Source organism: Euprymna scolopes, chromosome 6, assembly GCF_053919585.1.
Source record: "Euprymna scolopes isolate OS-2025 chromosome 6, ASM5391958v1, whole genome shotgun sequence".
Lineage (NCBI taxonomy): Eukaryota > Metazoa > Mollusca > Cephalopoda > Sepiida > Sepiolidae > Euprymna > Euprymna scolopes.
Window position 1 is genome coordinate 84,447,390 of NC_136487.1, and position 104,641 is coordinate 84,552,030.

The 104,641-nt window shown below is 33.7% G+C and overlaps 1 protein-coding gene across 3 annotated transcripts; it reads left to right on the forward strand.

Moving 5' to 3' along the window:
• The first annotated feature begins 15,711 nt into the window (after positions 1-15,711).
• LOC145277748 (uncharacterized) lies at positions 15,712-97,187 on the forward strand. 3 transcript variants are annotated; one of them, XR_013868200.1, is made up of 13 exons: positions 15,713-15,897; positions 35,789-35,871; positions 47,705-47,848; positions 50,324-50,518; positions 51,302-51,366; positions 52,122-52,266; positions 69,352-69,449; positions 72,901-73,073; positions 75,516-76,780; positions 87,870-88,364; positions 90,309-90,395; positions 92,629-92,713; positions 96,866-96,919. XR_013868200.1 is itself a non-coding variant. In XM_080129464.1 (12 exons), exons 1-12 carry the CDS (start codon positions 15,765-15,767, stop codon positions 97,039-97,041), a joined length of 3,057 nt encoding a protein of 1,018 aa, XP_079985590.1. In that variant the 5' UTR covers positions 15,713-15,764; the 3' UTR covers positions 97,042-97,187. The 3 variants fall into 3 exon arrangements, 2 of the variants coding, with proteins under 2 accessions (XP_079985591.1, XP_079985590.1); XM_080129464.1 differs by lacking the exon at positions 90,309-90,395 and having other exon boundaries at positions 96,866-97,187; XM_080129465.1 differs by lacking the exons at positions 87,870-88,364; positions 90,309-90,395 and having other exon boundaries at positions 15,712-15,897; positions 96,866-97,187.
• The last annotated feature ends 7,454 nt before the right edge of the window (positions 97,188-104,641 follow it).

Below are 104,641 nucleotides of genomic sequence, written 5' to 3' on the forward strand. Positions count from 1 at the left end.
GAATATTCAAACCTGTAATAATACAAAGAGAGGAGGAGAGTTTTTATAAATACATACAAAATCACATTCATCTTTTTTTAAATCCAAATTAATAAATTAAATAAAATATAATCTTAAAAAGATAGGATACTAGTCAGAAAATCATTTCATCCAAGGCATGAAAATTGTTAAACAAAATGTTTTTACTATAGGCTTTAAAAATAAAGGTAAAAGATTCAATTCGAAATTTATTTATCTTCAAAGTGCACTTTTATACATTTTACAAAGTAAGGTATTAAATGTGCATACCTTACTTTGTAAAATTTATAAAAGTACACTTTGAAGATAAATAAATTTCAAATTGAATCTTATACCTTTATTTTTAAAGCCTATAGTAAAAACATTTTGTTTAACAATTTTCATGCCTTGGATGAAATGCTTTTCTAACTTGTATATATATATATATGTATATATATATATATATATATATATATATATATATATATATATATATATATATATATATATATATATGTATATATATATATATATATATATATATAATCTGTTTCTGCAAGGTACCAATTTTTTTTTCAAAGCATACCTCTGAGATTACTCTCAAATTTATGAGTAATACATTGTGTTCAGCATATGTCTTATCTGGCATCGAAATCAGCCTAAAAAATTTATTTTATACACAATATAATTTCAGTGTAAACTCTATCGAATGTGTGATACTTAAATGCATAAGAAAACATTTGTGGTAAATACCTGCGATGTGACACATCATGACTCCCAACAATGACAACACACATCTTAAAAGATTGGAATACGCCATACTGAAGTTCCTTTAAACCTGCTGATATAGCTCCAATGAACATAGCCACTGAGAAAGTAAACTCATACACACACATCTGCACAACAGAAATTTGAAACAAACTTTTTGACGCTTTTGTCTATTTCTTATTTAAGAACTTTAAAACTTCTCAACAAACTTTGGTCTTTCGAAGTATAGTTTATATTTCTGTAAAATTGTTGATATAAATATATTTTGTTCGTTGTCATGTTTTCTTGCTATCATTGTTGCTAGCTGGTGACCCATTCATAATATTCATGTTTTTATCCATCTTTTTCATTCGTCAATTTAACTACATGTGTAATCTTTACCTTTCACGGACTATTGTCCGCAATCACGGTGGAATACAAGTTAATTGTGATCCCCAACTGCAGGATCACAAATGTAACATCGTCTAGTCTCTGACCCTTTTTAATGTATTTAGGCATTCACTGGATGCTGGAATTGTGCATACACCATCAAATTTAGCTCCAAGGTGCACAAAAAACGTGTTGATCCTAAATCCATGTGGCAACACCATTTCTACATCAACAGGTGTTTGAAGGTACTAAAACAGTATTTTTGCTCTCCGGGACGTCTCTAGGGTTAGTTGCCTGGTCCTTCTAGTCAATTCTTCTTTCACAAATGGTCACTGTTCAGCTGAAAAGCTCTCATCACTGGAGGGATTTGGTTTGTTGATGTCTGTGAAAAACTGAATCACTTTCAAAAGGCAAAAAAGAAATGATTAACAAGTCCTTGGTTATTGTTTTCTTATAAAAATAATTATTTGGTTAAATATTCCAAAAGTGTATATATATATATATACAGTGTGGAACGATAAAAGTGTCGCCCTAAATCAATTCAAGTAACTTGATTATGTAGTAGAGCTGACATCTATCCAATGTAGCCGCTTTCAGCCTCAATCACTGCCTCGATACTGTTCCAGAACCGGGGGCATGCCTTTTCCACAAGCGCTGGTGGGAGCTTGGCGAATACTGGGCAGATGACAGCAATCAGGCTGGCTTTGGTGTTGTGGAAGGTCATGTTGGCGATGTTCTTGATGTATAACTAAATAAAGTAGTCCAGCAGGTTCAGGTCAGCGGAGGAAGGGGCAGTGAGAGAATCGTACAAAGTCATAGCACTCCTTCTGAAGCCAAGCCTAGGTCTCTTTGGACTTGTGGACCGACAATAAGTCCTGCTGCCACACCCAGGATCAGCCAGTGGCCACCTGATTGCACCATGGAATCATCTTCAGCACATCCAGGTACACTTTGGTATTGACTTTCAAACCGACTTTGAAACTACACCAAAGATCATAACCGTGGCCAGAAACTTTGTTTTCATCACCCTGGGCACATCTCTGTTATTCATGGCAATCCAGCGTTGCATTTTGAGGTTGATGGCAATGTCCCTGTTGTCATAACTTGGATAGGTAGAGCACAAGCTGTACAGTGGTGCATCTCTGATGTTGCTCATTGAACATTGTGTCACTTTCAGACGTGATAGAAGGCTCCTATCGCTCTTGGGATTTGTACACAACTGGCCAACTAGTAGATGGTCTGCAACAAAAAAAGAAAACCAGTTTTCATCAAATGGAAATGGAATCATATCATCTTTTCTAGGGCGACAATTTTATCACTCCACCCTCTCTCTCTCTCTCTCTCTCTCTCTCTATATATATATATATATATATATATATATATATATATATATATAGTCTGCATACAAAGAAAGTTAGAATGGATGGCTTATAACTCTTTCTGAATAAGAAATACGTTTTGAATAACTAGAGCCACTGTTTCAGTGTGACACGGTTTTTAACATGGATTCTTCTTGGCAGTGATAAGTAGACCCTCTCTATCTCAAAGCCTTTGTTTTTATTGAGCCATTATTTTAAACCCCCCCCACACCACCCTCTGTTGCTAAGATTATCATATCTACCTCATGATTTCTCTCTATTTTATCTTCCTTTTTCCTTCTCTTAATAATCATATACTATCTTTTTTCTATCTCTTTCCCTCTTTCTTCTTTTTTTTTTTACCTGAGTAACTTTCCAGGATGATAAATTCACTCTGAAATTTGCTGTCATCAATTTGTCAGTAACACCCTAGTTGATCTTTGTGACCCTTTTGTTTTTATCAACTGGTCTGTTCAAGCCATCGCTGAGAAAATTCATGTGAATCCACCAACACGGTCAGTTGACTTCGCCCAGGATATATAATATTGCAACATATGTATATCAATTTTTAGTGCTGTACTTGGTACTTTTCAAATATGTTATTATCACCAAAAATACACTATGTGCAACCACTACACATTGTTGTCTTGTCTCGAATCTGAAAATAAATTAAAATTAAAATCATTCCTTTTGAAAAAAGAAAAGAAAAAAAAAACAGGAAACGAATGTGGGCAGGAGTTTGTATCCCACTTCTGACACCGTGTGTTGCTTTGAAGGGTTAGTTATAATGAAATGGAATTACAAATAAAGATATACAGTGAAAGATATATTTGACTCACAGACACTTACAGGACTAATAATAAAGTTGTATAATACTTTTGTGCTTTTATATTTTAAAAGGGTTCATTAAAGGAGACAATGTTTAACTGTCTAAGGGAGGTAATTTTCATTATTCCCAAACTACAGTATGTTCAGAAAATTTATAATTCCTGCAACATGAGCAAAAAGAGACATTATTCTTCAAATTACAACTTGTGTCAGCGACTATCTTCACTCAACAAAATCCGAGAAAAAAGATTTATTCTTTTAAGAAACATTCCCTCATTATCTCCACATAAAAACTTCAAGATGTATCCCAATCCAAGCGAACAAACATTTCTTTTATGACAGCAAAAATATTGTTTTCATCAGTAATGTACATTCATCTACATAAAAGAGGTTTCGCCTCCATTTTCATTCTAAAAGATTGTATTTGTTCCAGGCTAGAATATTATTACTTTATATATCCATTCCATAATTTCCTCTGTTTTTTTTTGTTTTTTTAATACAATTATCTAGTTAATCTTCTCTGTTAATAGATAATAGACTTCATATAATTCTCTGTGTCTTTGGCGTTTCTTCAGCAGATTGTATTTATTGAGTTTTTCTCTAAAATTCAAAACGAAGTACTGAAATTGAATCACCAATTTTATACACACACGCACATATAATTTTATTTGAATGTGTTGGAATGTTTTTATACCAACAATTATGTGTCCCCATGTATATATTTGCTATATTTTTAATCTGGTTCATGAGTTGTATTTTCTGTATTTTGTACCTTTATTAAACTTAGTTTTGTCTATTTTGAGTTTGTACAAAACTCCCTTTCATTTGAATGAAAACGTAAGACCAACTCCTTAAATGGTGTTACTGATTCCAGCACAAAAATCTGCCTTTTTTAAATCCTGCAGTGAGGAGAGTGGTCATGCGCTTCATTGCCTGCTGTGGATGAGGAGCCTTTCCTTCTACAAGTACAACCCGACAAAAAGAAAAAAATCCTATTGTGATGAGGCAAATACTTCCTTAAACTTTTAGATACATGACAACGGTATGTGCATATTTTGAGGGAAAGAAATTTGAAGAGATTTCCAGGCTTTAAACTGACAAAAAAGGTAAATATACTGTCTATCATCAACTTTGTAAGTACGTTCCTTGAAATTTATTAAATTTATTGTAAGCATGATTTAGGAAGTACTTATCAACTGCAGCCGTTTGTTGTGATGCAATGTGAAAACGACAACTATAAAGATAAGGATAATAGTCTGCAAATAAATAAATAAATAAAATATACAAATTACTTAACTCAAAGAATTCCAATAATTAAATAATGGTACAGATCCGACAATGTAAGATCGGATAACACCCCCCCCCCCCCAAAAAAAAAAACTTGGAATACAAGACCAAAAAATCCAACCTTGATCGCCCTTTGGGGTCCATGGTGCAGTGGATAGAGATGGTGAATCTCTACAGTTCCAGGTGAGTATTGTCTGCAGATAATGGTTTGACAACAACAACAATGGAATGCAGTAATTACTGAAGATACAGTTGGGAGATACAGTATTCCTATGCCGTTGTAGTTAATCACCTGATGAAGGCCAGAGGAATAGTTGGCCGAAACATTGTGAATCAACAACTATAAAGATGAGGATAATAGTCCACAAATAAATAAATAAAATATACAAATTACTCCTCTCAAAATATTCCAATAATTAAATAACATTAAAAAAACCCAACTTATTGCATGGTTATTATTAACATTATTTAAAAATTTTTTACTATGTATATTTATATTTTAAAAAAGTTCTCTACGTGCGGGCTGGCTAAATCAGTTAGTTTAATTTATTTAGTCAAAGGGAGATAACCCTCCGAGACCAGATATTGTGTAAGGATTATTTGAACTATTTTAATATAGAGTGGGCTTTTTCGACCAACATTTATGGAGTTTTAAGTATTTATTAAAGGGTTAACATTTCTTATTTTTCTTGTTATTCCTTATTATTTGTTTGGTGGCATAAATTATGTTCTGTTTCATGCCAAGTTGACATTTCCAATTTGTATTAATATTATGTGCATCAATTTCGTTTCTTTGTTTTTTTTTTATTCAAATTGTGCATGTGTGCACATTGAGATATGAAACTGTATATATGACTTAAAAATAACTTCTTTTTTTTAATTAGGTGACTTTCTTCTTCATTTCAAGCTAACTTAGCCAGTTAGATCAAGACATGCCTCCTGTCAAGAACTATTTTTTCTTTCAAAAGACTTTATTTTTTTATATTTTTTAATTTCACATTTTACATTTATTTGTCAAAAAAAAAACAAATGTACCTTTATATCATAACATCTGGGGATATTTTAAATAGTTTAGATCCATAGAGTGAATGAAGTAGTGTGGTGTCTGTAATCTAGCATAGGGAATAGACTAAGTGGACAACCTCCAACATTCCCCACCCTTGTACCTACTTTGACCTTGTGCCACATCTTTAAAAAAAATCTTGTAAAGTTTTTTTTAAAGAATTGTTGCGAGGCTAATAAGTATGTTAACCCCGCAAACTGAAGAAAAATAAAAAGTGAGTTAAACACAACCAAAGTAAAGCTGATCAAGGCGGATATTAAATTTATAAAAAACTAGCAGTTCAGCTCGGCTTTGCTTGTGTCCTATGTACTGTTCATAACTTTATATGCATATGTATATATATATTAAAAAGTTGGACTCATGTCTAGGTAACCTACATCATAAATTACAAGTGTTTAGACCCAAAATTGATGGAGGAGTTTGGTAGAGTCTGCAAAGGTCAACTCTTTCAACTTTGACTTCTTGGTGGCCAAATTTTCGCTCAAAACTGATGAAAGTTTGCTGCATGTCTGAATACTCTTTATGTAAAATTTCAAATGTTTCGACCCAAAATTGGCTAAATAGTTTGCTAGAGACCGCGATGGTCAAATCTTTTGAACTTTGACCCCTTGGCAGCTTACTTTTCGGCTAAAAACCGATTGAAAAGCTTGCCCTATGTCTGAATACACTTTATGAAAAATTTCAAATGTTTAGAGCAAAAATTGGCTGAGTAATTTGGTAGAGACTGCAGAGATCAAATTTTTTAATTTTGACCCCAATTTTGAGTCCTTAACATTTATTGTTTTGGGCTCAAATCAAATTAAAAAGCTTGATCCATATCCAAGTAACCTACATCTAAAGTTTTAAGGGTTTAGCCCAAAATTGGCGGAGGAGTTTGGTAGAGTTTTCAAAGGTCAAATCGTTGAACTTTGACCTCTTGACAGCCAAATTTCTGTCCGAAAACCAATTAAAAAGATTTTCCCAAATCTCAATACCCCTTATGTCAAATCTCAAGTCTGTAGACTAAAAATTAACAAAGTAGTTTGTTAGGGAAATGTACACACACAGACACACACACACACATAGAGAGCAATTTCACTTTCATAGATATACTAGCAGTTCAACCCGTCTTTGCTCAGGTCCTATGTACTGTTCATAACTTGCCCTATGTGTGAATACACTTTATGTAAGATTTCAAATGTTTAGACCAAAAATTGTCTGAGTAATTTCATAGAGATCGCAGAGGTGAATTTTTTTTTACTTTGACCCCAATTTTAACCCCTTAACATTTATTATTTTAGTTTCAAATCAAAATAAAAAGTTTGGCGCATGACCAAGTAAGCTACATTTTGAAATTTCAGGTGTTCAGACCCAAAATTTGCGGAGGAGTTTAGTTCAAATCATTGAACTTTGACCCCTTGACAGCATAATTGCTGGCCAAAAACCGATTAAAAAGATTTTCCCAAATCTCAATAGCCCTTATGTCAAATCTTGAGTCTGTAGACCGAAAATTGACAGAATACTTTGGTAGGGAAATGTACACACACACAAACAATTTTACTTCTATAGATATAGAGATATAGATTTATTTTCTTGAAATAGAAAATAAATAGAAAAATTATTTTCTGCAGAAACAGGACATGTTCGTTGAAATTGGATCCTTTGGCAGGGCTAGTAGTGTTTGGCTGGTCAGTAATTGAGGTATTGGCTGGGAGTCAGTCAGAAGCCAGAAAATTTCCCTTTAGAAAGGTAGTGGCCTGCATGTGTGAGGTTGTCTAAGAACTGAGTTGTCCTGAAAATGGACAGTTGATGAGAGGTGTCCTTAAATGAACAGTTGTAATATTGTTGGTGCGGATGACGAGTTGCGGGCATAGCAGATACGCTGAGATGTCTGTGCATGTATCATTGCTGTTGACTACTGCCCATAGAGTCGTCTGTTGAAGTGGTTGTACAAGCGAATGGGGAGCTCCTTGTCTGCTGATTCCAAGACACCCACTGATGAGATGGAGAAATCATCACTCTTTTATAGCAATTTCGACCTGGAAATCGTTTTTAGATTCAACTCAGAAAACATGCTTTTTTTTGTGCATTTTGATTGGCTAGAAAGTCAATAGCTTCTGTTACATGGGGTGTCTCCATCTATGTCTGCCGAAGAATGGGTTTGGTTTGGTCAGATCGGGGGATCAGTGGCTGACAAAATATTTTTGTCTTTTTATACGTTGGCCGGAAGGGTGCATAAAGGCGCATATGCGAGATCCGGTTGGCGAGTAGATATGTTCTTATTGTTTTTAGTTGAGTAGCCCACACTATTATTTGCTAGGGTGATGGTGATAGGATAAATAAAAGACATGTCTCCGCAACTCTTCAACTCCCACGAACAAGTTACAATAATTGAATTAAATAAAAAATAAAAAATAATAGCAAAATTAATAAAATACACTTTTGCAAAACTAATATACAGATTAGTTAACCATGCGACTGATATCATATGTACACAAGCAGTATATAAAAAAGATGGTGTGTCTATTGTGTAGAATTGTAAATAGGGTGCTCTTCCAATATGTAAGCTTCCAATCAAATCGTGTGATCTACTGAATGGTTTCTAATACAATATCTATCAAGTTGTTTATATTCCAATATGTGATCTATCCGTCCTAACCCTAGGATTAGTTAGTTAGGGTTAGGATTAATGGTTACATCATATATTGGAAAAGCACTTGGCGTTTTGACTTTACCGTTACTGTGTGAAACGGGCCTAACTTTCATATTTATTCATTTTGATAATTTTTATTTTCTGTTGAGTGTGACTTATTTGTTCCCAATCCTACAATTTAATCTTTAAATAAAACAACTTTTTATGAATGTAATTATTAGAGTGAGATTAAAGAACAATTTTAAAAAAGACTTAATGAAATTAATTGTTGGCATGTTCATCATTATAACGTAAAGTGTTGACGTATCATTGTTCATCACATTCGATTGGAAGTGCCTATTATCAAGAATTCTCAAAGTCTATACAATTGATGATAAATTTGTAGATGAGGACCGTAAGCTATTTAACTTCCTAAAAATAAGATTCTACCTTTTTTTAGGTGATTATGTGTAAACACCCTGTAAACTTGTCAATATGAAAAAATATTTTAGAATTTAGGGTGAGGGGGATCAGTTTTTAATAGAAATTTATTGACCACTGTTTAATCGGATAGCATTTTAAAGGCATATAATTTGATATTTTTTTGTAGTAAGGGTGATAATTTGTGTGCATTTTTTTAGGGGAATTTTTTATGTTGAAAAGTTAGTAATAAAAAATTATTATTTTTCATGATTTCAAAAATTACTGATTATTTAAAAAATATTATTTTATTAAAGAAAAACTAGAAAACAGAAAACATTTAAAAAAGAAATAGCTTGAAAAACTTAACAGACCCAGCCCCCCCCCCCGTTAAAAAACTCCTCATTAACTCTATCACTAAAGGAGAAAAAAGAGACACTCTCTTCCTCTAAAAAGGCTTCTCTTAACCCTAAAACTGACTCGAAGTTCAGATTGTAACAAACCTTGCCTTCAATGAAAATCAGAAAATGGTTACATATCGTTTAAATACTGTCTGATTAGAAATAGAGTGATCATTTTATATTAAATATATACACTTATTCTAAACCCTAAAATATTTATTGATTTTTTTTTTATGAAGTTTTTCAGAGTGTTTCGTCCCCCCAAATAGTAGAATCTCATTTTGGAGGTGTGGAAAAAAGGGCTTGCTTCATTTATTCTATATAATAAAAGTACATTGTCTGGCTAACGTACATTTTTTTTTTTTTTTTTACATGGTAGTCACCACTTATCAAGGCCAGGACGCCACTCAGGGATAAGGATTATTGCGTGTACAGTAATCTATGGGATAATATCGTAGTAATCGTTAGTAATAGAGATTTGATAAGGTGTCTTACTTAAGGGGGCGGTTTATCAGGAATTTGTTTATGTTGGACTTGAAAACATCCAAGTTGTAGTCAGGTGAGAAACAAGCAAATGGAAGAGAGTTCCACAGGCGTGCACTTCTAAGAAAAAAGCTTGGGGGAAATTATTGACAGTGGTTTCAGCTAGATGGGTGTTTTTCGTGAAAGATTGGCGAGGAGGGACCAGAGATTGGAGCTCAGACTTGCCATGGAAATAACGATAAAACAAAGACAGGCTCATAATGTCTCTTCTGTGAGTCTTCTGTGGGAGAGAAGTTGCAGGGAAGAGAAAAGGGCATCCCTCACTAAGCTACAAAGTCTATTTTGTACTCTGTCAAGACAGGATAGGATTTTTTAGCAGCTCCTGCCGAGATGTCGCAGCAGTACTCCATCCTTGGACGTACTTGGCTTTTATATAGATAGAAAATTGCATCAGCAGTGAGATATTTCCTGGAGCGGTAGAAGGCTCCCACTAAGAATTCCAGTGACCTTGGCAACGGATTTGATGTATGTGTTCCATTTCAGATCAGAAGTCAATCCCAGAAGCGGTAGAAGGATTCCACTAAGGATTCCAGCGACCCTGGCAACGGATTTGATGTATGTGTTCCATTTCAGATCAGGAGTAAAGGTCAAGCCCAGAAGCTTGTCAAAACATGGAGCCTCCCCAAGATGAGAGCCACCCATTTCAATTGATGCCAGATGGGGATCAGAGCTTTGATGATGTAAAGATAGAAACTTGGTTTTAGATGTATTAAAAGTAACCAGCCACCCTCTTCCCCCATTGTACCACTCACTCAAGATCAGATTAAGGCATTTTCTATTTCTGTACTCCAATATATATATATTTTTTGCGTATTAATGTTCATATTAAAACCCATTTTTTCTATTTATTTAAAAAGAAAATACAACTTTGGTATATATGGTTCGTGGAATTGCATTCATCTGCAAAAGATCTTGCTAATTTGCATATTCTTTTAAACATTCATTTTAATTAACTCCATATTAGTTTTTCGGTTTTCTTATGGGATGATCATCTTTAGTAAACTATTATGTGTAATTATATCTATGCAGATTTATACATGATTTATACTTGTGTAATATTTGCATAAAAAGCTTATAGTGAACACAAACCTCTTTCTATATATATTTATGTATGCGTATATATATTTGTTTAAAAAATTTTGCCTAACAAACTCCTCCGTCAGGTTTTAGTCTACAGATATGAAACTTCATATATAGGCTATTCGAACCAATGCAAAACTTTATATTTGGGTTTTAGCCAGAAAAAAAAAATCAGGTAAAAGTGCGAAAATTAAAAAAAATGAAATTTGTCAGGTGAAGATTGAACAACGGCATTACGAATAAGCATGTGTAGCTATTAGTTCATGTTTTAATTTTTAGCCTTGCAACAAACAAGGGTCACCTCTATGCCTGGCTAATAAGCAAAGAAGGCATATGAAAGCCGGGTGATACACAGAGCCTATCTACTCCTTAAGCAGCTTAATTTTGCAAACCGGTAATTTGTTTGAATCACCAGCTCTAGGAGGTTTGTCGTCCAGGACTGAAGAAGCCTCCCTTCCCTAGGTTTAGCTTCAGAGTTTTCCTTCTCCTAGATGAATGACCTGGGAAGATCTATGGGTCCATCAGCACTGAAAGGGTTTGCCCCGCGCCCGAGTCCTAAACCAGGTATTTCTGCAACTCCGCATGGGTAGTTAATGTGAATGGGTTAGTTAGTAGAGGTTATATATCCACTAAACAGTTACATTCCCACTCCTACATAGTAGAGATCCCTAGGTGTAAGAAAGCCCTCTACTCCAATAGTTTCCTCCTCAGAACTGCTAGACTTTGGAACTCCCTTACGGGATACTGCTTTCCCAACTGTACTGATATGCAGAAGTTCAAGTGTAATGTGAACAGACATCTTGCTGCTCATCTCCCTTCATAATATCCCTGCAACTTATGTCCCTGATAGTAACTCCACTACTTCAAAGTAGCCCTGTGCCTTGTTTGGGTTGAAAATCGAAAAAACATGTCTTCATAGCTCAGGTATTAACATCAAAGAAAAAAAGTAAATCGTAAGCTAAATGTTTTGGTTCTGATTTTCGGTGGTGGCGCACGAGTCATTTTTTTTTTAACTTTTAAAATTATTACTATATATTGGGTCCAATATATAATAATAAATACGAAATCTGCATTAATCAAGATATCACATTTAAGTGTATTTTACGACTGGGCAGCCTGCTAGTATATATACATATAAATATTACTATAATTATTTTAATACATATAAAAACTATATATAATAAAAATGAATGTACATGTGTCCGGCTTACTTCAACAATAACATATGCAAATAAAATTTTATGAGCAAAGAGAGAGGTTTAATCTTAGCAATAACTTATTATAATGTAGTTTGATGTACATTAATTTGTATATCACTGAATTAGCAGCCCTAAAAAGACATTATAAAAAGACCAAAGTCAAAAGGACAGGCAGAAGTTGTTTGCACAAAAGAAATGAGACATGGTAAAAAAGTTGAGTGCATGCTGGCAATTATTTATTATTATTTTTTTCCCCTAATAAGACCATAAGCTATTTCAGCAAGAAATGAAGGAGTTTAAAATGTGATTTGGTCAGATTTTATGAAGTCATCACTGTTAAAAGAAAAATTTTCAATACAATTTAAGTCAGATTTTTTTTAATTGGCATCGCCATGTAGTGTGTCTATGAGTAGTGAGTGCTCGCTGTGTCTAGCTGAGTAGTAAGTGCTTGCTGTGTAGCTGAGTAGTAAGTGCTCGCTGTGTCTAGCTGAGTTGTAAGTGCTTGCTGTGTCTAGCTGAGTAGTGATTGCTTGCTGTGTCTAGCTGAGTAGTGATTGCTTGCTGTGGCTAGCTGAGTAGTGAGTGCTCGCTGTGTCTAGCTGAGCAATAAGTGCTTGCTGTGTCTAGCTGAGTAGTAAGTGCTTGCTGTGTAGCTGAGTAGTAAGTGCTCGCTGTGTCTAGCTGAGTAGTAAGTGCTTGCTGTGTCTAGCTGAGTAGTGATTGCTTGCTGTGGCTAGCTGAGTAGTGAGTGCTCGCTGTGGCTAGCTGAGTAGTGAGTGCTTGCTGTGTCGAGCTGAGTAGTGAGTGATTGCTGTGTCTAGCTGAGTAGTGAATGCTTGCTGTGTCTAGCTGAGTAATAAGTGCTTGCTGTGTCTAGCTGAGTAGTGAGTGCTTGCTGTGTCTAGCTAAGTAGTGAGTGCTCGCTGTATCTAGCCGAGTAGTTATTTAGGTAGGTAGAAGACTTAGTTTGTCTTTGATAACAGTTATTGGGTTTGTATTACTGTACACAGACTCGAAAAAGTTGTCAAAAAACAAATATATAACAAATAAATGTTATCAAAGACAAGATAAGTTACTTTTCTACCTAACTGGATAATTTCCTAGTGTTTTTATTTAATGTAACATGTTTATTCAGCTCAAAACACATACAGTGTTTACCGATGTATTGGAAAGTTAAAAATGGCACATGACTCTCTTTGACACGGTAAGTTTGGGAAAAGGAGTTAAAAATAAAATCTAGACAAAATACTGTTAAAAATCCACCGAATATAAGTCAACCTGTGTCATGGTAACATCTTAAGCAAGTTTCTAACAGTATTTTGTCTAGTTTTTTTTATTTTTAACTCCTTTCCCAAATTTACCGAAAGAGTTGGGCGCCATTTTTAACTTCCCACTACATCGGTAAACACTCCATGTTTTTCGAGCTGAATAAACATGCTACATTAAATTATTTAATTTAAATAAAAATACTAAAACCATGCTATGTGATATACATATATCTGTACATGATGTTGCCAAGCTAATTAAAAACCTTGATTCCAGTAAAGCAACCGGCCCTGACGGTATTCCAGTTATAGTACTCAAAAAACTTTGACCAGAACTAGCGCCCATACTTACAAAACTGTTTAAACGTTGTCTTAAGGAGAATTGCTTCCCATCATCCTGGAAAATCTCATCAGTATGCCCTGTATTTAAGAATTCAGGTGATCGCTCATCCCCTTCCCAGTACAGGCCAATAAGTCTCCTGTGTGTCATGAGTAAGTTGCTGGAATCTGTCTAAAATAGAGTAGTAATCAACCATCTCAGCAAAAATAACCTTTTTAGTGACACACAATATGGTTTCCGTTCTGCTAGATCTACAGCAGATGTGCTTACAGTTATATCTCATAGGATTAGCGAATCTCTCAATGGAGGTAACCTTTCTAGGGCAATTGCGCTTGACATATAAAAGGCCTTCGATAAAGTATGGCATAAAGGTTTACTTCACAAGATCTCTAGCTATGGTATAGCTAGAAATGTCTTCTCAATTATTAAATCATTTCTTTCTGATAGGTTCATAAGAGTAGTATTTGATGGGCAAAAATCAGAAGCTCACAGTATTAATGCTGGAGTCCCTCAGGGGTCCATCCTGGGCCCAACTCTCTTCCTGATTTACATTAATGATCTTCCAAATCACATCCTTACATCATTTGTAGACATTTATGCTGATGACACTACCATTTATGGAAGCACATCTAAGAAAGTAAACGACCAAGTTCTCTCCGATTCTCTCTCCTCTGATCTTGAGCACGTGATGCAATGGAGAAAGGAGTGGCTGTTTACTTTTAATGTATCTAAAACCAAGCTTCTCTCTTTACATCATCAACGTTCTGATCCACATCTGGCATCAATTGAAATGAATGGCTCTCGTCTTGAGGAGGAGTCAAGTTTTGACAAGCTTCTGGGTTTGACCTTTACTCCTGATCTTAAATGGAACACATACATCAAATCTGTTGCCAAGGCCGCTGGAAAAATGGTGAGATTCTTCTATCGATCCAATAGATATCTCACTGCTGATGCAATTCTCTATCTATATAACAGCCAGGTACGTCCAGGGATGGAATACTGTTACCACATCTGGGCAGGAGCTGCTTTAAAGGACTTGTCCTGCTTTGATAGAGTTCAAAATAGACTTCGTACCCTCGTAGGAGATGTCCTTTTCTCTTCCCTGCAACCTCTATCTCACAGAAGAGATGTTGCGAGTTTGTCTCTGATGTATCGTTATTTTCATGGAAAGTGTTCAACTGAGCTTCAGTCTATGGTCCCCCCTCGCCAAACTTTCACAAGAAACACTCGTCTCGCTGAAAACACTATCAATAATTCACCCCTCCACTCTTTATCTGTGCCTAAACCTAAAGTAGATTCCATGAACAAAGCTTCTTTCTTAGAACTGCACGCCTGTGAAATTGTCTTCCGTTTTCCTGCTTTCCAGCTGACTACAATATGGTTGTCTTCAAGTTTAACGTAAACAAGTTCTTGATGAGCCGTTTCACTTGTTAACAAATTTAATGAATTTCCGTTACTAACGATTACTATATTGTCCAATTTCTACTGTACACTGTTTAACCCTTATCGTCGAATGGCCTCTGGGCCTTGATAAGTGGTGATGCAAAAAAAAAAATCCAGTTAGGTAGAAAAGTAACTTATCTTGCCTTTATTTGTTATATATTTGTTGTTTGACAACTTTTTCGAATCTACGTGTAAATCCCATTTATTTGTTTCATATTTGTTTTTGTTATTTTTACCCTTTCTTCTGTTAACTGCAGTTAAAATACCCGGACATTATTATCACGAAATTCTATTTGTTTTTGTTTACATTCTTTTACACAGTCAAATGCAAAGCAGCGAATAATCTCCCCATTTTTTTCTTTTTTTATCACAACTTCAAGCGTTGCAAAAAAAATCTCAGAAAAATGTATACAATAAATTAACTTTTTCCAAAATGTAAAATAAATGTTAACTTCATTAATTCAAGAGAATACCTAGTCTTTTTTTTTCCGGGGTGGGGGGGAGGGTAGTGATAACATAAATGTGAAGGAATTCATAACTTCAATTCGGTTGTTCTGTTTCTTAGTTTCGTATTAAAAGAAAATTATAATTTTGATAAATAAATATACAAATATCTTTATCGTAACACTGATTTTTATTTAATTTCAAAGTTTTATTTTAAATTTCCAAGACTTTAATGTACTTTTAAACTTTAAATATAATTAATAATCACACGAAAGTGCGGCTTAATAATCGAGCATTAAGTTCACTTAAGTTTCCGCAAGTAATTGTACTCCATTGTAATTGGGAAAGATGACTCTAATACAGAGGATTCCTATCGAAGTACAATTTGCCCAAGGTTTAGCTGGAAACGAACAGAAAAATCGAGATAAAACTCTTCTTCTGCTAAAGAAGTTCATCCGCCTTCGAATACCGCGATTAAAAGGTAATTGTTTCTCCATTTCTTTTACAACTAATGTGATCTCCGTTAAGACGAGACCCTCGAACGAACGCATACACGTGGTCGATGCTTTCTAACGTTCGCTGGCAAACAGCCGAAATTTTCTTTATGTAGTATGTAGGGTTAAAAAAAAAAAGAAGTCAAACTAATAAGATTACTCCTTTAAACACATATATCAACACTTTAAAATCTCTTAGTTTATAATGATCCCAGAATAGACGTAGTTTATATCAGATATATCTCTTTGTAAAATTTAAGATCAAACATTTTTAAGCAAAAATAAAGTTATATTATAGGGATTGTTGGAATATCTCTCATATTTAGTTTTTCACCCGCTCACATTTATTTAGAAAACTGATTGATCTTAAAGGTACTTGTTTTGTTTAATGAAGACATAAAATAATGAAAATATTGAAAGAAAAAAAAATATATATTGTACGTACCCGTTACGGAATTAAGTTCTCATAAAAATTTCACTTAATTTGATCCATTATTTTTATTTATTTATTTTTGTGGTATTTTTTACGACCTGCCTCAGCGTAGTATAAACACTCCGAAACCACCCCATATGAGGAACGGCTGTTGGACTAAACCTCCCCATGTTAAGAACGGCTTTCGAGGTTGAGAAGTGTTTATTCCGAAAGCCGTTCTTAACATGGAGTTTGGGGTGTTTATAATACGCTGGGGCACGTCGTAAAAATTTGCCTTTTTTTTTTTTTAAGAGGAAAATTAAATTTTAATGAGATCGATCGTATCCCAGCCAACTTGCCTATTTCGCGGACAAGGAGGAGAGGGCGCTAAGGGGGATCACCGCTTAAAGATTGTCAAAATTTGGCGATATTATTTTGAAACCTGGGCAAAAAAATATCTAAATAAATATTTTAGGGTTTTTTTTTTTTTTTTTTTTTTCACTTATTTTACTGTCTTTGTTAATCCCTTTTTCGTTTAAATGTTTCGTTCGCGAAATAGGCAAGATGGCAGGGATAGAATCGATCTCATTAAAATTTTATTTTTCTCTGTAAAAAAAAAAAAAAACTTGATAAAATTTAGTGATTTTTAAAAAAAAAATTTTTAAGAACTTAATTCCATAACGGATACGTACAATAATTTTTTTTTTTTTTTTTTTGTTCAAAAATTTCATTTTTTAATGTCTTCATTAAACTAAACAAGTACCATCTTAAATTCTATTCTGTGAGAAAATAAAAATAAAAAAAGAAGATTGCTTACTTGGTGGCGCCGGCCTCGAGGGCGGAATTCTAATCTGAGTGGTTGAGAGGACGAGTCTCTTATAGACTTGGAGGAGTAGGGGGAGGCACAATTCTTCTGTTATAAAAGAATTGTGTCTCTGACTAGGACCAGTTCTGTTAATGACTTACTGGTGAACGGTTGGCACAACTTAGTTACTCGCTGCTCTGCTCGCCGTACTACAATACTTGTTACTCGACCCAGTAGGGGGGGTCGCATAGGGCATCCTTTGCAACCCCTCGGAGCTTACGCTATCACCGGGTAATCTACTTTACCCTCTAAATAGTTTTTTTCCACATCTTGCAAAGGTTTTGCTGCTTACTCTTTCGTTGGTTAACTACTGTCATGAACGTCACGAAAGAGCAGCTCCTACGTAGAAGGGAGTCATTGACTCAGAAGATTCAGGGACGACTGAAGATGTGTCGTGATGGAGTTAGGCCATCGGCGTACTCATTCTTAAGGACGGAGATTCGACTTCATTGTCGAGTTAGAGACTTGTATCACACAGCTGGAGTTAGGCTCCTTTGATGAGAGTACACCTGCCGAGATTGAGGGTGCTTGGCTGTCTCAACTGAAGGATTATTATGAAGACTTGGGCGATTTGGATCAAGCATACCGACAGCCAGAGCCCAGCCCTTACTCAGAATCTGCCTTTGAGTTCTCAAGGTTTTCTGCAACTACCGGGAGAGGTTCTTCCTTCATTGTTAAACCCCCACGTATACAGATCACAGGGCCTACATTTAGCGGACAGGAAATGGAGTCCGACCGCATGAGTTTCAGAAACTTCTTGACTAGGTTTGAGAACTGCGTGATCGGCATGGCCAATGATGCCGAGAGGTTGAACTTCTTGAAGTGTTCACTCTCAGACAGAGCCTTGAGGCTGGTAAATCACCTGAGTTGCACTGACACCAATTACCAGCAAGCCATGGCTATACTGAAGAGGGAGTATCTGGACCTGGATGAAATCATTGACCAAATATTCCAGGATATTCTGGATTATGTACCAAAGAAAGGTGGAGCCCTTTTTGAGCTGGGGGGCTTCGTTTCCAGGACGGCATCGCTGTTGGAAGAGCTGGGGAATTCCTTTTCGTGTGACTTTTCTGTGGACGATTCTGGCGGAGCCAAACTGATGGCTAAGATTCTATTTAGGAAATTTCCTCTCGAACTGAAAGGGGAGATAATAGCGCTAACAAATAGACGGGTGCCGCCTTTGTCCTCCATATTGAGACTAACTGGAGAAGCAATAAAGAGATTGCAGATTAAGGGCGGTGTCTCCACTGCATTTACATCAACAGTAAGACAGAATACGTCTCAAAAGTTTGGTAGGGGGAACGCTATTACTCCTTCTTTTCATGTGGATGTGAACAATGCAACTTCAACCGGGTATTCCCGTACGTTGCCACCCATTCTCTCAGTTACATTCTCTTGTGGAGCAAAGACAGTGTCAGTGAATTGCCTACTGGACACGGGTAGCGGGCGGACATATCTGGCGGCAGATGTACTGAGAACTTTGTGCCCAATCGAAACCCTTGGTGTCAATTGTCAGCTGAGATTGTCTACCTTTCTAGGTGAGTGTCAGCGTGGGTTCACAGAGGTAGTCCTGGGAGTTGACTTGGGTTCTGGAAGGACTGTGACATCTGTCTTGGTAGCCGATGGTATGGACTTGTCGGTTCGAGTGGCCAACCTGGAATCTCTATTGCGTGTCTTTCAGGATGCAAAATATGCTTTGGCCGGCCAGTTTGAGACCGGAAGGGATTTAATACCGATCAAGGGAATAATTGGGTTAGACCTGATTGAACACCTGGACTCATTGAAGCTGATCCCGTGTTTGAATGGATGGGCCTTTGCAACCCCGCCTGGATTGGTCCCGTTTGGAGCAGTGGACTCTTTTTTCTTGGAAGATAAGCCCCTCTCTGAGGTTACTCACCTCTCGTTTAATTCGGTGATGGAACATACCCCCCAGGTCGATTCATCACATTTATGTTTTGTCCTTGAAACACAATCAACATACCTGGATCCCATGGCGGAGTGCTTTCCTGACAGTATGGTACAAAGAGGACTAGAACAAATGTTTACGTTGGAATCTCTGGGGCTTCCCAGTCAGGAGGACTTTTCTGATTACGATAAAGTGCAGATGAAGCGATTTGAGGAAACGGTAGAGCTTCGGGATGGAAGCTATTATGTGGAGCTCCCCTGGCATCACGATAGATTAGCCAGAGTCCCCTCTAATCATGCAACTTCCTTGCATGTTTTAGATCGGGTGGCAGCAAACTTGACTAAAAGAAAAATATATGATGAATATTTGGAGGTGTTTCGTCAGCAACAGGAGGACGGTATAATTGAAGAGATTTTTGTCTCCCCTCAGGAGTTCGACAAATATGTGTGGATACCACATAGACCAGTTTTCAAGTCGGACCCTACGGCAACTACCAGGATCAGACCAGTGTTCAACTGTAGTTTGAAGACAGGAGATGGATTATCGCTGAACGAAGCAGCATATTCTGGCGTTAACTTAACAGGGGACATCTTAAAGTTGTTGCTGGCCTTTAGAGCCAACAATTATGTGCTACTAGCAGACATTTGCCGAGCCTTCCTAATGATTCGGCTTAAGCTGGAGGCGGATAGGAACCGGTTTTGCTTTTTTCTTAAACAAGGAGATTGTTTGCGCTGCTTCCGCTATACCACCTTGATATTCGGGTTTACTTCAAGCCCATTTGTGTTGGGGTGTATCTTAAAATTGCATGCGGCAAAATACCCTCAGGATGCTTGCCGCAGAATGGAGGACCGGTTTTATGTGGATAACCTTGTGGCTTCCGTGGCAGACGCGAGTGAGCTTACTACATTGTATTCCCTTGTTAGAGAGCGTTTGCTGGAAGGGGGCTTTATTATCCTGTCATGCAACTCAAACAGTCAGGCGCTCCGCACTAGGATGAAGGAGGATGGTACTCTAAGTATCCATGAAGAGGAGTGGGAGAGAGTACTGGGCTACCGATACTCCCCACATTCGGAGGAGTTGTATGTCGCTCCGGTAAAGTGCAATCCTGACGTGACAACTAAGAGAGGTGTTCTTTCAGAGTCACCTAAGATCTTCGATCCGTTGTCCCTATGTCTCCCGGTTACTATCCGCAGTCGAGTGCTAATCAGGTCCATGTGGAAGAATGGTGCAGGTTGGGATGATCCACTCCAGCCAGCGATCTTGAGCGATTGGAGAGAACTAGCCAGGGACCTTTCAGGGTTGAGTGATTTCCGTTTTTTGCGCAAGGCGCTTATGGCAGGGCTGCCTGGAGATATGTACCTGTTTTGCGACGCGTCCAAGGAAGCATATGGGTTTGCCGTGTATATCGTACAAAATGGTCGGTCATCCTTATTATTTGCGAAAGCTAAGGTGGCACCTATGAAGGACAAGACTTTGCCTGTGTTGGAACTAATGGCCGTTTTCCTCGCCTTCAAGTGTCTCCCCACAATCCTGGACAATTGTGAAGGATTTGTTCCCGAGAATTTGTGTATAGCCACGGATGCACAGGTGGTCTTGTCCTGGATTTTATCTCAAAACATGGCTAGCAAAAATGTTTTTGCAAAAAATAGACTTAAAGACATTCTGCAGATGAAAGTGGAGTTGGAGTCTCGCTATGGCTTGAAGACTCTCTTCAGATATGTTGATAGTACACTCAACCCGGCAGATTTGTTAACAAGAGGATTAACATTGAGAAAGTTCCAATCCAAGATGGAATTTTGGTGTTCAGGCCCTTCCTGGCTATGCGAAGGAATATCTCAATGGCCAGGACAGGATATGCCCTGTTTGAGTGAGATATGCCAGCGAATGACTCGCAGTTCAGCAAATTGTTCTTTGATCCATGATCAAGAGTACACTTCGGCCATACCTTTTCAGAGGTTTTCCTCATTCTCTGGTTTACTGACTGTTACTACCTTGGTGTTTAAGTTCCTAGCCATCCGATTTAATCGACAATGGGACTACAACTCTAAGGCAGCGATCTACCTTATGAAGACAGTGCAACGGCAAGAATTTCCCGTGGAAGTGGAGTACCTAAAGGAGCCGAGTGGTAAACCCATGCCAGTTAGGGTTTGTGCTCTGGATCTTTTTCTGGACCCTGACGGTTTGATTCGATCTCAGGGAAGAATCAACCAATCTTCCCACTTTGGTTATGAAGTTAAAAACCCCATTCTGATAGGGAAACATCATCCTGTTACCAGACTCATCATTTTAGATTGTCATGAAAGGTGTTGCCACCTCGGAACTGGGTCAACTCTAGCGGAGTTGAGGTGAAGCGGTTATTGGGTCCCGCAGGGTCGACAAGCTGTGAATAAGGTACTGGCTGTTTGTGCCAGATGTAAACGTTATAATTCAACGCCAGTGACGCCGAATGCTGCTGCTGCCCTGCCGTCGCACAGTACCGATTTCAGAGTCCCCTATCAACACACTGGGATTGATTTTACTGGCCATCTTTGGGTGAATGACGGGAAACGAGATACGAAAATGTACTTGCTCCTGTTCACTTGCTTGAATATCAGAGCAATACACATTGAAGTAGTTCCCGACATGAGCGTACCCTCTTTCTTCCAGGCACTGGTTCGATTTACTAACCGATATGGCGTTCCCGAAACCCTTTATAGTGACAACGCAAAAACGTTTATAGGAAGTGGAAAGATTTTCGACCGTCTCTCTCTTTTTACGGACTATCAAAGAAAATGCGGTCCTTGTAAGTTAAAACTTAAAACCATTCCCTTGTTCTCTCCTTGGTATGGAGGAACATGGGAGCGATGTATCAAGACCATGAAGAACTGCCTATTTAAGATTCTTGGCAGGGGTAGATTGGATTACTTTACCCTTCTGACAGTGTTATCGGATATTCAGAGGTCTGTTAATAACCGGCCTCTTACTTACCAGGTGTCAGCCGACAAAAATGCTACTCCAATTACCCCTAATATGTTCCTTAAGCCCAATCAGAGCCCCGGGCTATTGATACGACTGGATAGAGAGGATAGAACAACCTTGTTGCCTCCCAGCAGGGAGAGGCTAATTCAAACCTTGGAACTTAGGGACCAATGTCTGACAGATTTCCACAAACTATGGTATGAGGAGTACCTGCTAGAGCTGGGAAGGAAGATTCCTGGTCGATCCCGACTAAGTACAAGAACCCGCCTCCAGAAGGATGATGATGTGCTGATTAAGAGTCCTTTGAAACCTAGACCGTTTTGGGTCTTAGGAACTATTACTGAACTGATTCCAGGCCATGATGGTGTCGTTAGAGCAGCACGTGTTCAAAAAGGGGAGGGCTTGGAGGAAGTACATTCCCTGAAACATCTGTACCCCTTAGAGCTTTCTAGGACTCCTGAAGGACCTCCTGTTGCGGAGGGAGGGGAGACGTTGGATTCATCCCCTAGTGTTGAAGAGCAGGTCTGGTTGTGTCCCCCGTGCAGCTCTCCGCAGCAGAATCAGAATATGATCGGGTGTGACTCGTGCGACGATTGGTACCATTTCCGATGTGTCGGTATCGACTCAGAACCTCCCAACAGGCAAAAGTGGTATTGCCCAGAATGCGCGCCCCTTAAAAAACGACGGGGTAGACCTAGCCTGCTGCCTGCTTGATTGATATCTGGACTGATCGACTACTGCTATATTGTACTAACAGCTGTGGTCTGTCATTTTTATGTAACTTTTTTCTTTTTCTTTTCTCTCTTCTACCTTTTGTTTTTTTTCTCGTTTTTGTCAGGAGTGTGTGAGAAAATAAAAATAAAAATAAAAAAAGAAGATTGCTTACTTGGTGGCGCCGGCCTCGAGGGCGGAAGTCTAATATGAGTGGTTGAGAGGACGAGTCTCTTATAGACTTGGAGGAGTAGGGGGAGGCACAATTCTTCTGTTATAAAAGAATTGTGTCTCTGACTAGGACCAGTTCTGTTAATGACTTACTGGTGAACGGTTGGCACAACTTAGTTACTCGCTGCTCGCCGTACTACAATACTTGTTACTCGACCCAGTAGGGGGGGTCGCATAGGGCATCCTTTGCAACCCCTCGGAGCTTACGCTATCACCGGGTAATCTACTTTACCCTCTAAATAGTTTTTTTCCACAATTCTTGACGTAAAATAAAAATGTAATCTACTTTTTAAACGTTAAGAATTTTAGGGTTTGTAGCGGAAGAAAAAAGTCCCATTTGTTTCTGCTCGCTGGTGGTCATATTTTTTCTTACACGAAAAATCTGTTTTAATATTTTTTTTTTTTTTGTTTACTCAAATCCCCAACTTATTGGCATAAATTTCGAGTATTGTTTCTATGGCGAATTTCCTTCTGCTATGGCTCGAAACAGGGAGAAAGTTGCAACAGGTTGCGATCTCTAAGGTCTGGAAGCACTGATATAATACAGAATAAAATATCCTTAGCGTCCAATATTGAATGGAAAATTATAAGCATAAAATAAACTCCAACTTAAAAAAAAATCCACCTGGTTTTCGAAAAAAAAAAAGAAGGGATTTACACTTTGAACTTTACAGGTAAATTGGCAAAAAAACTTATTCTTTTTTGTTTGGAATTTGAATATTTTATTTATTGACCTTTTATGTTCAATTTGTGATATATAAAACTTTGTTGCATTAATTAATTATGTAAATCTAAATAGACATTTCAAAATGGGGGGAGCGTGAATTAAAAAAAAACGTTTATTATAATGAGTTAACAAAGGGATAAAAAAATTTGCAATTTTATTATGCTATCAGTTCAAAAGGGAATACTATATTTAGAGATAGGGAAACCTCTTTAGACTATGGCATTTCGAAGCCAAATGCTTCTTATCAGAAGAGGGAAGTAAAGACACATAAAAAAAAAAAAGTAACAAGTGAAGCCTGCATGGTCCCTCGGGAGTGCACAGTGAACGAGGCATAAAAAAAGTTCAGTATTGAGCCCCCCACCCCATTTAGCCCCAAAAGTCCCCAGGGAACATCAAATCCTGGTGAAAATGAACAAACAGTGCAGTTTTAGGCCTTAACATATGTAATTTTGAGTTATGCACCATGCAAAAAAAGAAATGACCAAGTTCATCATTTGCTTCTTTCCTCCCATTTAGCCCCAAAAGCCCCCAAGGTCTTGACATGTAAATTTGAGTTTAGCACCATGCAAAACTACTAAATAGACATACACAGAAAATTTTGGACAAATATGGTAAAATAGTCCCAAAAATGGAGTGTTTTTATTAGCCCTAAAAGAGCCCCTGGGGCACACCCAAGAGTTATCACGAAGTATAGACAAACAAAATTATATTGAAATCAGTTAGTTACAACTCTTCAGAAAGTTTTATAAAAATCCAAGGCATCAATTTTTTTTTTTTTAATAAGCACAAAAGTGTCAATTTTAACCCGAAAGGCACCCTTAGGGGGGCAACCAGAGTTTTCCTAGAAAATCCGTTCTGTTACTTTTTACTTATATCATGTTTAATGTTTGTGCAAAATTTCAAAAAATTCCAAGGCGTAGTTATTGAGAAAAGTGCGGACAGATGAACGGACAAGGGTGAATTTACAGGTCCACCCTCCTTTTGCCAAGGGACCAATAAAGAACACGAGATAGTTGTATGCTCAGTTCGTTAAGTCCAAAGTAGCTGAGCAGTGGCTTGGTTCCCACCAGTTTTGGCAAATAGCAAACAGGATTTTGAACAAAAGCGTGTGCTCAATCCCACCCATCATCAATGGACCTGAGGTAATTTCGCCAGCATCAGACAAAACCAAACTCTTTGCCAAGAACTTTGCAACTAATTCTACCTTATGCGACTAAGGCCGTCAACCTCCTGTATTTCCTCTGTATTATAAAGCACACTATGCAACATACAAATATCTGTATGTGATGTTGCCAAGTTAATCGAAAACCTTGATTCCAGTAAAGCAACTGGCCTTTTACAGCATTCCAATTATAATGCTGAAAAAGCTTCAACCAGAACTAGTTCTTATACTTACAAAGCTGTTTAAGCATTGTTTTAAGAATTGCTTCCCAACACCTTGGGAAACCTCATCAGTATGCCCTGTACTTAAAAATTCAAGTGATCGATCATCTCCCTCTCAGTACAGTAGCATTACAAGCATATACTGTATTGTGCTTCAACAAGTCATATCTTTTTTATTTGTGGGTCAATTTTTAAAAGAATTACATTGCTAGAAAGAGAATAGAATAAGCATTCCAATGATATTAATTTATTTTTTTTTATGCTCAAAGTTAAAAATGAAAAAACGGTAAAAAAAATTACGACAGCTAAAAGGGAAACTGTTTTTTCAATGTTTACATTTCATACGTTACGTTTGGATACACATGTGCGGGGTTAACTTTGATTGGATATGGCTGAAATTTTACAGGCTATATAAGCATAGGAGTCCACTGGACTTTGATTTATATTTTTACAACCACAGGAAGCAAAGTTACGACCGAGCAAAGTTGATGAAGAATATTTCAAAATTGATAGATAAATCCGTATATATCATCCGTTTTCATATAGATGATAGTTTCAGAATTATTTTCATGTATATGTAAATATTTGATAATTATTAATTGTGCGGAAATTTCTTTAAAATGTTATCTTTTATAGAAATTCAAATCCGTTTAACATGGAAAAATGGCTCGCTAGCACTAATGCGCTGACCAGTGCACAGCGAGTTTGTATTCTATTAAAAGTAAAAAAACTGTTTCTGCTTTCAAAACAGGAGCAGAAAAATCAGTTTCATTTTTTATTCTGAGTTTGTCAATTAAAAAAAATTTTTTCAAGTTTTTCAAATTTGATTTCTAAATAATACTATTTTGTTGTTTTTAACACATGTACTAAAAGCGTTAAAAAACAACAAAATGTATTAAGTACGTGCGTTTCTGTTATTTATAGCTTCTTACTGGTACTTAAGGTAGAATTGTTTTTTAGTGGTAAAAATATATATATATATATATATATATATATAAAACAAATAAAATGTATTTGTGCACTTATGCTACCATTCTGAAATAATATTATTTACTGTACCCACAATAACCCTTATCCCCGAGTGGCTCCCGAACCTTGATAAGTGGTAATCCCCCATGTAAAAAAAAAAAAAAAAAAAACATTTTAATATGGGGAAGGAAAGGTATTTTGTTAACTATTCTGTACTTTCACCTAACAATTAAATAAAAAAGATATTGTGAAACTTAAATTTATTTTTAACTCATTGTCTAGAGCATTTTTTCGAATCGGTAAAACAAACCCATTTTTTTTTTTTTATTAACTGAGGATATCTAAATAATAATAATTAGATTTGAGAAAGAAATCAGGGTTACGTTTGCGCGCTCGTGCATACCAAGATGGCCACAAGCAATAACATAAGAAATGACATTGCTTAATATCCGGAAAACTACTTACAGAAAATTTAAATGCGATATTCGTTTTCATCATACCCTAAATGTTAAGGTGAAAACAAGGTAAAAAAAAAATACCGTTTTATTTCTTTGTTTACATAGTTGAAGTTTCAGTAAACAACAGAATAGAAATGACAAAAATTACCATCAACTGGTGAATATATAGTTGTTGCTTATCAGGATTCCTAGTATCCTGGTAGTGTGAAAGTTACATCAAGGATTCCTGTACAGTACGATTTATGGTTGCATCCCAAAAAGTAGGGGTATATTTTTGGCCAGATAGAGAGGATTTACAAAATTGAAAATTGGACTGGTCCCAAAATGCAAAAATTTTAGCAATTTCCATCTTTTACAGAAATCCAAAATCTATATGAAAAATTTTCTTTGATTTCTGAGATTAATTCATATCTACTAAAATTTTTTTTTCTTTGAGGGGAGTAGTAAATACCGGCCATGAATACTCTTTAGGCATTCAATGACTACACTCAGATTAAACTCTTTGTTTAGGAGGCAGGAAAATGCCTGCTCTCAATAAAGCTGTATTTAAATACCACTATAATACTTAGTTTTGTTCATGAATAGACACCCACTGTATGATACCATGCTCAAGTTAAAAAAAAAAGTTGAAATTTATACATCTGAATTTATAATTCATGGCTTATGGTAAAGAGATACATCAAATTTGACTGCATAATCAGAAAGCGTACACAATTTTACATAAAAGTGCCAAGTTTCATGAGAATAACTTGAAAAATAAATAAATGGTGGTGAAATTACCAAATTTCTTGAAATGTTGAGGTCCGTAATTTAACCTACTTTTTCTAAAGAAAAATGTCCACAGAAAAGCCTAAATCTTGGCACTTAAAATTCTCATAACTTTGAAACTACTGATGGTATTTGAATAATTCAAACGGTTTTAAGCATCTTTTCATGCAAGTTGATAAAATAACAATTATCTAAAAAGAAAAAAATCAACTTGTAATGCTAAGTACAGACCAATAAGTTTCCTGTGCATCATGAGTAAGCTGCTGGAATCTGTGTTAAATAGAGAAGTAGTTAACCACCTCAGCAAAAATAACCTTCTTAGTGATATGCAATATGGTTTCCATTCTGCTAGATCTACAGCAGATGTGCTAATGGTTATGTCTCATAAGGTTAGCGAATCTCTCAACAGAGGCTTCCTTTTTAGGGCAATTCAAAAGCCTTTTGATAGGGTATCTCCAGCTATGGTATAACTGGAAATTCTTTCTAAATCATTCAATCATTTCTCTTTGATGTGTCCATAAGAGTAGTGGTTAATGGGAAGAAATCAGAAGCTTACAGTACTAATGCCAGAGTCCCTCAGAGGGTTCATCCTGGGCCCAACTCTCTTCCAGATCTACATCAATGATCTTCCAAATCACATCCTAAGATCATTTGTAGACATTTAGGCAGATGACACTACCATCTATAGCAACACATCAAGGGCCATAAAATACCAAGTTCTCTTTGATTCTCTCTCTGATTTTAAGCATGTGGTGTAATGGGGAGAAACGTGGCTGGTTTATTTTTATGCATCTAAAACCAAGCTTCTATCTTTACATCATCAACGCTCTGATCCCCATCTGGCATTAATTGAAATGAATGGCTCTCGTCTTGGGGAGGCTTCATGTTTTGACAAGATTCTGGGCTTGACCTTTTACTCCTAATCTGAAATGGAACACGTACATCAAATACATTGCCAAGGTCGCTGGAAAAATGGTAGGATCCTTCTACCGCTCCAGTAGATACCTCACTACTGATGCAATTCTCTACATATATAAGAGCCAGGTATGTCTAAGGATGGGGTACTGTTGCCACATCTGGGCAGAAGCTGCTAGAAAGATCTTATCCTGCCTTGACAAAGTTCAAAATAGACATTGTAGCCTAGTGGAGGATGCCTTTTTGTCTTCCTTGCAGCCTGCTTCCCCACGGAAGAGATGTTGCGAGCCTGTCTTTGCTTTATTGCTATTTTCATGGCAGGTGCTAATCTGAACTCCAATCTATGGTCCACCCTAGCCAAACTTTCATGAAAAACACTCCTCTAGCTGAAACCACTATCAATAATTTCTCCCACTTTTTATCTGTGCATAAACCTAAACATAGATTTCATGAACAAAGTTTCTTTCTTAGAACTGCACGCCTGTGCAAATCTCTTCCCTTTGCCTGTTTTCTAGCTGACTACAATTTGGTCATCAAGTCCAACGTAAACAAATTCTTGATGAGCCGTCCCCTTAAATAATCCAATTTACCAAATTTCCACTACTAACGATTACTATGATATTGTCCCATTAACTTCTGTGCACTCAGTAACCTTATCCTCTAGTGGCTTCTGGGCCTTGATAAGTGGGCACTCCTATGGAAAAAGCTATAAAAGGCTACAGTAGCATGGGTTGCTTCTTATTGAGTTATACCTGTTTTTTTTTTTTTTTTTTTTTTTTCCGGATAAGATTATAATTTCGGATCAATCCTGAACTAATCCAATTGCCAAATTTCGTTTGATTTAGGAACTGGATAACTTTCGGATTACAATCTGATTGTTATCCAATGTAATCCACAGTGATCTCACTCGAAGATGGAAAGAATGTTCATTGATCCTGTGTGACGTCACAACCAAAACGAAAACAGCTGTCCAGATAGGATTTGCAGTGATCCGGTGGACCGAAATATCTTCAAGTGGAAGCATTGCAGTACAGTACAAAATATGATATATCTCCAAAAATAAAAGCAAAACCATGCAAAAACTGCTAAATTGTGTAACTGGTAAAACCAAACGGAAAACCATGTAAAAAAAAAAAAAAAAAAAAAAAAAAAAAAAAAAAAAAAAAATTTATTGGACTTAAGGAGTCTGATAAAAAAATTCTGACTCCGACTCGTAGTACTCTTAGAAATTCAACTCCAACTCCAGCCTCTGACTCCGACCCCCTGGTTGAGACAACGAATGCACTAATTTGTCAGATTCTGAAAATTTCTGATGGATTGATTTATTTCAAAGTGGAATTTTCTCTGTTGTTTTTATGAGAACAATGCTGTCGAAGAACCAGATGATTCCCAGCATACACGCACAATTTTCCCAAAGAACTCTTTCAGGAATATAAATATAATATATATAAATATAGATTGACTCAAAAGATGATCGCTCCACTATAATCAAAAGAGGATAATAATGATTGCCCAAAATTAAGTTTTGATAACCAATGCTTTTTAGAAGATAAGTAATCTTCGCAACAATTGCAGGTTCTGCCACAGAGAAGTAGAGCCACCTAACATCCAGTTGTAAGGTTCTGCTGAGGGATGCCTGTTGTACAATGTGACACGAGATGGAGCATGTAAACATCTCTACTGGACCATCAAATTGATAATTGAAAAGAACTGTTGGAAATGAAATCCTGCATCACCTGTTATGACTATGCAAATCCATATAGCTACATACTCGGCAAACACAAGTTAAACCTGGCATGGGACAAAAGACGAAGTAACAACCCTAGTTGAAGTCAATGCCCCTAATAATTTAAGGCAAAACATAGTTGAGAGTTTTATGTATGACATGAAACAAAACTGAAATCTCCATTCCAGTGATCATAAGAGTAACCAAGTTCATGAAAATGAATTTCAAAAGATTTGTTGGCACATATATCTGGTGAACCAAGTGTTAGGGAAATCCAAACAACTGCTCTCATAGAGTTTATTAGAATCTTAAGATATTTTGGTTGGAGTCTTTGAAATAATAGGTGAATGTCTGGCATCCCCAGCAAAAACAAAAAGATAAGAAAATTGAAGAAAAAAATGGCACTTCTGCATTATGCGGCCGAGCGCCATGTTTTTTGGTGTGTCTCAAACTGTTGCCAGGTGGTGCTTTTAGGTCAAAGAACAGGGGACGATAAATGTTTCATTAAAATTATTTATTTGTTACTTCAATTCAAAAAATATTTTGAGAAAATAAACGATCCAATGTTGCTTTAATTCGAAAAAATGTTTCATTAAAATTATTTATTTGTTTGGAAAAAAAACAAACAATTTATTTTATAAAAATCCGATGTTGCTTTAATTACAGAAATACCCAAAATTGTTTTACTAAAATTATATTTTCTTATGTAGACTTTTAAATAAATGTCTTTACAATTATATTTTGCTATATTTATTATATACAATAAATGTTTTCATTTTCAAATATTTTTGTGCTCAGTAAAATATCTTATTTATTTGACCAAGACGAAATTGGAATTATCGCTCCCTAACAATGACGCTCGGCCGCATAGTGCAGAAGTGCCCCAAAAAATAGAAGGCAATAGAAAAATCAGAAAGATGTCAACAACAACATTTTGAAAGAAGGTATTGAATTTAGTTTGTATGGAGGAAGAAGCAACACAATGCTTTTATGTTTCTATCCAGAAGAGGTTAGAGACAGGTTCAAGCAAGGTTTTCGGTTGAAGTGTACTCTGACTTGCAAAAAATCCTATGTAGCCCTGTTGGCATTGCCGCAGGGGGACGCTTGGGGCTTAACAATAAACAAATGGTTTTCTCAGAAAGGGTAGACCTAAAATTGAACAAAACTATATCTCAGCCAACAACAACACCACTGTCAGATTGATTGTCGAAGAGAATGTATCCTCGATCGGTCTGGACAAAATTGACTCAAGTGTTTTGCATGTATTTATGAATATTTCAATTATGTGCTTTTGTATTGCCAAACATTTAATTTGAGAATTTGGCTGTGACGAATAAAAGTTTTTGGAGAAAAAGAAATTGTGCTTTTAGGAGAGAATGTTTGCGAATCACAGAACACACCGGAAATAACCAAAGCAGTTTAAAATTTGAAAGCCACAAAAAATTGTAAAAAGGCAGTCAAATATAAAACCAGGATTTAAAATTTCTCTCCTTCCCAGATAATAAACTTGAAAAAAACTTTCTCAAAAGAAAAGAAATAAAATTGATTCATTGATAGAAGAAAGTTATCAATGCTAAGTGCAGAGGGTTGATTCTTCCTAATCTTAAGCCAGAAAGAAAAATCTGTTTTGGTTCCCATCAACCTTTTGTCTCTGTTTCTATCTTTGTTTTTTCTTTCTCATATGCTCTACTCTGAATTCACAGCCATGGGTCGGCATCAGTGAATTTTTTTTAAATAGTAATATCAAGATAAATCCAATTTTTACAATATTTTTGATTATTAAATTGTTATAGTTACAAAACATCCACCCTTCCCATGTTAAGAATGGGTTTCTAAATAATGTTATTTCAGCACAGTAATATATGCACAAGTATCATTTTTATTTAAAATTATTTAATCAAGTAAAAATTCTATGCAAAGGTCCATGAAAACCTTTAAATTCGCTAGTATATTTTTAAAAAATTTATTAATCAAGTAAAAAAAAATGAATTTTTACTTGATTAAATAATTCAAAATAAGAAAAATGATTTTTGTTATAAAACAAGATATACATCAAGTGTGCTTGAAAACCAAATCACAACATAATAGGAAAATAAACAAATATTTTACTTGTTTGAAATTTATAACATAATTATATTTCGGAGCTAAACTCTATCCTCAGTATGTTGTTTTCTTTCTTTCTCTCTTGCCATATTGTAAAGTTGGGGAAAGAAAAGTCTGTTTGTAAAGAGCTGCACGTTATATCTCAGCGGTTGTATTTTGAAATGTTGGAACAGTGTGTAGGCAATGCAAGAATAATGTCAAGGGTACGAGTTCCATATAGAAACATTGATTTAATTTGAATAAAAATAAGAATTGGCTCATTACATTTTGTTTATTTTCCTAATATTACGTTGTGATTTGGCTTTCAAATGCACTTGATGCATATTTTATTTTATTCAAATTAAATCAACGTTTCTATATGGAACTCACACCCTTGACGATTTTTGTTATATTGGTATGAAAGAGGGTAAACTTAAAAAAAAAGACATTGTTTATGACCATTTTGGTACCCCCCCCCCCCAAAAAAAAGAAAAACCATTGTTTGATTTAATGCCAATACTAATTGACTTTTCAGCGATGGCTCAGCCACTTCTGGTTTATTCCTTAACTCGTAATTATAAACAGGTCCTCTTCGTTAGTACCAAAAATCCGTTTCAAAAAGTAAATGAGAATTGTGGATTGTAAAACACAATTTTATTTCGGGACAAAAAAGTATCATTTAAAACCAAATGTCAATCTTTCATTTTATGCTTGTCGGTAGGCATGAAAATTATTGTTGATTGTTTCGGAATATTTTTTGATTATTTGAACTACTATTTAACATCTTTATTTTTCACATTTCTTGTGCATCTTTTTTAACTCTGTAACCAATATGGAATTGCAAACTGATAGTTGTAGATTGCTCTACTTCCGTCAACCATGACCGGGTAGAAATATTAAGTAATTATTTTATTTATTACTTTCTGATATTTACGAAATTTAAAGACTTAAAACTTCTATTATTTATTTCTTTTTAACACAAATAGGTCACAAATGAATAGATAAAGTAAAATAAATTATTCTTGACTAATTTCCTGATAGAATTAGCTTTAAAATAATTTAGATTAATAATACTAATGATTATTGGTAATTTTATAGAAACAATCCAGTCTTCAATCAGATGTTGTTTTTGTTTGATTTTATTTGAAGGGGTGGGGACTGAGAACGAGTTACACATTGAAAACCGTCGCAAATAATTTTGTTACATCATGTAACTAACTAATTGGTTTGGAGACTGATTCTATAATCCCCCTCACCCCTATATATATGTTACATATCCTCATTAGTGAAGAGGTCGATTATATGGTGTGTGTAATGTCTCTGATTTTCAAAATCAGACCCAAACAACAATCAATCTGACATATTGCTATTTGATTCAAGTTGGCCAATTTTTGTTTTTGCTAGTTTCTCACTATGTTATTGGTGTAAGTATAATTCATTTTGATTTTCTTTTCTTTTTACTAATGATATTTGTCTGGGTGGAACTAATGTTGAAATAGATGAAAATTGTCACTCTCACATTAAAGGCTTCCATGAGAAATTGCATTGCACATCTCACCTGGTATGGCAACATTACCTGCCGTCAGTCATCTGAAAATCTCTAAAGTTTGTCTCCTATGCCGTGGTCCAAAATCATATGACAGGCCATTTAAGATATGAAGGGAATCAGTTGATGATAACCTGACTGTGTCCCAACTGCAGTTTTTTTTTTTTTTTTTTTTTTTTTTTCCAACCTCTTAATCTTAATTTCCTGCCATCTGTCCTGTTCAGTGATGTCTTTGAAGGTTTGAACATGTGGCTTATTGCCTAGACAGTGCTAATTCACAATGTAATCTTCCTTACCTTTCTGTCTGAGTGACATGTGTTGGTGGGCAGCTGAGGATCTGGACAACAACCATCAAAGAGGATTTGGCTGAACTTTCAGGTCCATAGGTGATTGGCCTTTTGATGGTAGAATCATGATTGGTTAGCCATCTCCTGTGACCTTTCTCAGTACTGCCATGCATGAATCACTATGATTTGAGATGTTGTGTGGGCCAGGGAAGAAGCCAGCTTAACCCGACCAGGGTAAATACTGTTGCAACAATAACTTGATCTTAGGCAATACAGCCGAAATGCCAGCAATGTCTCAACTGGTGCAGCCACACCACCCATTGTCGGTCATCTGAAATGCTCCAAAATGTGTCCCACATTGATGGTCCAAATCTATATGATAGGCCGTTTAAGACATGAAGGGAATCAGTTGATGACAACTTGATCCTAGTGGACAGAACAAGCGAAATTCCGACGGACAGAAGTTGGAAGTCGTTCATAAAATGTCTAACCTCAGCATGAGAAAGAAATACAAAAATGGAAATAATACATTTTTCCAGGCTAACCTAAACAAAAGCACAAGCTTGAGTTCGTCATAAAAATTTTTTCACTATTTTGTTTTCATACTTCAACAACCTGAGAACCAATTACATTTGTTCAAAATAAATTTTACTCTAAAACTAAGTAGCATACTTTTCCTTTGGTCACTTCTATTAGATGCTACAAGGGGTAAATCCTTTGGAATGCTGTACTTCTAAGGATACTAGTGACTTTCAGATTTCTTGAAATGTTTGCCAGACTATCAAGTGTTTCCATCTCTTTTCAGGATTAAAATCTGTTTTTATTTACTACTAGCAGTTCAGCCTGGCTTTGCTCGGGCCCTATGTACTGTTCATAACTTTATGTGCATATGTAATATGTAGGTGTGTGTATATATATATATATAAAAAGTTTGACTCTTGTCCAGATAACCTACATCTAAAATTTCAAGTGTTTAGACCCAAAATTGACGGAGTAGTTTGGTAGAGCCTGCAAGGGTCAACTCTTTCAACTTTGACCTCTTGGCAGCCAAATTTTCACCCAAAAACTGATTAAAAAAGCTTGCTGCATGTCTGAATACCCTTTTTGTAAAATTTCAAATGTTTAGACACAAAATTGGTTGAATAGTTTGCTAGAGACCGCAAAGGTCAAATCTTTTGAACTTTGACCCCTTGGTGGCCAAATTTTCATTCAAAAACCAATTAAAAAGCTTGCCCTATGTCTGAATACACTTTATGTAAAAATTTCAAATGTTTAGAGCAAAAATTAGCTGAGTGATTTGGTAGAGACTGCAGAGATCCAATTTTTTAAAAACTTTGACCTCAATTTTGACCCGTTAACATTTATTGTTCGGAATCAAATCAAATTAAAAAGTTTGATCCATGTCCAAGTAACCTACATCAAAAATTTCAAGTGTTTAGACTTAAAATTGGCAGAGGAGTTTGTTAGAGTTCTCAAAGGTCAAATTATTGAACTTTAACCCTTTGACAGCCAAATTTCTGTCCGAAAACCGATTAAAAAGATTTTCCCAAATCTCAATATCCCTTATGTGAAATGTCGAGTCTGTATACTGAAGATTGACAGTAGTTTAGTAGGGAAATGTACACACACATACACACAGAGACAATTTTTCTTTGATAGATATATAGATTAAAAGAAAAAAATTAGTTGAATTTCTACTCTGCTATTAATGATATTATGAATATTCAATGTATTATCTGTTGAAATGAACCTTATATGAACAATCTAAGATATGCTTCAATGTTTTCTTTTTTAGAGAGATTTTACTCAGTGTTTAGACTGGCTTGATCTATTGGTGTTAATGGCATCTGTGCCTATGGGTAATAATTATTAAATTGAATTTATATATAAAAAATGTATTCAATTATGTTCTTTGTTTATCTACTTTGTAACAGAACCCTTAAAAGAGGATGAATTTATCAAGTTATGGAAAGGGATGCATTACCAGCTCTGGATGCAGGACAAACCACTCATTCAGGTAAGATGTCACCTTTTGATCTCTTGATCAGCTGTATCTTTGTCAAACAATGTAGAAACTAAAAAGAAATATTGGACACTGATATAAGTATTAATTCATTTATTGCGGATTATTATCCTCATCTTTCTTTAGTTCTTGCTTCACAGCGTTTCGGCCAACTATTCCTCCGGCCTTCATCGGGTGGTAACCGCAACAGGATAGGAACTCTGAATCTCCTAACTGCATTCTCAGCAATTACTGCCATCCATAGTTGTCTCACCACATTTTGGCCAAGTAAGCCTTTGGCCGGCTTTGGGTAGGATTGAAACCGCTATCTTCAATTCTCACCTGGAACCGTAGAGATTCAACATCTTTATCCACTGCGCCATGGGCCCCGAAGGGTGATCAAGATTGGATTTCTTGGTCTATAAATTCATTTAAAAAAATTTTTATTGTCTGATCTTCCATGGTTGGGTCCGTACCGAATGGTATATATATTATTTACTTCATTATTGAGATGAGTATTATCTATTAATTTATTTATTGCGGACTATTATCCTCAAAATGCAACCTTGATCGCCCTTCAGGGCCCGTGGATAGAGATGTTGAATCTCTACGGTTCCAGGTGAGAATTGTCTGAAAATAGCGGTTTCAATTCTACCCAAAGCTGGCTAGAGGCTTACTTGGGCAAAACGTGGTGAGACAGCAACAACTATGGACGACAGTAATTGCCGAGAATGCAGTTAGGAGATTTGGAGTTCCTATCTCGTTGCGGTTACCACCGGACGAAGACCAGAGGAATAGTTGGCCAAAAGGTCATGAAACAACAACTGAGAAAGATGAGGATAATAGTCTGCAATAAAATAAATTAATGAATAATACTCAACTCGGTAATGATTTCCAATTAAATAATATATATACTGCTATAACTAGTTAGAAAGTATTTCTAAAAAGAATACTTATAAAATCTATGTAGTATAAAAACTGATAATTTTGTTTGCTTGCAAATGCAATTCATTAGAGGGTTAAAAGATAGTGATATGATTAGTAACTACGGCATAAGTGGATGATAAAAAGAAAAAATGCACAATGTACCAGTGTTGACCTAATATGTTGTTTAATATCTTTTAAAATGTAACCTTAATATTTTACAAAATTACTATGAAAAAAAGAAAATTAAGAAATAAGTCTTTATTTACTTGCATTCTATTGCAGTGAGATGCGGCACAAGGCTGAAAAGTGAGGGGGAATTCTGGCTGGTACAAAAATAGCTATGAACAGATCTTCAGTTTTCTTTCGTAATGATGCTTTAAGTAGTTGGCAACACACCGCTCTTCCCTATAAAACAATGGATGAGCACTAGTGATGGGACGATTCCAATATTTTTCCTGATTCCGATACAATTATTGATGTTTTAAATTCTTGATTCTGATTCTTTTAAAACCTTTAAATATTTAGTTATAGAGTTGATTTTATTTTTTATTTTCCGATTACAGTAAAACTCCATGTAATATGTGTATATATTTTTGCAAACATAAAAAATATACTTATAGATGATGTATAAATTTTAGTTTCACTGCTACTCTATATAAATAAAAAAAAGATGTCTGTGTGTAAATATTTAACCAATAAACTCTTAAACTACTGGTCACATAACACTGAAATTAACAGGAAATACTAATCGTACACCAAGGATGGTTTATAATGAGTAAAATCTTTGTTTGGATGGAGTAATAACGCGTGCAGAAATATTGACAATTTGAAATGCAAAATGTTCGTTTTAACTTGTTGACATATTTGTTACTTTTGTGCATGCGCAAATTCATTCATAGCTTGAAGTGATTTAATTTTACATCTTATCTATTTGTCGATAGTTCAAACAGTAGAGAATATGACTGGAGCGCTAAATATTTTGACTTGCAACCTTGCATGGCACTGGATTCATTTTTTTTTTTTTTTTTCTTTTTTTTCTTTTTTTTTTGAAATCAGTACTACATATTAGGTACAATATAATATTCAAGAGAGAATTGGTTTTGTCATAATAAATTCGAAATCTGTATGAATTAAAATATATTTAAGCATCCTCACTAATTTAAAATAAAAATATATTTATCATTTGAAAATTAGTACCAGCAGTGGGAAAATAAGTTTTAAACAAAAGAAATAATTAAAGAAACCGTTTTTGGCATCAGAAATTAGGCGCAATTTTTTCTGATTCCAATATGGATTCTAACACCTTAAAAATTCCTTTTATCACCCCCCCCCCCCCCCAATTCCAATTAATCATCCCAGCACTGATGAGCATCCTTCCTAGAACTGAGCTCTACTATACTTCACTGGTGGTTCAGGTCAGTTCATAAGTTGTCAGAATAATGGCCAAAGACATATTCCCAGCTGGTATGAAAATGCTGGTAGAACATGGTCACCACAAGAGAAAAGTTTAATGCAATAGCTGTTTAGTATGATGTTGCTGGTGTCTGTAGAATTGCTTATCTCTCTGACAGAAACCTTATCTATATACAGGCATGAAAGAAGTAAATAGACATCCTTATTATCATTAAATATTAGTTTAAATGATAAAATATGAGTTACGAAGCTGTTGAAAGTAAACCCAAAATCCACTTATTACTCTCTTCAGTACTCAGAGCTTCCCACACCATTTCTTTTTCAATTTTTATCACTAGTCCAGATACTACTTTAACAACTTACAAACTTCTCAGTTTTATGAAAACTTTGTATTCAACAGTAATAGTACTTCCAAACATCCTTCTTGTCATGTTCACTTGTGTCATTTCTAATTCACTTTTTTCCAACAATATCTATATTTGGCTTTGCCATCTGTTTAGCTATTCTGAATACTTCATTTTTGTCATTTCTTTTTGGAATTCTTGCTTACTTGCTCGGCCTTCACCTTGGCTTTGTAAATTACTTTTGCTGTTATCTTTGCCATCTGAAATATTTTTATTCACTAAACCCTTTTTTTAATTCAATTCATTTCCACATTTTTTTTTTTTTTTTTTTTTTTTTTTAATGCATTTCTCAACTTCCTCATTTCACCACCATGTCACCCACAAGTCTGGTTACTTTCAACAGTGTATCCTTTTAACTTTTTTTCCTTTTCTACAAGACCTGGAATGAATTTGGCAATCAAATACTCATTCACTTAGTCTTCAAACATGCATTTGATATGTTCTTCATTCAACCTCCACACCCTTTTCCTGAGACAAACTTTCTTTACCTTATGAGCTTTCGCAAAAATTCCAAATATGTTTAAGCTGTGTCACAATTTCTTCACCAGATCAATTACTTTCCCATCACACAAGAGCTTTCTGTCCTTTTTCTTTACCAACGGATAATCTACTTGAGACTGCCTTTGATGTTCAGCCTTATTTCTTTTTCTACCAGGCCCTTGTCTGCACCATTTGCCTTTATGGCTGCGAGACTTGGCCTATGTGGGCAAGTAATCTATGCAAACTGGAGGTATTCAACTATCACTACCTTTGTCACATCCTCTGTGTCCACTGGCATCAGTTTGTCCCCAGCAGTACAATTCACACTTGCTGCAGGATCCACTCCCTTAAAAAAATCTCTCCTTATGAAACGCCTCCGCTGGTTCAGCCACGCCCTTCAATGATACTCAGGTGACTTCATCCATGAAATCATTGATCCAGTTTCACTACTAGGCTGGAACTTTGAGGTGATCAACTCAAAATCTGAATCAGGACAGTGATGCCGGACGCTAAACTGATTCTGAGCCCATACCTTTTATTTTTAATCGCCATACCTGGTCAGCCAGTGCTCGGGATGTGGTGAAATTGTTGGAAAGAGCATGCCCAACCAATCATGGTTGAATGCAGCAGCGATGACCATGACTACCTGAGACTTGCTCTTCCTGATTCAATTCATATGTAATGAGATGACTTTGCTTTTTATTAAAAGCAGTCTTTGCGACAAACGTATCCATGCCAAAACAAAATTCTAAACTCCTTTCTCTTTCCATATTCCTTTCACCGTATCAATTTCTTCCATGAGCACTCTCAATAGCAATATGATGATTTGAATTTCCTGTAACAAGTACTTCTTTTTCATCAACTTTACTAATTACTGTAATAAGCCTATCATAAGATTCATCTTTCACTCAAACCACATTGTGTTGCATTCCACCAACTGTATTATTAACAATATCACTCGCTTTAATTCTCATCTTTTAAACAGTATTTTTTATTAAACAAAATATTTTTATACCTTTTTATTTATTTATTTATTTTTTTATAATAAATTAATTTAATAAAAAATATAAGGAATTAAAAAAAGTAAAGGACCTAATTTGTCTAAACACAATTTTAAAGTGGAATCAGCACAATTAATTGAAATGACATGAAGTAGCACATATATTTGATGTAGCACATATATTTCATGTAGCACATATATTTCATTTCACATTAAATTTTGTTTTGCTGTAACATTTACTGTGGTCCTGATGTTAACATAACTGCCATTGTTTACACAAAGCTGAGTATGTTGAGATGAAGGAAATAAAAGCACTTGATAAGGAGGAGACTTCTGAAATATTGTGATATTTTGGCTTCACACATACAACTCTAATAGCATTACAAGCGTATGCTGTATTTTTGTGGACATCGGAAATATTACATACCTAATGTGCTTCAACAAGTCATATCTTTTTTAATTGGGGGTCAATTTTTAAAAGAATTACATTGCTGGAAAGAGAATAGAATAAGCATTCCAATGATAATTTATTTTTCTTTTATATGTTCAATATTTTTATGCTCAAAGTTAAAAATGAAAAAAACGGTAAAAAATTACGATAGCAAAAAGGGAAACGTTTTTTTTTTTTTTTTTTTTTCAATGTTTACATTCATACGTTACATTTGGATACATATACGCGGGGTTAAATTTGATTGGATATCGCTGAAATTTTACAGACTATATAAACGAAGAAGTCCATCTCTACTGATGTACGACTACAGGAAGCAAAGTTATGATCGAGCAAAGTTGACAAAGAATATTTCAAAATTGATAAGATAAATCTGTATATATCATCCATTTTCATATAGATAATAGTTTCAGAATTATTTTCATGTATAATATGTAAATATTTAATAATTATTAATTGTACGGAAATTTCTTTAAAATGTTATCTTTTATAGAAATTCAAGTTGCTTAAAGGGAAACGATGACAGTGATGGCAAGCTATGCGTTAACCATTGCTGTCAGCATATTAACGAGTTTGTATTCTCTTAAAAATAGAAAACTTTTTTTCTGCTTTCGTTTTGAAAGCAGAAAAAAGTTTCATTTTTTTTATTCTGGGTTTGTCAATTTAAAAAAAAATTATGAAGTTTTTTTTAAATTTGATTTCCAAACAATACTATTTTGTTGTTTTTAACGCTTGTAGTACACATGTACTAAAAGCATTAAAAGAGCAACAAAATGTACTAAGTACATGCATTTGTTTACTAGTGGTAAAAAAAAAACCCCAAACAAACAAACAAAAAAACAAAAACAAATATATAACAAATAAAAGGTACTTCTGCACTCATGCTACCATGCTGAAATAATAACGTTATTATTTAGAAACCCATTCTTAACATGGGGAAGGAGGGGTGTTTTGTTAACTATTTTTTTACTTTCACCTAACAATTAAATAAAATATATCGTGAAACTTGAATTTATTTTTAACTCATTGTCAAGACCATTTTTTCAAATCTGTAAAACAAACCCGTTTTTTTTTTTTTTTTTTTTTTTTTTTTAACTGAAGATATCTAAATAATAATAATAATTAGGTGCTTCGATAAAAAATTTCATTGTGATGCATTTTGTAAATTTTTACCTTGTTTCCACCTGAACAATTTTCTTTAAAATGGCTATCTTTTAATGTTTTAAGGTATGCTGAAAACGATTATCGCATTTAAATTTTCTGCAAATAAGTAATTTTCCGGATATCAAGCAATGTCATTTTTTATGTTATTGCTGGTGGCCATCTTGGTACATGTGTTTGCGCATAGTTTCTCAGGGTTACATTTGCGCGCTCATGCATACCAAGATGGCCACCAGCGATAACATAAGAAATGACATTGCTTAATATCCAGAGAACTACTTATTTGCAGAAAATTTAAATGTGATATTTGTTTTTAGCATAACCTAAAAAAGTAATCATTTTAAATGTTAAGGTGGAAACAAGGTAAAAAATTACCGTTTTATTTCTTTGTTTACATAGTTGAATTTTCAGTAAAACAACAGAATAGAAATGACAAAAATTACCATCAACTGGTGAATATATAGTTGTTGCTTATCAGGATTCCTGGTATCCTGGTAGTGTGAAAGCTACATCAAGGATTCCTGTACAGTACGATTTATGGTTGCATCCCCAAAAATAGGGGTATATTTTTGGCCAGATAGAGAGGATTTACAAAATTGAAAATTGGACTGGTCCCAAAATGCAAAAGTTCTGGTCGACTATGGGAATTTCCATCTTTTAAAGAAATCCAAAATCTATATGAAAAATTTTCTTTGATTTCTGAGATTAATTCATATCTACTCAAATTTTTTTTTTCTTTGAGGGGAGGAGTAAATACCGGCCATGAATACTCTTTAGACATTCAATGACTACACTCAGATTAAACTCTCCTTTGTTGAGGAGGCAGGAAAATGCCTGCTCTCAATCAAGCTATATTTAAATACCACTATAATACTTAGTTTTGTTCATGAATAGACACCCACTGTATGATACCATGCGCCAGTTTAAAAAAAAATTGAAATTTGTACATCTGAATTTATAATTCATGGCTTATGGTAAAGAGATACATCAAATTTGACTGCATAATCACAAAGCGTACACAATTTTACATAAGTGCCAAGTTTCATGAGAATAACTTTTAAGCATCTGTTCATGCAAGTTGATAAAATAGCAATTATCTAAAAAGAAAAAATCAACTTGTAATACTAATACTTATAAATGTATTCATCTGGCAATGTTTTTGTCTTTTAAATTTTGTTTATTACTTGCTGTGTGACATATATATATATATAGAGAGAGAATATAATTACATTGATCTTCTTAAATAAGGATTGATATATATAAGAAAATATATTTCTACAGAAATATATTTTCTTATATATATTTACTTCCATAAATTTGTGTTTATTTGTGTATTGATATTCATATTAAAAACTCTTTTTTTTCTATTTATTGAAAAAAAATGCAAGTTTTTTATATATAGGTCTTGGACTTGCATTCATCTGCAAAAGATCTAGCTAATTTGCATATTCTTTTATACATTCATTTTAATTATTATTATTATTCCTTATTAGTTTTTCGGTTTTCTTATGGGATGCTCATCTTTTAGTTAACTATTATGTATAATTATATTCATGCAGATATTCTACATGATTTATACGTGTGTAATATTTGTAAAAAGCTTATAGAAGTACAAACCTCTTTATATATGTGTGTGTGTGTGTATATATATATATATAATTTATGTATGCGTATATACATTTGTTTAAACAATTTGCGTTCCAAACTCCTGTCAGTTTTTGATCTACAGGCATATATATAGGGTATTTGAACCCATGCAAAACTTTATATTTGGGTTTTAGCCGGGGGGGGGGGGTCGGTGCAAAAGTGAAAAAAATTTTTTTTAAAAATGGAATTTGCCAGGTCGGTTGAATGACAGCATTATGAATATGCATGCGTAACGTAATAGCTATTGGTTCATCTTTTAATTTTTAGCCTTGCAACAAACATCTCTTCATAGCTCAGGTATTAGCGTCAAATGGAAAAAGTAAATTGTAAGATGTTTTGGTTTCAATTCTCGGTGGTGGTGCAAAAGTCACTTAAAAAAAAAACTTTTTAAATCATTACTATATATTGGATCAAATTATAATAATGAATACGAAATTTGCATTAATCAAAATAGCATATTTTACGACCGGGCAATGCCAAGCGGCCTGCTATATATATATATATACACACACACACACACACACTAGCAGGTTGCCCAGCATTACTCGGTCATAAATTATGCATAAATATTATATTTTAATTCATGCAGATTTCGTATTTATTATTATCCAATATATAGTAATGATTTGAAAAGTTACAAAAAAAAATTACTCTGATACCATCCACTAGAATCAAAACCAGAACATTTAGCGCACTAGCCTTAGTCATTATTAATCTTTCCAGTTTGAGCTACTGACAGATGGATACACAAAGTTAAAAATTAGCTATGAATGTTTAATTTTGCACTTGCGCAAAGGTGAAGCAGGCGTAATATTTTTTTTTGCTTATCCTGCCACGGTCAACTGTTTTGTTTTCAATATTGACCCCTTAGCAGCAATTTTTATTGGCTAAAAACCAAATCGAAAGCATGCTATTGGTTCAAAGACCAAATATTCAGAGAAGGGTTTAGTAGACACACACACACACACACACACACACTGACAAAGTCACTTATATATACACACCCATTTGTGAGAATGTTTCATTTTAAATTTTATGCAGAATGTAGAAAGATTCTATTTATATAGAATTCAATGAAATAGTGAAACGAAACCAATCCTCTAATAAGAAACCATAAAAAATAAGTAATTAACGCTCCGTTTTTCACTGGAATCAGGAAATTAGTTAACCTTCATAAGCGTCAAGGATGAGATGAGTGTTCATCTTGAAACGTTTTAATTTGAATAAAATAAAAAATGCATCAAGTGCGCTTGAAAGCCAAATACAACATAATATTAGGAAAATAAACAAATATTTTACAAACTTTTTATAAAAAAAAAAAGTCCAGGCATCTTTAGTACTGATCAGTTGGATTTTTATTTTCACCTATATATATATTGCATATATACAAGGGGTGTGCAATAAATAATGCCCCTGAATCACTTCCCATAGAAGTAGAGAAATGAAACTTAACACAGTTATTATTCTTTCTCTACATAGGAACCACCCAGAGTTATGCATTTCTTCCATCGTTTGATGCAGCTCTGGAGACCGTTATTGTAGAACACCCCAGGTTGATCCTCCAACCACGACGTGACTTCAGAAATCAAGACTGCATCATCTGGGAAACGCTTTTCTTTCAAAAACAACTTCATGGCTAGGAAGAGGTGAAAGTCAGAGGGTGCAAGGTAAGGAGAGTAGGGAGGATGGGGTAGAATTTCATAACCACACGCCTGTGCTTCTGATCTGACGACATGCGAGTTGTGGACCGGAGCGTTGTCCTGTAGGGGGAGGGTACCTTTGCTGATCTTGCCTCGCCTCTTGATTTTGATAGCTTCCCTTAATTTCCTCAAATGTGAAGCGTAATAGGCTCCTGTAATTGTGGTACCCTTTGCCAGGAAATCTGTCATCACTACTCCGTCCTGGTCCCAGAAGACTGTGTGCATGACCTTGCCAGCAGAGGGCTGCACCCTTGCCTTCTTTGGAGGTGATGAGTCCGAGTGCTTCCACTGCATTGACTGGGCTTTGATCTCTGGATCCTAGTGATGGACCCAGGTTTCATCTTGTGTAATCAGTCTTTTGAAAAACTTTGACTCATCTTCTTGGCACATCTCCAAATTCATCCCCGACCACTCGACGCGTTCTCGCTTCTGGAATGGTGTGAGCAACCTGGGAATCCATCTGGCAGACACCTCATGCATATGCAGATGGTCATGAATGATAGTTTCCATAGACCCTGTTCTAATCTTGACATATTGGGCTATTTGGCGAATAGTAATGCGCCGATCTTCCCAAATGGCAGCCTCAACTTGACGGACAGATGCCTCATCAATGGCAGAAGGAGGGCGACTAGGTCTGGGAGCTGCTTCCACAGACTTCCGGCCATGTTTGAATTCACGATGCCAGCGTTTTACAATGTCATATGATGGCATAGGGGCATTATCAACATAAGTTTATTTCATTTCATTAGAAGTCTGTGTGCGTCCTTTCAAATACAAAAACCAGATCACTGCTCGGCATTCAACAGGCTCCGTTTCACACCTGACTCATTTCAAACACCTGTAAAACAGAAAGTAAAATTAGTTTAGAGCTGTAATTTGCCACATACCCCGTAGAGATATAAATCATTGCACATGTCAAATTTTAGCTTGATCAGACAACTGGAAGTGGGTCAGGGGCATTACTTATTGCACGCCCCTCCTATGTGTGTGTATATATGCATATATATGTGGGTGTATATATATGCATATATATGTGTGTGTGTGTATATGCATATGTGTGCGTATATATGTGTGTATGTAGGTAAATGCATGTGTGTATATGTATATGTATATGTGTGTGTGTACGTATGTGTATGCATGCAGGTATGTGTGTGTATGTATATATATGTATGTATACCGATGACCGTTTTCAGTGTCATGTCTGCTTGAGTGTGTGAATTCGCCGGCAAGACTAAAAAAAATAATTTTCGGGCTCATGGACTTTTAGTGTCTCAGGGAGTGGCACTCGTCTGACAAGACGTTGCAATCATATATATATACAGGGGTTGGACAAAATAATGGAAACACCTTGAAAAATCAAAGAAATTTATTTTAATATGGTGTAGGTCCACCTTTTGAAGCAAGTACAGCATTAATTCTTCTAGGTATTGATTCATACAAATTCTGAATGGTTTTCAAAGGAATTTTTGCCTCTTCTTCCGTTAGAACAGCCTCCAGTTCTTTTAAAGACGATGGCGGTGGAAATCTACTTCTTAGTTGAACCTCTAAAATCGACCATAAAGGCTCGATAATGTTGAGGTCTGGGGATTGTGATGGCCAGATAAGATGTTCTAGATCATCAGAGTGCTCATCGTGCCATTGTTTAACAATTCTAGCTGTATGAATTGGGGCATTATCATCTTGTAAAAAGGCATCTCCATCAGGAAACAGTTCCCTAACCATAGGATGGACTTGGTCACTCAAAATTCTCAAATAGTCGCGGCTGTTAATTCTTCCATGAAGGGAGATCATTGGCCCTGCAGATTTCCAAGAAATGGCTCCCCAGATCATCACAGAACCACCGCCATGCTTGACGGTTGGGAGAAGGCAGGTGGGATCATAAGCTTCTTTGGGTTGTCTCCAAACGTGCACATGGCCAGAGGTTGGAAATAATGTAAAAGAGGATTCATCAGAGAAGATCACATTTTTCCACTGTTTTCCATTGGTTTTTGACAGAAGAGGTTTTCTGATTGCAGCTCTTCCATGGAATCCAGCCTTGTGCAGCTCCCTGTGAACTGTTTTTGTAGAAACTGGGGTCTGCAGGTGCTCATTGAGTTCAGCAGTGATTTTAGGGGCAGTAGTCTTGCGATCTACTCTCACAATTCGGTTTAAAGCTCAACAGTCTCTTTCAGACAGCTTTCTCTTTCTACCAGAATTTTGCTTAGCCGAGTAAGTTTTCCCTTCTTTTTTAAAAGCAGTCATCACTTTTGATACAGTACCTCTTGAAACACTAAGCATTTGAGCAGTTTCGGTTACACTAGCGCCTGCCATACGAGCTCCAACAATTTGTCCTCTTTGAAAATCCGAAAGGTCTCCCATTTCTGTATATTATGATAATACCTGTAAAAAGAAACAGCTATTTTAAATACCAGCTTCACTAGAAAACATAAAACACACAAAAATATTTCATTTTTTAACTGTTCTATATCATATTAGAAAATTTCAAGTCAAAATGTCAGGTGTTTCCATTATTTTGTCCAACCCCTATATATATATATATATATATATATATATATATATATCTTCTATTGTTACTCTTATTTTTTTTATTTTATTTTATTTTTATTTTGTATAGAATAACTTGTTGTTACTGCTTTATATATTGTTTTCTATTGGTTTTCTTTCCCAGGAAAAACTCGTAGATGATGTCTGTCAACTGGTGCATGACTTCACTAATGAGACGTATGCCCTGATGTTTATAAAGACCTTTTTTGACACAGAAGCCCGAGAATGGTTTGGCTTAGATCAGTGGCGAATGAACAAATTCATGATGGTTTGTAGAATTTAGACATCTTCATTTTTCAAAATGTTTAATGTTTCTTTCAGTTTAACTTTCTTTCTCTATATATAATTAATTTTAAATAGTGTAAGATGTTGATTATAAATTAAACAACGCGATTAAAATAAAGCGGTTCGAAAACCTTCAATTAACAGATAAAATGTTATAAAGAGCAAAATGGATACTTATGCAGAATAAGGACGATTTATATATTTGATGTTACAAAGATAATTCATTGTAAAATAAAACAATATTTTTATTGTCACAAAGAAAATACAATGAATTAGACAATTTTTATGAAACTTTAAGAAAATTCAAATAAAAAAAACATTAATTGTAACGTAAGTTCCATAAATAAATATTTATTTTTTTAAAGAACAAAATAGTAAACAAAAAAATATATATATATATATATATATATATATATATATATATATATATATATATATATATATATATATATATATATAGCTTGTCCATCTCAAAGATCTTAAAACATTTTCAACTGCTGCAAAACTAATACCTATGGACTGAACTCTTTGCAGCAATGTTTTTATAAAACCATGCAGTGGATGGTATTGGCTTGTTCATCAATTATTGAGATTTTGGGACAACCTGGCCGAGGATCATTTTTTTGTCTTCCGCAAGGCACTTACTGTAGGAAGGGAAAAGGGAGTCCTCAAAAAATATTTCTACCATGTTCTCATGGATTTCTTTGGACGTCATATCTTTCTTTTGTAAACAGTTTGATTGTTCGGGCTATGGTTTTGTATCTAGTAACGATTTTAAATAATTACTCAAATAATGCAAGGGAGATAACTAATGACTCAAATAATGGAGAGATAACGACTATTTTAACCTGCAAAGATTTATTTCCCCTAATTTTTTTTGGATCTTATAGAAAAAGTATATATAAAAATTAGCTTAAATATTAAAATAAATAAATGAATATAAAAATAAAATTGTTTGTGGACTGACATTTTGTGGTAACTGAAATGCAAATTTACAATATATATAACATAATACATCTTGAGTTTATTTCATCACAATTTTAACAATTTTATAAGGAATATATACTTAAAAAGTATACAACTTTATATTCACTCCATATATATATATATAACTCGATGTGAAAGAGAAGTTAGAGAATCTACACAAAATTGAAGTGTATTCTTGTGTAAAATTTACCAGGGAAGATGATAAAAGTATTTAGAAATCTTTGTGCATCTTTAAGAGGGTTATGAACTCATTTAAAACTCAAATATAGTCTTTATATATATATATATATATATATGTATATAAACTTAAAATATGTTTTAAATTATATTTATAGAAATTAGAAAGCCAAATAACAATGGGGTTTTCTCCAAAATAAATGATTTATTTTTCTTAAAGAATAAACAGGCTTTCAACTTTTAGAAAAGTTTTCATCGGGTTCTGACTTTTTTTGTAAATCTTTTTCTTTTTTTTTTTTCTCAGAGATATAAAATCCCTTGTGAATCTCTGTGAGGGGTGTTGATATGTTTTAAATTTTCTGGGGGAAAATGATGGGAATAGACCTCAAATCTCTGTTACCTTCTATGTGCCTAATATCTACCTGCCCCCCCCCCCACCTCTAAGTGACCCATTAAGACATAACCTCCTTAAAACTTTAAATATATATATATATATATGTGTATATATATATCCAACTTTCTACTACATCAAAGGGAATGAATGGAGAGGCAATAAAAACAAAGAAAATAATATAATACTATGAACATAGTGAAAAAGTACATAGTAGTGATACTCATTCAATCATGGGCAACGTCGGGTCTTCCTACTGATATATATATAGGATTTTAGATTTGTATGACTAAGTTTCCTTCCGCTTATTTTTTTTTTTTTAATGTATTTTTATTCCTATATAATTTTATATGCTAACTAACATATCACAGAATAATTCTCCAGAGTAAGATTTACATAGTATTATTTTACTTATCATTTATTTGCTTAGATATATTAATATTTTCTTAATTTATGTATTAGTATAAATAGAAACTGGATTATGTCTACATTTTGCTATTACAAAGTGGTATTTTCCATTGGAGAGCTATGAATTTAATAGCTGTCCTGTGTTTAAATCTCTGAAACAGCTGATGATCCCTGTTTTCTATTTAACATTTTAAGTTAGTGTTTTTTTTTTTTTTTTTTTTTTTTTTTTACCTAGTTGAATTCTCTTTTGTAATTGTGAATTGTCCAGCAATAAGTCAACTTATGCAAATGCTAATTCTGCAATATATTGAACATGGTTAGTATCCATACGAATTTAAATTGCATTTTTTTTTTATCTTGGTATATATTTTTTTATGAAATACGCAAGTCTTCTTTAGACTATATAAATGACATTAAATGATCTGCATGAACATAACAGAATATTTCATGAGTTATTTGATTTTATAGCATCAATTATTTTATTTTTATTAACAGTTTGTTCGTGAATTTTTGTATCATTCGCTCTTGTTTTTGAAAAATTGTAATTGGAAAGAAAGCGTCTGTCAGGGACTAAGCACCATCTTGGAAGAAAGTGTGATGGATTGCAGACAATCAAATTTACCGATTGGTCTCAAGCTGCATTTGATAGACATTTTCTTGACAGAATTGAAAAAGGTGGCTGATGACAAAGTAAGTAATATTTTATCTGATTTTTTATTTTATTTTTTTTTTAAATTTTTATCTTAGATCTTCTAATTTTTAAATAGGACTAAAACATTTTTAAGATCCTGCATTTTTGACTCCCTGAAAGACAAGCCTGATGACGTTAGAGGGAATTTTAATCTGGACATTGTAGAGAGCGGTGTGCAGGAGACTTCAATTATGTGGCCACATTGAAAGAATGGATGAAAGTTTTTGGGTTAGTAGATGTAAAACAATTGAGGTAACAGGGTCAGCCTACAAGGAAAGGCGAAGAAAAATATGGGTTGATAAGGATTGACTTGAGAGAAAGAATGATAAAGACCTGGCCAGAGATTGATTAGTTTGGAAGTCAATTTCTAAAAGCAATCATATGCCACCATGTAAAACATGGTAAACAAAATATTCATGAAGGGGAAGAGTTAGATTACTTGTTTCATCAAAGAATGACTTCCTGTCTCCTTCACCCATGTCTGCATGCAGTGTTAATTTTGACTTTAATTGAAACTGATTGGAATTGTTTAGTGGTCCTGTATCCTAAAAAAAAAATTGAAAAATTCACCTGTGAACATAACTCATCCTAAGACTAACTTAAATGTAAATTTTATTTTTTTTATTTTATTTATACAAAATTAAAGCTTAAATAATATGCTGCGTCTTTGGTTAGGAAATATATCTTGATTTTAGCTTTTATAAACCATTGACTAATCCCATTCTTAAGATTCTAAATTATGCCGATTCATAAAGAAAATTTTTATTTTTTTTTATTTTTAGCTCAGTCCAGACATGGCAGTCGTTTTATTATCACCCTTTTTGAATATTCTTCCTAATGTTAAAAAGTAAGTATTATTTTTTTTTTTTTTGTCTTCATATGTTTACTTTAACCTTTTCTGTAAAACCAACTTTTGAATGCCACCAGAGTCTCTGCAAACACCCATTTTCGAAGGACAGAGGCTGCCTGAAAAATTTGCATTAAAACATTACATGTTGTCATTTAGTGGGGGTCGGGGCGTATGGACAAAATCACAGGCATTTTTTTACATAGCTCTATAGTCAGAACAAATTCATTGCTTTAGAAATCTAACTGGAACCTCAAAATGTCCTGAGATTACAGATGAGAGAAAAAAAAAATTAGGAATACTATATAGTTTTTCTAGTCAGATATAATTTTTTTTTGTATATCTGTCATAATATATATATAGAATAACCACATGTAACTTTTGAATTTTTTATGTCTTGTTATAAAATGGAAAGTTTCAATTGGCACAAAAGGTAGGAAGAGTTGTTTTAAAAACATAAGTCTTATCTGTAAGTTCAATTCCTATACATGGCAGCATATTGTCATTTTCTCTTCAATCCTGTTCATAAATAAATTTTAAAAAACTTACCTAAGAAATTTTTAAAAATATATATTTTCAATGGGTGTTTGATTTGTTCATAAAAAGAAAAAAAAAACATTGTTTTTTGGGTTCACTTTAGTATTGTTAGAAGTGTCCTATCTGGACATATTTCACCTTTTATGTAATTATATCTAAGCTTTCTCTGAAATAAACAAAAAAGATGTTAATGATATTTCCTTCATCTTGTTTTTCAGCGATAATGTTATGAAGAAACTTATGTCAATGTTATTTGAAGCTGGTGGAGGCAACGACTGTTTAACAGATAGAAAAATTTCTCATTCTGGATCCTGTGGTTTTATCGAACGTGATCCTACTCGAGTTAAATCAAGCAATTTAGAGGTAAGTATTTTTTTTTTTTTCTTTTATGCTTTGACATATCAACTCTTTTGGGGTATTGAACATAAGTATAACCTATAGTTAGAAAGGTCAATCCAGGGGGACTCTACAATCGCTAGATAATCAGTTATTTATAATATTTACTTGCTTTGTAATTAACAGTTCAACTCCTTAATTAAATCATATCTTGTTATTTTCTTATGTACCACATGAAAAGAATTAGAAAAATCTCCATTCCAGAAATTATAGGAGGAACTGAACTCCTGAAAAAGAATTTTAAAAAATTACCTGGCAAATAAATCCAGTGAACCAAGTGTAAAAGAGATACAAACAATTATGCTTAAAGGGGCAGTTATAATCTTAAAAAGATCTCTCAGTTCGTGTGTCTGAAATAGTGGGTGGAAAACAAAATGATAAGCAAATTGAAAAAGAAAAATCAAGGAAGACACTTATTTAAGCCTATAGCATAATTATTTCTTAATAGTTTAATATGCGTTTGCTCAGCTTCAATGTTGCCATTGAAATGCAAATTCTATGCTCTAAATCGCTTTGCTGATGTACCATCTGCTAAATTTGTCACCATCTCCATTCCTATAGCAGAACCATTTTCCTGAATGGTCACTTGTTTGACCTTTTAAGATTCCCCCCCCCCATCTACACTACATCCAGTTTATGACTTATATACAAATATGTTTATGAGGTGATTACATGGGTGTCACCGCTTATCAAGGCCCAGAGGCCACTCGAGGATAAGGTTTAATAGGTATACATTAGTCATTGTGATTTTAGCATAGTAAACAGTGGGAATTTTGTAACTTGGATTACTTAGGGAGACGGTTCAATTAGAACTTGTTCACATTGGACTTCTTTTTTTTTTTTTTTTTTTCACATGCAGTTAACAATTAGATTTCAATGTTCAAGGATTCAGTTTCAAACTTGTTTAAAATTCATATCAAAATGGAGAAAATTCATTTTTTAAAATACAAAAGAATAAAAATCAGTGGAATGTTATATAAACTGAACACAACCAGTTTTAAGTTGCTCAGAATATGATTGATTTCAGAAATATTGAGTTCATCTGAAGTACATTTGCCAATTTGCCTCAAATGGTTGGCCACCATCACAATACTGACATCAAGTGCCTTAGACATTTGTCTGACACTGAAAGCAATTGTTGATCACATCAATCTTTCATTATATAAATTTACTAATATATAACACTAAAAGTAATTATTTCAGTTAAATAAAATATTGATTAAAAATGTGTAATTCAGAGGATGGGCATGATTTTTCTGAATACTTGGATTCCTATGTAGTTTATGGAATTACTTTTCAGTAAGAAGAGAAAATTACAAAATTCATTTACTGCAATTTTTAAAAAATTCTAATGAAATTGTAGATTCTAAACTTTTACCTGTTTAAAATCTTTAGATAATTTTTTAATACATTCTTCCTAATACAAAGGGTTAGTTTTTGTTTTATTGTTTTTAGTTTAAATTAATACTTTTGTCTCAAATAAGGAAATTATATAAAATTTGATTTATGGTGATTGAGACATTATTATTATTTGGAATGTTTTTTTTTGTTTGTTTGGTTTTTTTTTCATGTCTTTTTATATATATATTTTTTTTCATGTTTTTTTTTTTCATTTTCTAATGCAGAATGATTAAATTGTATCACTTGTTTTAAACAGAAAAATATGGAAATGAAAAAAAATCTTTCCTTTTTAAATATTTATCTTGAAAGTGGATCTGGGCTTTACTTTCGGCAGTCTCACAACTCTTGCTTCCTTTATCTTGTCCTTTAGTTCTCACATTCCATAAGTGATGTCTCTGACAAAGGAGAAAGAATTGCTGTTTTCTGGATCCGAATTTATCCATCTTAACACTTATTATTGGCTAGTTTTTGATCATAAAGTGATATTTATTTATTTTAGTTCCTTATATAAAATGATTTCATGCTTTGTCTGGAGCAATTTCCATAAAAAATTGATTTTGTGATTATAAATTACTTGTTTGGATGAATATTATGATATAATATGAGTATTGGCAATTTTGACATATTTAAAAGAATTTGAACTTTTTGTAATTCATACAGAGGTGTTAAAGAAAATGTTTTGTTTTTCACATGTTTTTTAATGTTGCCTGTGAAAAACTAAAGAGAATTATTTCCCTACAAATGTCTATTTCCTTTCCATTATTTTATCAAAATATTTTGTTCTTATTTAACTTAATGTTAATATTTTGAGTAATTATCAAAACAATATATTTTAATGTGTTGTTTTACATCTATTTTCATGGTTCAATCTCAGGCAATAATCAGTATGCAGATTTATATATATATATTTACATATTTTATGCTTGAAAGACTTTTGCTGACTGATCTACTGCTATTTTTTTTTTTTTTGTTTGTTTAATAATGTATATAAGTAATATTTTACAAAGGAGTCCAAATAAAAAAAACTGAAAATGATTGTCATGTCCCAAATAAGGAAATCTCTTTTGACCTTGTGATTTTTTTTAAGCTCCTTACATGAAGTTGCTTGATGCCTTGTCTAGACCGATTTCCGTATGTATGTTATATATATATATATATAGTTTACCAAATTGTCCAATAAAGAGATGAGATGGACAAATCTATAGGTTTTATTCAATTTCATTAGAATACATTAGTCAAATTTAATGTTCAATTTTTGAATAACGAATGAATAGAGGCAAAGTAAGAATATAATTATAAAGTAAACCAAAGGCAATCCTTTTCAAATTTACTCTATTTGTTATGAACAAAATAGATTTTCTTTATGTAAATTTGAAATATTCAACATCTCTGGTTATTTTTGTTTAGCTATCTACTTATGTTTTATAAGTAAAAAAATACAATTAATTCAAGTGATATGAAAAGCGATTATGTATCAAACGAGGAAATCTTATAAAGCTTTATTAAATTTGGAGTTTAACTTTTCTGACTCTGATGATTAAATTTACAAATAATGATTTATTTTAAAGAATTTTCTATTTTAGGGGAAATTAATTTGTTTAGCCCAGACGACTGTTAATATTTAAAAAAAAAAAAAAAAAAAATCAGCAAGGGTAGATAACTCCTATTTTTAGCTAAAAAATATAACCGTTGTCTACCTTACAATTAAAAAAATTTGTTTTTTTTCGATGTAAATTTAAAAATGTGCAAACAAATAAAAAAAAAAAATTCATTTCATCTCAGGCAACATCAAGTAGGTACAGCTAGTATTCACATATTTTTATGCATTAAATATTTTTTTACTGTTAACGGGTCTTTTTATGTATGTATTCGGAAATTTGAAAAGACCTTCAAAAAAAGCGGTGAAAATGTTTGTGTCCCAAATGAGGAAATCTTCTAAACCTTGATTTAATTCTGAGAGTTTAACTTTTCTGACTCTGATGGGACATTAACTGAAAATTAAATGTGATCATTTAGTTTGAAGAATTTTCTTTTGGAATATTATCATATAATGTCTAATATATATGACAAAAAGATGTGTGTGTGTCATCACATTCGGCGATCAGTTTTTGATGGTTACTCAATCAACAAATTTCTTCAAATGTTTTAACCTGGTTTAAATGGTTATTTTTTTCCTCTTATAATTTAAGGAATAACCTGTTATTTTCAAATTTGAGCTTATGTAAAAATGATATGCTTAAACTGAAACAAGGTTTGGCATTTACATAGTCATTATATTTCCTTTATTTTGAGACAAGTGAAAACATTTTTGCTAATTATGGGAATTCTAGCTGTTTTACTGATTGATTCTTATCAAAATCGTCATCAAATTTTATCTTTTTGTCATAACTCTTCCCTTTAATGGTGAATGATTATCATGCATTTTTTATTACTGAATCATTCAAATAAATTATATGGTGAAAATGAAGAATATTGCCCTCCTCTCTATTTTTCTTATTTTCGTCTTTATCTCAATTTTTTCAATGGATTATTATTGAATGGACACTAGTCTACCAGATTATCAAAAAAAAAAAAAAAAAAATTAAAACAGTCAATATTTAAATATTTGTAGGAGTACTCAGTTTCTAAGGCAATGTTCCAGTAAATTGGTCATCCATTTCAGAACAAATCAACATTTTCAGGCATAATTTTGCAAATTTAGTGTATTTTATGCAGTTTAGCCTCCCTTTTAATTTTAATTTTTTTAAGATTATTTTAAAAAGCAAAGTTTAAAAAAAAGGCTAAATTTGCAAAATTTGGCCAAAAACATAGTTTTTCTAAAATGGATGATCACTTTACTAAAAAGTTACATTAGAAACTGAGCACACCTTTTAAGTATTAACTATTTCATTTTTCCATTAGATAATAAACTGCTGAAAAAGAAATGGGGGGGGGTGCAAGATTATTCAGGCCACTATCTATATATATATATATATATATATATATATATATAGTCATTAATAATTACTTTGTTTCTAGGTCTCCTCCCAGAACAAGGTTGATACCTTCTCTAATCTATATTTCACCTGTTTGTTTAAATGTATGTATGTCTTGCAAAAACTTTCGACAGAGGCGACAGATTTTCATGAGATCAGTATCATTTTGGAATTCGACCCTTCGGACAACAAATATAAAAAAATTGGCTAAAAACATTAATTCTTTTACCCTCAACTTGGCACTTTTCTACAGGGAGGAGTAGCAAAAATCGTTCCTGCATGATACCTTGTCTAGACCGATAAACACGCATGCGCAAAAAAGGTTCTTTTTTGAATTAGTTTAAATATTAAAAATAAAACTAATTTCGCTCATGCGGTCATAGACCAGTTATTATAGTAGCAGAGTCATTATCTTAAGATTTCACATTTGAGCCAGGATATCAGATATGTATATATTTTTTTTTATTTCCGATTTAAGTTTTAATACAGAAACTGTTATTTGTCCTTTTTCATTCGATTTTATATTTTTCCATCACATTCGATATTTTTTTTTGTTTTTGTTTTTCCAATTTTTTAAAGAAGTCATAACATCGTTCGCTTATACTTTATTTTGCATTATGTTCGCTGGTTTTTTCCCCCGATTTAAAAAAAAGTTATATTTAAACAGGGTTATTAGTAGGAGTTGAAGTTTAGGTACTGTCCAATGAAAGTTGGCTTTCTGTATACAAATGACATAAACCCCTAACCAGTGCGGGTTATCAGCACATATAGGAACAATAATTTATTATGTTTTTCCATCATGAACTGTATAGTTGAACTGATCGAGTTCACATGATCTAGTAATGTTTGAACATCTTCGTGATGGGGCCAGAGTATGAATGTGTCATCTACATATCACAACCACATTATTGGCTTTAGTGCTGTTGATCCTAATGCCATTTCCTCAATGTATTCCATATATAGGGACAATGGTGATCCCATCACCAGACCCTCTTCCTGTCAATATATATCTGATCCCATCACGAAGTATATAGTTTCTACACAAAAGGTCAACATCTCCATTATATTGTCACTTGGGAAGCAAGTGCGTTCTTTCAGTGAGGCATCCGATGTCAGCTTATCCCGTACCACTGTCAGTCTCATCAGTGGATACTTTCGTGAATAGACACTACATCTAGACTCACCATCTGGTTGGAATGAATGGGAGCATTGTTTATCATTTTCATGAAGTGAGCTGAGTTTTTGACGTATGATGGAGATTTGCTGATGATTGGGGTGATTATATCTACTAGGAATCAGCTCAGTGGACGGCATGCTGAACCTTGAGCACTGATAATGGGTCTAAATAGAATACCATCCTTGTGAATCTTAGGGAGGCCATATAGGTGTGGTTTTGCATGTGGTATAAGGTCTTTGTTCTTACTGAGGATCTGTCAGCTTCCTTTCTGTTTTCAAAGTTGGATTCTTTTTCACTTTACAGTAGCCACCAGATTCTATTAAATTTGCCAATTTCTTGGAATATTCTGCTCTATCCATGACCACTGTAACATTTGCCTTTGTCATCTGGTAGTATTATGATATCACTGTCATTGCACAGGGACTTGATAGCCAATACTTTTTCCTGTGAGAAGTTCGGTTATGGAGGCTTTGAATTCTCAAGTGCTTGTCGCACTTTCCACCTTAGTTCATCTCCTTGTGCTTTGGGTTTAATCAAGGCTGCCTCCTCTATTGGAAACATTGAAAATGAAATGTGAAAATCACGCTCAAGATGAGAACAGTAGTCCGATGAATTCAAATAATACGAAATCTGTGGCAAAACAAAAATATCACATTCTAAAATCACGTAAATTGATCAAATAGTTTTATTTTTAAATAAGAAAATGAAAGTTTATAAGTGTCTGAGGAGTGACTGGTCTCATCCACCATTTTGAAAATAATTTTCTTTATAAAAAATAAAGTTACTCAATTAAATTGATGTGGTTTTTGATATTTTCATTTTGTTACAGGTATGTACATCATACAGATTTCTTCTTTATCTTGTTTAATATGGGTAAATTCTGGACAAGAACATACTTTTTTTTTTTTTTTTAACAAAGCAATGAAGTTCCCTCCTTGTTCACTAAAAGCAAGCCAATAAAATACTGTTTTTTGTTTTGAGCAATGTGCTGTATTAATCGAGACAAACTGACAAATCAAAAAAAAAAATTTTTTGTTTAGGTTTTAAGCTATCAATTAAATTGCTAATTTGATCAAATAATTCTAGATTTTTAACCAGTGAAACTATTGATGGCATTTGTTTCAGGATTATAAGTCTTGAGATATCAAAGGCATTTGATAGGGTTTGCCACAAAGATTTTCTCAAAGCGTATTAGCTATGGAATATCTGGAAATGTTCTCTCCATCATCAAATCCTTTCCCTCTGATAGGTCTATAAAAGTAGTTGTTGACAAGCTAAACTGTAAAACATACAGCAGCAATGGCAATTTATCTGAAGGGTCTCTTCTTCTGGCCATAACCCTTTTCTTGATCTTCATATTCTTAAGGATTTGTTGACCTCCATACAGGCAATGCAACTATTTTTGGCAAACAAAATTCCTCGGTAAGCTACATACAAGTGTCTAAAAAAAAAAAAAAAAAAAAAAAAATAGATCCTTCCTTAAAGAAAAGTACATGATTTATCTCTCATAAAAAAAAAAAAATTGGTCAACTATCCTAAAATGCTGGAATGGTCTCGAAATGGTGAATTATGTTACATGAAATTTATGTAAAATCAACCCCCCAGTCTAAATTCTAAAATTGTTTCTATCTTGTTCCTATCAAGTCTTCAGAATGTTCACGCATCATTTCCTTTAGCTCTATCATTAACCCAAAGTCAGAGTAGCAACCTTCTCACCCTCTCATAATTGCACAAAGACCCTCTTAAAACCACACATAATCATTTTTAGAAAAAAGGAAAAAAGGGCGCACAGGATTTATCTCTTATAGAGAAAAAAAAAAAAAAAAAATGGTTAACTGCCCTAAAACACTAGGATGGTTCAAAATGGGGAATCATTTTACATTAAATTCTAAAATAATATTTGTTTATTTTTCATTAAAGTTTTTCAAGGTGTTCTCACGTAATTGCCTACAAAAATAAAATCACATTTTGGAGAGGTGGGGATTAAACAGAAAGTATTCATTCCCAATAATACCAAAGAAATATTGTAATATATTAATTTTTAAACAGTCCTAGATTTCGATTTCAGCTATTTGTACATAAAATGCATTACAATTCAACTTTTGAGTTCTTTAACTTCTTTTCTTTTAATGGATACATGGCATTTTTAAGGAATTGCAGCATATTTATGTGCATTTACTGCAGATTATTTGGAAACCATTAATTTCTGGAGATTTTCTGTAGCATATTCTAATTCCTAGCAAAAAATGCACTTATCTGGTAAATTTCATTGCCTAATCTTGTTTTAACAGATATAACATTTTTACTGACAAGGTAGTGTAAAAAATGTGACAAAACACTTAATATTTTCAACTGATAAGTACGTCCATAAGTTTTCATCTTATTTTATCTCGTATTTCGTATGTAGCTTAATATTAATAAACGCCTAACTTTTTTTTCTATTCTAACATTTCATTTTTGAGTGGATATATTAACATATGCTTAGATATTCATAGTTTAATGCTTGAAGATTGCTATTTTTAATAAACCAATAGAAAAGTACTTTAATAGAATGTGCTTTGATGAACTCATAGGACTTGTGCCTCTGCCTCAACATACATGCTCCTGACTTAATCCAACAAGCAGCAAAATCCCGCCCCTTCATTGTGGAGATCCTTAGATGCCGAAAAGCCTTCTACTTTAATAGTTTCTTCCCTCAGACTGCTAGACTTTGGAATCCCTCTTTGTTTCTTACTTCCCTGACTGTACTAACATGCAGAAGTTTGAATGAAATGTGATGATATCTCCCTACTCAAACCCTCACATAGTCCCCTGCAGACATGATCCCGATTAGTAACTCTTTACGTCTAAATGGTAATATGCCTTGTTAGGAGTGCAACACACACACACACACACATATATATGAATTTTCTTTGTTTTATATTATAGCTAGATACAAATGTTTGTTTGTATAAAGATTTTAAAAAAAGAAAAAAATATTCATCATATCCCAAATGAGGAAATAATCTGAATCTTGATTAAATTTTGAGAGTATAACTTTTCTGACTCTGATGGGATATTATCTAAAAATTAAATCTGTTGGTCTTCTAATGAGCTGAATGAAAACATCCTGGTAAATATGTTTATTCCTAATTGTGTATTAGTGCACAAAACAATTGTCAAGTTGAATTTAATTATTTTGAAATTCGGCAAAAAGAAAAAAATGAATAAAGACTTGGTCATTGGAATTTAACATGAAATTGTTTACTTACACATATATATAGAGTAGACAATTGACCTTGTGCTTACTTTTGACATCCTCATAACAGCTCCTTACATCAAGTGGCATCATGTCTTGTTAGGAATGAGTTCCATTAAACTTCTCAATAGAAAGATGAAATGGTCAAATATATAGATTTTATTGAATTTCACCAGAATATATTTAATGTTCATGTTTTGAATAAGGACTATTTTAGAAGCCAAGTTAGGACATAATTATAAAGGCAATTTTTCAGGAATATACTTTATTCATTATATACAAAAGGGGGTTTTGTAGTGTAGCCATAAAACATTTGATACCTCTTAGATTATTTTGGTTCATATTTAAACTATCTATTTATAAACATAAGTGTTAGACAAAAAAATTTGATTTTTAAATTGATCAGGTGTTAATGTCTCAAATGAGGAAATCTTGTAAACCTTGATTAAATTCTGAGAGTTTAACTTTTCTGACTCTGATGGGACATAATCTGGGAGTTAAATTTACAAATCATTTATTTTTAATAATTTTTTTCTTTCTTGAAAACAACAAAATCTTTAATACCATTTGCTTAATTTAGGATAATTGTTACTCTTTAAAACTAGTAGGACCCGTTAACCAGCGTTACCCGGTGGGAGCATGCCCCATCTCCTCTTGAAGAAAAATTAAAGTACAGTTGTTGTTGTTGTTGTTGTCCAACACCCAAACCTCATGTTAAGAACTGCTTTCGGAATAGACACCCCCAACCTACACATGTTAAGAACGGCTTTCGGAATGGTCACCGGCAACACTCTATGTTAAGAACGGCTTTCAGAATAGACACCCCATTTTGGTAGTGGGGGTGACTGTCCAAATATTTGCCACAAATTAAACGTTGATAAGTGCTGTCAGGATCCCCACGCGCAAATACTATGAACAAAGAAATTTGGGGGTTGCAGTTTCGGTCGGATATAATTAGATTTGTTCAAAAGTACTTATATCCGCCAAATATAAATGAGATGTTTTGTAATCAGCATAGTGGAAAACCTAGAAAAGTCATCATTTTAAAGTAAAGTGTCCAAGGTAAAGATTTATCTTGAAAAAAAAATTTTTTTAAATTGGTCTGTAATCAAACAGCCTCCCCCTCTTAAAAGCAATGAAGTCCAGTTGTTGTTGTTATTGTTGCTCAAACCTCCACCTCCTCATGTTAAGAAAGGCTTTCTGAACGGACACCCCCCAACCTCCTCTCTCACCCGCATCATTCCCATATTAAGAATGGCTCTTGGAATAGACACCCCTATCTTGTGAATGAGGAATAGGGGAGTAGGGGGTCAGAATATTTGCTTCATATTTAACCTTTATAATCGCTGTCAGGATCCCAAGGCAGCAAAAGGGGAAAAAGTCTCTATGCTAAAGAAAAGTGTGTCTCTAATTTGTCTATAACAACACATGCATACGATATTGGATCATCAACTGAATTCTAAGCGGCAATGTAGGAAACAAAGTGTACAGTGGTAACCGTAAATAAAAATGTTATGTGTTTTTTTTTTGTTTTTTTTAGCGGTATATGTGCGATGTTGATGTGTGCATAGGTATCGAAAAAAATGCTAATAAAGAAAAATGTATGAAGGAAACTGCCCGTTATAAAACAAAGCAAAAAAAAAGAAATAGCACCGTTGTTGGTTTCTTCAGTATAATCATAAGCAAAGAAAGAAAAAAAAACAATGATATCCATAAATTGTATGTATTTTGTTTCACAGATTTTTTTTTTTTTTTTTTTTTATAGATGGGACGATTGCATGTAATTGTGAGGGTATAAGTATGTAACTTTATGATTATGAGCATTTAATAATTTCGTATTTGGTTTGATATTCATAAAACTATTGTTTCATGTAAAGAGAGCAGCCATATTTGTAAAGGTCTAACATGTTCGTTTTTTTGTAAGAAGGTGTTTATTCTGGAATAATAGATTGTTATCAACCAATGAGAATAACTTGCATGTTAGTAAAGAGAAATTATTTTTTTGAATCAGGAAGTGGAAAGGTAATTGTATGCCTATGAGTGTATGATCCAGTTAAGGATTCCAGGGCAGTATAGCTATGTGTATATATCTTCCCAGTCTTGACTGGGGCGTGAGAGGACTTTAGATTTAGAGGAAAAAATAGGAACTACTATTGGTGATCATGATGTTTTCCTAGGATATAATGTACGATTTTATTATAATGAATAAATGTATAAAATGGCATTCTAAGGTTACGCAAGATGGTGGATAATAGTTTAGACATAATCAATTTGTATGTGGCATCTGTTATTGCAAACTTGGGGTAATTTGGTCCAGAGGAGAATTACTGCAATCAAAATATTATATATAGAGATAAAAAAAAAAAAAAAAAAATCTGAAATATTCCCATGAATTAATTACGAGTTTAATTATTCATTTTATCTAAAGTGTATTCTATTCATTATGTCGAACTTATAAATCAAAGGATTTATACGCTGTAAGAAAAAAAAGTATGAATGTTGACAGTGCAAAAAATAAATCTGTCTTCAATATATTTTTTTTTATTCATATTGAAGCTATTAACGAAATTTTATAAGAAATGCTTCAGAAGAGAGGAAGTAAAGAGTGGTTATGTCCTGAATGAGGAAATCTTCTAAACCTTGATTAAATTCTGAAAGTTTAACTTTTCTGACTCTGATGGGACATAAACTGAAAATTAAATTTTAATGTAATCCTTTATTTTGAATAGTTTTTTTTAGGGAAATGAATTAATCTAAACCAGATTACTGTTAATATGAAAACATTTTTAAATTACTTAAAAAAAAAAAAAATAAAAAAAAAAAATAGCAAGGGTAGATAACTCCTATTTTTGACTGAAAAATATAACCGTTGTCTACCTTACAACTAAAATTTTTTTTTTCTGTGTAGATTTAAAAATGTGCAAACAAATAAAAAGAAAATTTACTTCATTGCATCCTGGACAGTAGGTACAGCTAGTATTCACATATTTTTATGCCCGAAATACTTTTTTTCTATGAATGGATTTTTTTAATGTACAAATATGTATTCGGAAATTTGAAAAGACCTTAAAAGAAGAGGGTGAAAATGATTGTCGTGTCTCAAATGAGGAAATCTTGTAAATCTTGATCAAATTCTGAGAGTTTAACTTTTCTGACTCTGATGGGACATCATCTAAAAATTAAACTTACAAATAATCATTTATTTTGAAGAATTTTCTTTTTATGGAAATTAGTCCTGCCCAGACAACCGTTAACATACACCATTTTAAAATTGCTTAAGAAGAAAAAAAAAATCAGAAAGAATGAATAACTCTTATTCTTAATTTTAATGTATAAAGGTTACAACTCCCAATTTTTTTTTTCTATACAAGATTCTTGTTGTAAAATTGAAATATTCAATACATCTTTGATTATCTTTGTCCATATTTAAGCTGTTTACAGATAAGTATTATACTAAAAAAAAAAAAATTCAAGCAGAGTAAGAAGTGATTTATGTCCCAAATGAGGAAATCTCATGAACCTTGATTACATTCTGAGAGTTTAACTTTTCTGACTCTGATGGGATATAATCTCCAAATTAAATTTAAACACGTGATAATTTATTTGAAAGAATTTTCTGACTTCCTACATAGTTGACTTTTAGGAGAAACTGTCTGTCTGGGGCGGAAAAAGTGAACAAAATGAACACACCTCTTTTAAAAACACTAATTACCTGAAATAGATGCTGAATTGGCTTTACATATGCAGGTTTGGTTTGAAAACTATAATGGTAAATGAAATAGGTGAGAAATCGTTTTAGTTTATTATAAAGATGTGTGTGTGTGTATCAGGTTGACAAGAAAGTTCTTTTGGTTTTTACCTTTTAAATTCTGATGAACCTATCTTGACTAAACAAAAATCTTTTGATCAAAATAAGCACCATCAGAATTAGCACACTTTTGCCAATGCAAAACAAGTGTATTCATGCCAGTAATGTAAAAATTTTGTGTTCTGGTGGCGATGAAGTCGCTGAAGGCGTTTTTGATATCACTTAGGTTTTTTTAAGCCTGTCTCACTCAGAAAGCTGTTGAGATGCATGAAAAAATGGTAGTCAGTAGGTGGGAGGTCTAGAGAGTTTGACAGATGAGGCAGTTTCGTAGCCCAATTCGTTAAACTTCTGCAGGGTTGGTTTAGCAATGTGCGGCCAGGCATTGTCATGGAGGAGAATTGGGCCTTTTCTGTTGACCAATGCTGGGTGTTGTTGTCAAAGTTATTGATGCATTTCATCCATTTGTTGTCATACATAATAGTTTTGCCTACATTTAATCAACTGTAATGGATGAGACAGGTTGCAAACCACTAAACAGTCAGCAACTTGGTGCAACTCTGGCTTTGGGAAGTGTTGTGGAGCTTCATCGGCGTTTAACCACTGAGCTGAGCATTGCCCCTTGTTGTAAAGAATCCACTTTTCATTGCAAGTCACAACTCTGTTGAGAAACGGGTCGTTTTTGTTGCATAAAAGAAGGGAAAATGACACTTCAAAATGACATTTCTTTTGGTTGTCATTCAATTTGTGAGGCACCCATTTGTTAAGTTTTTTGTCTTTCCAATCTCTCTCAGTTGGTTGGAAATCATCATATACATTATGTCTGATTCAGAAGCAAGTTCTTGAACGTTTGTGCATGGATTGGCTTCGTCTAAGACTCTTAATTGATCGTTGTCAACATCTGATGGCCGACCACTTCACTCATAATCTTCAAGACTCTCGTTGCTGGCACAAAATTTCTTAAATCACCATTGTACTGTGCATTCAGTAGTGGTTCCTGGGCCAAATGCTTCATTGATATCACAAGCTGTTTCAGCAGCTCTTTGGCCTAGCTTGAATTGAAATGAGAAAATTATGTATTTTTGCTTTTTTTTCTATTTTTTACTCAACATTCTGAAAAGAAGACAATTGTTTTAAAACGATTGTAATTTAAATGATTAGATAGAGCAAAATCGTTCTTTTAAACGATATATAAAGTAAGAGTATTATAATGAAAACTTGTTTGGAAATAAGTCATTTGAAATCAAAATTTTAAATTCCTCAAGAACCTTCTGTCAACCTAATATATAACCTGATGATTCCCTATTGGGATGTAATGCAGAAGCCTCTAACTTAATTGCCATAAATATATTTTCATAACTTGTAACTACATAACCATGAATATCAGTAACATTAAGATTTCAAAATGCCACATGTGAAGGTGATCGAATTGAATCCTTTTACATTTTAAATGTACATATCTATATATATATATATATATATATATATATATATTATATAAGGGTCATTCCAAAAGTAATTTTTTTTTTTTTTTTTCTGAACTTAAAAAGTTGAGTTACAAAGACAGAGGTAGTACCATTAAAATGAATGATCTTTGTGCTCCAGAATTTATTTTTCTACATAGTCACCACCATTCTCAATGCACTTTTGCCAGAAATTCAATGACATATCTGTTTCTTATGCATGTCCATGACAGGGGTTGCCTTTTTTTTAGTCTTACACCATCTATATCTGAAATAGAGAGATTAAACTTTAAGGTCATGAATACATAAGTTAAGTCATCATAACAATGCAATTTACAATCACCTTTGATCCATTCAGGTAGAATAAAAAATAGGAGGCATTACTTTTGGAATGACCCTTGTGTATAATAAATTAAAGACTAGGTTTACCATTTGATTGTATCTGTTCATTATGCATTCAACCGTTTTTCCCACTCCTGCAAATCAGATTCCACAGTCACAATTTTAATGTCTTCAATTTTTATACTGTTCTAAAATTTTTATCCCCCCACCCCCACCCCATTGACTCCTGGACTATTTACTTCTGATGAGAAAAGTAAAAATTTTGAAACTCCATAGATACGGAATAACCTCTATTGTGTTGCATGTCTCTGAACATTTAATGATGCAATCATGCAAATTTTTTTTTATCTGCCATCACTCAATTTTCTTTGTTAAATGCTCTATTTAGAATATTGAGCATCCTCTTCAAGATAGAATTTATTTGATAATTCTTATATTTTCAAATTCTTTTTTCTTATATTACTAGCAAGGGTGGGCGCCCGACCTTGTAAAATATGCTTAAATATATATTCATGTAGATTTCGTATTTATTATTACAGAACCAAATTTTTTATTGAATATTATTTTGTACCTAATATATAGTACCGATTTCAAAAGTAAAAAAAGACTTGTGTGCCATCAGGTAGAATCAAAACCAACACATTTAGTGGTCTAGCTATATTCCCTACTGTTTGAGCTAACCCAACAAACAAAAGAAAGTTATAAAAATTAAACCACTTTTACCTGTGTGCAAACTAATACAAATATCTCAGCAAGTTGAAATGGACATTTTGCATTTCAACTTGCCGATAAATGTCTGTGTGCGTTATTCATCCATCCAAACAAAGATTTTACTCCTTATAAACCATTCTGGGTGTATGATTAGTATTTCTTGTTAATTTAAGTGTTATGTGACCAATAGTTTAAGAGTTTATCGGTTAAATATTTACACACAGATACATACCCATACATCTACTGTTTTATTTATACAGATATGTTAAAATATTGGGGAAACAATTTTTAGTACATTTTTAGATGGTGATTATTCTGAACAAAATATAAAAATGGATTTTAGAAAAATTCACACAGAATTCTCAATTATATAGACTGTAGAAAATGTAAGGTTCTACTGTTGCCAATTTTCAAGAGAACAAGCAACTTGATTGCTCATCCTCAATAAACAATAGTAATTTATTTACTGAAACAAGTTGTTGGAACACATCAAGAATCTAATTTGTAAGTGTAATTATTTTAAATAATGATTTTTAGATTACAAATTCTATATTGAGTTTTCAGATGCATTATGTTTGAAAAATGATTGCCATGTCCCAAATGAGGAAATCTTGTAAACCTTGATTAAAATCTGAGAGTTTAACTTTTCTGACTCTGATGGGACATTAAGTGAAAATTAAAGTTACAAATCATTTATTTTGAAGAATTTTCATTTTTGAAAAGTATGGAAGTGAAGTAGACTAAAGAATTGCTTATAAAATAAAATTAATGATTTTTTTATACTTATTTGTTTTGTTTTTAACATTGCAGAAGATCAGAGATTCATTTTAAAAACAAATGAATTTCTTTAGGTTTATACTTTTATCTCAAATGAGGAAACTATATAGAAACTAGAATCCTTGTGAAAGTATTAACTTTTCTGACTCTGAAACTTTTTTTTTTGTTACTAGAAAAAGAAAAAATTCTGTTTTATTATAAGATTTTCACAGAACGAAACTGCATTAGAGATAGTATTGCTTTAAAACAAAAAAATATGCTTTTCCAGAATTTCCCCCATGTTAAAAAAAATGAAAATAAAGAAAAATTTGTTTGATGTACATACCTGTAACAAAGAAAATATTGTACCTAAAAAATAATGTAAAGTGATCAAGTAGCTTTATTTTTAAATAAGAAAATCAAAGTTTATGTTGAAACTAAAAAATATTTAATAAATAATAATTATATTAAAATAAAATGAATAAATAAATAAATGAAATTAATAAATAAATGAAATAACATGAATAATAATAATAAAAATAATAAAATTAAAATAATTTAGAAGAACACAGCAGAAATTCCACACTTTCTTTAATGTAAATATTTTTGCCATTTAATATATTTTTAAATAAATAAAACAAGTGTGTTCATTTTTAATTTGTCTATATATTGTAAAAATGTTATTAATGTTAAGATAATTTACTTAGAATCATAACAATTCAATATATTGAAATAAAAAGAATGCAAAGAATTTGTGAAACTGTTTAAATCGAGCGACAGGCATAATTTTTATTTATGATGGGTTATTAGATTTTAGAACAATTCATTTTGAAATGGCTGTAATTTTAATTTTTTGACAAACAGCGATGTTGGCTATTTCTTGGTTATTTTCTTGCATTTTATCTCTGTCAATTAGACAATCTCGCTTTTTTTTTTTTTTTGTGGGTGTGAACAGTAGCATATGTATGAACATAAACTGTCTTAGCATATTATGTAAATACTTTTTGATAATCTTGTTAGTTGTTTCATAGATAATGAAGAAAATACTTCAGTAATGTCATAATCATGCCTGCCCTCCAGTAATGCACCAATGTTGTATGATTGCCAGACCTGTTATAAATATTGCCTTGAATGTATTAACAGCCTGAAGTTGTTTTTATTTGCTGTATTTCTTTATTTTTTAGTTTAACACAGAGCTTCTTCTTGAGCGATTGATAGAAAAAGGTTCCACACCAAAATGTCCATCTAAAAATCGAAGCCAAATCTACAAATTAGTCAAAAGGTATTTTAAACTCATTTATTTTAGAGATTTGTTAAAAAAAAATTAAGGCATTTACTGTCACTGGTTGTTAAAACTGAGTTCTTTATATTTAATCTTGGAATTTGCAACATGGGAATGAATATTTGTTTTATTAATATTTTTCATTTTTTTTTTTTTTTTTTTTTTTTTTTTCCTTTAAAAAAATGGAAAATATTAAATAATTAACAATTTAAAATCGTAATAAATGTTGATAACTATGTTTGTAACAGGGATCGTACAGACTTGAAAAGTCTTTGAATTTTGCCTTGAAGTGGCCTTAATTTTATTATTTCCTTAAAAAATCCTTGAAAATATGGAAAATGTTTTGAAAATATTTTGAAAAGGCCTTGAAAATTGTACTATTTATGCCCAGTAAAAATTTGTGTCGAAATATTAAACATAAAATCAGAATAAATACTATTAAACTATTTATTAATAAAAATACCATGTAAATATTTTTTTAAATATTGAAACTAAAATCAAAGTACATTGTTCTGAAATTACATAGTATTGTGGATACAAGAGTTACATCCCTTTATCACAAAACCACCTTGGGTGGTTTCGTGATAAATATTGAAATCTCCGTCTATTTTTGTTCCTATTTATAATTTAATTTTATAATTGAAGAGGGGAGGAGTAGTGGTGACTGCCATGAATAAAATTACCGCTCCCTCTAAAAAATGCTTTCCTTGCACAGACAGGACTCTCCAATGTCCCCCCCCCCTCTTCTCAAAAAAAGAAATTGTGATAATTTAAAATTAGGCTGGCCATGCCAAAAGATAAATGGACAAGACAGCAGCCATCTTGGTTGGAAATTAAAAGCCATAAATACTTACAATTTGAGATGAAATAAAAAGCATTTAAAACTACTAAAAAAAAACAATAAAAAAAATGAAGGTAGGTTGCAAAGTAACTGTTATTGGCTATGGTAACAATTATTTGTTTTTATATTTGATTTTTTACCACTTTTCGAATTGCTGTGGATTGTAAAACAAATCCTAAATTTTATTTCGGAAACTTGAATTTTGTCTGGAGAAGGCTTTAAAAAAACTTTGAAAAGCCTTGAAAATGGACATTGAAAATCTGTACAAACCCTGTTTAAATATATATTTATTTATTTCAGTTGACACTATAAATATTATTAGATCTTCCATCAATACCTTTGATTTTACAGAAATACTGGAAACTCAACCTGGAAGCATTTGGTATCTTTAGCTCTGCATGCTGAGTTTCCAGTTAACATGTGTTCTTGCACAAATAATTGGGCACTCCATTTATTTCTCTTATTAAAAAATATGTGTATGTATATAATCCTAAATAATACTAATAACTCAAGTAAAATTCTGGTTTTCAGCCTAGGAAGCTTGACATAATCACACTGACATATCAATTCTCATTAGATCATGGAAGTTAAGCAACATTGAACCTAGCCAGTACCAGATGGGTGACCATTTGAGAATATTAGGTGCTCTATGTATTCAAGTAAGCAGGTATGTATAATAGGTTAGGGAGATGAATGCCCCTACCTTGCATAGTTCCAGGTCATCTATTGGCAAGGTGTAACATTTAGCCTCCCTCTCATATTCTGGAGGATACCATACACTGGGTAGATAAAGTTCTGTAGCCATGATGGAGTCAGTACACCTAGGAAAGGAGAGCTCTGTTGAAGAACAAAACTGGATACACGGGGCTTGTTGTCCCTGTATGGCAATCTTCTAGTGATGTCAAACAAAACATTTGGTTCCAATTTGTCATGAGTCAGTTTAGCCTCACTACTTCCATACCATCATGAGAATGCTCACATCTGTGCACAATCTGATCGAACTAGAAATAGTAAAACATGAAATAGGAATGATAACCTCGAACCAAAGTACTTGAATAATTATGTCTCTGAATAAAAGTGGTGCAATAATATTGTGGAGACTGTTGTTTGTGCTAGACTTCCGTAGAATTGAAATGTCACAAACTCTGACAAGAGTTTTAGTGATAGACGGTTAAAACCAGATATATTCTGAAACTACTGAAGAATACAACTATGAAATTTGGATTATTTGGACTACTGTCCTCATCTTGATTGTTGACCTTCTATGTAGAAATTATATATTTTGTGATGAGATCTGATATATATCAGCAAAAATGTCTGGCGATGAGATCACCATTATCCTCAGTACTGGCCAATGTATACATGGAATAATTTGAGGAAATGGCATTAGCATCAACACCACTAAAGTCAACAATGTGATTGCGATATGTAGATTACACATTCGTACTTCGACCGCATTAGAAAGGTGTTCAAACATTACTGGACCATGTGAATCAATACAGTTCAGTGGTTTGGTTTCAAAGGTTGTCACAACCAAGGGTAGTAGTGAGGACAAACTCCCTCTCCCTAAAAAATGCCCTCATGGAGTGCATCTCAAATAGCCTCTGACAACCCAGTCCACCTTATGGCCTTCTCATGTGGCTTAGCTACTAAACCTGGCGAAACTGTTTCTACTAACTGGGAGAAGAGGTTAGGGCAGTTCACTGGTGCTTTAAAACCAGTCACTTCGGGCAGGTGGAGCTCGTCAACTTTGGATGGTAGCTCACGTAGAAGACAATTCTGATTCAAAATCTCTACTGCATTGCGGGATTACACCATCAGGGGAAAGGCTAAAGGAGTAAACCCCAACAAAAAATCCATATGCAGACTCTCTAAGGCGGCTTGACTTTATATTGTCATCACCGGCAACTCTTGCGGCACAGTTAGAGCTAAGCTGTATCAATTCTTGTCTTTCCCTTTGATCCTCTAGTTTCGCAGAGGGGGAAGGGTTGAAGAGTGCTGCTGCATGGATAACAGCTATCCTCCCATATCATTCTGCCCAGGCTATATAGCTCCACTGCTACACCATTGTCTCCCGAGGCGGACAGTTGCCAACAACAGTTCATGATGGAAAAGAAACCTAATAAATTATAGTTCCTAGATATGCTGGTAACTCGCACTAGTCAGGGGTTTATGTCATTTGTAGACTGAAAGTCAATATTCACAGGACAATATCTTATCTTTAACTCCCATCATCCGTTGCCTTAACAGCAATATATATCAAGAAGAGATGGACAGTAGTCCGAATAATCCAAATTATCCTCTAAAAAAAAACTTAAACATACGATAGTGAAATTTTGACTGAGCTTGCTAGTGTATATGTAAATGAGAAATGTATGCAAGTGAGGCAACTTTAGGTTGTGCACCATGCAGATTGCTTGGTATGTTTTTAGAAAAACTTTTGTTTATGAGGCTATTCTTCTGTTGATAAACTTCAATTTTCTATCGACTATAACTTCTAAGACAAAATGCATTTTTAGTGCCCCCTCTCTTCAGCATTAATCTTTATTTTGTTAATATTTTGTTAATATTGCTCATTTATTTAATTTTTATTTTCTTTTTAACACTCAGAATTCGCTACATCAAAGTGCATCCACAAAAACCAATCAAATTGATTAAAGAAAATGAAATTAGTACCAATGATGTGGAAGTGACAGCCAGAGAAATTAATGCAGCTGTTAAAAGGCTTGTAAAAAATAAGGAAAGCTTACTCGATAAAGTACCCACACGCGCAGAATATAAACGTAAGTATGCAATTTTTTTAAAATTGATTTTTACAAATTCACTAAATGATTTTCTGAAGAATTTGAAAGAAAAAAAATATTTAAGTTATTCATTTTGTTTAAATGCAAAAACTCAAAAATAATAAAACTAGAATATTTTCACTTTTAGATTAAAATATTTGGTTCTTGTCCAGAATTTAGCTTATATTAAAAAAAAACAAAAAAAAAACTGATGTATGTATCTGTAACGGAATGAAAATATATTCCAAAAATCATGTAAATTGATCGAGCAGTTTTATTTTTAATTAAAACAGTCAAATTTTATGAGTAATAGAAGAGTGACTGTTTCTCGTCATCTTGACAATAATCAAATATGCAAAAAAATAATTACATGTAATTACATAGAAATGCTGTAAATAAGAAACAAGGGAAATAACAATACAAATTTGGGAAATTTTTATTGTAAAGTCTAAAAATTCCCATTAATTGCTTAAAAATGATTTTCTTTATTGGAATATGCTATTTTCATTTCATCATACAGATTTTTCTTTATTTTTGTTTCTTAATATAGAGGGAATTTTGGACAAGAACCAAATATTTTTTTAAAAGTTTTTTCTTTTTTGTGATTTTTATGAGGTAAAACCTGCTTATGCCCACTCTTTGAGCGTTGTTCATATATATAGTACCTGGGTATGTCAATTTCCATCTTTATATAGCTTTTACTGCTTTATAGATCATATTAGGGGAAAAAATGTTTCAAATTTTGCAGATAAAAAAAATTCAGCTATTTTGAGAGAGTAAGTAACTACGATGAATGTATTTACTTATTCTCTTTATCAGACAAAAAATGTTTTTAAGCAAAAATTATTTGCTTTGAACTAATGGTAAATATCCTTTGTCTCTAAAGAAAAAAGGGTCAATTAGTTTTTAAAAAGTGTTCATGTCATATTTTTATATTGTAATTTATAGATAAAAAAGGAACAAATGAAGTTATGTTCATCAACGTTTCATCTTTATTGCAAGACTTCCTCTAGAAGGAAAGAAGTCTCACAATAAAGACGAAATGTTGAACATATAACTTGGTTTATTCCTTTTTTTAACTCTTTCATCAAAATACTATTTCCATTATTCTCATCATATTGTAATTTCTTTCAATTTATAAAACATGTATTTAGTTTAAGAAAAAAATTAGGTTTACATTGATATCGTAAAAACTACTGCCTTAGTAATACATACTCAGCCTGTTCCTTTTTGTCAATTAATCAAGTTTTTATTTGGAGCAGGGCTCTACAGACTAATTTATCTTTAGTTGACCTTTGACAACTAAATATTTTCGTTTACATCCATGTGTTTGCTTATGCCATGCTTAAACTTTAAAAAGGACCAGTTTGTCAGATTTAAGTATGTTAGAATGAACAACATACAAAAATCTCATTAAAAATCCGAAAAGGCTTTGGAGGGACTACATTGGCAAAAATATATTATATAAAAGGCAAATATCTGTATGTCAAGCTAAAACTTGAAAAATAAATAACAAACACCCACAAAGGTGGCTTTTTTTTAATCAGCACTATGTCAGATATATGCTATCTAAAAAATTATTTTTTTAAATCATTATTGGGTGGTCAAATGACCATTGATAATATTTGATATTGTCAAAATGTACATGCATCTTTTAATGCTATGTAAAGAAAAGAGCTTTGATTTTCTTTTCTTTCTTTTTTTTTTTTCTTTTTTTTTTTTAAGCTATGTGTGTATTTCCAGAGAGAATAATAGGCTGGGTAAAAAAAGAGGGGTTGGGGAGAGGGAAAAGAGTAATTGACAGAAGTTATATTACACTTTTGCCTTGGTCAATGACGGGTATCCTTGCTAGTATAATCTAAATATCAACGTTGATGAGGACGTACGTGTCAACTGATGATATAGAAAAATCAGATATTGCTTATATGTAGAGGGGACGATGGGACTACATCAATAATTGATATGAATGCTGGAGAAAGAAATGTTTTATAGAGTTCTCTCATATGCTAAGTTGTTCAAATATCACCATTCAACCATTAATTCAATATAGGAAAAGCTTATTAAAAAAATTAACACTAAAAGATTAATAAACAATAAACTACTAAATTCAAACCCAATTGTTTATAACAATGTTAATATCATGCTTCATCCATATGGTTGCTTATGTCAGGCTTTCCATGCATGTTCAGTAATACCAAACTAAATCTTTAAAAAGTGTCAATTCATTGGATTTAAGTATATAAAATACCTCAGCATACATAAATATGCAAAAAAAGATAATTACATGTAATTAGAGAAATGCTGTAAATGAGAAATCCTCCTGAAAAAGATCCAGTGGAGACAAATGGGCTAAAATGCAGCATAAATATCAACATTGATGAGGACAATAGTCCAAAGACAATGTTTAAAATTTGTTTGTTTTTTTTTAATTTTTATTTTTAGGAAAACTAATCCTTGAGAAGAAACTGCAAAAAGAGAAAGCAAAGAAAACTTCAACTAAAGATGATATCAATGATGCAGACACTGAAGAGGAGAAAGAGGATGTTGATGCAGACAGCGACGCTGATGAGGATGTTGATGCAGACAGCGACGTTGACGAGGATGTTGATGCAGACAGCGACGTTGACGAGGATGTTGATGCAGACAGCGACGTTGACGAGGATGTTGATGCAGACAGCGACGCTGACGAGGATGTTGATGCAGACAGCGACGCTGACGAGGATGTTGATGCAGACAGCGATGCTGACGAGGATGTTGATGCAGACAGCGATGCTGACGAGGATGTTGATGCAGACAGCGACGCTGACGAGGATGTTGATGCAGACAGCGACGCTGATGAGGATGTTGATGCAGACAGCGACGTTGAAGAGGATGTTGATGTAGACAGCGACGCTGAAGATGCTGCTGATAGTGATGTTGATGAGGATACCAATGACGATGATGAAAATCATGATTTGGATTATGATGCAGAGGCTGTTTTCATTAATATGATGTCAGAAAGTGAGGAGGTGGAGGATGAAGAAGAAACAGCTGAAGATGTGGAATTGTCCAGTGATGGCGATTGTTTATCTGATACACATGTAAAACCACACATGGCCCAAGATACAAAGATGAAAAGTTCTGCATATTTACTGAAAGTTGGATCTAAACGTAAAATTGCAGAAACTGTCAAGAATAAGATAAATACAGCACAGTCACCGACCAAAAAAGCTAAAAAAGAGAAAGTGAAGAAGAAAGATTTGGAAAAAATGGCTTTTTCCATTGCAGTTGAGGAAGTTGCAGATAGTTTGCCTATGGAAAAAAAGAAACGAATGAAGAAAAAGTTGAAGAAATCCTTGCTCGATATGTCAGAAGGCACATCAGCTGATGAAAGTAAATTAGAGACGAGTTCTGCAGTCACGGAAATGGATAAAAATGTAAAATTGCCCAGCTCGAAGCGTAAGTGTGAAGTGATTGCTGAAGTAACAAAGATGCAGGCAGCACCCAAAAATAAAAAACAGAAAAAGAAGAACAATGAGAAAATCAAACCTCGGATGCTGGACTGTGATGAAAAGTTATCAAAAGCAAAGTCTGAAAAGAATGCTTCAGAGAAAGGACCTCTCTTTGAAATGGTTGACTTTCCTAAGGAAGAAGAACCCAACTCTGACCCTTTGGAAGTAAAAAGTAAATCAAAAAAAAAGAAAACCAGGAAAAGGAAAGGAAAAAAAGTAAGTTTCAAATGAAATCTCCACTTTTTAATGAACTTCTTTTCTTTTTGCAATTCAGAAAAGGTGAAATTCCGCTTTTTTTTTTTTTTTCTGAAAAGGCAGGATTTCCACTTAAATCTTTGTGTGTATATATATATATATATATAGGGTGTCCGTAAAGTTACTATACAGTCTTATTGTTTTATTGTATTATATTTGTATTAAGCATGCCACGCAAGCTGTATAGTAACTTTACGGACACCCTGTATATTAGTTTAGATGAGATAAGTCATTGATACCTTCGGTTTCAAACCTAATAATAGTAGCTGAGTATCAGCGGAAGAAAACTTGATATGGGTATCTAAAACAGTCCCCTATTATCAGGTTTGAAACCAACAGTACCGTTGACTTATATCATCTAAACTTTCTGTAAATAAAAATATAAATAATACGCTCTTATTTTCAGAATTTTTTTTCCTTATAATAGAGCATTCTGCTGGAATCTTTTTTTCCCCAAAACATAACTAATTATATATATATATACATATAAGGGTTGGTTGATTCTTCACTTTTAAATATTAAAAAATCTCACTTACTGAAAGTTGTATATGGACCTATAGAGTACTCATACAAAAAATTAGATCAAATACTTCAACCCTTTTTTGAGCATTTGATATTAAAGATCGTAGACAAAAATGTACTGAAAATTCTTTGTTTTTACCAAATTCAGCTTGAATATTAGTGTGAAAACCAATAATTTTAGTATTTAAAATCAGAGAATGTCTTTATTTTATAAAAACTATATTTAATAAAGAAATTATGAGAAATCTTGAAATTGAACTCCCTACCCCCTATTTACAGTATTTGCTTTAGCAAACTACCATTTTACATATAAATTCAGTGATAATATTTGAATATCCTAAAATTTGATTTTTTTTCTGTTATAAGTCAAAATATAACAAAAAAGTAAAAACAAAACAGTATTGTAATACAGCTTAATATATAGTAAAATTGCTCCATATGAGAGGCCTTAGATAAAAATGCTGGTCTCAATTTCTGACTCAAAACTTTGGCTGTAATATGTTGATGCGTTGCTTAAAAACCATATACAGTTTGTGAAGCTTCCATTGTTAACTTTATTGCTTGTTCCACACTTTTAGAATGTGCGGTTACATCTGGCAAGTCAAGCTTGGTTCCATTTAATAATTCTCAAAGTTCAGATTCAGAAAAGTCTTTCATCAATGGTGGTTCAAAAATGTCACATAATGTTAAATCTATTGTTTTCTATATGTGGCATTAAAATTAATAGTTGGTATCCTTTTTAACCTTTTTCTGGTTGACTCCCCACTCCTGAAAGAATATAAAAAATTAATTTAATTATTAAAAAATTTCAAGCTGTACTGTTTTAACAAGGTGAAATTAGAAAAAAAATCTTTAAAAATGATTCTATAAATTGGAATAAATTATTAAGTCAGTCATATATGAATCAATATTTACTGACCGAATATCCAAAATTCTTTTTAAAGCTTCTCTTATTTCAATTTCCTCAAATTTAACCATCGAATATGTTTTCAAAAGGTATTACCTTGTATATTTCTTCATGTGATCCGTTGGATTTCATGAGGCTGCTGCTCAATCCTCTGAATTATATTAAAAATGTGACTTGCTGATTGCGGAATTTATTATTTCTTTTAATTTCAAACCAACAAGTGACATACACATTTACAATAAAATTTTATTAAATTTTGCTGTTTTATTGTGAGCCTACAACTCTATAAACACACGAGCCTGATGGCTAAAGTTAACCATCGTGCGTGGTTTAAAGGACCAATTTTCCAGGAGGCATATCTGTAATCAACCTTACCTCTAGACATACCTATTGCATATTCATACAGATCTTTGGTCACAACTAAGATCATGTATTTCATCAATTTTCAAAATTGAATCCAAAGGACTTCTAATAGTGGAAAATGATATTTGGGGTAAATCATGACAATCATTTGAGCATAATTTTCCCAGTGGACCACTGAATCTTGTAGGGCCTTTTGTGAAACCATCCATGTTTTTAAAAAAGGGTCCTGATAGGGAGTTCATTATGGTGTAAAGTGCAACCAATTGTGTGAAGATTTTTTAAAAACATTTTTTCTAAAATTGCAACCATTCCACCTTCACAACCTGTATTTGCATTAGTGTTGTCAACCAGGATAACCTCGATAGTGTCCTCACTGTTTAATTCATGTAAAACATCCACTACTTGCTCTGCATGAACAGCGCCTATTGCACCACTATTAGAAAGAACTGTTTGTCAAATATTTTTTCGTTTTTTTCTGTCCATTTTCCTCGCCAATTTCCTTATAATACAATGTGTCCTTATCCATTCTTCCATCAACTCTATACATATTAAATTTTCCACACTTTTATGATGTTTTTGTAGAGCAGTTGCTTTCACTTTAGTCTTTGCTCTGTCAACCTTACATTTATCAATAATTATATCGCTCATTAATATTAGTTATAAGAAGGCCCAGAGCCTTCAAATTCAAGAGCAAGGCATTGGCAAGGCTGGCTCCAAGATTAGAAGATACGTCTCTCCTAACTAATTCGAGAGCATATCTTGGAAATTTGATAAGGCCCTTTTTGGGTGATTCTTTGACTGCAAATATTCTTCTGGTTCTGGGGAAGATAAGTATGAGGAGGAAGAAAAATTATCCTGGAGATTTGATGTAGGAGCTGTTGGTGATGAATGTAAATTTTTTCTTAACCCCTTTCTTTCCTTTTTAATTCTTTGTATGGAACCTGCATCTATGGGACCAAGCTGAAAAGTACCCCTGGGCTCTATTTTGCACCACTGATTCTTTAGGTATTCACGGTCCTCAACTGGTGCCTGAAAATCAGATTTTATTTATATTAAAAACTACATCTAAATGGATTAATATAAAAATTAATTTGCATGACTAATAAAATGGAAAAAATTGTTTATATATTAAAATAATGTTGAAATATAGAAATTAGTTTTGATGTAAGGTTATCTCACAAAGACATTGGAAAAGCAAAAATAGAAAATAACTTGCTTTCCATTGAAGAGGACACGGTGCAAATAATGTGCTCAATCTGGCAATTTTCTTTATTGCATTTTAAACAATAGTCTTCACAATTACAAACTGGGAGTTTGCAAGAACTAGATGAAATATCAAATAATGAATCCAGTTTTTCTATCCAGAATTTTTTTTGGGAGGCAGGGAGAGATTTTCTATTTATTTGTTTTGCCTTCTTGAAGCAAAGAATATTTGCCTTTTCTTTTTAAAAAAAAAAAAAAAAAAAAAGCCATTTCATTTAATAAAGGTAAACATGAGTTAACAACTTTTCAAATATCAATTACTTCCTTTGCTATTAATTTGAAAATAACAAAATTTGAAAGGTGGGGATAACTATTTATTAAATAATAACTATATTGGATAATTTGTCAGTAAATTGAAGGCTCCATTATATTTACTGGTGATGGTGGACCTGAAAATTTCATTAAATTTTTACTGCTAGTGGAAATTGCAGATTTTAGGGCCATTCTTAATAAAATATCTGCAAAAAATATATATGTACTATCAGAAATTAAATTACACAATATTTTTAAGATAAATTTGATAAAAAATATTTTTAAATAAATTCATTAAAATTTGAAATCAACACATTAATTTAAAAGTAATGTTTACTTAGTTACTTCCAAGATGTGTTCGTAAACTAAACACTGAAGAAAAAGCTCGTTTAGAATGGAGATTAGATTGTAAAGATTTTTTTTTTTTAAATAATAATTTAAAGAATAAAAACAAATCAGAATAATTATTTAAGCTGTATTTTTTTTTTTAATAGTTAAGTCTATTTAAATGAAAACTTGGGCAGATATTCATAAGAATTAAAAACATAAACAGGACACATAGGATGAAAACGATTGTTTAAAGGCATGTAATTCAAACAGGTGAATAGCATATAAATATCTAATAAATAAAACTATGCCTGCAAATATTTATGTGTATATTAAATTAAATATTATAGTGTTTTATTACCGTTTTAATTTTGATATTTTCATTTAATTTCTAAATAAAAGGAATAATAAATTTTAAAGTGTATTGTATTATTTTCTTTTTTTAAAACATGGGTTTTATTTAAGCGACGCATATTGCCGGTGACAGACATATCGTGATAAAAATCTCGATTGACGTGGTGTTTAAGTTGGAATGTTCAAGAAAATACAAAGTTGTAACGAAAAATATTTTTTGTAAATTTTGGCATTATTTTGCAACTTTCTTTAAGTGAGATTATGTAGTTTCAAAATTGGCCTACCCCAATATATATATATATATATATATATATAAAGTGAAATTGCCTCTGTGTGTGTACATTTCTCTACCAAATTACTCCGTCAATTTTCAGCCTACAGACTTGAGATTTGGGAAAATCTTTTTAATTGATTTTCGGACAGAAATTTGGCTGTTAAGGGGTCGAAGTTCGATTTTACCTTTGAAAACTCTACCGAACTCCTCTGCCAATTTTGAGTGTAAACACTTGAAATTTTAAATGTATGTTCCTTGAACATGGATCAAACTTTAACTTGATTTGAGCCTAAAACAAATGTTAGGGTGTCAAAGTTAAAAACAATTTGGCCTTTTAGCCAATTGTTGGTTTAAACATTTGAAATTTTAAATAAAGTGTATTCAGACATAAGGCAAGCTTTTTAATCAGTTTTTAGCGAAAAATTTGGCTAGCAAGAGGTCTAATTTCAAAACATTTGACCTTTGCAGTCTCTAGCAAACTAATCAGCATATTTTGAGTCTAAACATTTGAAATTTTAACTAAATGGTATTCAAACATGCAGCAAGCTTTTTAAACAGTTTTGGGGTGAAAATTTGGCTGCCAAGAGGTCAAAGTTGAAAGAGTTGACCATTGCAGACTCTACCAAACTCGTCCGCCAATTTTGGGTCTAAACACTTGAAATTTTAAATGTAGGGTACCTGGACATGAGTCAAACTTTTTAATATATATATACACACACACGCACACATATGCACATAAAGCTATGAACAGTACATAGGGCCTGAGCAAAGCTCGGCTGAACTGCTAGTATATATATATATATATATATATATATATATATATATATGTATGTATGTATACTAGCATTTCAGCCCAGCATTGGCCGGGTATTTGGAGGTGTATGTTGAGCAAAAAAAAAAAAAAATGTGGTAGTAGGAAGGCAGGCTCGAACCCGTGCCGCGAAGGAAGAAAAGAATGGGAAAATACGTGACGTCTTTACTGTTATGACCATCGCCAAACCGGAAGTGATGTAGGTTTAAATTAAGGCTAGACAATCGAAAAGAAGGGATGACTTTCGATGATATCGGCGAAAAAAGCAACCCCTCCCTGTAGAAAAGTGCTCAATTGAAGGTGAAGAAATTAATGTTTTTAGCCAATTTTTCAATATTTGTTGTCTGAAAGGTTGAGCTTAAAAAGGACACTGATCTTGTGAAAATCCGTTGCCTCTGTCGAAAGTTTTAGGCAGACATGCAAACATACATACATACATTTATATATTGGTAGCTCAAATATTCGACACAAACTGATTAAAAAGCTTGCCCTATCTCTGAATACCCTTTATGTAAAATTTCAAATGTATAGACCAGAAATTGTCTTAGTAATTTGATAGAGACCGCAGCAGTCAATTTTTTTTTTTTAACTTTGACCCCTTAGCCTTTATTGTTTTGGGTTGAAATCAAGTTAAGTTAGATCCATGTCCAAGGAATTTCAAGTGTTTAGGCTCAAAATTGGCGGAGGAGTTTGGTAGAGTCTTAAAGGTCAAATCGTTGAATTTTGACCCCTTAACAGCCAAATTTCTGGCCAAAAACGGATTAAAGATTTTCCCAAATTTCAGTACCCTGTATATCAAATTTCGAGTCTGTTGACTGAAAATTGACTTATTGTGTAGGGAAATGTACACACAGACACACACACAAACACACACAGACAAACACTTTCACTATATATGTATATCAAGTTCTATCAGAATATCCTTCAGCTAACATTCACGTATGTGGAGACTTCAATGTTCGTAATGTGGAATGGTTGACCCACTCAAACAAGACCGATGATGAGGAAAGATTCTGTCATGATTTCTCCATTGCTTATGACCTCACTCAGATTGTTCACGAACCCACCCGTGTGCCCGACAATGATGGCCAGTATGCAAGTCTCCTAGACCTTTTTCTCACAACTTGCCCTGAACTATGTTCAGTTTCCGTTCTGTCTCCTCTTGGATCTTCCGACCACTCAGTTGTATCAATTAAGATAAAAATGAAATGTAATAAGTCCTCAGACGTACCTCTCCATCGTACAGTATATCGATACACTATGGCTGACTGGGATAGTTTCCGTACATTTATATCGGATCTTCCTCTGCATTCCATGTTTAAAAAGGATGTGTCGTCTATAGTATCAGACCTGACAGAATGGTTAATTGTAGGTATAGACAATTTCGTACCCTCGAAAAAGTTCCAGCGAAAACCTAACAGCCAGCCATGGTTCTCTCCAGAATGTGCTGCTGCTATTGCGCACACAAATCACTTTTTCCACTGCTTCCAACGTAATACAGGGTATGCCAAAATAAGGGTCCTATTTTTAAAAATTCATAAATTCATGTAAGTTTTAAGAAGTGTTTTTCGGCCAAAATTTGTTTTGTTTATTTCAAAAAAATCTCGGAAGGGTCAGTCTACACACACATAAAGTTTGGTGAGTTTAACTTTTATTTTGTGGAAGTTATTCAAATTTAAAGATAGGACCCTTATTTTGGCCCACCCTGTAGATGTATGGAAACTAAAGCCGCTTTCAGGACTGCCAGCAACCATTGTAAGAAAGTAATAAAGAACGCAAGAGTTGTATGCTCAGTCAGTCAAGTCCAAAGTAGCTGAGCAGTGGCTTGGTTCCCACCAGTTTTGGCAAATTGCAAACAGAATCTTGAACAGAAGCGTGTGCTCCATCCCAACTATCATCAATGGACCTGAGGTAATCTCGTCAGCATCAGACAAAGCCAAACTCTTTGCCAAGAACTTTGCAGCCAATTCTACCCTTTGCAACCAAGGCCGCCAACCCCCAATATTTCCTCCTGTATCTGAAAACACACTGTGATATACAAATATCTGTATGTGATGTTGCAAAGCTAATCAAAAACCTTGATTCCAGTAAAGCAACCGGCCCTGACGATATTCCGATTATAGTACTCAAAAAACTTCAACCAGAACTAGCACCCATACTTACAAAACTGTTTAAACGTTGTCTTAAGGAGAATTGCTTCCCATCACCCTGGAAAATCTCATCAGTATGCCCTGTATTTAAGAATTCAGGTGATCGTTCATCCCCCACTCAGTACAGGCCAATAAGTCTCCTGTGTGTCATGAGTAAGTTGCTGGAATCTGTGTTAAATACAGAAGTAATCAACCATCTCAGCAAAAATAACCTTCTTAGTGACACACAATATGGTTTCCGTTCTGCTAGATCTACAGCAGATGTGCTTACAGTTATATCTCATAGGATTAGCGAATCTCTCGACAGAGGCAACCTTTCTAGGGCAATTGCTCTTGACATATCTAAGGCCTTTGATAGGGTATGGCATAAAGGCTTACCTCATAAGATCTCTAGCTATGGTATAGCTGGAAATGTCTTTTCAATTATTAAATCATTTCTCTCTGATAGGTTCATAAGAGTAGTAGTTCATGGGCAAAAATCAGAAGCTCACAGTATAAATGCTGGAGTCCCTCAGGGGTCCATCCTGGGCCCAACTCTTTTCCTGATCTACATTAATGATCTTCCAAATCACATCCTTACATCATTCGTAGACATTTTTGCTGATGACACTACCATCTATGGTAGCACATCTAAGACAGTAAACGACCAAGTTCTCTCCGATTCTCTCTCCTCTGATCTTGATCACGTTGTACAATGGGGAAAGGAGTGGCTGGTTACTTTTAATGCATCTAAAACCAAGCTTCTATCTTTACATCATCAACATTCTGATCCTCATCTGGCATCAATTGAAATGAATGGCTCTCGTCTTCAGGAGGCCTCAAGTTTTGACAGGCTTCTGGGCTTGACCTTTACTCCTGATCTTAAATGGAATACGTACATCAAATCTGTTGCCAAGGCCGCTGGAAAAATGGTCGGATCCTTCTATCGATCCAGTAGATATCTCACTGATGATGCAATTCTCTATCTATATAAGAACCAGATACCTCCAAGGATGGAATACTGTTGCCACATCTGGGCAGGAGCTGCTAGAAAAGACTTGTCCTGCCTTGATAGGGTTCAAAATAGACTTCGTGGCCTGGTGGAAGATGTCCTTTTCTCTTCGCTGCAACCTCTGTCTCACAGAAGAGATGTTGCGAGTTTGTCTCTGCTGTATCGTTATTTTCATGGAAAGTATTCAACTGAGCTTCAATCTATGGTCCCCCCTCGCCAAACTTTCACAAGAAACACTAGACTAGCTGAAAACATCAATAATTTTCCCCACTCTTTATCTGTACCTAAATCTAAACATAGATTCCATGATCAAAGCTTCTTTCTTAGAACTGCATGGCTGTGGAATTGTCTTCCGTTTTCCTGCTTTCCAGCTTTCTATAATATGGTTGTCTTCAAGTCCAACGTGAACAAGTTTCTGATGAGCCATTCCACTTAAGTTAACAAATTTACCGAACTTCCATTACTATCGATTACTATATTGTCCTTTTGACTACTCTACACTCTTTAACCCTTATCCTTGAGTGGCCTATCAGCCTTGATAAAGAGAAAGAGAATTAAAACTGTAAGTTGAACTTTACAATCAAAATTTATTGTTCGACTGAATACTCCAAAAAACAATTTACAAAGTCCTTATTCCACGAAGTTTCAAAGAATGCTATTCTTATTATTCTTCTCATCAGAGGACATAAAGAAATCAGCAAATTACATTTGTAGCAATGCTAGAATTTGCTAGTTAGGGCATTAAGTGAAACCGCAAGTTATTGTAGTTATAAATTGCCAAATAAAAAAATAAAAAAAATATTGGATATGTAAAAAAAACTAATATAAAAACAATGCTGAGGTAATGGAAAGACATAAGCTGAAGTAGGTGAGAAATTTTTTTTAATACAACTTACAAATACATGTGTACATATTCATATATTTCTTGTACACATTATATTTATATTTGCACCGTGATCATCTGGTAAAGTTGGTCTGGTGGTATATCCATGTTATATAATACTTCGAGAAAGATCTCTTTGTCAGATATTTATTTGACTATGGTTCAAACGTGCTGTTGTAAACAGTAACAGTCTCTCAGCAAACAATTGCCCGGAACTTGTTGACGGCATTTTAATTTAATGATTAATTTTTTTTTTTTTTTCTTTATTTTTATTTGTAATTTATTTATGTATTTATTTTTTATAATAATTTATATTTTATATTGAGATTAAATTTGTTCTTTGTGTTTCTGTGTTCTGGTTGAGAGGGGGTTGAGACATTGAATTAAGTCGGTTGGTAAAGGGACTTGATGAGCTGATCTAAGGGGGATATTTCTTCTCAGTTAAGTGTATAATGTTGCATGACTTTTTTATGTATTTTATTTATTTATTTTTTATTTTAGTAATGTTATTCCTATTCTGGGGGCGTATTTTATTTAATTCGTTATGTAGTGTATATATACTCATTTATGGATTCTTGTATCCTTTAATTATATAGTAATATTCTATTGACTATAATTATTTATTTATATACGCAATGTGTTATGATGAAAGTTATTTTGAGCCAAGTACATCCAAGGATGGAATACTGTTGCCACATCTGGGCAGGAGCTGCTAGAAAGAACTTGTCCTGCCTTGATAGAGTTCAAAATAGACTTCGTAGCCTCGTAGGAGACATCCTTTTCTCTTCCCTGCAACCTCTATCTCACAGAAGAGATGTTGCGAGTTTGTCTCTGATGTATCGTTATTTTCATGGAAAGTGTTCGACTGAGCTTCAATCTATGGTCCCCCCCTCACCAAACTTTCACAAGAAACACTCGTCTAGCTGTAAACACTATCAATAATTCCCCCCACTCTTTATCTGTGCCTAAACCTAAATATAGATTCCATGAACAAAGCTTCTTTCTTAGAACTGCACGCCTGTGGAATTGTCTTCCGTTTTCCTGCTTTCCGGCTGACTACAATATGGTTGTCTTCAAGTCTAACGTAAATAAGTTCTTGATGAGCCGTTCCATATAAGTTATCAAATTTAACAAATTTTCATTACTAATGATTATTATATTGTCCAATTTCTACTGTACACTCTTTAACCCTTATCCTTGAGTGGCTTCTTGGCCTTGATAATGTGTTGATACCTATGAAAAAAAAAAAAAGAAAAGAAAAAGTCCAATGTGAACAAGTTCTAATTGAATCGTCCCCCTAAGTAATCCAAGTTACAAAATTCCCACTGTTTACTATGCTAAAATCACAATGACTAATGTATACCTATTAACCCTTATCCTCGAGTGGCCTCTGGGCCTTGATAAGTGGTGACACCCATGTAAAAAAAAAAGAAAAAAAAAAGCGAGCCAACTGAGCAGGCCTCGGAAAAAAGCCTTTTGCAGACATACACAAAAAGCAAACATACATACATACACATTTTCGCTTTTATATATATATATGACTCTTGCTGATTGTCTATCCGTGTGTTACTTAGTTTGAGCAAATATTTTTTGTTTGAACTTGAAACATTTTTTTCTTTTTATATTTTGACTCGTATTTATATTTAAATATTAACCCTAACTCTGGAAAAAAAACTTTATTTTTTTTACAAAGATTTTTAATGGCATGTATGTGTGTGTGTAGGGGTGGGGGTGATAGCATGCCAGTCTGTGTAAATTAAAATCGGCTACTTCTTTTTGACATAAGAATCCCAGGTTGCTTGAATGATTTGCTTAAATCTCACATGCATAGAAAATCAGCAAGAGTCATTTGTTCATAAATAGTAAAACTTATTATTTATTGCCCTGAAAACAATTATTTTCAAAAAACAATAAGCAAATCCATTTTTTTTTTTTTTTTTTTTTTTTTCGTAGGTCCTAACTGAACTTGTACATTTCCCATTGCCCGCCAATGCCATTGATTCCATTGAGCTTTCCGACTTGGAGGCTGATAAAAATCTCCCACTTCTAAATTGTTTGAAAGAATTAAAAACAAAAGATCAGCCACATCCTGAAAATAAAAATAAACGCTCCTCCAAGGTTGCACGATATTTTGATATTGTAAAGGAAGAAATCAATAGCCACACGGAGGAGACACAATCACCTGCACAAGATTCTTCCTCTCAGGACGCCACAGAGAATCCAGAAGATAAATCCAATGCTTCAACGACAGAAACAAAGGAGACGAGTGGGGAGAGTGAAACTGGATCGGTTGAGGCGAAAGAGGAATCTGGACAGCCAAAAGACAAACCAAGCATATCTGAAGAACTTGACAAATTATATGAACAGACGCCGGCATTTCTACGAAACGCAATTGCAAAGGCAGCAAAAGCAAAGAAGAAAAACAAGAAAAATAAACAAAAACGTGAAGTAATTTGAAACATTTAGTATTTTTCATAACTTTTTTATTTTATTTTTCTCCCTCCTCCTCCTCCTCCTCTCTATCTTCCTTATCCCTCTCCCCTCTCTTCATCCACTTTCTGTCTCTATTTGCTTTTTCCTTCCCTCTTTCTATCCTTCTCATCTCTCTTCTACTCCTCCCCCTTTCTCCTTTTTTTTTTCATTCTTAACAAAAACCGTAACTTTTTTATTTTTCTTTTAATTTATTTCTTATTCCTCCCTTTCTGTTTTACTCCGTTTGTTCTTCCTTTTCATCATGTCTTCAATTCATTTATTTTAATATAATTCATTATATAACTTTTTACTTGCATATGCGGTGCCTTAAGTAAGTTTCCAGACTTTTTCGTATGGGCGCTTTTATTGGTAGTATATGCATGATACTCTAGTCCCCTTTGAAGTAATCTTCTCCAGCTGCAATGTACTTACTGTACTGTTCTAACAACTTCTGGAAGGTACCATGGAAGTCCTCTTGTGTGAGCATGTCAATGATCCTTGTCACAGCCTCTTTCATCTCAATTGTCTTATAACGACATCCTTTAAGGTGTTCCTTGAGTAAAGGAAATAACCAAATGTGACAGGGAGCAAGGTCTGGACTATAGGGTGGGTAAGGAACTGTCTTGATGCCCATCTTGATCAAATAGTCTGTGATCTTCTCCAAGCATCCTTGGAACTAACTTTGCGCAAATTTTTCCGCATCTTCAGTCCCTCACGAATAATTGTGTGTACAGTTCCCATGCTCACATCAAACTGTGCACTTATTGTCTCATGATGGTCCTTATCTATGAAATTCTTTATTTGGCCAATCAACTCTGACTTCTTTCCACCTTTTATCATCCCTTACAGACTCTTTGCCTTCCTTGAATCTCTTATGCCACTCAAAAACTGCTGCTCAATTCATGCAAGATGGTCCAAAAAGCAGTCTAAAGCATTCCATACATTTGTGTCATTTTTGTAAGTTTAAAACCTGATTCTATTGCATAACATTCTTCTAACACATCCAGATTGCATGTTTGAAATTCAGCTGTGGCAATCAGGCTTTAGTAGGATGTATTCCAGTTCCTTTTGTAGCTATTCATTTGAACCTGAAACCATAAAAATTGGTCTGTCATCTCATAAGATGTATAGCAATTACATACTGAGTTTTCAAGGGTCTATGACAATTTTAAATGCCTGCACGAAAAAAGTCTGTAAACTTATTGAAGGCACCTTGTCACTTCACCTCACATGTAAGAACTTTCATCTTTCCTGTGATAGCCGAAGGATACTTGTTTTAATAAATAATCATTTACATAATACACATGGATGACTTGCTCTTCTAAGTAAACCATTTTTTTATTTCTTTCCTCTTCAACGACAGAAGCAAATATACTGCTCAAACTCTGGATGTTTCTCACTTGTTGGCGTGCACACGTCATTTGCAATAGGGAGAGAAATGAAATGATGTATAATAATTATAAAACAGGTTGGGTCAGTTTAAAAACATTTATTTGAAAATGGATGACATTATGATATCACAAGAGTTTAATAATTATTTATGCATGTTCGTTTGAAAGCAGCCATAACTGCTAGCTAATCAATATAGTACCAATACTCTACGAACATGATCATCTGTTTTAAAGCAGCAGCAGTCATAATCTGGAGTTTCCAATTATGAAAAACAATTTCCAAATATTTAATATATATAACAAACATGGGTTACAGATGATCAAATAAAGAATAATTTTGAGTTTTAACAATCATAATTTAATTGGAGCTTTTATCTTTTATCAAACCACCTGTGACCCATTGGATCAGTATTTGCTATATTAAATATTTACAAAAATCTTTTTAAAAATATATAAAAATGGCTGTGCCAAAACATAGGTTTTCTCACCGTGGTTTCATCCTAAAACAAAACTTTATGTTCATCTTCAGGCATCCAAATTTCATGCTGTTTGGCAATCTCCACCACTTGGTATTTCTTAACAGTTTTTAACTGGATTAAATGATTTAAGCAGAGATGTAAGTTCTCTATCTTTTAGTGAAATTTCGCATTTTTTTTATGATTTGGAAAATGCAGAATTCTGCTTTTTTTTTTTTTTTTTTTTTTTAAGAAAAGGTCAAACAAGTCGCTAATGCTTATTTTGTTTTGCTTGATATTATTTTTTTTTTTTTCTTCCTCTCTCATTTTATCTTTCTTTTTCTGTTTTTCTTCTTCCTCTCTTGCCTTGCTTTGCCTCCCATCCTTTCTTTCTGAAAATGTTAATTTTGGTGTCCTTCAAATGATTCATGGGTAGAGGGAGATAGAAATTTTTTTTTCCATCAATGTCCATCTTTCTCCTTTAAAACAGAGTTGATACAGTACAAAAAAATGGAGCTTACCTCCTTTTCACTAAATAACCCCCTCTATGAGATTCTACTTTTTAGGTGATTATAAGTAAGCATCCTGGCCTCCTAGATTGGGAAATAAGGGGAGGAGTATTTCATGCAGAGACCTAAAATGTATAAGAACTTGTTTACTGTAAATCATTTGTTGAACACTAGTTTACTATGAAAATTTAAAAGTAATAGGTTTATTTTAATCGACAAACCTATTTTAAATTGAGAAACTTATAAAACTAATTTTTATAAGTTGATATATGCAGAGATTCAGCAATTTCTGAAAGAATACATATCTCATGAAAATTTTCTTTAATAATATTATTTTTCAAAATGCGCTAATTTATATATGATGGAATTCTTTGACCTTCATTGCAACTACAGAGAAAAAAAAGACGGATATAAAAATTAAAGACAATTTTTTGTTTTTATATCTTTTAAACTTAGTTTCAAAAAGAAAACTAAATATTGAATAAAGGCTATGATTTGATAATTGTTAGGATTAGATTTAGATATTGTGTACATCCAAACAAAACTTGTCATAATTCCAATTCAATGTTTTTTAAAAATTAAATGTAAATATTTTTATTTTTATTTAATTAAAAAAAGAAAAATAATTTGTATTAATTTAAGTAAAGATGGTTAAAAGTTTTGTTTTGCAATTGCAGAGAAAAAAAACACCCTAGTTTGTAGTTTAACAATATAATTTTTTGCAAACTCACTACATTATAATTCTAATCCTATCAAGCGTCACTGTGTGTGTATATATATATATGGTGACTGCCACTTCTTTACAGAAGACGGCCAACCCTCACGATACGATGGCGTGTGAGTGAGTCCGCATATGATTCCACATAGCCCCACCCGGCCTGCACAGTTTGCCGCATATTCTGCAGGATAACCTTGTTGGTGACCGCCCCCCCCCTCCCTCCCGTGCTCCCAGTTCATGTCCCGCGTGCGTAGTTCCATAACTCTTGAGGCCTGCCTTTGATAGGCACACCCTGCCGCATATCCCGCACGAGTACGCGGGGTCGAGATCAAAGTCCTCTGTATCCTCTCGCTTTCGTAAGGCTCGCTTTATAGTGGCGTGCTCAACTCTCAAAACCTCCAAATTCTCACATCCCACGTAGACGTAGCGCCTCCAACTTTCCCGGTCTTCAGCTATCTCTTCCCACCTTGTTATTTCTATGCCAAGTGCCCGCAGGTTTCCCTTAACTACATCTTTGTACCTTTTCCGAGGTTTGTGATTGGGTCGTTTGCCACATTCAAGCTCCCCATAGAACAATTGCTTAGGTATCCTATAATCCTCCATTCTCACTACGTGACCCGCCCATCGAGTCTGGTTTCGAAAGACTCGAGCCTCTATGCTGAATGTGCTCGCCCTCTTGAGCACCTCTTCATCGGACAAGAGAGCTTGTTTGGTGACATTAAATATCCTGCGTAGGCATGTCTGGTGGAATCTTTCCAGAGCCTTGATATGACAGCGATATGTCATCCATGTTTCCGAGGCATATATATATATATATATATATATATATATATATATATTTTTTTTTTTTTTTTTTTTTTTTTCAATTGAAAGGTGCATATGAAAATTGTTTAAATATCATATTGATAGATTTGAACTTTTGACACGTTTGGTTTGTTTTTGAAAAGAAACCGAACATTTAAATTCCAAAGTTAGTATCTCTGTAGTTGATGCAAATTATATTAATGTTTTCTTGATAATGTCCAAGAATTTTTATTTTATTGTAATCTTATAAGATTACCTTTACGAATTTCAGACTATTTCTATATATACCTTTCAACTGAGAAACAAACGCTATACTATATATGAAAGATGTACATTGTTTTCATTTTTTTCTTCCTTAAACAGACTATAACTTATGCTATAAAGACACCTGAAACATCTCTTTCACCAGGAGACAAACATGTCAGTTTTAACATGAGTAAAAACAAAGGTAAGTTGTTTTCAAAATCTTTTTTTCTTTATTAATATAAGGGAAGCAATATTGAAGAGTTTTTTTTTTTTTTTTGTTGTTGTTTTAACCTGACTTCTATAAAAATATTTTAAAATTCAACATTCAATGATGACCTTTGCAAAAATAGTCAACTTTTTATTTCAGGAAATAGACTGAAAAATATTGAATTCCAGTTTTATAAGTTTAATGTGCAATTCTTGTCTAAACAATTTATTGAAAATGACTAGCATACTTCCATTAATTGTTTATTTCTTATGAAATATGGATTTAAATCCAAAATGGAAACCAGTTTTGTGGTCTATAAGCAAAACAAGAAAAATTTGAAAAAAAAAAAAGTTGATAATTACTTATTAGATTATCGATATAATCATCATATCTATAAATGTGATACAACGGATTTTAGTTTGTTTTGCAATTATAATCTTTATTTGGACCACTGTTCTCATCTTGGATATTATTTTCACATTTCGGCTAAGGTTGAAGGTTACATAGTCTGAAATATGCAAATAGCATCCGAAATGGAAACAGAATTTGAATAATAGAAATTCTATTTTACTTTTCTAAATTCTTTGCTTTGGTGATCATTAAGTATAGTGTTATTCTAATTTAACTAGTAATACACACGGACGAAAAAACACTTTGGATAATCACAGATTTCAAGGTAGTTCTACTAAAATAGCCATATTTTTTAAACCAAAACACTTCAAGTCTTCAAATTACTACTGTTTTGTTCGGAAATGAATATACTTTCAAATGAATTAATAAATATGAATGTACATTATATATTTTAAGAGTTTTAAGCAAATAAAGTGATAAAAATGTGAACGTCATAAAATGGCGTTTTCGGTAAGGTTTTGTAATGACCCCCCCCCCTGTTTTCTAAAGGTCCGTACCATGATTGTATGAAGAATTTCGTCATGAAATTTGGGAATCAATAAGAAGAGGTGTTAATCTTAATACTGTCAAGTGTCCGAAATATTTCTGACCATTTCTTTTTTTGTCGTGTTAAAAATAAGACTTTAAAATGCCGAGTATCGAACATTTTGAAAAAAAAATTCTTCGGACACCCAGTAGTAAGTAAATCAATCTTTTTACTATCTTTATCAATTAAAAGTATTATTTTATGTTGAGTAGGACCGCGGTAATTGATAATTTAAAAGGACCGCGGTAATTGATAATTTAAAAGGACCTACCCGAAAAAAAAAATTGTTTCTATTTCTCGAATTTGGTCAAATGAAGTTAATATTACCAGAAGCAGCAGCAGCTACAGCCTGTAGAATCAGCCAAAGCACAGTGTAAACAAACACGCATTCTTTAATTTTTATTCAAGAACGAATTAAGAAAAACAAAATGAAGCATAATGAAAACATAATGAAATATGAATATAAATGTTCTTATGTTTAATTAGAGCTATTTTGTTATCAGAATAACATTAGTTTAGAACTATTCGGTTTTCAGAATGTATAATAACAACAATCCCAACCAATTCGGCATTATGAATCTGTTGCAATTTCTCACATTTTTCGTCAAATTTAAAAACATGGTTAAAAAAAACAAGATAAACTTTTGTAGATATATAGCTTGCATGCACTTTTATTCTTTAAATTAGTTTTGAACAGCGAATTAAAACAATGTTTTACTGCGAACAGCCACAAATGTTTTTTTTTTCAAAATCAAAATAAGTATCAAAATCTCGTTTATACATAGATTCGAAAAAGTTGTCAAAAAACAAATATATAACAAATAAATGTTATCAAAGGCAAGATAAGTTACTTTTCTACCTAACTGGATATTTTTCTAGTGTTTTTATTTAATGTAACATGTTTATTCAGCTCGAAAAACGTACAGTGTTTACCGATGTATTGGAAAATTAAAAATGGCGCCCGGCCCGACTCTCTTTGACACGGTAAGTTTGAGAAAACCAGTTAAAAATTTAAAAAAGAAAAAAACTATACAAAATACTGTTAAAAACTCACCGAATATATGTCAGCCTATGTCACGATAACATATATTGAGCGAGTTTCTAGCAGTATTTTGTCTACTTTTTTATTTTTAACTCTTTTCCCCAAACTTACCGTTTCAAGAGAGTCGGGCGGCGGGCGCCATTTAAAATTTTCCAAAACATCGGTAAACACTGTTTTCAAGCTGAATAAACATGTTACATTAAATAAAAACACTAAAAAATTATCCAGTTAGGTAGAAAAGTAACTTGCTTTTGATAACATTTATTTGTTATATATTTGTTTTTTTGACAACCTTTTCGAATCTATGTGTATAGTAATACAAACCCTCAAAATCTATATCAATATTCTTGAAATTTTAAAAGCAGTTAGAAAACACATCAAACTACAATTAGGAAGCTTTTTATTTCGTTAATTTTTTTTCTACTTATTAAGCGAAAGATATTTTTACAACCTGCTCCAGCGTAGTATAAACGGCCTATGGAATTAACACCTTCAACCTCGAAAATAGAAATCAACAAATTTATGGAATTTTCTTTGAAATTTCGCAACGCAGTTTCTTATTAAATTAAAACTAAATATATAATATAATAAAGCCAATAATTATGAACCGCTAACAGTAAATATGAGTGATGAACGCTCTCTTTGAAAAAAAAGCTCTCTTAACTTCACCTCTAATCCAAATTATGTGTGGCAAGTCTCCTCCTAAAACACTCTTTAACCCTAACAATAACACTAAGTTCGAGTGGCAAGCCCCCTCCCCCTCCAACAAAATACCTCTGTAAGCCACATACAAGCATCTAAAACAAACAAACAAAAAATAGATCCTTCCTTAAAGAAAATGCATATAAAAATAAATTGGTTAACTGTCCTAAAATGCTAGAATGGCCAGGAAATGGTGAATTATTTTACATTAAATTTTTGTGAAACTAACCGCTCCCCCCTCTAATATTGTTTTTGTTAGCTTTGTCTCTGTCAAGTTTTCAGTATGTTCACACATAATTTTCCTTAGCACTACAATTAATTCAAAGTCCGAATGGCAACCCTCCCCATATTCTCATTGCATAGAATCCCTCTTAAAACTACACATAATCATCTTAAAAAAAAAAAAAAGCATGCATATTTTCCCATAGAAAAAAAAACAGTTAACTGCCCTAAAATGCTAGAATGACCTGTAATAGGAAATTATTTTACATTCAATTCTAAAATAATTTGTTTATCTTTCATTAAAGTTTTTCATGGCATTTTATACATAATTTCCTAAAAAGGTAGAATCACATTTTGGAGGGGTGGTCAGAAGGAGTTGAGTGGGGTTAAACAGAAGGTGTTAATCTACAATAATACCAAAGAAATATTGCAATATATTCATTTTTAAATGGTCTTATGTTTAGATTTAAGTTTTTTGTACATAAAGCACATTACAATTCAACTTTGAGTTCTCCAACTTCTTTTCTGTTTATGGATACATGGCATTTGGGAGATTTTCAGTTGCATATTCTGATTCCTTGTACAAAAATACACTTATGCAGTAAATTTCATTTTTTAGTCTTGTGTTTTAACAAAGATATGACATTTTTACTGAAAAAGTAGTGTAAAAAATGTGACGAAACGCATATGGTCTTAAAGAGGGGAAAATATCCAAACGTGTGAGGCACAAAAATAGCCATAACTTCCTTAATTTTAATCAGATTTTTAAAATTTAAAAAGATTCTTTCTTAGCTCATCAAGCTCTTTCTATGCATACCAATATTGAAATATTTCAAGCTATTTCAATTTTTTCATGTGTATTGCTAATTTAACCTTATGATATAATACGTTCAAAAGATGTGATAAACTCATTTGGTTCAATTTTCACGCCAACCATATAAGACCTTAGATTTTACTTTAATAATACACTCAACGAAATTGAACAATTTTTTTTTTTTTCTGGGGCCACCATCCATGGACTAAAAAAATGAGGGGAAAATACAAAAAAGTCTATGATTATGCTAATGAAAGTCTTTTTTTTATTTTTTTCTTTTTTTTTTTTTTTTACAAGAAAAACTTATGCGTCATCATTTGGTTTTTCTAAAATGTGACTAACTACTATTCAATTGAGTGGATAATTTAATTTGCATAAATCTTGTATCAATTAAATATTGAAAAAAAAATTTTTTTTTTTTCCTTTTAGCTTTTCCTGGTGGCAATGTAACCCCACAGCCAGGTGCATTCCAGCCCAGTAAGAAACCAGAAAGTGGAATTCTGAAACCTTCACCATCACCAATTCGAATTTCAAAAAACTTCTCCATGGATAAAAAACTTTCTCTATTGGCAAAACAGTCGTATCCCATGCTATTTTTAAGATAATGACGATATCTATTTAAACAACAAAGTGACTACAAATATCAAACAAAAAACTGATTAAGAAAAAAAAAGAAATTGATCTGTTGTACAAATGGAACGAGAATGGGGGGGGGCGTATATATTTAGAAAAATACAATTCTTATTTTATATAATCTTGTTTGTTTTCTTGCTTTGTTTTCTTTTATTAATTTGTTGTGTTTTTGTTTTTTAACAAAAAATAACCAGGTGTATTATAGCAGCAGATTTTTTTTTTTTTTTCAGATGAAAAATCTGTCTTAAATGTTACATAAATGTTTAAAGTATTTGAGGACATGCATTAATATTATTTAACTTTTATACTTTCTCTATTTCAAAATTATCAATAGCCACAGATATATTAACTATATTAGCAATTTAGAAATAGAATCATTTTTAAGTCATTTGTTTCAATTATAAAAGTTCAGTCTCCATAGTTTATGTCCGATATGAACAAGCATCATGTGTGATCTTCACATGTAGATGATTCATACCTTGCATAGAAATCATTATCAAAGCTGAAGGGGACTTTACTGAATAAGATTACAAAATAATATAGTTATAATTAACATTTAAATTTCTAAGTGTCACTTTGTGTACATATAAAATGTCCTGAAATATATTATGCATTATATATATTATATATATATATATAAACAAGTAAATGACAAAAGTGTATACTCCAAACCTCAAGGTGCTGTCAAGAATTGTGCATCTCAAACATACTTGAGGGAATGAATGGTAAGATGGTCGGCATCTTGAGGTTTGAAGTATAGACTTTTGTCATTTATTTTTTTATATGCTCTGTAATTACATCGAGTCTCAAAAATTGAGGCATTGGTATAAATAAAAGGTGAAATATAATTAGATAACCATGTTTCCACACATGCACATATATTTATATTAGCTGACGTGCTGGTACTTGTTAGATCATTGAAGTTAAACAATGCTGAGCCTATTCAGTATTAAAATGGGCGATCATTTGGAAATGCCAGGTGCGTTATGTTGTCTCCAGTCGTCTTGGACTTCTTGTCACTGGAATCAGACGATGCCAATATTACACACATTATCTCTCAAGACTGAATGGAGGTGAAATTATATATATGTTACCTTTTGTATAGCTGCTGAAAAGGTACATGGTAGGTTAAACTTGTCTAAATTTAAACAAGCATTATCTTTTAGCCAAACTAGAAGGGTCCCAATTGTCTCTCCGTGAGGGCAGACTTAGATACATGGTTGGTTTTTAATGTGAGGAAAATCCAGCTACTCAAAAGAAAGGATTACTCTAATCGAGACAAAAAAATAAATGGCTTCAGTCTATAATTTTCTCCTTCGTTGACCAAAGACGGAAAAGATTAAATGCATTTGTCTTCAAAAATTTCAACCTTCACACAAACGTTTATTCAGTAGTTGTCGTGACAAACTCACCTATAGATCTGTGAAGCTTACACCCTATAAAATTAACATTTGGTGCTGTCTATATGCAATGCATTATAAGGATGAAGTTACTGTGCCCCATACTCAAAAAAAACAAAAAAACGTGTCAGTATGGAGGCTACTAGCATCAATTTAGATGTCATTGGGATGCTGAAGGAGTGCTTATTATGCGAAATGCTGTGTAGCTTATTGCATCTTTGGTTTTTACTGAACAGGAGGCCAAATTATAAACAAAGTGTACATAAACTCTAGAATGGTTGAATCATTGAGAACACCAAAAAAATACATCTACATCCTCTATGTTCTCATCTATTCTGTTGTGAAAGATAATGTGAATTAAGAACAAGATTGTACAACCATGAAGACTTATAAGTTGCTGTCAATAAGTTTACAGACTTTTGTACAGCCATTTAAAATTGTCATAGACTCTTGAAAATACAGTATGTTATTGCTATACATCTTGTAAGATGACTGACTAATTTTTATGTTTTCAGGTTCAAATGAACAACTACAACAGGAATTGGAATACACCCTACTAAAGCTTGATTGTCACAGCTGATGAATTTCAAAAAATGATATCTGGACATGAGGATACTTTAGAAGAATGATATGCAATAAAATTCTGTTTTAAGCTTGGAAAACATGCCACAAAGGTATGGAATGCTTCAGACTGCTTTTGGACCATCTTGCATGAATTGAGCATCCGTTTTTGAGTGACATAAGAGATTCAAGGAAAGCAGGGAGTTTGTGAGGGATGATGAGGTGTGGGAGGAGTAAAGAAGTCAGAACACCAGAGTTGATTGACCAAATAAAGAATTTCATGGAGAAGGACTGTCTATCGATAATAAGTGCACTGTTTGATGTGAGTGTGAGAATTGTACATACAATTCTTCATGAGGAACTGAAAATGTGGAAGATTTGCGCAAAGTTTGTCCCAAGGATGCTCAGAGAAGATCAGAAAGAAAGACATCATGAAAGTATGAAGATGGACGAGCTCAGATCCCGAAGTTCTTGATGGTTACCTGCGCTGAAAGCTGGATCTACTGCTATGACCAGAGACAGAGACAGTTCCCTATAGAAACATGTTGGCTCTCCCAAACCCAAGGAGGTAAGACAGCAAATCCACCCAGAAACTTATGATGATCCCCTTTTTTTATAGCACGGACATGATCTACATGCACTTGGTTCCCACTGGATATTCAACAAGGAATACTATCTTGAGGTTTTAAAGGGAGTTCAGGAAGATTCAGTCAAGAGGCCAGCACTCTTCAAATTGGGTCAGTGGCATTTCAACCAGGACAATGCGACAGTCTACAACACCATCCTTGTTACAGACTATTTAGTCTATAGTCCAAACCTTGCTTCTTGTGATTTTTGGCTATTCCCTAAGCTCAAGAAAACTGTAGAGGCTGTCATTATGAGACAATAGAGGAGATAAGAGGCTGTGACGAGGGTCATTGACACACCTACAGAAGGGACTTTTATGGAGCCTTTCAGAAGTTGTTGGAACGATACAACAAGTGCATTGCAGCTGGAGGAGATTACTTTGAAGGGGATTAGAGTTTCATCTGTGTACTATCAATAAACATGCCCATACGAAAAATATCTGGAAACTTATAGAAGACACCTTGGGTGCACATTGCTAACAATAGCAGAACTTATTGTCAAACATTCAAAGCGATATAAAAATGTTTTTTATACCAATGCTTTTTTGGTTGAAAACTTTTTAATAGAAAGCAATGGTAAAATAGATGAAATGACAATTGTGAAGAATGCAATAATTTTAAATTTAATATTTATTTAACAACATAATGTGTTGAATTTGCGTGGTACATTATTATGTTTGTTTTTTTTGGGTTTTTTTGGGGGGTTTTTTTTAGGTATCACTTTTTCAAAAGAAATTTTAACTCAAGAATATATATAGTTTGTGTTCAAACATAAAATGAACAACAGATGGTGATTGCTACTTTCTTGCCTCAATTTCAAGCGAAAGAAACTGACATGCACTGTGTCATTAATTTTTGTCTGCTCTCTTCAGTCTTAGATTAACACATTCTCTAACGATGTATGTTGACCTCTTCTTAAAAATGGTGGAATATATAATATCCGTTACTTTTCTTCAAGCATGACACTTTCTTCCTTCACTGTTAAAATTCAGTTATTTCAATATCTTGTTCATCTGGTATGACATTTAAGCCCTGATAAAAAAAACTTGTATTTTTTTTTTTTTTTAAATTTTCTTTTATCATGTGGCTGTTTATTTATGACTAACATGCAACTTATATGTTGTTAGAAACATAAAACTGTTCAAGGCTGATTGTATCTTGAACTGACGGATAGCATTTCAATCCATCCTTCAAAACCTTGCTACATTCTCCGCAACAAAAGACTCTTTTGCTTAATTCTAGGCTGGTTGTTGTGAAACATAATGATGCATGAAGTTAGATTTGCATTTGACAAACAAACTGAAAAATCATTTATAGTACGGTGGGACCACATGTGCTCTCTTGCTCGATAATCGCTGACCCTAACATGGTTTCCATTGGTTTTTATTCCTTTCATCTTCTCTTCTGGCTATGCTGTTGCTCACATTGGTGGCTTCTGAGGAGATAGGTTCACAAGTATTTAAAAAAAAAAAGAAAAAAAAAAAAAAATTCTGTCAGTCAGTTGGGCTTGGAGTGCATGTGTGGCACCATAGCAGGAAACAACCCTCCAGGTGCTAACATCTACATCTACATCTAGTGTTAACAGCATGTTTGTTTAACACATATTGATCTAGTCAAAACCATAACCTGCAGTTAACTAACTTCAAAGTATGTACTCGGAAGCAAAGCACACCGCACTGCATTACACAACTGTCCCCTCTTAGATATCTTTGCAACGCTAATACGAAACTGAACCAATGCTCCTTGCTATGCTAAATGTCCATAACTTTTACTTGAAAGCTGAAAACATCTTCTCTCAATAATAGAAACTCACCTTGTACCTCCAACTTTATTCACACCTACTAAAACCAGCCCATATATCTATTTATCAAATTACACATGACTCAAAACTTACTGTTTTACCCGTACTATATTGCACTCGCATCTCATGCCCTGCTATCATCTAAAATATAGTTTTGGCACAACTCGTAGTTCAATTCTTAACACCTACTCACACTTTAATATTATACTAGACCCAAGCTCACATGGATAAAAAAAAAAAATAAATAAAAATAAAAAAGGAAAAAAAATGATAAAAAATATATATAAACAAAAGTGAAAGCCTCAAACCACACTATCTCCTAACAAGCCTCCTTACAATCATAGTTGCTTACACTGCATGAGCTCTACTCAACCCCTTTATCCAGTAACAATGAAATAACAATATCCCTAATCCACTTTGAGGAGTGTAACTATTTAGCAGATATAACCTCTACAAACTAACCCAATAACATTATCTAACCACGCGGGGTCGCAGAAATACCTGGATTAGAACCCAGGCGCGGAGCAAACCCTCTCAGTGGTGACGGACCCAGTAGATCTTTCCAGATCATCCGTCTAGGAGAAGGAAAACTCTGAAACTAAACCAAAGAGGAGGGAGGCCTCTTCAGTCTTGGATGACAGCCTTCCTAGAGCTGGTGACTCAAACAAATTACCGGTTTGCAATACCTAAATTGCTTAAGGAGTAGATAGGTCCTGCCTATCGCCCGGCTTCCATACTCCTTCTTTGCCTATTAGTCAGGCGCAGAGATACTATCACAGTGATTCGACAGAAACACCCATTGGTAGATCTTGTTTCTTGTCTAGGGCAATGAACGCCGTTTCCCCACTCCCGACACACCCCACCCCTAAAGCTGGGCACTTGAGAATGCTTGAGTACCACATATGCCTGAGCAATTAGATTGGGTTGACCTTCCTTTGATGGGTTGAGGGTACCGGATTGACAGTTACTGGCTGCTGTTTCCGACTGGTAGTACAGGAGCCCTAACTCTTTGGTAGCGCTTAGAGCGGCTGCTCCATCAACAGTTGAATAATATCGGGATGTTTGCAGTGCCATGGCGCGCATGGAAAGGGACCCTGCACTCATCCCCGGTGGGCTTTCCTGAGGCCACAGTCCTAGTTGATGGAGGGTCAGCTGATGGTCTACTTGTGATGCATGTGTGATATTCTGCATAACCTCCTGTTCGGCTTCCCCTAACCCAACTGAAACTCGTTAAAAAACATGATGACAGTACAATCTAAAAATAAGCTTAAACCAGGCTTAGGGTCAAACAAATCCAACTTGCCTCCTCCCTTGAGGCTTGCATTCACAAATATCCGTGGGCTTAGAACTAATTTAGCTGATGTTGAAGCATTTCTCCTAACAAATACCCCGGATATCTTAGCACTAAGTGAGACTAACCTACACTCCTCCATCCCCTCTAACTACTTTAACATGCCTGGATATCTCCCACTCTGCCGTAAGGACTCTGACAGACATATGCACGGACTTGGAGTTTACAGGGTATAGCATGAGGGTCTCCTCAGGAAGATTAGATCTTACGGTATCACTGGTAGAATACTTAACATAATTAAATCCTTCTTAGATAAGAGAAAAATCCAGGTTGTCCTCGACGGTCGTACGTCTAAACAATATAATATAAATGCCGGAGTGCCCCAGGGATCTATCCTTGGTCCTCTGCTGTTCCTGATATTCATAAATGACCTCCCCGACAAAATTGCCTCTGAAATGGGTATATATGCTGATGACACCACACTCTATAGCAGGCACGACAGGAAAACAAATGAACATATATCTAAAGTAATGGCAGAAACACTAGAGGATGACCTCAAATCAGTAGTGGAATGGGGACAAAAATGGATGGTAACGTTCAATGCCATCAAGACAAAACTGGTTTCATTCAATAATTACAAGAAACCTTCTCTACCACCTATAGCAATGGCTAACAACTCTTTAGCTGAGAGTACGTCTTTCAAGCTCCTTGGCCTAACGTTCACAGGAAACATGAGCTGGAACAATTACATCGAGGGCATTGCCAGGGCCGCTGCGAGGAAGGTGGGCTCTCTCTACCGTGCTAGAAAACTTCTAACACCCGAAAGTATCCTGTACCTCTATAAGGCCACTATTTGCCCATGTATGGAGTATTGCTGTCATATTTGGGCCGGTGCATCGGCTACTAGTCTCTCGCTCCTTGACAGGGTTCAAAAGAGAGTCGCAAATCTGATAGGCCCTAAACTGGCATCTAAACTTCAGCCTCTGTCCCATCGTCGAAACGTTGCATCCCTCTGTCTGTTCTACAAGTATTATAATGGTGAATGCTCTGAAGAACTGCAAGCACTTGTGCCCCCACGACGTGAACACCCTCGACAGACCCGACAAGCTGCAAAATCCCACCCCACACTGTAGAGATCCCTAGATGTAAAAGATCTTTCTACTCCAGTAGTTTCTTCCCCAGAACTGCTAGACTTTGGAATTCCATTCCAGGTCACTGCTTCCCCAACTGTACTGACATGCATAAGTTCAAGTGCAACGTGAACCAACATCTCACTGCCCTAATCCCTACATAGTACCCCAGTAGATGTTTCCCCTGATAGTAGCCCCCTACACCAAAGTGGCAATGTGCCTTGTTTGGGGTGAAAATGTAATAAAAAAAAAAAAAAGATATTGAGCAATGCTTTGAATTATAGATGTCTTGTTTTTGATCAACTGTAAGTAAATGCAGCACCCACATCAGTTTCTTCATTGACAAATGTTCATGCAAGATGATGTCAGATATCAATGTAGTCATCTTCAACTCCTCTGCTATTTCATGTGACTTCAATTTATGATCGGCCAAAAACAAGTTTGAACATTTTTAAATGTTATCCAGGAAAACTGTTGAATTTGGAGGAGATGAGCATTCAGCATCATTTGCATCTGTACGATTGTGTTTAAAGTCAACAAATCTTTTCTTAAACTTAGAGTCCGAATAATATGCATCAAGTTCGGGAGAAATTCTTGTTCAGACACCACCATGAGTCTCCTGTCCACCTTGCTTTCTCATTTGAGCATTAACCATGAAAATAGATGCTTTACAAATTTGACTTTGAATCTGCTAAGTGTTACTCTATCATCACATGTACATCGTTTTACATTTTATTCAATTCACGTGACACAGAAGTCAATA

What these genes read in the sequence shown, in the direction of transcription:
- LOC145277748 (XM_080129464.1), top strand. Translation starts at nt 15,765, where the DNA reads ATGACTCTAATACAGAGGATTCCTATCGAAGTACAATTTGCCCAAGGT. An exon ending in ATTCTTCCTAATGTTAAAAA is followed by an intron (nt 51,367 to 52,121) that starts GTAAGTATTATT and finishes CTTGTTTTTCAG; the next exon opens with CGATAATGTTATGAAGAAAC. An exon ending in TAACATGAGTAAAAACAAAG is followed by an intron (nt 92,714 to 96,865) that starts GTAAGTTGTTTT and finishes TTTTCCTTTTAG; the next exon opens with CTTTTCCTGGTGGCAATGTA.